This window comes from Muntiacus reevesi, chromosome 3 (assembly GCF_963930625.1).
Source record: "Muntiacus reevesi chromosome 3, mMunRee1.1, whole genome shotgun sequence".
Lineage (NCBI taxonomy): Eukaryota > Metazoa > Chordata > Mammalia > Artiodactyla > Cervidae > Muntiacus > Muntiacus reevesi.
In genome coordinates, this window is record NC_089251.1 from 240,029,424 (window position 1) to 240,151,319 (window position 121,896).

The 121,896-nt window shown below is 38.0% G+C and overlaps 1 protein-coding gene across 2 annotated transcripts; it reads right to left on the reverse strand.

The window, feature by feature from the left end:
- Window positions 1-30,660: 30,660 nt before the first annotated feature.
- On the reverse strand, window positions 30,661-120,615 carry TTC21B (tetratricopeptide repeat domain 21B). 2 transcript variants are annotated; one of them, XM_065931682.1, is made up of 29 exons: window positions 120,480-120,615; window positions 114,965-115,094; window positions 114,765-114,875; window positions 110,490-110,656; window positions 108,278-108,400; window positions 105,401-105,558; window positions 99,698-99,782; window positions 98,520-98,618; window positions 96,940-97,132; window positions 96,433-96,530; window positions 95,949-96,149; window positions 92,406-92,535; window positions 87,992-88,149; window positions 85,793-86,017; window positions 84,483-84,721; window positions 82,822-82,894; window positions 81,753-81,863; window positions 80,908-81,046; window positions 78,384-78,490; window positions 76,821-77,009; window positions 73,839-73,949; window positions 72,856-72,937; window positions 58,406-58,556; window positions 58,085-58,246; window positions 55,791-55,986; window positions 42,232-42,456; window positions 38,434-38,554; window positions 32,602-32,669; window positions 30,661-31,211 (listed from the first exon to the last, which is right to left on the reverse strand). In XM_065931682.1, exons 1-29 carry the CDS (start codon window positions 120,498-120,500, stop codon window positions 31,134-31,136), a joined length of 3,951 nt encoding a protein of 1,316 aa, XP_065787754.1. In that variant the 5' UTR covers window positions 120,501-120,615; the 3' UTR covers window positions 30,661-31,133. The 2 variants fall into 2 exon arrangements, with proteins under 2 accessions (XP_065787754.1, XP_065787755.1); XM_065931683.1 differs by lacking the exons at window positions 110,490-110,656; window positions 114,965-115,094; window positions 120,480-120,615.
- Between the last annotated feature and the right edge of the window lie 1,281 nt (window positions 120,616-121,896).

Here is a 121,896-nt window from a genome sequence, read left to right on the forward strand (position 1 = left end):
AAACAGCCAAGAGAGCCCTTCAGCCTGGATTTCATGGTGCATCCCACTCATATTCTCCAACCAAAGCTATGGAACCTGTGCTTTCAGGTCCCTGCAGATACTCAGCTCAACAAGACAGGGCACACCATTGAAGTTGTTTTGCTTTATACTGGTCAGTCTGATTTCCCAAGGAAAAAATTACTAGGAATAGTTGATATCAGTTCAGTGCAGTCACTCAGTTATGTCCGACTCATTGTGACCCCATGAACCGCAGCACGCCAGACCTCGCTGTCCATCACCACCTCCCGGAGTTCACCCAAACTCATGTCCATTGAGTCAGTGATGCCATCCAGCCATCTCATCCTTTGTCATCCCCTTCTCCTTCTGCACTCAATCTTTCCCAGCATCAGGGGCTTTTCAAATGAGTCAGCTCTTCACATCAGGTGGCCAAAGCATTGGAGTTTCAGCTTCAACATCAGTCCTTCCAATGAACACCCAGGACTGATCTCTTTAGGATGGACTGGTTGGATCTCCTTGCAGTCCAAGGGACTCTCAAGAGTCTTCTCCAACACCACAGCTCAAAAGCATCAATTCTTCTGCGCCCAGCTTTCTTTATAGTCCAATTCTCACATCCATACATGACTATTAGAAAAACCATAGCCTTGACTAGACGGACCTTTGTTGACAAAGTAATGTCTCTGCTTTTTAATATGCTATCTAGGTTGATCATAACTTTCCTTCCAAGGAGTAAGTGTCTTTTAATTTCATGGCTGCAATCACCATCTGCAGTGATTTTGGAGCCCAGAAAAATAAAGTCAGCCACTGTTTCCACTGTTTCCCCATCTATTTGCCATGAAGTGATGGGATGCCATGATCTTAGTTTTCTGAATGTTGAGCTTAAGTCAATTTTTTCACTCTTCTCTTTGAATTTCATTAAGAGGCTCTTTAGTTCTTCTTTGCTTTCTGCCATAAGTGTGGTGTCATTTGCATATCTGAGGTTATTGATATTTCTCCCAGCAATCTTAATTCCAGCTTGTGCTTCATCCAGCCCAGCATTTCTCATGATGTACTCTGCATATAAGTTAAATAAGCAGGGTGACAATATACAGCCTTGATGTACTCCTTTTCCTATTTGGAACCAGTCTGTTATTCCATGTCCAGTTCTAACTGTTGCTTCCTGACCTGCATACAGGTTTCTCAAGAGGCAGGTCAGGAGGTCTGGCATTCCCATATCTTGAAGAATTTTCCACAGTTTATTGTGATCCACACAGTCAAAGGCTTTGGGATAGTCAATAAAGCAGAAATAGATGTTTTTCTGGAACTCTTGCTTTTTTGATGATCCAGCAGATGTTGGCCATTTGATCTCTGGTTCCTCTGCCTTTTCTAAAACCAGCTTGAACACATTTGACATTATTTAGATATCAGGCTCAGAATATAATTTCAGAATTAGTGTTTCAGAACACTAGACTGAAATTGTAAATGAATTTCTGGATGAATTAGAAATGATAAATGAGTAAATAAACACACAAAAGCAAACCAAACAAAACAGAAAATATAGGATACATGACCTTGCCTTCAATATAATTATCCCCCATGGCTACAAATTTGAGGAAGAATGTCCCATAATAAATTATCATTTCAAAATATTTTTTGCCTATTTTGATAAGTAGCAGGTAGATAAAGAAGAAAAAAAATGAAGTGAATGAGAAGTTACTTCATTTGCTTATTCTTTTAGGAGATAATGAAAGCCCTAAACTTCGATATGTTTATAACATTAGTGTGCCTTTCATTGGTATCTTTTTTCTCTGCTTTCTCTTTTTTCTGCCACGATGCTTTTAGCTATTCCCACTTTCCTTGGCTATCCCCATGACTGTTGCAGTCACATTCTCTCCTGTGGGGGGGGAAAAAAGTCCATGGACTTCATGACCACCACAGAGAGAGGTTATTTTCTCCCTATTTCCATGTGTGTGTGTGTGTGTGTGTCCCCAAACACCCAAGGAAAATTCTAAAAGCTTTGTGTTATCTTTTCTGTTCAAAATTAGTTAAATCAAACTATCACAATTTTTATTAAGGATTTTTCTATCTACTGATAGATATGTGTATCCCATTTGGAGTTCATAGTTTATTTTATTCTACAAAGTGATCAACCAAAAGCATTAGAATTTTAGAATTTTAGTAGTACTTATTTTATTGTACAGTTCTTGTATTTTACTAGTAAGTTCAAAGTAAATTTTTTTTCTTTTCTGTCTTCTGCTAATGCCAAAATTTTCAGAGGCTACCAAAATCTGAATATTACTTTCTCCTAGTTACAGCAACAGTCAAATTTAGCATTGGAAATTACAAATATTACTTAATTGTAAATTAATTATTGCTGAAGAGATAGCAATAGAACTTCCTAGATTTTTTTCTCATTAGAATGCTACTCTCCAGATACAGAGTGTTATGAATGAGACTACATCCATAGACTTAGCAGCAAAATTGTATCAAAATCAGTCATTAATTTTCCTTGGACATCCTCTAAAGCTGCTGACAGTACTTAAAAGTCAACCTGCCAACAGAAACCTTTCATATACCAAACACAGTACTCTATCCCTGGTAGGCATTGTGTAAATACACACAACTTCCCTTTCCTTAATCCTCAAGACAGCCTTAACTAGTAAACATTTTTATCTCATTGTTACAAATAAAAGAAGAATAATAGTAGTAGCCATCTGGTCCCACTTAGTATGAAAGAAGATATAACTGCCTACTCAGGCTGGAAACAGAAACCATGTGGTGAAATCGTTTCTGAATTGGTCTGCATTCTCTCGACAGTCTCCCTTAAGCATCAGCCACCATCGCTCTTTGCAGGAATGCAATGGTTAGAGTTGAGGAAGGCTTGAGTGGTCTGGGCTCTGCACTGTGTCCTGCACCGTCCATTCAATCCTATGACCGTTCAAACAGTGTGAGGACCACTGAATGCATTCACCAGTTGTTCTGGCTGCGTAAACACAATTCAGAAGGGACGCAGCAGACTGACACAAAGTCTAGAAAGTGTAAACTGCAGTATGCTGGGCTCCTACGGTCACTCTCTTCTAATCCAATGATGTCTTAAACCAGTTTTAATGGAACATCCTTTTTCATTTTTCAGGTTATTTTCCTGAAAGGGGTGCAAAATGTTAGAAGATAATCTTCTAATTCCTACCTCATTTCTTCAGTGTTATTAAGTAACAGTGGGCAGTCAACCCTAATATCATACTGAGATGATACTTTTGTGTAAATTTAACATCTTCATTATACTTGTCACATATATTGTATTATAAATTTATAGGTAATAGATAGCCCCCACAAAAGAACCCCATTCCTTTAAAAGTGACAAGCCTTTAGGCATATTTCTGAGCCACATTCAGACAAGATCACCAATAAATTTATAGGTGATAATTTTCATGAAGAAAATTGTCAAACATAATCAGATCAGTTTATCATCTGTAACAGAAGGTAAATAATCTATACTTGATACATTCTGTGGTAATTATAAAAAACTTTTCAGTGATGGTATATGCAAACATAAATGTATACTTAAATTTTTTTCTGGTATACTTATTAGAAGGACTATAATGACAACTAAATATTTAAAGTAATTTTTAAAACTTGTTTTAAGAATGTCCAGTGGAAAGCCAGTATTAAAGCATAATATGACAGTAATAAAAATATCTATACTTCATTAAATTCAAACCATCCTTCTTACATTTTCTACCTTAAAACTCAACAATTAATCCATGTTATCATAATTTATTTTGTAATTTATTTCAATTTAATACTTGCAAGATTAACTTATCTGAAACTTCTCTTTAATATTTTAAGTTTCAGATTTCTTGCTAGGTTTCTGAAAATACTGAATTTTCTCTCCCTTGATGTATAAAAGGAGTTACTTTTTTTTAAAAAAAGTACATGTGAAATGTGAGTGGGCTTTTATACTATCTTGGTTTAAATTATAAAGGTACAGAGAGAAAAATGCAAAGAAGATAACTGTCATGTAGACTATTCAGTTAGTTCATTTTGTATTTTCTTTTTTCCTCTCTAATGAACAAGTAGAAAATAAATCTTTGGCATTCCAAGGATGATTATAAAGTAGCCTCCATCATCAGATCACCTAGATACACATCTCCTGACATTATAATGTGTCTCTGTGTGTGTTAGTCGCTCAGTCATGTCCAGTTCTTTGTGACACCAGGGGATCTTCCCAAGCCAGGGATCGAACCTGGGTCTCCTGCATTGCAGGTAGATTCTTTACCATCTGAGCCACCAGGAAAGCCCCAATATTATAATAAAGGCAGTGCATAATGTTGTTTCAAAAATCAGCTGAAAAGCTGGAGTTTTCACCAGTGGCTGTGATGAAAGCTCCTCATGATGTGACTGTAGTTGAAACCTCAAAGACTTATGCACTGAGCAACAATAAAGATACTGTATTATCAACTAGGATTATAGCAAAACACCACAAACAAAAATCCCTTTCAGCTCATAAAAGAAATGATTATCACAAGGAAGGAGAAGTGACTTCTTCATTTAAAAAGCAGTCAGAGAATATTTTAAAGTAAATATAAACTATCTCCACCCTACCCCAGAAGATGTTAAAACCACATAGAAACATGTCTAAAGGAAATACAATAAGCTCACAGATGAAAAACCATTTATAGGATCCATTTTAGGATGTGCACTTTGCTAAATGATCTGCAAAATTAGAAAAAGTGATTCATTGTAGAGATGCATTATCTAAAGAGTACACAGTGTCCAGAAATTCTGTTGCTTCTTTCATCACAATCAATGTAATGTTTGCTTTAGTAAGGATGAGAAGTTATTTATATGAGGAGGAGGAGAAGGTAAAAAGCTACAGAACTAGTATCAAGTCAAGAAGCAAAAGGCAGTGTCAACAATGTTCATTTTGCAATGTGGCAGGGGGATTATTAAAATATATCCTTCAGCTAACATATAAAAATTAAAAATCTCATTAAGCCTAGAAAAGTTTGTTTCCACAAACCATGTGCTCTCTCAGTACCATTAATAGCTGTTTAAATTTGGCTCATGAAAAAGCTGAAGTTGTATTTCTCATATGCCACTATGCATGTCAGTTAATTCTGCAAAGGTTTGCCACTTTCATTTCATGCACACTTGTGTCAACAGTTTGTCATTTTATGTTTCAGTAAACCTGATGTACACGTTATTCTCCCATCAGACAGTGACTCACTAAGGAATCATGAAATCTTTTCTAGGAGACCATGTTAAGTGCTAGAACCCCTCTCTAATGGAAAGTTTTTTTTTAAAGTATTTATTTTATTTTATTTTTAAAATTTTTTTATTTTTTATTTTTTCAGTGGGTTTTGTCATACATTGATATGAATCAGCCATAGAGTTACACGTATTTCCCATCCCGATCCCCCCTCCCACCTCCCTCTCCACCCGATTCCTCTGGGTCTTCCCAGTGCCCCAGGCCCGAGCACTTAATTAACAATGTTCTGTTAGTTTCAGGCATACAGCAAAGTGATTAAGTTATACATACATAAGGATCTATTCATTTACAAGTTCTTTTCCTGTTTAGGTTATTAGAGAATGTTGAGCAGAGCTCCCTTTGCTATACAGTAGGGTCTTGTTGGTTATCTATTTTAAAAAACAGTGATGTGTATATGTCAGTCCCAAGTTCCCAATTTCTCCCCTCCACCATATTTCCCCTTTGGTAACCATAAATTTGTTTTCTAGGTCTGTGAGTCAGTTTCTATTTTGTAAATAAGTTTATCATTTTTTTAGATTTCACATATAAGCAATATCGTATAATATTTGTCTTTTTCTCTCTGACTTCACTTTGTATGATAATCTCCAGTTTGATTCTCTCCAGGTTGATAATATCTTTGTTGATAATCTCCAGGCAAATAGCATTATTTCATTCTTTTTAACAGCTGAGTAATATTCCATTGTATATATGCCATGCATCTCCAGTATCCATTCATCTGTTGATGGGTATCCAAGTTGCTTTCATGTCTTGGCTATTGTAAACAGTGCTGCAGTGAACATTGGTGTGTGTATCCTTTTGAATCATGGCAATTCCTTAAAAAACTTAAAATAGAGTTACACTATGATCCAGCAACCCCATTTCTGAGCATATATCCAGAGAAAACTATTCCTAGAATGTTGACATTCACTCTTGCCATCTCCTGTTTGACCACTTCCAGTTTGCCTTGATTCATGGACCTAATTCCAGGTTCCTATGCAATATTGCTCTTTACAGCATTGGACCTTGCTTCTATCACCAGTCCCATCCACAACTGGGTGTTGTTTTTGCTTTGGCTCCATCCCTTCATTCTCTCTGGAGTTATTTCTCCACTGATCTCCAGTAGCATATTTGGCACCTACCGACCAGGGGAGTTCCTCTTTCCGTATCCTATCATTTTGCCTTTTCATACTGTTCATGGGGTTCTCAAGGCAAGAATACTGAAGTGGTTTGCCATTCCCTTCTCCAGTGGACCACATTCTGTCAGTCTGCTCCACCATGACCCGTCCGTCTTGGGTGGCCCCACACGGCATGGCTTAGTTTCATTGAGTTAGACAAGGCTGTGGTCCTGTGATCAGATTGGCTAGTTTCCTGTGATTATGGTTTCAGTGTGACTGCCCTCTGATGCCCGCTGGCAACACCTACCGTCTTACTTGGGTTTCTCTTACCTTGGACTTGGGGTCTCTCTTCATGGCTGCTCCTTACCTTGGAACAGACTGGTTCCCAATAGGAAAAGGAGTACGTCAAGGCTGTATATTGTCACCCTGCTTATTTAACTTATATGCAGAGTACATCATGTGAAATGCTGGGCTGGAAGAAGCGCAGTCGCTGTTCCTTACCTTGGATGAGAAGTATCTCCTCACGGTTGCCCTCCTGACCTTGAACTTGGAGTAGCTCCTCTTGGCTCTCCTGCGCCAGTGCAGCCGCAGCTCCTTGGACGTGGGGTAGCTCCTCCCGGCCGCCGCCCCTGACCTCGGACGTGGGGTAGCTCCTCCCGGCCGCCCCTGACCTTGGAGGTGGGGTAGCTCCTCCCGGCCGCCGCCCCTGACCTCGGACGTGCGGTACCGCCTCTCGGCCGCTCCTGCACCGTCGCAGTCTGGTGCTCTCCGTCGCCGCCCCTGACCTTGGACGTGGGGTAGCTCCTCCCGGCCGCCGCCCCTGACCTTGGAGGTGGGGTAGCTCCTCCCGGCCGCCGCCCCTGACCTTGGAGGTGGGGAAGCTCCTCCCGGCCGCCGCCCCTGACCTTGGACGTGGGGTAGCTCCTCCCGGCCGCCGCCCCTGACCTTGGACGTGGGGTAGCTCCTCCCGGCCGCCGCCCCTGACCTTGGACGTGGGGTAGCTCCTCCCGGCCGCCGCCCCTGACCTTGGAGGTGGGGAAGCTCCTCCCGGCCGCCCCTGACCTCGGACGTGGGGTAGCTCCTCCCGTCTGCCGCCCCTGACCTTGGACGTGCGGTACCGCCTCTCGGCCGCTCCTGCACCGTCGCAGTCTGGTGCTCGCCGTCGCCGTCCCTGACCTTGGGCGAGGGGTAGCTCCTCACAGCCACGCTTCTGTGCGGTCAGTCGCAGCCGTCGCGCTTCTGAGCGGTCCATCATAGCCGTCGCAGCCGGTGCACTTCTTGGGTCCCATTTGTTCATTGCCATCCCTCTAGGAGATAAATCAAAAAAGATACTGCAGTGATTCACGTCGAAGAGTGTTCTGCTACTTTGTCCTCTAAGAGTTTATAGTGTCAGGTCTTACGTTTAGGTCTTTAATCTATTTTGGGTTTATTTTTGTGTGTGGTGTTACAGAATGTTCTAATTTCATTATTACACATGTAGCTGTCCAGTTTTCCCAGCATCACATATTGAAGAGACTGTCTTTTCTTCATTGTGTAGTCTTGTCTCCTTTGTTATAGAATAATTGACCATAGGTTCATGAGTTCATTTCTGGGCTTTCTATCCTATTTCATTGATCTATATTTCTGTTTTTGTGCTAATAATATACTGTTTTGATGACTTAAACTTTTAGTGTAGTCTGAAGTCAGGGAGCCTGATTCCTCCAGCTCTGTTTTTCTTTCTCAATATTGCTTTGGCTATTCTGGGTCTTTTGTGTCTCCATATGAATTTTAAATTTTTGTTCCAGTTCTGCAAAAAAAAAAATTCCATTGGTAGTTTGATAGGGATTGCATTGAATCTGTAGATTGCCTTGGATAGTATAGACAGTTTCATAATATTGGTTCTTCTAAGTACAATTTTTTTTGCCTCCTTGTTGTTGTTGTGACAAGAGTCACTCATGTCTGACTCTTTGTGACTCCATGGGCTGTAGCGCCATTGCTCCACCTGGGAAACCTAGGTTTATTCCTAGGTATTTTATTTGATGTGATGGTAAGTGGGATTGTTTATTTAATTTCCCTTTCTGATCTTTTTTGTTAGTGTATAAAAGTGCAAGACATTTCTGTGTATTAATTTTGTATCCTGCAACTTTACCAAGTTAATTGATGAACTATAGTAGTTTTCTAGTAACATCTTTAAGATTGTCTATGTATAGTATCGTGTTATCTGCAAATCGTAACAGTTTTACTTCTTTTCCAATTTGGATTCTTTTTATTTCTCCTCTGATTGCCAAGGCTAACACTCCCAAAGCTATGCTGAATAAAAGTGGTGAGAGTGGGCATCCTTGTCTTGTTCTTGATCTTAGAGGCAATGTTTTCAGCTTTTCACCATTGAGAATGATGTTAGCTATGGGTTTGTTATATATGGCCTTTATTATGTTGAAGTAAGTTTCCTTTATGCCCACTTTCATAGAGTTTTTATCATAAATGGGTGTTGAATTTTGTCAAAAGATTTTTCTGCATCTATAGAGATGATATGGCTTTTATTATTGAATTTGTTAATGTGGTATATCACACTGATTCATTTATGGCTATTGAAAAATGCCTGCATTCCTGGGATAAATTCCACTTAGTCATGGTGTAAGATCCTTCTAATGCACAATACAGTACATTCAGTTTGTTAGTATTTTGTTGAAGGCTTTTTGTGTCTATGTTTATCAGCAATAGTTGCCTGTAATTATCTTTTTCGTGGTATCTTTCTCTGGTTGTGGTAACAGGGTGACAATGGCCTCATAGAATGAGTTTGGGAGTGCTCCTTCCTTTGCAATTTTTTGGAATCATTTCAGAAAGACAGTTGTTAACTCTTCTCTAAATGTTTGATAGAAGTTGCCTCTGAGGCCATCTGGTCTTTCCTGGACTTCGGTTTGTTGAAAGTTTTTAAGTCACAATTTCAATTTTAGTACTTGTGATTGGCCTCTTAATATTTTATATTTCTTCCTGGTTCATCCTTGGGAGATTGTACCTTTCTAAGAATTTGTCCATATCTTCTAGGTTGTCCACTTAATTGTCATATAGTTGCTTGTGGCAGTCTCTTACGATGCTTTGTGTTTTTGTAGTGTCCATTGTAACTTCTTGTTCTTCATTTCTAATTTTACTGATTTTTTACTCATTCATTTTTCATGATGAGTCTAGGTAAAGGTTTATCAGTTTTGTTTATCTTTTCAAAGAACAAGGTTTTAGTTTCACTGATCTTTTCTATTTTTCATCTCTAATTCATTCATTTCTGCTCTGATCTTTATGACTTCTTTCCTTCTACTAACTTTGGTTTTTGCTTGTTCTTCTTTAGTTGCTTTAGGTTGTTTATCTGAGATTTTTCTGGGTTTCTGAGAAAAGTTTGTGTTAGTCTAATCTTCCCTCTTAGAACTGCTTTTGTTGTGCCCCATAAGTTTTGGGTTGTCATGCTTTCATTTTCCTTTGTCTCTAGGTTTTTTTTTTTACTTCCTCTTTGATTTCTTCAGTGATCTATTAGTTGTTTATTAGCATATTGCTTAGCCTCCACTTGTTTGTGATTTTTACAGTTTTTTCCCCCTTGTAGTTGATTTCTAATCTCTTAGCATGTGGTCAGAAAAGATGCTTGGTATGATTTCAATTTTCTTAAATTTACTGAGACTCAATTTGTGGCTGTGCATGTGATCAATCCTGGACAATGTTCTTGGTGCATTTTAGAAGAACATGTTTACTTTTGGATGGAATGCTCTACAAAATCAATTAAGTCCATCTAATCTAATGTGTCATTTAAGTCCTGTGTTTCCTCATTCATTTTCTTCTTTTAAACATGTATTTGGTTGCACTGGGTCTTCATTTCTATGTGTAGGCTTTCTCTAGTTGTGATGTGCAAGGGTTACTCTTCATTGTGGTGCATGTTCTTCTCATTGTAGTGGCTTCTCTTGTTGCAGAGCACAGGCTCTAGGGCATGTGGGCACATAAGCTCAGGAGCTGTGACTCATGGGTCCTAGAGTGCACAGGCTCAGTAGTTGTGGAGCATGTGGTGCATGCTCCACAGCATGTGAAATCTTCCAGGACCAAGGATCAAACCCGTGTCCCCTGCATTTGCTAGTGAACTCTTATCTACTGTGCCACCAGGGAAGTCTTACTCATGATTTTACACATGATTTTCTGTCTGGATGATCTGTCCATTGATGAAATGGAGTGTTGTAAATTCCCCCACTATTATTGCGTTACTGTTGATTTCTCCTTTTATGGCTGTTGGTCCAGTGGGAAGTTGAGAACGGACTTCAGTTTAACACCTTCCTCAAGGGATTCTGACACAACCCCCAGGGGTTATAAAACCTTTACTGTTTTGAGAATCAGTAATCTTTGAATAAGGACTTCACAGATGGCACCAGTGGTAAAGAACCCACCTGCCAATGCAGGAAACATAAGAGATGTGGGTTTGATCCCTGGGTCAGGAAGATCCGCTGGAGAATGGCATGTCCACCCACTCCAGTAATCTTGCCTGGAGAATTCCATAGACAGAGAGGCTGGCAGGCTACAGTCCATAGAGCTGCACAGAGTCAGACATGACAGAAGTGACTTAGCACGCATGTGATCTTTGGATAAAGACAAAAAAAAATCTATGTGTTTACTTCATGCCAGGTTAACAAACTTCAAGAACATGGTGACTATAGGCTACATTCACATGGCATTCATGATCCTACATTTGGTAGAGCTTTGAGGGATAGCTATATCTACATGTTTGTCTGTTTATCTATATATATTTTTCCTTGTAGCAATGAAAGAGTTATCCCTATTCACCACTTGGTTATGATCACCAGCCTAAGAAGGCTGTCCAGGGGGTAAGGGTCTGGTCAGGCCACAGGATAGAGAAGTTTCACTTTGGTATATTTGCTCAGCAATTCTAACCAAAAATCAAAGTCATATGTTTACAGTAGTATTAGTTGCAGTTTCAGGTCCAAGTAAATAATCTAGACCTTTCACTCAGATGGTCGGCTCATAGGAAGGTAGAAGGAAGAGGTCAGGCAAAATTTGGTTGTGAACATATTCACTTGCACCTGAAACAATTAGCTTTAGTAATCAAACAACTGCTGCCTGACAGTCTTTCTGTTCCAATGAAGGAAAACTATATGACAGTGCAATCTCCTTATAGACAGATGTCATTATCCCACCAGTTGATGCTGTCGTAGGTTCCCTCTCCCTATTCAGAATCTAGGTATTTCTTTCCCCAGGTGACAGGAGTGGTGGCTGCAAATGGTTCACAGCTAAGCCCCTCTCCAGGAATTATCCTTGACCTAAGATTGTCTCCCCTCCTAAGGGGAGGTGAAGAGCAGCCCACACGCAACACAGGGCCAGGAGGAGGGTGAAACAAAGTGAGGAATGAGCCTCAATGCTAGATTTAATAGAGTGTCAAAAAACTCAGAAATCAAGATAAATGATAGTTTAATACACTATTTTTAAAAATCAAGAATGAAAAGAATCCATACTACTCAAAATATCACAATTTTAAATAGAGACAGTATCAGTAATAACCAATTTCTCCTTTTACCTGAGGCTCCAATATGCACAGCTCTGTCACTTATTCTTTTTTTTTTTACCCCCTTTTCCGAGTGGGGAACCACACCACATGACTTGTGAAACCTTAGTTCCCTCACCAGGAATCCAACCTAGGCCTTTGGCAGTAAGAGTGTGGAGCCCTAACCACTAGTGTGAAAATGTTAGTTACTCAATCATGTCTGACTCTTTGCGACCCCATAAGCTGTAACCCATTAGGTCCCTCTGTCCATGGAATTCTTCAGGCAAGAATACTGGAGTGGGTAGCCATTTCCTTCTCTAGGAATCTTCCCAACCAAGGAATTGAACACAGGTATCCAGCATTGCAGGCAGATTCTTTAGCATTTGAGCCACCAGGGAAGCCTGTAACTACTAGACCACCAGGGAATTCCCTTACTTATTCTGTTTTTATTCAATATGTTCATTGCAGAATTTTGCATTAGTTAGATATTTTTTAATAGTGCAATAAAATATTATTTACCTCAGTTACTGAGTTTTTTGGCACCCCTAAATTTTGTCCTTGAGAGGACCTCCCTCGACTCACCCTAGTTCAAGCCATGGTGAGTGGTATCAATGCCTGGCTTGTTTGCCCCACAGGGAGACAATGCTGAAGGGTCATCTAGCACCACAGTCCCTGTGGGCTCAGCTGAGACCTGTCTTGTGACTTCATCCCAGTCCAGTCCTGCTTCCCTCAATCCCTTAACAGTGTTATCCTCAAGAGGACTCCTGCAGGGAAGTCTCTGAGTCTTTTTTCCTAAAATATCCCAGAGGACATGTGACAATGGAAGCTCAGAGAGGCTGAGGGACTTGCCCAAGTTCTCAGAATTCCTCAGTAGTGGAGATGAGAACCAAGGTTAGTATAATTGAAAGCCAGTGCTCCTCATTGTAATATCGTATGGTTCTAGGCCAGGATTTGGGACAATAGTCAAGTAAGCCAAGGTCAAACCCAGACACTAACAATCCCCATGCACTCTTCTACTGAAATTCCTAATTATGGACTGGAAATCATGCTTTCTGATTTTCAGGAAGTAAGCCTCTGATTGTCAGACCATGTGGCAGGCAGAAAAATCCACCCCCCACCCTTCCAAGATACCAATATCCTATCCCCAAACCTATGAGTATGTTAGCTTACATGGCAGCAGGGACTTTGTAGATGTGATCAAGTTAGGGATCTTGAGATGCGGAAATTATTGCATTTGTGGGTGGGCCCAACATAAGCACGAGGGTCCTTATTAGGGTAAGAGGGAGGCAGGAAAGTCAGAAAGAGATGTGATCATAGAAGCAAAGGTCAGTCACATGACCATGGGCCAAAGAACTCATGAAGTCTCTAGAAGCTGGAAACATCAAGGAAGAACTCTCCTAGAGCCTCCCAAAAGAACACAGCTCTGCTACCACCTTGCTTTTAACCCCTTATATAGGACCTGTTTTGGACTTCTGACTTTACAGAAGCGTAGGAAAATCCATGTGCGTTGTTTCAAGCCCTCAGTTTGTGGTGATTTGTTACTGCAGTGATAGAAATCTAATAGACTCCTAAGGCACAGCTTTTGCCCTGACATCATGGCATCACTCACATCCCTCTGAGTTGTCTTGGATCCCAAACAGAAATTAGACAGAACCACAAAGGAATCTGATAACGTCTTCTCAGTTGTATAACATTTTTTAAATTAAAAAAATAACTTGAATGTGTGGAAGGATTGATGATCTGTTCTGACTCCAGATGGTCCTATTCTCCTGGTGACAGATGGAAGTCCAGGACAGGCAGCGCCCATCGATCCACATGAAAGGAGGGGAATGACTGTTGTAACAAGGCCAGCATGACACAAGAACTCTTCAAAGCACACTTTTTCCTTTTCTGATTTTTTAGAGATATCTTTTGTTTGAACTGTAGATATTCCTTTCCTATTACAATTTTAGTTCAGAACCAACCGTTTTGTTTTTCTTCTTTCCTTGCTTTACTCACAGAATTGAGAGTTTAAGATCCTCCTGCTATTTGAGCAAAAGTAGACATTTTGTTGTTCTTGTCATTGATTAGATTTGGGGTCTGAAGTACCATCAAGGTTTAACATGAAAATCTGAATACTGAAGAGATTTTCTTTTCTAGATTAGTTATATGAAAAGGGGCTTCTTTGGTGGCTCAGTTGGTAAAGAAGCTGCTTGCAATTCAGGAGACCCAGGTTTGATCCCTGGGTCAGGAAGACCCCCTGGAGAAGAGAATGGCAACCCACTCTAGTATTCTTGCCTGAAAAATCCCATGGGCAGAGGAGCCTGGCAGGCTATAGTCCAGAGGGGTCACAAAGAGTCGGACACAACTGAGTGACTAACACTTACACTTTCTTTCAGATGAAAGAGGACAAAATCCTTCGGCTAGAAGCCAAAGAGAATTTGGGGCATCAGGAAAATATCTTGAACAGAAACAGAAAAGAGCAGGGCTTCACTCCAGGCAAGGAAGGGGTTCTAGGATGGAGACAGACAAGGAGAGAGAGGAAGTCACCATGTATATATGAGTAGGGGTTGTTTTTGTTGCTCAGTTGCTCAGTGCTGACCGACTCTTCGCAACTCCATGGACTGCCGCATGCCATGCTTCCCTGTCCTTCACTATCTCCCAGAGTTTGCTCAAACTCATATCCATTGAGTCGATGATGCCATCCAACCATCTCCTCCTCTATTGCCCCCTTCTCCTCCTGACCTCAATCTTTCCCAGCATCACGGTCTTTTCCACTGTGTTGGCTCTTCACATCAGGTGGTCAAAGTATTGGAGCTTCAGCATCAGTCCTTCCAATGAATATTCAGGGTTCATCTCCTTTAGAATTGACTTGTTTGTTCTCCTTGCAGTCCATGGAACTCTCAAGAGTCTTCTCCAACACCACAGTTCAAAAGCATCAATTCTTCAGTGCTCAGCTTTCTTTATAGTCTAACTCTCACATCTGTACATGACTACTGGAAAACTATAGATTTATCTAGACAGACCTCTGTTGGCAAAGTGGTATTTCTGCTTTTTAATACACTGTCTAGGTTTGTCATAGCTTTTCTTCCAAGGAGCAAGTGCCTTTTAATTTCATGGCTACAGTCACCATCCACAGTGATTTTGGAGCCCAAGAATAAAGTTTCTTACTCTTTCCATTGTTTCCCCATCTATTTGCCATTAAGTGATGGAACTGGATGCTATGATCTTCTCAAATGTTGAGTTTTATGTCAGTTTTTTCACAGTTTTTAAGTTTTTACTCTCCTCTTTCACTTTTATCAAGAGGCTCTTTAGTTCTTCTTTGCTTTCTGCCATTACAGTGGTATCATCTGAATATCTGAGGTTATTGATATTTCTCCTAACAATCTTGAATCCAGCTTCTGCTTCATTCAGCTTGGCATTTCACATGATATACTCTGCATAGAATTTAAATAAGCAGGGTGACAATATACAGCCTTGATGTACTCCTTTCCCAATTTTGAACCAGTCTGTTGTTCCAGTCTGTGGTTCTCACTGTTGCTTCTTGACCTCCATACAGGTTTCTCAGGAGGCAAGTAAGGTGGTCTGGTATTTCCATCTCTTTAAAGAATTTTCCAGTTTGTTGTGATCCATGCAAAGGCATAGTCAATGAAGCATAAGTAGATGTTTTGGAACTCCCTTGCTTTTTCTATAATCCAACGGATGTTAGCAATGTGATTTTTGGTTCCTCTGTCTTTTCTAAATCCAGCTTATACATCAGGAATTTCTTGGTTCACGTACTGCTGAAGCCTTGCTTGAAGGATTTTGAACATAACTTTCCTAGCATGTGAATGAGTGCAAGTTTATGGTAGTTTGAACTTTCTTTGCATTGCCCTTTTTGGGGATTGGAATGAAAGCTGACCTTTTCTAGTTCTGTGGTTACTGCTGAGTTTTGTAAATGTTCTGATCTATTGAATGCAACACTTTAACAGCATCATCTTTTAGGATTTGAAATAGCTCAGCTGGAATTCCATCACCTCCACTAGCTTTGTTTGTAGTAATGTATTCTAAGGACCACTTGACTTCACACTCCAGGATGTCTGGCTCTAGGTGACTGATCACATCATCGTGGTCATCTTAATGACCTTAATTTGGTCATTAAGACCTTTTTGTACAGTTCTTCTGTGTATTCTTGCAACTTCTTCTTAACCTCTTTTTCTTCTGTTAGGTCCTTTCCGTTTCTGTCCTTTATTGAGCCCATCTTTGCATTAAATGTTCCCTTGGTATCTCTAATTTTCTTGAAGAGATCTTTAGTCTTTCCCATTCTATTGTTTTCCTCTATTTCTTTGTTCACTTAAGAAAGCTCTATCTTTCCTTGCTATTCTTTGGAATTCTGCATTCACATGGGTGTATCTTTACTTTTTTCTTTGGCCTTTGCTTCTCTTCTTTTCTCAGCTATTTGTAAGTCCTCCTCAAACAACCATTTTGCTTTTTTGCATTTCTTTTTCTTGGGGATGGTCTTGATCACCGCCTCCTGTCCAGTGTTATGATCCTCCATCCACAGTTCTTCAGGTACTCTATCAGATCTAATCCCTTGAATCTCTTTGTCACTTCCATTGTATTATCATAAGGGATTTGCTTTAGGTCATACTTGAATGGTCTAGTGGCTTTTCCTACTTTCTTCAATTTAAGTCTGAATTTTGCAGTAAGCAGTTCATAATCTGAGACATAGTCAGCTCCCGGTCTTGTTTTTGCTGATTGTATAGATCTTCTCCATCTTTGGCTTCAAAGAATATAATCAGTGTGTTTTCAGTGTTGACCATCTGGTGATGTCCATGTGTAGAGTTATCTCTTGTGTTGTTGGAAGAGGGTATTTGCTATGATCAGTGTGTTCTCTTGGCAAAACTCTGTTATCCTTTGCCCTGATTCATTTTGTACTCCAAGGCCAAATTTGTTACTCCAGATATCTCTTGACTTCCTACTTTTTCATTCCCAGTACCCTATGATGAAAAGGACATCTTTTTTGGTATTAGTTCTAGAAGGTCCTGTAGGTCTTCATAGAACTGTTCAACTTCATCTTCTTCACCATTAGTGGTTGGTGTATAGACTTGGATTACTGTGATGCTGAATGGTTTGCTTGGAAACAAACAGATCATTCTCTCATTTTTGAGACTGCACCAAGTACTGCATTTGGGACTGTTTTGTTGACTATGAGGGTTACTCCAATTTTTCTAAGGGATTCTTGCCCACAGCAGTAGCTATAATGGTCATCTGAAATTCACCCATTCTGGTCCATGTTAGTGCATTGATCCCTAAGATGTTGATGTTCACTCTTGCCAATTCCTGTTCAACCAGTTCCACTTTACCTTGATTCGTGGACCTAACATTCCAGTTTCCCAAGCAGTATCATGCTTTACAGCATTGGGCTTTACTTTCACCCCCAGACACAACCACAACTGGCTGCTCTTTCCACTTTGGCTCATTCCTTGTGGTGCTGTTTCTCCGCTCTTCTCCAGTAGCATATTGGACCCCTACTGACCTAAAGGGCTCATCTTTCAGTGTCCTATCTTTTTGCCTTTTCACAATGTTCATGGGGTTCTCAAGGCAAGAATGTTTAAGTGGTTTGCCATTCCCTTCTCCAGTGGACCATGAGGAGGGGGAGTGAGGAAAAAGGGGTAAGGGGAGGTGGTTATAGCTATGCAGGTGGGACCTTGAGCAAGCTTGCAGTATTCTTGCCCAAGTGTGTGCTCGAAAGATACAGTTCTACTCATGGGAGCAGAGACTTCACTGGGAAACCTTAGCTTTTATCCAAATGTGCATCTCCTGTCCCTGAGGGCTCAGTTAGCTGTACTTGCTTTCTGCTTCTCCTGAAGTTTGCACTCCAGCAGCTAACATCTTGTTTGGGTCCTCCCTGAGAAAAGGATTCCTATCCATTTCCTTAAATTTTGCCGTGTCTCTAACTTCTTCTCACCTCACAATGCCCCAGCACATATACAAACTCAAGAGAAAGAAGGTGGTGGGGCAGAGGTGAGGGACTCCTGGTCTTAATGGGGTAGCATAACAAGGAATCCTTCAGGCATAAATGGAGCCAGCCTGATTAATTCCCCTTCCAGCATCTCCCTGTCTTTCCTGTGAGCTGGGAGAGTAGTTAATGACTTCCTTTTACCTGATAATAGTATAATGTGTAAATGTAAGAGCCACCTTGCACAGAGGAAGGAATATAAAGGGCATAAGTCTTGGTATACATCTACATATTTGTAATTGCTTGCTAATCAATTTGGAGAAGCAGGTGTCTTTATGGTGGCTTTCTCCCTGACTTGGAAATGTACTGGCCTGAGCAGTTATCATGTTGTTGAGACTCTCAGCAGTACAGGCTCCACTAATCTCTTGGTTAAACTGAAATAGTACAACCCAGTACAGTATAAGTCTGGTAGAAAGAAAACAGGTGGTAGAATCATGATTTTGAACAAGTAATTCATCACATTGAAAATTATCTTATTAGAGTTATTTTCTCCACTTTTTAAAACTAAAATTTGTGCTATTTTGTATAGTTGGTCATCTATGCTAGTGCCTGGGTACCTTTTTTTTTTTTAATATTGGCTTAAGTACTGTGGAGTGAGAGGTGCAAAAAGATCAGATGACATGCTTGTTGAGGACCTGCTGGGGTTGTCTGCTCAGCAGTGTTCTAATCCATTGGATATGGTGGGTGACCTGTTGCACTGGGTGGCCTCTCTCCTCACCAGAATGGGGAGGGGGCTGGCTTAAGGGACTGCTACTTGAGTCTCTACATTTGGCTAACTCTGTAACATGGACAGGAGCAGTGAACTGTCTGTGAGAGCTGAAGAAAATGTCTGTGTAGTGAGGGTTCAATTTGCCCGGTGCAGAATCAGTCTTCAGTGAGTATTGAAGTAGGTGAATACAGACACAGCCAAAGCAGCAGAGGTCGACAGTCCTGCCTGCATTTCAGTCCCTGCTTCCAGTTGCTTGCTGCTTCTTAGCTTCAGTGCCGACCTCAGTAAACCTCATGATACTTGGAACTTTACCCTTAACTCAGGACATCTTACGTTGGTTTCTATTTCTAGCAAACTGTGATCACGGTTCATAATGAGGAGCTTGGAATTAACTTTGAGATAAACATGAAAAAAGTCCATAGAATTTACTCTCTTTATATACGTGTGTGTATTTACAAGTGTGTGTGCATGTCTGTGTAGTGTCGTGTGTACGTGCATGTATATAGGTGTATCTGCACATGACTGAGACAAATTCATCCATGTCCCCGAACTCTGTGCCTTATGTCTAGAATAAAGGAGTAAGACTAAGTGATTTGAATTGTTAACAGGTTATGTTTTCTAAGAATGATGTCAATAATTTGTTAATAAATCACCAGAAGATACTCTGTTGCCAGATAAGAGAGTCCAAGGATAGGCACTTTGATAGATCTTCTGGAAGTTTTTCTTTGGTGGTCACACGCTATTTTAACTTTGCCCATAGAAGGCAATCTCCGGTCTGAGGAATATGGTGACTGAGGGTGCTGGAAACACCTGTTTGGGTAGAATAGCAACATTTAACTGTAAAGTAGCAGCAAGACTTTTTACCCTAGAAAACTGGCCCTGCCTGGAGGCAAACTATGAGGAGTGCCATATTAGTATGGACAGGATATTGGCAGGAATGCTGCACCAAATTGGAATGCCCACAGGAGGGATAACCAGCAGTAGGCACCCCCAATTTGGCTGCCTTCTTTTTGACTGGACCTTAGTATCCGTCACACATCAAACAGAATGCTGGGTGTGGCCCAGGTGTTGGGTGATGATGGAACGCTGTGTTCGGTAAGCTAAGTTCATAACGCCTGCTATAAGTGTTTAACCCCTTATCAATGCCAGGTACTTTACATATGATTTCTTATTTTATACTGTCAACAATTCTTTTTCATTCCTTTTTTAAGTGTTAGGAAATTGGGACTTAAGGAATGAAAGAAACTTTCCCCAAATCACACATAAGTGGCAAAGGATGAAAAGTCAGGTTGTCTGACCTCAAAGCCTCACATGCTCTACTGCCCCTCTTTTAGAAGCCATAATTGGAGGCAAGTGAGAATGGGACATTTGCTTTATAACCTGATTTAAGTCTCAGTTATAAAGACTTCACAAAACAATATGGATCTGAATCATGATGTTCTCCTGAACAGCATCAGTAGCCTAGAAAATAAGGTTATTCATGTGCTCAATTACTAAGTCATGTCCCACTCTTTGCAACCCCATGAACTGTAGCCCACCAGGCTCCTCTGGCCATGGAATTTCCCAGGCAAGTATACTGCAGTGGGTTGCCATTTCCTTCTTCACAGAATCTTCCCAATCCAGGGATCGAACCCTCATTTCCTGCATTGGCAGGAGGATTCTTTACCACGGAGCCACCTGGGAAGTCCACAAAATAAGATTAGGAAATCATAAATGGTTGAAAATTGCATGTCAGTGTTGTTAAAATGTGGAAATGCATGGATTTCTAGCTGTTATTTTTGCTGTGTATTTTCAGAGTCTGAAAAGTCAGCATATCTTATATAGCACTCGTCTCAACGTGGCTCGGCTGTGCACGTGGGCTTTCCTGGCATGTGTCATTGTCCTCCCTTCTCCTAGATGCCCTGAGCTAGGACACTTCTGCCACCCACTGAAGTTTACTTCTAAAAAGCTAATAGTTTTAGGCAATAGCAGAGGGGTTAGTTATTTTTTCAAGTTACTGTGGAGAAAAGGGAATAGAGGAGGTTCTTCCCAGATGTCTGATTTCTAGTCAACATGCTGCTTGAGTCCCTGGTTGAACACACTTCAGCCATCCTGTGCCTAAAGGAGGAAAACACTCCCGCCTCACGTCGCTATGGTAACTGATGCTCAGCAGGCAGTTGCAGTTTCATTTAACATAACTGGCTTTTAGAACTTGAGGGCTAAGTATGCTTTCATGTAAGAGAAAGGGGACGACGAGCGGTTTAATTAATGTGCTTCAATTTAACATAGGGATACAGGTCACTTTCACTGTTTGACTGTAGCATGTATAGCTCTGCTTTATATGTGTCAGATCTAAAACATCAAAAGGTGGAATATTTCTCTCATCATGTGTGAAGTGCACAAAGTGGGCCGAAAAGGACACAGGGGTTGTGTTGGAGCCTTTGCAAAAGGTTTTTCACTTTATAAAACCATCTCGGCTTGAGAGTGTATAGAATTGCTTCCTCTTCTCACATCCACAAAGGAGGCCTGAGAGATGGGTTGCTAGGCAACCCCACATGGAAGACTGGGGCGCTTTGAAATTAACATAGCTGACCTCCCCATCATCTCTGCAGTTCTGCTATTCGAAACTATTTTGTGAGGCCGTAGGACTCAAGAAAATAGATATAAAATGTAAATACAAAAATAAAGAATAGGGGAAATAAATCTGACTTTTTCAAGAAATGACCACAATTCACTCAATGAAAAAATGAAAAAAGGCAGCAGTTTGAAAAAGCAGGTTGAGGGGAAAATGGTGTTAGTTGCTATAAACCAGAAACTAATATTTTGTTTAACAGTCTCAGAAGAAAATTTTCTAACTGTTTTTAGAGATGTTTATAACTGCCATGTAAACCATCAGAGCAAAGGTCTGAAAATACCTAAGGGCAAACAAAAAATAAATCTACTTATGGTCATATGCATCTGCTACATATTTTATTAAAAAAGAAAAACAAAAACACTTCACCTCTCAATCCTCAGCACATGATGTTTTGCTTAAGCTCCAGTCTCCTACTCTTTTTCCTGCCAAGGCATCATTAATATGACACTGGTTGGTGTGGGAAGGGATAGTATTTATTTTGCAAGTAGATGAATATTTGGAAGGAATCTGCAAAGCTGGTCTATGGAGCAGAGCACACCCTCCTGTCATCAATAAATTATTTAGTTTGATTTTTAAAATACTTCATACCACTGGGAAATGCTTATAGTAACACTTTAAAATATGTTGTCAAATTTATAAACATTAAAACCAATCAAAATTGATGGTACCAGGAAAAGTGGGGGGAAAATCCTGAGTTCTTTTCAGTACATTTGTTTTTTGTGAGTCTTAGGGTGAAGCAATTCTGAAATTATTTCCTCGATTGAAGAAATGAACAAATGTGATGAAGTTGTTGGGACTCAGGATCTCACTGTGGAAGAGAGGACATGCAAATTACAATTTGGGGAACACAGAAAGAACCCTATGGTGATAAATTGGATTTGGAAGAGCTGGTGTAATTTTGTGACTTCTAAAATGTTTCAGTATGTGTGTTTTACACCTGTATATGCATGTATATATGTATGCATATATATATGTGCATATGTGCATATATATACAGATATATGTAAGCACATATATACATGCATATGTTTTCTATTTGCTGAAAGGGTTTAGAAGCACTTCATCCAAAGTAGCAGTGAACACACTTTGCACTAAGATCTTGATTTCTAATACATTGCCCCATTCAAGGGAACCAGGGCTTCTTAGAGAAATGGCTGATTGCAGGGGTGGGACAGGGTAATTAGAAGTTGAATCTGATTTTGTTGTTAGAAAGTAGGAAAGTTCTTTAAAAAAAAAAAAAAGGCAAATTATGTAGCTTCTGTTGGCCAAATCTGAAACCATTTGAGCACCAAAATAATTAAAGGCATTAATGAATTATGAACCATTGAAAAAATGGGAGCTCATGAACACATGTGATATTAAATAATAGATGAATTAAATATGTAAAAAATAATAAGGAATGGGCTCTTGCTTATAGTAAATGCTGAGGGCTGACCTAAATGCAGGTCAGGAAGCAACAGTTAGAACTGGACATGGAACAACAGACTGGTTCCAAATAGGAAAAGGAGTACATCAAGGCTGCATATTGTCACCCTGCTTATTTAACTTATATGCAGACTACATCATGAGAAATGCTGGGCTGGATGAAACACAAGCTGGAATCAAGATTGCCAGGAGAAATATCAATAACCTCAGATATGCAGATGACACCACCCTTATGGCAGAAATGAAGAGGAATTAAAAACCTTCTTGATGAAAGTGAAAGAGGAGAGTGAAAAAGTTGGCTTAAAGCTCAACATTCAAAAAACTAAGATCACGGCATCTGGTCCCATCACTTCATGGGAAATAGATGGGGAAAAAGTGGAAACAGTGTCAGACTTCATTTTTTTGGGCTCCAAAATCACTGCAGATGCTGATTGCAGCCATGAAATTAAAAGATGCTTACTCCTTGGAAGGAAAGTTATGACCAACCTAGATAGCATATTAAAAAGCAGACACATTACTTTGTCAACAAAGGTTCATCTAGTCAAGGCTATGGTTTTTCCAGTGGTCATGTATGGATGTGAGAGTTGGACTGTGAAGATAGCTGAGCATCGAAGAATTGATGCTTTTGAACTGTGGTGTTGGAGAAGACTCTTGAGAGTCCCTTGGACTGCAAGAAGATCTGACCAGTCCTGGATTTTCATTGGAAGGACTGATGCTGAAGCTGAAACTCCAGTACTTTGGCCACCTCATGTGAAGAGTTGACTCATTTGAAAAGACCCTGATGTTGGGAGGGATTGGGGGCAGGAGGAGAAGGGGACGACAGAAGATGAGATGGCTGGATGGCATCACCGACTCAATGCACATGAGTTTGTGTGAACTTTGGAGTTGGTGATGGACAGGGAGGCTTGGCGTGCTGCGATTCATGGGGTTGCAGAGTCGGACAAAACTGAGCAACTGAACTGAAGGACTGACTGGAATATGTAGAGAATATGGAATATGTAGAGATACTAGAATATCTTCATTTGTAATCATCATGGTGAATATCAGATCAAGCAGGAATCATACTAATCTAAGGGAAATTTTTGAAGGAGCATAATATTTGTGTGATCTGAAAATGTCTCCTCAAAAATTGGTTATTAGTTGTAAGGGAAAAAACAACTATAAGAAAAATGTGACTTGTGGAATCAAAATTAATGTCACCAGTGAGGGCAGATGGACATGTATGTTTCCAGATGTGACACCTTGAGGACATCACTTCACTTATACAATATTATGGCCAGAAATGCTCAATTCGGATTCAATCTCAGGGAAATATCAGACACACACAAAACACAGGAACACTCATATTTAAAAAGGGGGGGGGGTCAGAGAACTGTATTTTCAAAAATGGCTGTTTTATAAAAGACAGAAGGTGGCTGTGGAAATGCTCTAGATTAAATAAGACTAAAGACATGACATGTAATATCCAATCCCAGAATGTAACTCAACTGGAGGGAAAAGATGCTGTAAGGGATTATTACTGGATCAGCTGGCAGTAAAGAGTGACATATTAAAAGTTTTGTATTTATCTTGAACTAACTGATGTTGATAACTGTACTGTGATTATATTGGAGATTATACCTATTCTCAGGAAATATGCAGTGATGTACCTAGGAGTACAGAGGCATGTATGATGTATGCAACTTACTCTCAAAATGTTCAGAAAAAAAAATTTATGCGTAGATGTGTATATGTGTGTGTGCAAACATATGTATAAAATTTGTATACACACAGAGATGACACAAATGATGAAGCAAATGAGGTAAAATATTAACAATATTTTAGTATCTGGATAAATGGCATGTGGGTGCTCTTTGTACTTATTCATGAAAATTCTTTTAAGTTTGAAATGATTTCCAATTGAAAAGTCTAAAAAAATCAAATTTTCTTTCTTTCTGTGGAAAAGACCCAATTTTTATTGGAACTAAAATAATGAATATTTACATTTTAAGAAATCTATGACAACAGCAGTAACTTAATGCAAAAAGATACTACACTTCTTAAGCGACAGTAGAGTCACTTGTTTAGCACAGAGAAGTGATATCAGGATCTAGACACATCTCCCTGGTCCCATTTCTTCCCCTAGCATCTGTGTGGTCAGTGTTCCATCACTTTTCTCTCAATATTCTGGGCTTTTCCCAATCCCTGTATCCCCCTCCAACTATCCTTTGCAGCTTGTGACTTAAGCTAATGTGAAAAATTTGCCAACAGTTTTTCAAGGAAGTATATGTCAGGGAGTTTTCATTCATTGATTAGAGTAACTTCAAGTATTTAACTTAAACTGCTTAAAAAGAACATTTATGTAACTGCTTAGCATTTTAGCACATTTTTTTCCTCCAGGGTTAAGCTTAGTGTGTTTTTCAAAAAAGTTTAATCTCTGTGAAACAGGACCTATTACCCATTATAAGTGAGGATACTACTGCATACTTCACAGCCCTGTTCTTAGCTTTTCAAATGTCTTTCTTTCGGTGGTGGGGGAAGCTTCTTACATCATTTACCAATTAAAAATAAAACTAGCCTGGCTTTGGAGCAAACAAATAGTAATTACTTTCTCAAAATATACTTGTTCCTTTAAAAACAGAGTTTCTTTAACATTGCCAAAAGAATTCTGTTTGAAGATAAAAATAACATACACACTATTTGAAAATAGCCTGGTTTAAAGATTGCCATAGACTCTAAGGTTATACCACTCGGAAGGAAGACATTTAGAACCTGCTCATTACTCAGCTTTCCTCATTTATGGGATCAAATTGCTTTTATGGGCAGCATGCCAGATTCATTTATGTGCACTGCAAGGCAGATTGTAGAGTCAAGCATTTCTCTGGAAAACATCTGGTTCTTAAGAGTATTAAAAGGTGGGTAACACTTTTTTTTGCTCATAACTATGATTTACGATGTTACAGTAACCCCCCCTCGAATCTGGCAGGCAAACTCCCAGCAGCCACAAACAGGAACCTGGAAGTAAGTGAAAAATACTTCAGAGCCCAAGGGAAACAGAGGCCCCCAAATTCCATGCATAGGAAGGAATGGTACTGCCTCTAGGTCAAAGTCCGTTTTAATTATTATAAAACTGATGGAGCCAATTAGCATGAAGACTCCTGGACCACCTTTATATATAATTACTCTTTCCACAGTGTTTTTGTTCCTTTACTCCCTTCCCCAAAATCACACATCCCTCTAAACTCTCATTCTTCTAAACCACCCCCGGGACCCCTTTTCCTACTCAGGCTTCCTCCTCTTCTCTTATACTTTCAGTATGTACTTTCTCCCATAAATATTCCAAGATACTCCAGTATAATAGCTCCTGTCTTAAAAAACAGGAAATAAAAAGTCTTTTCATAAACTTCTGTAGCCATCACTCTATTGCTCCCTTACCCTCAGCCCTACAGCCAAACACTTTTCCCTCCTGTCTCTAGTTCCTCCCTTTCCACTCATCCTTTGTTCAAGTTAGGAAGCGGTCCTCTTCCTGCAAGGGGGCGGTTGGAGGTGTGTGACCGAGTGTTAGCTCCTGCTCTGCTCCCCGGGCAGTTGGGTCACCCTGCCCAGGTCTCACACCACACAACCATTGTGTCCGGGTATGACTTCGCTTATTTCCTCTGACTTCATACTAATTACGTTTGGTAGGATCATCATTAAAACTGTTACTAGAATCATGGGACGTGCAGAAAGTGGGTTTTGCTGTTTTGTTTGTTTTCAGTACTTAGTTCTGGCTGTGCTGGGTCCGCGCTGCTGCACGGACTTCTCTCTGGTTGTGGCAAGTGGGGCTACTCTCTGGTTGCGGTGTGCAGGCTTCTCGTTGCAGTGGCTTCTCTCGTGGCAGAGCACAGGTTCTAGGCACACAGACTTCAGTAGTTGCGGCTCGTGGTCAGTAGTTGCCGTTCCCGGGCTCTAGAGCACAGACTCAACAGTTGTAGGACACAGGCTTTGTTGCTCCAAGGCACGTGGAATCTTCCTGGATCAGGGATCAAACCCGTGTCTCCTGCATTAGCAGGCAGATTCTTTACCACTGAGCCACCAGGGAAGCCCTCTCACTTATTTTCCCCTGTGGCTGCAGGAGTGTGCTCTTCACTCATTTTGACGGGGTGCTCACATCTCCCTTAATAACTCCTGGGCTCTCCTGTTAGTGCTGCTATCAGCACTCTCCTATTTCCATTTTCTGGCAGAGTATTTTTCTAACGTCTTGAATCTTCTTTGACAACTGAAATAAACCAGATTACATTTTGCTCAAACCATTAGTGGTAAAGTGTGGGCGTTAAGAGTTGAAAGAATGTCAGTGTCAGTTTTTGTTTAGTTTTTTTTCTATTTATCTTTGAGAAAGCTATTCTTTTTTTAAAAGGAAAAAAAATCCTTTTTGGCGGGAGGGGGGTATGTGTTCATTGCAGTTAACTTCAAGAATGGCACATTTCTCATCACTATTTCATCACACAGATATAACTACCATTAAAAATTGCCTTAGTTTCATTAGTTGTGTGTTGTCTATGTGTGTGTGTATATATATATATGTATATATCTATTTGGTCTTCCCTGGTAGCTCAGCTGGTAAAGAATCTGCCTGCAATGCAGGAGACCCTGGTTTGATTCCTGGGTCGGGAAGATCCCCTGGAGAAGGGAACGGTCACCCACTCTGGTATTCTGAATTCCAGTCCATAGAGTTGGACACGACTGAGTGACTTTCACTTCACTATACATCTACTTATTAAGCAAATTAATTTTATATGAAGTTATGTTTCCTGAATTTTCACTTATTATTTTGTAAGACACCCAGCAGTTAAAAATCTTTGAAAAAAGTTTTAAAACATGAATAGTAAAAAAAAAAAAAAAAAAAAAACTTTGAAAACGGCTTTTGATGACCACATATTACTCCATTATCAGGTAAACTAATATATTCAACCACTTCACTTACGTTGAATGTTTTGACAATAACCATAAAACCTAAACTTTTTGCTTTTACCAGTTTTTAAACCAAAAAACCTTGAGAAAATTTCTGTCTGTCTCTTATGATGAATTTCTCTAAGTGAGATTTCCTGGTCAAAGGATAAAATCTTAATTCATACTGCCAAATTGCCCTTCAGAAAGGATGCATGACACTTCTACCAACAGAGGATGAACGTGCTGTTCTTCTTGCACTGTTGCCAATCTTTCACTAAAAAAATATATATATATAATTTTTTACTTTATCAGCACTAGCACAGGTTACATGATCCTGTTAAAAGGCTCTTCACTTATCACCAGACCCAAACTAGGAGAGTTTCTCTCAGTTTTAATTGGTCTTTTGGTTTCCATAGTGATTCTATTATCTACACTAGTGCAAAGTTTAACCTGGCTTCCTCAGCTGTCCATGGATAAAACCCTTCTTTCCAGAATTGCTCTAGGTTCTTGATTTTGGAAAAGAAAGCTATTTCCTTTTGGGATCCAGTTCTTCATACTAGCTGACCTGAGGTCAAAGGACATTGAACTTACAACTGCTTCCTTATTATGAGGGTGGTGGTATTCAAATCCCAGATTCACAGAAAATTCTTTCATTCATGTTGTGTCCCTCCTTCTCTATCTTACGTGTGGACCCTAAACTCTCATTGAACATGCTATGGGAACTGATTCCTTCAAGTAGCAATTCAGTTCAAGTTGCAGCTTTCCTGGATGTGTGATCTTGGGCATGTGAACAAGAAAAGCATCAGAAATTAGCAAGTGCTAAATAGAGGGTTTAAATACGGTGACAGAGTCCAGACTGACATGATGACTACTTTATAGAGAGTCAGTGGACATGGACAGAACGTCTGAGCAGGTGATTAACAAACTGAGAACTGAGTGAAAGAAAGAGTAAGCCTAGACGGGGAAGCTTGGAGACAGTGAGCTGGGGATTAGGGAGAGGAGAGCAGGGAGAGAATTCCAGTAGAGGAGGGAAGGGTAAGTCTGCTCAAAAATTAGATGAAGTGAGATTTATACATGTAGAGTGCAACATAATTTCCGGTTGGGGGTGGAAGAGTGAGAGAGAGAGAGGCGAGAAGGGAAGGGGAGACCACGCGTCAGAATTCCTGGCTCCTGGGGGCCTGTGCTTCTGAGCGGCCCGCCTGGTCCTGTCGGTCTCACCCCTGTCCCTGTCTCTTTTCTCCTGTGAAGGTTCTTCTCAGGTGCAACTACTGCTTGACCCTGTTCACAGTTTGTAGTAACAGACCTGTTATTTATTAAGAGCCTAAGTGAGTAAGATTCATTATAGGTTTCATGTAAGTTCTCTCATTTAATTCTTAATGACAATCTGAGGAAGGTTATTATCCTGGTATGCTTCTTTATGGATGAGAAAACCGAGGCTCACAGAGCCTATGTACCTTGAGAAAGGTGAACCATCTAGTAAGTAGCAGAGTCAAACTTTAAACCTAGGACGGTCTGACTTCAGGTCCACATTCCTCACCACTGCACTATACTGCTCCTGGCTTACGCTTCTCTTTAGTAGTTTCCACATCTGTAAGGACGTTCATTCCACTCACTTCTTGTTCATTACCTAGCCATCTCTGTGATAGAACACTCACTTTCATCTGCTAGCCAGATGCAGATAAGAGAATGTTTCTTACAGACACAGTCTGTCTTAGTTATGGAAAGCATCTCAATTTAGGAAAGGCTGGTGTGAAATCCAGCTTCTGACAATTGTGAGCTTGGGCAAATTTTAGATTGAGCTTCATATCATTACCTGAAAAATATTATTTCTCTAGAGAGTTGATTGAGAAATAAAAGACATACTTTAAAGAAAGTTCCCAGGATAGTATCTAACAAATGGCACAATAAGTGGCTGCTTAAGAAACAAAAACAAACTCCTCATTTTATAGATAGGAAAACAGATTTGGAAATGTCTTGCTGGGAGAACAGATGTTCTTCTTTCTCCATCCAATTTCCATGTTTGTAGCATTTTACAATGCAGGCTCACTGGACCTGCTAAGGGTATTCTGTTGTATTATGTCCTTAACAATGTCCATTCAGGTTGAAAGTTTTTTCCCCTAAATTACAGAGAAAGATAATGTGTCACAGTGCCAGATTTGTAGAAGAGTGATAATGATATCTGTATCATAGGACTGTGAGGACAAAATGTAATAAGACGTGTTTTAACAGACATGAAATATTTCATAAATGCTCTAATTATGAAACATTTCCACAAAACACCATAACTAAAAATGACCAGAAATCTTATAACACATAATTAGAATTAAGAGGACTCTGGAAAATTGGAGAAGTGATTTGAAATAAGAATGTAACTCAAAAGAAATAAACATGAAGTACTTTAGGAAAAGGAAGTGACTTTTAAAAACTGTTAATTGAAAATGCAGTTAAAATGGAAGACTGTGTTTATTGTATTTTTAAAGCAACTGAAAAAAGATGTAGATACACTAAAAATGATGCTAAGAATTGAGTTTATGAGGATCAGGTTTATGCTGCGCTCAGATGCTCAGCTGTGTGACCCTATTGGACTGTAGCCCACCAGGCTCCACTGTCCATGGGCTTCTCTAGGTTAGAATACTGGAGTGGGTTGCCAATCTCTTCTCCAGGGGATTTTCCCGACCCAGAGATTGAACCCGCATCTCTTGAGTCTCCTACATTGGCAGACAGGTTCTCTACCACTAGCACCATCTGGGAAGGTTAACTGCAATTCAATGTAAAGTATTTCAATTCAATGTAAAGTATAAGTACCTCTCCCAGGTTGGCGGCAGGAATGCTAGGGACAGTGGGATATGCACTTGCTTTTTACATGGTGTGCCTCATGAGTCCCTGCTGACTGAAAATATTCTCTACCAGGTGTCACAGTGTCTAAACTTACACCAAAAGACCTTGTCTTTGGGCTAAGGTTAAATATTGTTATAAAGGTCTACCTATTTAATTTCAGGTACTGGATATTGCTTAAAAGAACCTCACTGGCATTAAAAGCAAGAAGAATCAATTCAACAAAGAAGGGGAACTCACAAACACTATTTATACTTTTCCAAAAGATTCTTCTAAGAAAGTCAGTTTCTGTAATACTATGCGTTGACATGGGTAATTTACCCTGAATTTGCAAAACTCACTATGTGTTTTGAGTTCATAAATTTCATAAAATGTTTATTAAAAATATGTTTTCTTTTTTATAAATATTCACATGGACACTTACTCAAACCTTTGAAATAACAGAATATCACAAAAATGTTTAACAGAGACCAACAGTATTTTAAACATATTTCCTGAAAGAAACAATATCACTTAGAAAAGATATAGGATACTTAACTATCTAGATTTTAACAAAATATTCTTTATAGAAATGGGTTATATAATCTTTACCACAGAAACACCAAATCTGCACCTAATCAAGAGAGTCAATTAAATAAACCAGCTCTCATTCACTTTCTCCATCGGAAGACATCCATTTAACAGTGTTTCTCTTTAAATGCAACAGCAGCCTCTGCTGGAGAAAGTATGCTTTCTAATACAAAGTATTAGTTTAAACCTATTTTGTACTGGAAGAACTCAGATTCTTTCCATTTCTTGCTTTGAAAAGTTAAAATAATTTTCAAGGTCTTAAAGATGTGCGAGCCTTATCAAGTATATCCTTTCTGATTTTGGGGTAAGTTGGATGTGCTTCAAGAACCTGCAAATACACAAAAAATAAAACAAAAATTTATAATTCATTATCAAGAACTAGGGAGCCACAAAACTTACTAGCAATGGCATTACAGTTGAGATTAGATTATAATAATATTGCAAATACAACAACACTTTTTAAAGGTGACATCCGAGATGTGACATGATGACCTATTTCTATTAACAGCAGTTAGATGAAAATGGTAAAAATGTACCACTACATGTGGAAAATACAAGATATAATTATTTACTTAATAGATCAGTTATAGAAAACAATTATGATCAATGATTTAAGATACTTTTTAAAAATTTAGCTATTTATACATGATATTTAACAAATCCTTAGAGATATGTTTACCCAGGAGTACACATCAGATTTACCTGGAATGATTTCAAAACATACAAATTTCCAGGTCCACTGAGTTGAAGAGTAGGGTGATAGTCATAAAGAGAGAAAAATCAAAACTCCACAAATTACTCTAATATATAACCTTAACCTTAATGTGAAATGTTGCCTTACATAGAGACTCAGTAATCAATAGCAATCACTGGAGCCAAGTATTCACTACAGTGATGCTGACACAGTTATCTGGGATAAGGTACACTACATAATTCTCTACTAAGGTGCTTTTCTTGGAGCTCCCAACAATATTTAGTACAATGCCTTGTATGAATATCAATGGGATAAGGTATATATAAAGAAATTGCAAATTCTAAAACTGCAACTCAAAAATTTGTCATTTAGCAAGGGATCATTTAGTCAGAAATCAATTGTCAGTCGCTCAATCATGTCTGCTGCTTTGCAACCCATGGACTATAGCCTGCCAGGTTCCTCTGTCCATAGAATTCTCCAAGCAATAAAATTGGATCCCTTCTCCAGTGGATCTTTGCAACTCAGGGATCGAACTCCGGTCTCCTGCATTGCAGGCAGAGTCTTCACTGCCTGAGCCATCAGGGAAGCCCAGAAATCAATGACAGAAGTGGAACTGTATGGCTTCTAAATGACAAAAATACCTCCTTAATTTATAAATCTGAATCCTCTAAAAACCAGACTTGGACACAAACATAAGAACTTCTATTCAGAACAATGACCTGGAGAATCTATAATAATCTTCAGATATTTTCTGAATTAAGGATTAAGTTTGTTTAACATGCTTCTCCTCTAGCCTCCTCCTTTAAATTGACAAACCTTATTTGAGCCCTTATTAAAAACATGTTTTTGATTTAAGTAAAGTTTATTTTCTAAACTTTGAAAACTGGTAATTTCTTCCAGATGTATCCGATGAGGCACTGAACCAAAATAGTACATCCTCTATCTCTATTCATGTACAACCTGATATTAAACAAAAGTAGGAAATGGCACATCTGAAAAATTTTAATATAAATTTAAGTGTTACCTGGTGACATATGTCAATTGCATCCACATATCTTTTTGCTTTTAAGTAATTAAATGCCAGTTTGTATCCTGTAAAGACAAAACCCCCAGCAATGATATAGTATTATTTATTTATAGAGCACACTGTTGGTACCTTTCATGGCTTCCTCCTTTGTTTGCTTATGCTAATATTAGAGAACTCTTAGTGGAGGGTGTGTGTGTGTATTTAGTGACTGTACTGTGACAGAAACGATAAGATAACAGAAGGTGGAGTGATAAAAGGAGAACAGGTACCAAAGAAAATGGAGTTGGAACAAGGGACCACCGCTGGGCTAGATGGCCACATCCCACAAATATGGTTTAGCAACTTACTAGAAAAGCCCCATTTGTTTCAGATTACAGTAAAAACTGATCATAGAGCAGTAAGTGATAACACAGCTATTCCTTTATACAGTACTGATGTACTTAACACATCAGGCAAACTGGTGCCTGAGGTTTACATTCTGTTAGGAAAGAACGTAAGTTATTTAAGTAATTATGGCAGTACGTGAATGATTTCAGAACTGAGATAAATGCTATGAAACAAAGGCACAGGCCAAGAGCACTGTAATAAGAAATCTGGGGTGGGTGTCAGGCAATGTGTGAAACCTGAAGGAAGGGGCATAATGTAGGCCAAAGGGGTGGGAAGAGAGAATGCCTTTAGGCAAAGAGAACTGCACGTGGAAAGGCCAGTGGCAGAGGGAGACGCAGCAGCCAAATGGACCTGGAGCGCTGGAGGAGCAGAGGGCGCTGCAGCAGGGGGCTGACTCAGAGGCAGAGCATTCGTCATTAGACGGCCACGTCAGCCACATGTGATGCTGAAATGGCACACTGCAAGGGCTATTTATTTATTTAACATTTTTAGTTATTTCTTTTTGGCTGTACTGGGTCTTACTGGGCACATGCTTTCTCTAGTAACTGCAATGAGATGAGCAGGAGCTGCTCTTCAGTTGCGGTGTGTGGGCTTCTCACTGCGGTGGCTTCTCCTGTTGTGGAGTACAGGTTCTAGGTGCGTGGCCTCGGAAGTTGCTGCGTGGGCTTAGTTGCCCTGCAGCAGGTGGAATATCCCCAGACCAGGGATGGAACCCATGTCCCCTGCACTGGCAGGCAGATTCTTAAACAGCTGGACCACCGGGAAGTCCAAATACTGACATTTTTGAAGAAAGTTTTAAAACATTCTTAAATAACTGTTGTTCTGTAATAAGAATGCCATTTCATCTCCTTAGTTTCTTTAGTAATAAGCAATGAAAAAGTAGATTCAATAAATAAGATATAACACAATGTAAAGTAATATGTAACTAATAAATAATATATTTTGCTTTACCACATAAAAATATTAAAAGGAAATTTGAATGCTGCTCTTGGACTTTAATCAAAGGACCCTTGAAGAAAATTTTTAGAATTTCAAAACAATGTTTTAAAAGAATTATTGGCTAATGCAATCATGGTAGCAAGAAGGAAGGAATAGAAATTATCTAAAATTCATAGTATTCAATTCACACACACAAACACATACACAATTAGAAATGTCCAAGATGAACACAGTATCAGAGAGGTAAACTTGATATCATAGGAAAGGAATTATAAAACAGAATAATAAATAGTTTGTGACATTTAAAAAGGAAAACAACTTAAACATGTCATGCCAAATATGGAAACTAGAACCAAAAAAACCTGGACATAACTTTTGGCTTCCGGTTTCCTGACTAGCTTTGTGACTTTAGGCAAGTCACCGTTAGCTGTCAATTTCAAGTTTCTGCATCCAAAAATGGGAAAGATAGCCCTGCTAATCTCTTAATGTAAATTTCAAGATCAAATGAAATACTTGTGAAATGCTTTAAAAAATTTCAGAGTACCACACAAATACTAATTTTTTTTTTAACTGTGTAAACATTAAAGTAGAAGCAGAAAGTTGTCATATTGAAACAAACTCGATAGATCATTTCCTGCAAAAAAGAACTTTAGAGAGGAAATGAAGAGCTACACATGGCAAAGAACATGTGTACCACAGTTTCATTACACCTGTCAGGCTTCTAAGAATTCAGCTCTGTGTAATCAGGAAAAAAAAAAAAAAATGGGGGGAGAGAGCCTGAGCTTGTGAAAGCAAGAAAACAAAAGCACCAACAGCGTAAACAGCCCAGTGACTGTCACGTAGCCCGGGAACGACTGGGAAGAGAGAAACACGGCTGTGTTCTCCTCGCGTTGGCCTCGGTTCCTGGGGTCTTTCACAGTGACAGCGCTCAGGCTTGAATTCTATGAAAAGAACACAACTATGATTTTTAGGATTTCCTGACAAATGAAAAAAATGCATCATGAACTTGGCCAGAAAGGCTGGGAGCACTGGATGCAATGATAATCTTAAAAAAAGAAACTGGAATAAAATACTTAGGAGTATATCTACCTAAAGAAACAAAAGACCTATACATAGAAAACTATAAAACACTGATGAAAGAAATCAAAGAGGACACAAACAGTTGGAGAAACATACCGTGTTCATGGATTGGAAGAATCAATATTGTCAAAATGGCTATTCTACCCAAAGCAATCTATAGATTCAATGCAATCCCTATCAAGCTACCAACGGTATTTTTCACAGAATTAGAACAAATAATTTCACAATTTGTATGGAAATACAAAAAACCTCGAATAGCCAAAGTAATCTTGAGAAAGAAGAATGGAACTGGAGGAATCAACCTGCCTGACTTCAGACTCTACTACAAAGCCACAGTCATCAAGACAGTATGGTACTGGCACAAAGACAGAAATATAGATCAATGGAACAGAATAGAAAGCCCAGAGATAAATCCACGAACCTATGGACAGCTTATCTTTGACAAAGGAGGCAAGGATATACAATGGAAAAAAGACAATCTCTTTAACAAGTGGTGCTGGGAAAACTGGTTAACCACTTGTAAAAGAATGAAACTAGAACACTTCCTAACACCATACACAAAAATAAACTCAAAATGGATTAAAGATCTAAATGTAAGACCAGAAACTATAAAACTCCTAGAGGAGAACATAGGCAAAACACTCTCCGACATAAATCACAGCAAGATCTTCTATGACCCACCTCCCAGAATATTGGAAATAAAAGCAAAAATAAACAAATGGGACTTAATGAAAATTAAAAGCTTTTGCACAACAAAGGAAACTATAAGTAAGGTGAAAAGACAGCCCTCAGATTGGGAGAAAATAATAACAAATGAGGAAACAGACAAAGGATTAATCTCAAAAATATACAAGCAACTCCTGAAGCTCAATTCCAGAAAAATAAACGACCCAATCAAAAAATGGGCCAAAGAACTAAACAGACATTTCTCCAAAGAAGACATACAGATGGCTAACAAACACATGAAAAGATGCTCAACATCACTCATCATCAGAGAAATGCAAATCAAAACCACAATGAGGTACCATTACACGCCAGTCAGGATGGCTGCTATCCAAAAGTCTACAAGCAATAAATGCTGGAGAGGGTGTGGAGAAAAGGGAACCCTCTTACACTGTTGGTGGGAATGCAAACTAGTACAGCCACTATGGAAAACAGTGTGGAGATTTCTTAAAAAACTGGAAATAGAACTGCCATATGACCCAGCAATACCACTTCTGGGCATACACACTGAGGAAACCAGATCTGAAAGAGACACGTGCACCCCAATGTTCATCGCAGCACTGTTTATAATAGCCAGGACATGGAAGCAACCTAGATGCCCATCAGCAGATGAATGGATAAGGAAGCTGTGGTACATATACACCATGGAATATTACTCAGCCGTTAAAAAGAATTCATTTGAATCAGTTCTAATGAGATGGATGAAACTGGAGCCCATTATACAGAGTGAAGTAAGTCAGAAAGATAAAGAACATTACAGTATACTAACACATATATACGGAATTTAGATAGATGGTGGCGATAACCCTATATGCAAAACAGAAAAAGAGACACAGAAATACAGAACAGACTTTTGAACTCTGGGGGAGAACGTGAGGGTGGGATGTTTTGAAAGAACAGCATGTATATTATCTATGGTGAAACGGACCACCAGCCCAGGTGGGATACATGAGTCAGGTGCTCGGGCCTGGTGCACTGGGAGGACCCTGAGGAGTCGGGTGGGGAGGGAGGTGGGAGGGGGGATCGGGATGGGGAATACATGTAACTATATGGCTGATTCATGTCAATGTATGACAAAACCCACTGAAATGTTGTAAAGTGATTGGCCTCCAACTAATAAAATAATATTAAAAAAAAAAAAAAAAAAAGAAACTGTAAGAATTAATTGAGAGCCTCAGAGAAATGTCTGTTAAAGAGAGGTCAGAGGAACTGATAAAATCACCTATAAAGTTCAAAGAGAACACAATGAAAGAACGAGTGACCTGGAATCTATTTGCTGGTCTTTGAAGGAACAGAATATTTAAATAACTAAACTTCTAATTGCATTCCTTCTGGGGAATAAAGCATCGGAATTACATATATTTTAAGGATTTTAAGGAATTTTCATATTACAAGCTGACTTTATTCTGTAACATGAACAAAACCTGAGAAGGAAAAATACTGTCTACAAATTAGTTTCTGTGCTCTGAATAAGTCTAGTAAAATAACAGACCTGAGAAAAATAAAAGGTAGGGGAAGTCCTGAACTGACAGCAGAAGATGACCTATCTGACTGTAGATTAAATCTGAGTCATTACTGTGACACGGATGCTAAAAAGACAGATGTCATCTTGAGTTGAATTATCAACTACTCAATGCCTCATTTTTAAAAAAAGCTTCATTATACATACAATTCATTCTTAAATCACACTTAACAATTTTTTCGTTTCTAGTACAACAGATCAGGAGGGACATGGACAAAAATAACAGCCTTTTCCAAACTTATTTGGCCATGAAATCTAATCTCTTCATGGTCAACTCTTTTTTAAAGAAGTTAACTATAGTATCTCACCCGGCATTCCAAAGCAAGTTGGGGAAATACTATTTGAGAGTTTTCAGGAGACAGCAAGGAGGGCAAAAGGCTTGATAGCAAGTCTTGGGAAGAACGAAGAAGCGCCTGAGAACGGTCTGGCGAGAAACAGGAGAGACATGATGGAGCTTGCAGTTTGAGGGCCATTATGAATAAGCGGGGAAGAACTCTGTGGGCTGCTCCAGAGAACAGACAGGGCAGTGTCAATGAAGCTGCTTTCAGCTCTACACAAAGAAAGAGAAGCCTGGGGGTGGACTCCCTCACAACGTGGGTGTCAGTGGTCACCAAGGATATTCCCGGTGCCGCCCATCTGTTAGGGACGTTAGCGACCAGCCTTCCTCAAACCAACAGTCTACCACTGGGACAGGATGATGTTTCCAGATGCTCAGGGGAAAAAAAAGTTCCATAGTCAACTTCTCGTGGGAAACGTGTTCTCTGCGTGATATCCACCACAATGCATGTTAGGGCTTAGAGTCTTTGAGAAGTTCTGCACTAAAGCAACCAGCAGAACTTGATTTAATGCAATGTTTTTCTCACTTCTTTCACAATGAACACTTTCTCCCACAGTATTACATTTTTCAGTTAGAGGGTGAAGGGAGAAAAAGGGGCAGAATTGATTAGAAGTCCTCTAAGGCAACTGAAGTCGAGTCTGAATCTCAGCAAACTATACGTAATAAATTAGTAGCTAATAATCTATTATGAATGTACAATTTATTTCTCAGGAATGACAAAGGGTGTTGGCTGTTAATGTGTATTTTCTCCTTAACAGGAAAATCAAATTCATTTAAATGAAGGTTTACACATAAAACCCACGTTTCTGGTGAAAACCTAGTGTTCAAATTTTAAACTCACCTACTGCTGGATTTGTCTGGTTGCTATGTTTCCATGCCATCTCATAGTTTAAGGCAGCATCCATATATGCTTGCTCTTTTTCCATAATGTAGCCCATATATTCATAAGCTTTGCAGCATGACTGAAAATAAATACAAAATGTATCAACAGATTAAGCTTGATATCACTAAGATTTTATGGAGTGCTTATGACTATGGAGGTCAATCATATTAACTTATTTAAATGGCCCATAACACAGTGGTGTTCAGTCTTGGCTATGTGATCACATCATCTATGGGACTTACAAAGATCCTGATGCCAAGCCCCCACCCCAGAATCAGGATTTCTAGGTGAGAGGGAAGGACATGTTTTATACATATACTCAGCACTTTTTATTACAAATAATTTTAACAGATATAGAAATAACAGTATAATGGACCCCATGAATCCATTTCTTTAACAATTAATGCCTAATACCGTCTCACTTCTACCCCATATTTGTCCCTTTGTATTGTCAGATAAAAAAACCCTCAGATACTATATCATTGCAGTGATAAATATTTTAGTATATCTCTTTAAAATAAGGACTTTCTTTAATCATAACCACAAATTATCATACCTAAAATATAACAACTCCTTGACATTACCAAATATATAGTCACTATTCAAATTTCAAATAGCCTTAACATAATTTTTTGTTTGCTTGTCAGGATGAGGATCTAAATAAGGCCCACACACTGTGACTGGTTTGAAATGTCCCTAAGCTTCTTTTTGATCTAGAGGTTTCCTCTCTGTCTCTCTCTTTCCTTGCAATTAAATGTAGGGAAAAAATGAATGTTTATCCTAGAGTTTCTCACAGCCAGATTTAGTTGAGTGCATCCTTGTGGTAGTTATATAATACATTCCTATGTCATTGATATTTCCTGGAAATTGTATTAGATCTAGAGGTTTGGATCTGATTTTGATTTGGGGGAAAGAGATGAAGCTACTTACTTCACAGACCTCACTGCTCTGCCAAGCCACACTGCTCCTCAGGAAAAAGAAAAAATGCACAATGCTGCATACATGTTTTTAGGTATCTTATAATGGCTATTTTTCCCCCAGAATGTTAATTTTAAAAAATTTGAAAAACAGAAAAGTAGGTATATTATAACTCATGTTATTTTTTTTATATGTTATTTTTCTATTTACTGTAATTTCACTTTCCTTTATTTCAAGAAGATACACCACTAATATTTTCATGAAAACTATTAACCATTAAAAAATATAAACATGGGATCAGGGTACATACACATTTACCCTTTTGCTGAAGGCTTCAATATAGCTGAGCATAGCACTGTAAGATCTTGTTTCACATTTTGATACTTTTTTTTTAATTTTTAAAAAATACTGCATTAAATATCATTCATCTTGATGTGATGTACTGAGTGTTTATGTCCCCCTAAATTTATATGCTGAAATCCTAACATCCAATGTGATGGTATTAGGAAGTGAGGCTTTGGGGAGGGTCATTTGGGTGGAGCCCTCCTGAATGGAATTAGTGCCCTTATAAAAGGGAGCCCAGAGAGCTCTCCTCCTCTCTCTTTTCTGCCCTGTGCGGAAACAAGGAGAACTCAGTAGTCTGCAACAGGGAAGTGGGCCATCACCAGAACCCAGTCATGCTGGCACCCTGATCGCAGACTCCAGCATCTATGAACAAAACTGTGAGAATAAACTTCTGTTGTTTATAAGCCACCCAGTCTGATACTTTGTTATAGCAGGATCACTTAAGATAATTACATTAAGGGTCCCTTTACAGTTGGACCCAGAGTGAGTGTTTCACTGGTCTCACCCCCAGTCTGACTCTGTCAGATCGTGTGTTCTTCATTCAGGAGGCACATAATGTCCTGTGATGTTATACCCATTCATTAATTCAAAATGGTTGGAAAATAGTGACATTCTATCATTCTTTCCTCATTGCTTCATCAGTTGGACAACATCTATAATGAGAAACATCTCCTTTTCCATCATTTCATTTCCCAGCAGTATTATTCACACAGAAACGGCAGGAGAGATACTTAATTCTTTCCCTTTACTTGCCAGCTTTAGAAATAATAGTATAGTAGTTTATTAGCATATTTCAGTGGTGAACAATTAGGTTTTTTCTTCTTTTCTTTGTTATATCTTTATAAACTTATGGATTTAAACCTATTTGGTGTGTTACTCAATGCAGTCACCACTGATGCCTGAAGTGGCTCAGCTTCGGCGAGTGAGAGTGTCCTCGAGTTGGCTCTTCAGTCCCTGACATAACTCCAATCATCTCTGATAGCTTCCTTGCCATCTGGTATGACAGGATGGTCTAGTCGTATCTTGTACATTTCCTGCCCAGGATCTGGATGATCTCCATTTTTAAATTATATAATTCAAAGTTTCTAAGCTCTTGTTCCTGAATCTCATGCTTCCCATATGGACATGCCTAAATAACCATCATGTTCAACCTCTAAATCAGCCATCATGTTCAACCATGCAATGTACTGCTGTCTGGCAAATTGAAATTCTACCTGTATCAAAACCTTAATTCCCACAAAATCTTACAGAGGTCAGTTATTTGGCAATTTAGACTTTTTAAAGTCTATTAATAAGTATTGTGTTTTCTTAAGGCCAATGTAACTTAAATCACATGTACAAACCATAAGTTGATAAATGTCTTAATACTTTTGGTTTTTCAAGTCTCTAAAAATAGTAGCTTAATAGTATTAGGTGATCATGACTTCTCTTTAAAAAAAAATGATCCATTTTGAATTCTAATTGGCTCAAAGAGAATAAACCATAGATTTATTATGATTAAGATTTTGAAGTAACTGATAAGAATCCATAAAGATAAATACCCTTAAGTTTCTAAGTTGAGCACAATTATTTCTCAGTAAATAGGAACATTCTTAAAAAAGGTCATAAAAAGACATCCTTTTGGGGGCAATTAAACACCAAAATGCACTGTTCGTAAGAGCCTTAAATTCTAAGGACTTCAAGATTTTCAATTTTATACCTAATGATAAAGACATTTTATTAAATCAAATGCTGAAAAGACTTCCCCCATAAAATATATTATGCAGAGTGTATTCTAATAATGTGAAAACAACATGCAGCTGCAGTAAATTCATCAGGAGTATTTAATAGAAGGGACAGACGTCCGCAATTAATGTTCTTCTGCAATTTTCATTAGTTCTGGGATGAGATGGATAATCACAGGCAAATGCTTGACATTCCAAAACACTTTTGGTAAGTAGGGCAAACCACAGCTGAAACTTGAAACTGCATACATCTTTATTTTATTTTCAAGGGCAAATAGCATTTTTATTATTAATGTTTATATCCTGATTGTGGTAGAAATAAACATTTAATTTTCCCAAAACACAGAGAAATCCCTAGAAATGGACCAATACTCTCTAAAGCCTGTTATAGAATGTTTATACAACAAAGGCTAACAATCATTCTTTCCTCCTCAGTCTCCTACCCTGTGGGCTTCCCTGGCCACAGCTGGTAAAAAATTTGCCTGCAATGCAGGAGACTCCAGTTCGATTCCTGGGTTGGGAAGATCCCTGGAGAAGGGACAGACTACCCACTCCAGTATTCTTGGGCTTCCCTAGTGGCTCAGACGGTAAAGAATCCGACTGCAATGCAGGAGACCTGGGTTCGATCCCTGGGTTGGGAAGATCCCTTGGAGGAGGGCATGGTAGCCCCCTCCAGTGTTTTTGCCTGGAGACCCCCATGGACAGAGGAGCCTGGCAGGCTGCAGCCCATGGGGTCACAGAGTTGGACACGACTCAGCTCAGTACCTACCCTGTTATGCCGAAGGCACCGTTTTATCAGATCCTCGGCCATGTCATATTTTGCTGACTGAATATAAATATCGGCAAGCAGCAGCCAACTCCTCTCAAATTCCTCAGCATCAATAGGATTCCAGTTCATTTTTGCAATCCGCTTCAGCTGATTTCGGGCCCGGGGAGTTTGTTTCAAGATCATATGAGCTGTTGCCATTCCCAAAAGTGCTGGGACATGATCCTTCTGTAAGAAAACAGATGTTTAGACCCCCAGATAAACAAACATAAAATGTCTCATGTTTCAAAGAGAAACACATGGAAAGTAGCAAGTGCCACATAAAATATGGCCTGGCCTGTGGATTCTATCTCTGGCTCCACTTAAATACCGTGATATGGTCATTATTTAGAACATCAACTAACCTCAAGCTACCAGGAAGAACCATCTGGTCAAGGGAATTCAGTAAGAAGGCAAGTGCCATAACCACACAATTCCAGGCAATAAGGACAACTTGATTTTTAATGGAGTTGACTGTTTTGGTTTTGTACAGAAATAGAAAAAATAAAATTCTATCTCAATGTAGTCCTAATTGTACATTTGTCATTTTGGTTCGTTAGTTATTTCACCTGTAAATCAGATAACCAACAGAATGATAAACCTGCAAATGATATTCCTTATCTAGACTGACTTCTATTGCTCCTTTCCCTATCCCTTTTCATTTTATTCAAAAGCGTTTTCTTCCAATAAAGTGTGACCAGTGAAATGTTATTAAGGCATGCAATGAATTAATCATTTGGAAATTATATGAAATAATCTCATGCCTTAAAATACGACTTTAGATTTGGACTCTGCAGATTCTTAATAGTGACTATAAGAGAGATGTTATCTTTTTAAAGACAGAGTTCAAAGTTAGAAAATGTTACTCTGTGAAATCAACAAGCTAATAAAAACTGGTATAAAATGGAGAGGGGCTTTACTAGTGGCTCAATTGGTAAAGAATCTGTCTGCAATGCAGGAGACCCGGGTTTGATCCTTGGGTTGGGAAGATAACCTGGAGAAGGAAATGGCAACCCACTTCAGTGCTCTTGCCTGGAGAATTCCAGCACTAGCCATCTATTCAGAAAATTAACATAACAAAGCAATAATGAGTATGTATCTGATAAGGCTAAAGTGCTTCTTAAATTTCAGCAGAGGGATTATGATGATTTTTTTTTGTATGTGTGTGCACAAGTTTGCCAGTTCTTTTTTCTTCCCTTTAACTTAAAAAAAAATGTCATTATTATTACTATTATTATTTTTTAACACCAGAAACATTTTGTATTGGGTACAGCCGACTAACGATGTTGTGATAGTTTTAGGTGAACAGTGAAGGGACTTAGCCATACATATACATGTATCCATAGCTCAGCTGCTAAAGAATCCACCTGTAAAGCAGGAGACACCAGTTTAATTCCTGGGTCAGGAAGATGATCTGGAGAAGGGATAGGCTACCCACTCCAGCATTCTTGGGCTTCCCTGGTGGCTCCGATGGTAAAGAATCTGTCTCCAATGTGGGAGACCTGGGTTTGATCCCTGGGTTGGGAAGATCCCCTGGAGGAAGGTATGGCAACCTACTCCAATATTCTGGCCTGGAAAATCCCCATGGACAGAGAAGCCTAGTGGGCTTCAGTCCATGGGGTTGCAAAGAGTCGGATATGACTGAGCGATTAAGTACATTTCTCCTCCAAACCCTTTTCCCATCCAGGCTGGCACATAACATTGAGCAGAGTTCCATGTGCTATACAATAGGTTTTTGTTGCTTATCCATTTTAAATATAGCCAAGTATACATGACCTTCCCAAAGTCCCTAACTATCATTTCCCCCTCCTGCAACCATGAGTTCATTCCTAATCTGTGAGTCTCTTTCTGTTTGGTAAGTAAGTTCATTTATATCATTACTTTTTAGATTCTAGATATAACAGATATCATATGATATTTCTTCTTTTCTGTCTGATTTACTTAGTACAACACTGTCTAGGTCCATCCATGTTGTTATAAATGGCCTTATTTCATTCTTTTTAATGGCTGAGTCATATTCCATTGTATGTATGTACCACATCTTCTTTATCCATTCTTCTGTTGACGTATATTTAGGTTGTTTCCATGTCCTGGCTATTGTAAACAGTACTGCAAAGAACAATGGGGTGCATGTATCTTTTGGGGCCATGTTTTTCTCTGGATATGTGCTCAGGAATAGGATTGCAGGGTCATATAGTAGCTCTGTTTTTAGTTTTTTAAGGAACCTCCATACTGTTCTCCATAGTGGGTGTACCAATTAACATTCCCACCAACAGTGCAGGAGGGTTCTCTTCTCTCCACACGCTCTCCAGCATTTGTGAATTTTTTGATGATAGCCATTTTGACCAGTGTGAGGTGATATCTCATTGTAGCTTTGATTTGCATTTCTCTACTAACTAACAATACTGAATATCTTTTCATGTACCTATTGGCCATCTGTATATACTCTTTAGAGAAATGTCTATTCAAGTCTTTGGTCCATTTTTTGAGTGGGTTGTTTGCTTTGATGCTATTAAGTGTCACAAGCTGTTTATAAACTTTGGAGACTAATCCCTCATCAGTCACATCATTTACATGTATTTTCTCCCAATCTGTGGGCTGTCTTTTCATTTTATTGTTTCCTTTGTTATGCAACAGCTTTAGAGTTTAAGTAGGTCCCACTTATTTTTTCTTTTACTTCCATTATTCTGGGGGATGGACTAAAAAAGATACTGCTGTGATTGAGTATTCTGCCTATGTTTTCCTCTAAGAGATTTTAAATGTCCAGTTCAACATTTAGGTCTTCAATCCATTTTGACTTATTTTTGTATACAGAGTTAAGGAATAATCTAATTTCTTTTTTTTTTTTTTTAACATGTGGCTCTCCAGTCTTCCTAGAACCATTTGTGGAAGAGACTGTCTTTCTGACATTGTGTAGTTTTGCCTCCTTTGTTACAGATTAATTAACTACAGGTGCATAGGCTTATTTCTGGTTTTTTGGTATGCTGTTCCATTGATCTATACTTCTATTTTTGTGCCAGTACCACACTGCTTTATTGACTGTAGCTTTGTATTATAGTCTGAAGTCAGGATGCCAGGTTCCTCTGGCTCTGTTTTTCTTTCTCAAGATTGCTTTGAATATTTGGGGTCTTTTGTGTCTCCATACAAATTTTGAGACGTTTTTGTTCTATTTCTGTGAAAAATACCATTGGTAATTTGATAGGGATTGCAATGACTCTGTTGATTCCCTTGGGTAGCATAGTCACTTTGACAATATTGATTCTTTCAATCCACGAACATGGTATACCTCTCCATCTGTTTATGTCTTTTTTGATTTATTTCATCAGCATCTTCTAGTTTTTGGAGTACAGGTCTTTTGTCTCCTTCATCATCATTAGTTCAGTCACTCAGTCATGTCTGACTCTTTGTGACCCCATGAACCACAGCACGCCAGGCCTGGCATTGTCCATCACTAACTGCCGGAGTCTACCCAAATCCATGTCCATTGAGTTGGTGATACCATCCAACCATCTCGTCCTTTGTCTCCTTAGGTAGGCTTATTTCTAGATATTTTATTCTTTTTGATGTAATGGTAAATGGAATTGCTTCTTGAATTTCTCTTTCTGCTCTTTCATTGTTAGTGTATAGAAATGCAACAGATTTCTGTATATTAATTTTGTAACCTGCAACTTTACCAAATTCATTGATGAGTTCTAGTTGTTTTCTAGTAGCATATTCTATGTATAGTATCATGTCACCGACAAACAGTGACAGTTTAACTTCTTCTTTTCCAATCTGGATTACCTTTACTTCTTTTTCTTCTCTGACTGCTGTGGTTAGAACTTCCAAAACTATGTTGAATAAAAATGGTGAGAGTGATGCAGCTCAATACCAGAAAAATGAACCAACCCAATCAAAAAGTGGGTCAAAGAACTAAACAGACATTTCCCCTGAACAAGACATACAGATGGCTAATAAACACATGAAAAGATGCTCAACATTACTCATTATTAGAGAAAAGCAAATCAAAACCACAATGAGGCATCATCTCATGCCAGTTAGCATGACTGCCATCAAAAAGTCTACAAACAATAAATGCTGGAGAGGATATGGAGAAAAGGGAACCCTCTTACACTGTTGGTGGGAATGCAAGCTGGTATGGGTTTCCCTGACAGCTCAGTCAGGGAATCTGCCTGCAATGCAGGAGACCCTGGTTCAATTCCTGGGTCAGGAAGATCCACTGGAGAAGGGATAGGCTACCCACTCCAGTATTCTTGGGCTTCCCTTGTGGCTCAGCTGGTAAAGAATCTTCCTGCAATGTGGGAGTCTTGGGTTTGATCCCTGGGTTGGGAAGATCCCCTGAAGAAGGGGATTACCTCCAGTATTACCCCTCCAGTATTCTGGCCTGGAGAATTCCATGCACTGTACAGTCCATGGGGTCACAGATTTGGACATGACTGAGAAACTTTCACTTTCACTTTACTTTTCACAGCCACTATGGAAAACTGTAGAGATTCCTTAAAAAAAATTGGAAATAGAACTGCCATACGACCCAGCAATCCCACTGCTGGGCATACACACTGAGGAAACCAGAACCAAAAGAGACACATGTATCCCAATGTTCACTGCAGCACTGTTCACAATAGCTAGGACATGGAAGCAACCTAGACATCTGTCAGCAGATGAATGGATAAGGAAGTTGGGGTACATATACACAATGGAGTATTACTCAGCTATAAAAAAGAATGCATTTGAGTTAGTTCCAGTGAGGTGGATGAAACGGGACCCATTATACAGAGTAAAGTAGAAACACCAGTACAGTATATTAACACATGTATATGGAATTTAGAAAGACAGTAAAGATGATTCTATATGCAGGACAGCAAAAGAGAGATATAAAGAACAGACTTTTGGACTATGTGGGAGAAGGCGAGGGTGGGATGATTTGAGAACAGCACTAAGACATGTATATTACCATATGTAAAATAGATGACCAGTGCAAGTTAGATGCATGAAGCAAGTTAGATGCATGAAGCACTCAAAGTCAGTGCTCTGGGACAACCCAGAGGGATGGAGTGGGGAGAGGGGTGGGAGGGGGGTTCAGGATGGGGGGGACACATGTGCACCCATGGCTGATTCATGTTGATGTATGGCAAAAAACATCACAATACTGTAAAGTAATTATCCTCCAATTAAATTAATTTTTTAAAAAGTGGTGAGAGGGGACATCCTTGTCTTGTCCTGATCTTAGAAGGAATGCTTTCAGCTTTTCATCACTGAGTATGATGCTAGCTATAGGTTTGTCATATATGGCCTTCTTAATGTTGAGGTATGGTACTCTCTATGCCCACTTTATGGAGAGTATTTTTTATCATAAATGAGAGCAGAACTTTGTCAAAAGCCTTTTCTGCATCTATTGAGATGATGATATGGTTTTTATTTTTCAATTTGATGATATAGTGTACCACACTGATTGATTTGTAGATGTTGAAAAATCCTTGTATCCCTGGGATGAATCCTACTTATCATGGTGTATGATCTTTTAATATATTGTTGGATATGGACTGCTAGTATTTTATTGAGAATTTCTACACCTATGTTCATCAGTGATACTGGCCTGTAATTTTCTTTTATTGTGGTATCTTTGGTTTTGCTAACAGGGTGATGGTGGCTTCATAAAATGAGTTGGGAAGTTTTCCTTCCTCTGAGACTTTTTGGAACAGTTCAGAAGCATAGGTGTTAACTCATCTTTAAATTCACCTGTGAAGCTGTCAGGGTCTGGATTTTTGTTTGTTGGGAGGTTTTTAATCATAGTGTCAATTTCAGGGCTGGTGATTGGTCTGTTCACATTTTCTATTTCTTCCTGGTTCAGTCTAGGGAGACTGTACCTTTCTAAGAATTTGTCCATTTCTTTCAGGTTGTCCATTTTGCTGGCATATAGTTGTTCATAGTAGTCTCTTATGATTCTTGGTATTTCTGTGGAGTCAATTGTAACTTCTTTTTCATTTCAAATTTTACTGAATTGAGTCTTCTTCCTGTTTTTCTTGATGAGTCTGGCTAAAGGCTTATCAATCTTGTTTATCTTTCCAAAGAACCAGCTTTTAGTTTAATTGAATTTTGCAATTGGTTTTTTTTTTTTCTATTTCATTTATTTCTGCTCTCACCTTTATGATTTCCATCCTTTTACTAACTTTAGGTTTTGTTTGTTCTTTCTCTAGTTGTTTTAGGTATAAGGTTAGGTTGTTAATTTGAGATTTTTCTTGTTTGAGGTAAGATTGTATTGCTCTAAACTTCCCTCTTAAAATTGCTTTTGCTGCATCCCATAAGTTTTGGGCCACTGTCCTTCCATTTTCACTTGTCTCTAGGTTTGTTTTTTTTTTTTAATTTCCTCTTTGATTTCTTCAGTGATCCAGTGGTTGTTTAGTAGCATATTGTTTATCCACCACCTGTTTGTGTTTCTTAGTTTTTTTTTCTTGTAGTTTATTTCTAATCTCATAGCATTGTGATCAGAAAAGATGCTTGATATGATTCTAATTTTCTTAAGTTTACCAAGGCTCGTGTTATGGCCCAACATGAGCTCAATCCTGGAGAATGTTCTGCATGTACTTGAGAAAAATGTGTAGTCTGCTGCTTTTGGATAGAATGCTCTATAAATATCAGTTAAGTCCAACTTGTGAAAAGTATCACTTTAAGGCCTGTGTTTCCTTATTGATATTCTGTTTGGATGATCTGTCCATTGAAGAAAGTGGGGTACTAAAGTCCCCCACTATTATTGTGTTACTGTCGATTTCTGCCTGTATGTGTCAGTATTTGCCTTACATATTGCAGTGCTCCTATGTTGGGTGTCAATTGAGAAGTTGGCTAATTACCTTATGGGTTTTTCCTTGGATGTTATTTGTCTTTTTTCCCTTGTTGTTTTTAATAATTTATCTTTGTCTTTAATTTTTGTCAGTTTGATTATCATGTTCTTTGGTGTGTTTGTTCCTTCTTGGGTTTATTCTGTCTTGGACTCTCAGCCTGGACATGGCTGACTCCAAAGTATTGGAGTTTCAGCTTCAGCATCAATCCTTCCAATGAATATTCAGGGTTGATTTCCTTTAGGATTGACTGGTTTGATCTCCATGCTCTTCAAGGAACTCTCAAAGAGTCTTCACAAGTATGACAGTTCAAAAGCATCGATTCTTTGGTGCTCAGCCTTCTTTATGGTCTAATTCTCACATCTGTACATGACCACTGGAAAAACCATAGCTTTGACTATACAGACCTTTGTCAGCAAAGTGATGTCTCTGCTTTTTAATACACCGTTTAGGTTTGTCATAGCTTTTCTTCTGGAGCAAGCATCTTAATTTCAGGACTGTAGTCACAGTTCACAGTGATTTTGGAGCCCAAGAAAATAAACTCTGTCACTGTTTCCATTGTTTCCCCTTCTATTTGCCATAAAGTCATGGGATCAGATGCCATGATGTTAGTTTTTTGCATGTTGAGTTTTAAGCCAGGATTTTTTAAAGCCACTGTCCTCTTTCACCTTCATCAAGAGGCTCTTTAGTTCCTCTTCACTTTCTGCCATGAGGGTGGTGTCATCTGCATATCTGAGATTGTTTCTCCTGGCAATCTTGATTCCAGCTTGTGCTTCATTCAACCCGTTTTTCACATGATGTACTCTGCATATAAGTTAAATAAACATGGTGCACTCCTTGGTGCACTCCTTTCCCAATTTTGAACCAGTCCATTGTTCCATGTCAGGTTCCATATGCTGCTTCTGTCTTGCATACAGGATTCTCAGGAGGCAGGTAAAGTAGTCGGGTATTCCTATCTCTTTAAGAATTTTCCACAGTCTGTTGTGATCCACATAGTCAAAGGCTTTAGCATAGTCAATGAAGCAGAAGTAGATGTTTTTCTGGAATTCTCTTGCTTTTTCTATGATCCAACGGATGTTGGCAATTTGATCTCTGGTTCCTCTGCATTTTCTAAATCCAGATTGTATATCTGGAAGCTCTCAGTTCAGGCACTGTTGAAGCCTGCTTGAAGGTTTTTGAGCATTACCTTTCTAGCATGTGAAATGAGTGCAACTGTGGTAGTTTGAATATTCTTTGGGATTGAAATGAAAACAGACCTTTTCCAGTCCTGTGGCCACTGCTGAGTTTTCCAAATTTGCTGGTATATTGACTGCAGCACTTTCACAGCATTGTCTTTCAGGATTTTAAATAGCTCCGCTGGAATTCCTTCACCTTCACTAACTTTGTTCACAGTAATGCTTCCTAAGGCCCACTTAGCTTCACACTCTAGGGTGTTTGGCTCTAGGTGAGTAACTGCACCATCGTGGTTATCTTAATGACCTTAATTTGGTCATTAAGACCTTTTTCTGTACAGTTCTTCTGTGTATTCCTGTCAGTTCTTCTTAATCTCTTCTGCTTCTGTTAGGTCCTTACCGTTTCTGTTCTTTATTGAGCCCATCTTTGCATGAAATGTTCCCTTGGTATCACTAATCTTTTCAAAGAGATCTCTAGTCTTTCCCATTGTTTTCTATTGTTTTCCTCTATTTCTTTGCACTGTTCACTTAAGAACGCTCTTTTATCTCTCCTTGCTATTCTTTGGAACTCTACATTCAGATGGGGACATCTTTTCCTGTCTCCTTTGCCTTTTGCTCCTCTTCTTTTCTCAGCTATTTATAAGGCCTCCTCAGACAACCATTTTGCCTTGTTGCATTTCTTTTTCTTGGGGATGGTTTTGGTTACCACCTGTACAACGTTATGAACCTCCATAGTTCTTCAGACACTTGGTTAAAGTTCCAATGTGTAATTTGTTCTATAAGGAGTGACAGAAAGGGTTTTATTTGAATGCCAAATATAACCAATTTGGTAAGGATTTTGAAGACATGTGGGATATTATTAATTACTGAACTGTACCCTTATCCCAGGTGGGCTAGAGAGGAAAGTATAATAAATAGAGACTTAATATGTATTTGTCAGTCAAATCCTAGGACAGCTCACAAAGAGAAGGGTTCTGAAAAAAAAATGCCCAGATCTATTCACATACTAAAAATATCCCACACTATACATTTAAAGTAAGCTCCCAGATTTAAAATTTACATACCTTGATTTTAATTAGAATTAATCAATTCCTCACAGCTTGATCACTCCTGAGTGAACTGAAGAATGGCTTTTAATACTGCACACCTGCATTCCAACCCTGCACTGGACCCATGATAGCTTTCCTGGTGCAGACATCCTCAGATGTTCTCTCTCAGGATGTCTATACCACCTTCTCTCTCTGTCACTCTAAAGTGCAACAACTTTATAGCACAAAAGGCGCTATAGCTGTTATAAATGATGCACCTTTATAGTTCAAGATGAGGGAAAAAAAGGAAGTGGACCATTTCAGCTTGGGTTTAATGCATCTTCCACTGTTTCCTCCCATGTCTTCCTGTCACATCCCTGTTTTTTAATCAATCTGAATGCCACACAGGACAGCGGACATACCCTATGCTTCACGGCCTCCCTGCCTTTGTTCACATTTTCCCCTTAACTTAGAATATACTTCCTCCATCTCTGCCTGTGAAAATGCAGTTTATCCTGGTTTTTCTTATATCATTACTTCCTCCACAGAAAAGGTCTCTCAGCTCTCCTTATCCTATCCCCTACAGCACTTTTATTTGCAACTTTAGAACAGAATGTAACAGATTTTGCTTTACATTACAGTCAGTATGCTTGTCTCTTCTTCGGTAGGTTATGAGAAACTTGAAGACAGGAACTATATGTGGCTTCTCTTTGTGAGTCTATGCTTAGCACCCACTGGTTACTCAATGAATATTCATTACATTTAATATATACAGCCTATGAGTTAAAAGGGAAAAATGCAAGATAAAATTCACTTATGAAACTTCAATTCATACATCAGTCTTTGGACAGTGTGGTCAGCAAGCAGATCTGAGGACAGAATATTACTAACCACACATGGTAGGATGACAAAACGTAAGGCAGTCTCACCAAAACAAACAAACAAACAAAACTGGCACAGCCTTTCTAGGAAACAGCTGTGAGGTCACTTAGTGCTTTTAGGGTTCTCTCTTAAGCCGCACAGTTCAAAACCACCTTCCACGATAGAACGTGACTCCACAACATTCAGTAGCTCTGACACCTTACTGGAAATGGAGCTTCATCATGTTCTTACAGATTGTCTTAGACTATGGGACAGTCCTATTTCTGGATCAGCTGCTGTCATCCATCTGCTCCCGCACAGTCAATCCCACTGAGCACAGCCCCTGAGAACACTATTTCAGTGCCAGCAGAAGCTCGGCGTGAGGATGGACTGTGTAGCTGCTGCCTTGCTGTTTTGGTCCCAGGAGGGCTGACGGTGGTGGTGAGGTGCCACCAGAGATACCTGCACCCAAATACCAACAGGAGCTGTGGGTTTTCCAAAGCCCTCCAGGGTCCTGAGAGACAGGGGGAGGGGTCAGCATAGGGCTTTGGTTTATTGTTGTCACTGTAATCTTCGAACCAGAAGAAAATACAGCAAAATTCTGTATATCCTCTGAGAGGCCCCAAGTTATTAGTCTTTCATGGTGGCAGAACATACAAGTGTATACTTAGAACTAGCTATTACCAACTGTTGATGGAGCTGTTGTTTAGTCACTTTAGTCATGTCTCTTTGTGACCCCATGGACGATAGCCCACCAGGCTCCTCTGTCCATGGGATTTCCCAGGCAAGAATACAGGAGTGGGTTGCCATTTCCTTCTCCTGTGATCTTCCTGAACCATGGATTGAACCCATGTCTTCTGCACTGGCAGGTGGATTATTTACCACTGAGACATCAGGGAAGCCCATTGATGGAGTGGGTACCTAGGATTCTTTCCTTAATAACAAGTAATTGGAGAATAAAGCACTGTATGAGGGAAGGGAGAATAGATGGCCCAGAGGGTAACAAGGGTGGTGGATTTGAATGGGGTGAAAAGAGAAAGTCTTTGACCTAATAATAAAAATTCATTATTGTTAAATATTATTATTACTGCTGCAGGGGGTGATTACAGTCTTGCTAAAGAACAATATTATTATTTGCATGACTGAAGTACAAGTTGTCAGTACTGATCTCACTTAGCCCTTAGAGCTGGAAAAATTTCAAGTTCACATAAGTGAAAAGGTGATATCAAGGCACTCAGGTATTTATTTTCACTTAGTAGGTTAGCCTAGGCTATACCTATAACATAGATGATAAAACCATTCCCTTGAGAATTAACTTTTGCCCTCCTGCAGAATTTCCCTTCTCTAGAACTCATCATTGTAGTAGAGATAAATATAACAACACATTTGAATACAGAGTATAACAATATATTTGAATACAGAGTTCCAAAGCATAGCAAGGAGAGATAAGAAAGCCTTTCTTCAGTAATCAATGCAAAGAAATAGAGGGAAACAATAGAATGGGAAAGACTAGAGATTTCTTCAAGAAAATTAGAGATACCTAGGGAACTTTTCATGCAAAGATGGACACAATAAAGGACAGAAATGGTATGGACCTAACAGAAAAAGAAGATATTAAGAAGAGGTGGCAAGAATACACAAGAACTATACAAAAAAGATCTTCATGCCCCAGAGAGTCACGATGGTGTGATCACTCACCTAGAGCCAGACATCCTGGAATGTGAAGTCAGGTGGGCCTTAGGAAGCATCACTAAGAACAAAGCTAGTGGAGGTGATGGAATTCCAGTTGAACTATTTCAAATCCTAAAAGATGATGCTGTGAGAGTGCTGTACTCAATAAGCCAGCAAATTTGGAAAATTCAGCAGTGGCCACGGGATTGGAAAAGGTCAGTTTTCATTCCAATCCCAAGAAAGGAAATGCCAAAGGACGCTCAAACTACCGCACAATTGCACTCATCTCACACACTAGTAAAGTAATGCTCAAAATTCTCTAAGCCAGGCTTCCACAGTATGTGAACTGTGAACTTCCAGATGTTCAAGCTGGATTTAGAAAAGACAGAGGAACTAGAGATCAAATTGCCAACATCTGCTGGATCATCAAAAAAGCAAGAGAGTTCCAGAAAAACATCTACTTCTGCTTTATTGACTATGGCAAAGCCTTGACTGTGTGGATCACAACAAACTGGAAAATTCTTAAAGAGATGGGAATACCAGACCACCTTACCTGCCTCCTGAGCAATTTGTATGCAGGTCAAGAAGCAACAGTTAGAACTAGACATGGAAAAACAGACTGGTTCCAAATCGGGAAAGGAGTACATCAAGGCTGTATATTGTCACCCTGCTTATTTAACTTAGATGCAGAGTACATCATGAGAAATGCTGGACTGGATGAAGCAAAAGGTTGAATCAAGATTGTCAGGAGAAATATCAATAACCTCAGATATGCAGATGACACCACCATTATGGCAGAAAGTGAAGAACAAAGAGCGCCTTGATGAAAGAGGAGAGTGAAAAAGTTGGCTTAAGCTCAACATTAAGAAAACTAACATCATGGCATCCGGTCCCATCACTTCATGGAAAATAGATGGGGAAATAGTAGAAACAGTGGCTGACTTTACTTTTTGGGCTCCAAAATCACTGCAGATGGTGAAATTAAATTTCATCACTGCAGCCATGAAATTAAAAGATGCTTCCTCCTTAAGAAGAAAAGTTATGACCAACCTAGACAGCATATTAAAAAGCAAAGACATTACTTTGCCAACAAAGGTCTGTTGAGTCAAAGCTATGGCTTTTCCAGTAGTCATGTATGGATGTAAGAGTTGGACTATAAAGAAATTTGAGCGCCAAAGAATTGATGCTTTTGAACTGTGGTGCTGGAGAAGACTCTTGAGAGTCCCTTGGACTGCAAGGAGATCCAAAGTCATCCTAAAGGAAATCAGTCCTGAATATTCATTGGAAGGACTGATGTTGAAGCTGAAACCCTTTTAATACTTTGGCCACCTGATGTGAAGAACTGACTCATTTGAAAAGACCCAGATGCTGGGAAAGATTGAAGGCAGGAGGAGAAGGGGATGACAGAGGATGAGATGGTTTGGTGGCATCACCGACTCAATGGACATGAGTTTGAGTAAACTCTGGGAGTTGGTGATGGACAGGGAGGCCTGGTGTGCTGCAGTCCATTGGGTCACAAAGTGTTGAACACGACTGAGCGGCTGAAATGATAACACATCAACATGTAACAATGCCTCCTCTGAAAACAAAGGTGCCTGATGGAAAATCATACCAAACTATATACCTAATTTTTAATAACTGTAAATAATGAAGTCAATCTTCAGAAAATAAACAACTAATAAAAACATGCATTTCTACACCACCAAGGAAAGGTACTGGTGGAGCACATGGTAAAGAGTCTGCCTGCGATGTGGAAGACCTGGGTTCAATCCCTGGGTCGGGAAGATTCCCCTGGAGGAGGGCATGCCACTCCAGTATTCTTTATTGGAGAATCCCCACGGACAGAGGAGCCTGGTGGGCTACAGTTCATGGGGTTGTAAAGAGTTGGACACGACTATGCGACTAAACACATCAAGGAAACGTAACACGTGAATTGAAAAAGAAAATATACTAACCTCAGAAGCTGCTATTTCGGTGAAGGTAGTCAATGCCTGCTCCACATTAGATTTCTGTTTGGTGGCCATTAAACAATAGTTTTCCATTATGCGAAGCTGTACATGACCCTGAACGGTCTGAGGTTTTAGTTCTTTAAGGAGCTTTTCTGCTGTTCTCACTGCTAACTGCACAGACTCTTGCTTCTCAGTTGAATTACTGTATACAATTAAAAATAAATCTGTTAGTATCTATTACTCATGAAACAAAATTCATTGAGATTAGAATGAGTTTGAGGGTACACTGGTTTCTACTTTTCTCACCAATTTAAAACTAATCATATTGAAGAATGTCACTTATTCTTTTCTAATATAAATTAAAGCACAGTTAGTTTTAAAAAACAAAACTAACATAGCTTCAATCAAACATCATTTATTGACTTTAAATTGAAAACAAAAAGTGGATACTATCCACCTATGGCAAGTGTATTCATTTCACTAATACAAAACTGAATTCAGGATAAGTAGAATCATCCAATTATCAAATAGTATATTTGCTCAGAAAATGAAAAAAAAAGACTATAAAATATTATAAATCAACTGTACTTCAATTTTAAAAAATTAATTTTTAAAAAGGAGGGAGCAGAAAGTAACTATGTTAAAGTTCTTACTATGTGCCAAACACTGTATTACTTCATTCAATCAATGTTGAATCCATTTTATACATGAGAAAGCCAAGGTTCCAACAGAGGAAGTATTAATAATTTTCCAAAGGTCACATATCTCTATTAAACCTAGGATTTGAATCTAAGTTTGCCAGACATATAAAGTGTACTTAATTTTCCTCACCCTGTTGCCTATTAGACTTTTAAGAAAAGAAATTCTGTAATTTGTCAAAAGGTTGTAAATTTTGAGTGCAATAACAATTTGTGCAACAGCAATTTTCTTATATACTGACCCACACCTGAATATAATATATTAGTAAATCAATTAACAAAAGGAAATTAAATTCTCAAAGCCTAATAATCCCTGAAGCCACTGATCTTCTCAGGCTTTTACCTTCTCTAAACATTTTACACTGTTGGTAACCTTCTTGTCTCCCAAGCTCCTCTTTGCTTTTTGTAAGATTACAGTTTTCCTTCTCTTTCCACCAAAGTGACTGTCCTTTGCTTATCTCTCTTCCTCCTCCAATCTCCTTGAGTGTTAGCACACCCCAAATTTAGTTCTTAGACGTCCGTTACTGCATTCTACTTGAAAACAGGTCATTCATGGGGTCCCGACTACCCACTCAGCACTGGTCCCCCAAATTTGTATCTCCAGCTGTGACTTCCCTTTTGAGTTCTATATTCTGAGTTTGGTGTGTTCAACCCATGGCTGAAGATTTCCATGTGGACAGCCTTTAGTTGCATAACAACAGTAGGATACTTTAACCTTTCTAAAACAAACAAAAAGTAAAAATGCCTCTCCCTTACTGTAAATCCTTCCATGGGCCTCTACAATCCAAGCCTTCAAAGTTGTCACTGACACATTCTCAACAACTGGGTCCTACTTTCTCCTACTCCTCTATGCAGCTTCCCCCGACTGCTATGATTTCTATGAATTCCTCCAACACTTAACATCAATTTAACCCATTTCTGTTTTGTTGGAGATTGAATGGTTTCAGATACTGTCTTGCCTACCAGGTCAATTGCATGTTCCTGGGGGCAAAAACTGTTCTCTTCTATTCCCTTCCATCCTTATACGCTCCCCTCCCTGCTTTCCCCGATTCTGAGGAAAGGACAAGACCAAACGCACAGACAGAAATATAACCACTGACCAGCAGTGCGCCACAAGGCGAGCAGCAGGTGCGCTGCGGCCAGGCAGGACTCAACCTAAACCTTGCCTCCACCGTATTCTAACTCCATCACGTTAGACAGTTTAACTTTGAGCTTTTTCACAATGTTGTAATAGGGAATAAATATTAATAAGACAGTGCGTTAATAAAGTATAGAGCACAGGGTTTGGCAGATAGCTATCATGTTAGGAAGTTACTGTTTTGTGGACAATTTTTTCCAACGTAATCAAACTCTACAATTCATCCCATTTTTTACAGAGTAATTGGGGGGCTGTCTTTAATAACATCTGTTCTGATTTAGGAAACCTTCTATAAGCATTTCATACTTGTTTCAGAGAAGAGTTATTCCAGCTGATTTATTCACTAAACTTTCATTAGTGCTATCCTGGAATTTAGCTCTCCTTTATAAAATACCCTTGCTTATTTTGCCCCTAACAAGTGTGTTGTTTTTTTTTTTTAAGTGTATCTTGTATCTACTACTCACCCCAGATCTGCATCAAGATTTTCAAATACTTCACCTCCAACAGTTTCATTATCTGGATTCAAACAGATTTCTATCATATTATAAAGGGCATTTTGGCCCCAGTCACTGTCTTTCCGAGCTTTATTAAAATGTCGAAGGGCATCATTTGGTTCTCCAGTATACCTTGTTAGATGTTAAAAAAGAAAAATTACTTATTTCAATCACTACAAACTTTAAATCATTTATAATTTATTTAGTAAATAAAACTATCACTTTAAAATGCAGAAATTTGTAATTCAATGGAAAAAAAACATTATGTAGTTTATTTGCCAATAAATTTACCAAAGATATAATCCTTTACAGTACTGAAATCCAGGCTCCAGTTTTGCTCTGGAGTTACGTTTCTCAGCCATTAAGAAAAATCGTGGAACATCTTCAAGTTTTCCACATCTTCTTAAGAAATCAATTAAACGAGATAACGTCATGTAATTATCTAGAAACAAAGAACATTTCAGTTATGGACAATATTTTACAGCTTTTGTTTTGATGGTTGAAATCTTACTTTATTAAAGTATAGTTTGCTTCAAATGAACTGCAATTTAAATATAAACAAAAGGAGTGCTTAGGGGTTGTAAGTCCCTAAAGAGACTGTATGGACACTGGATGAATTCTCAAACAATAAAGGTGGGGTTGGCCTGGTCACAGTGAGAGAATGTTCATTATAGGCAAAGCTATAAAATGCATACTCGTTGTGACTTACTTTTCAGTCATTCCTGGGACCAAAACCTTCTAGAAAGAAATAGCCTCTGCACAATCTAAACTCTTAGAAGTACAATTCAGGAGGATCAATTTGATTGCACAGGACAAGCCTGTCTCTGGGATCTGCTTTCTGACTTCTGCTTCCGAGGTGGTGCCAGTGGTAAAGAACCTGCCTGCCAATGCAGGAGAAGTAAGAGATGTGGGTTCGATCCCTGGGTCAGGAAGATACCCTGGAGAAGGGCATGGCAACCCACTTCAGTATTCTTGCCTGGAGAATCCCATGGACAGAGGAGCCTGGTAGGTTATAGTCCATAGCATTGCACAGAGTCGGACACGAACGAAGCGACTTAACAGGCAGGCAGCTAGGAAGCAGGTGAGAACATCTTGATGATAACGTTTAGGGTGGGCAATTAGGAATTTTACTCCAGACGTGCCTTAATGTGTATATGTACCTGAAACACTGGATACCCACTTGCCATATTATAACCTTAACATATTAATCCCAGTATTTTAATCCTAGTTTATCTACTTCTAAGGAAAAAGAGTTAGTTATTTAGTCTTGGGTATAATCTTCTGGCAGGTTCTGCCAGAAATTAAATCTATTCAGTCCTTTCTAATCACTAAAATACTAAATTTGGGGAATCATTTTAATACCTATTTTCTTAAGATTATAAAAATAATGCATGGACACTTCAGAAAATTTGGAAAACTATAGAAAAGTATAAAGGAGAAAAATAATCCCTCATATTCCCACCAACTAGAGATTACCACATTTTGGTACATTTCCTATGTTTATGAGTGGAAATCACTTTATAAATATTTAAATACAAACAAATATGTTGCTTACATATATAAAAGTTAGAGTCACATTTGGGATTCTGATTTTGACTCAACATTGTATAGTAAACATTTCCCAATTGTCATAAAATGGTCTTCAAAAACATTTTAGTCACTGCACTCTTGTCTATCACACTGATAGCTCATACTTTATTTCTGTATGGTTATGTTTTTTAGGTATTGGATCTTATAAGTATCTGTTAGCACAGGATGCACGGTAGAGGATTTATAAAATTCCTTATTTATATAAGCTATTCTGATCACTTTGATGGGGCTTCCCTGATAGCTCAGTTGGTAAAGAATCCACCTGCAATGCAAGAGATCCTGGTTTGATTCCTGGGTCAGGGAGATCTACTGAAGAAGGGATAGGCTACCCACTCCAGTATTCTTGGGCTTTCCTTGTGGCCCAGCTGATAAAGAATCTGCCTGCAATGTGGGAGACCTGGGTTCCATCCCTGGGTTGGGAAGATCCCCTGGAGAAGGGAAAGGCTACTCACTCCAGTATTCTAGCCTAGGGAATTCCATGGACTATACCCATAGGTCACTGAATTCCTAGAATTAAAGTGCACACATACAAATAAAAACTTTTAAAAGCATTTTATCCTGATTCTATTTTCTAAGGAAAGAGAACATGCCATATAATCCAGCTCTTCCACTTCTGGGTATATACCCCCAAGAACTGAAAGCGGGGACCTAGTGAAATATTTGTACACCAGTGTTCACAGCAGCCAAAAGGTGGAAACAACCCACATGTCCATCAGTGGGTGCACGGATAAACAAAACATGGTGTATATATATGTGCTGCTGCTGCTGCTGCTAAGTCGCTTCAGTCGTGTCCGACTCTGTGCGACCCCATAGACGGCAGCCCACCAGGCTCCCCCGTCCCTGGGATTCTCCAGGCAAGAACACTGGAGTGGATTGCCATTGCCTTTTTTGGTATATATATGTAAAGGCGTATTATTTCAACTTAAAAGGGAAGGAAATTCTGATGTGCCACACACAGCATAGATAACCCTTGAAAACATTGAATTAAGTGAAATAAGCCAACAAAAAAAGAACAAGTACTGTATGATTCCATTTATAAGAGGTATCTAGAGGAATCAAATTCATAGAGGTAGATGGTGATTGTCAGGGCCTGCAGGAAATGGGGAGTTAGGGTATAGAATTGCAGTTTGAAATGATGAAAAAGTTCTCACGATGGATCATGGTGATGGTTACACGTCAATGTACTTAATGCCACTGAACGCTGAAGAATGGCTAACATGGCAAATTTTATGTATGTTTTACCAAATACAAAAAAATCATTAAAAAACAGGAACCTCTGTGGGCTTTGCATCTACTCTTTTACATGATGTCAAAACAATCCAGGTTACAATATAACCATTTGTCTTTTAAAAAGTTTTATTGACATATAGTTGATTTACAATGGTATGTGAATTTCTGCTGTACAGAAAGTGATTCAATTATACAAATATACACTTTTATTAATATTCTTTTCCATTATGGTTAATCACAGGATACTGAATACACAATTTTGTGCTATGCAGTAGACCCTTGTTGTTTATCCGTTCCATATGTAATAGCTTACATCTGTTAACCCCAACCTCCCACTACATCCTTCCCTGAACTCTCTTCCCCATGGCAACAACAGCTCTCCTCTACGTCCATGAGTCTGTTCTGTAGACAGGTTCATTTGTCATATTTTAGATTTCACGTGTAAGTGATATCATATGCTATTTGTCTTCCTCTTTCTGACTCACTTCACCTATTATGATAATCCCTAATCCATGTTGCTGCAAAAGGCATTATTTCATTCTGCTTTTCGTGGCTGAGTAACATTCCATTGTATATACGTACTACTACTTTATCCATTCCTCTGTTGATGGATATTTAGGTTTCCATGTCTTGGCTGTTGTGAACAGTGCTACTGTGAACATAAGGGTGCACGTTTCTTTTTTAGATTAGAGTTTTGTCTGGATATCTACACAGGAGTGGGACTGCTGAATCAAATGGTATTTCTATTTTTAGTTTTCTTAGGAACTTCCATTACTGTTTTCCATAGTGGCTGTACCAACTTACATTACCACCAGCAACAGTATAGGAGGGTCCCTTTTTCTCCATATCTTCTCTAGCATTTGTTACTTGTAGAGTTTTTAATAATAGCAATTCTGACCGGTGTATGGTGGCATTTCATTGCAGTTTGATTTGCAGTTCTCTAATTAGCTATGTTGAGTATCTTTTCATGTGCCTATTGTCCCTTTATATTTCTTTGGAGAAATGTCAAATTAGATCTTCTGTGCTTTTTAAATTGGGTTGTTTTTTGTAGCTGTTGAGTTATATGAGCTGTTTGTATAGTTTGGAAACTAAGCCCTTGTCAGCTGCATCATTTGTAAATATTTTCTCCCATTCTTTGAATCTTTTCGTTTATGGTTTCCTTTGCTGTGCGGAAGTTTTCATCTTTAAAGAACTAGCACTTGTGTTTTATTGATATTTTCTATCGCTTTAAATCTCTATTTTATTTATTTCCTATTTGATCTTTATTATTTCCTTCCTTCTGCTGACTTTAGGTTTTATTAGTTCTTTTTCTAATTCTTTTAAGTGGCAAATTAGGTTGTTCAAGATTTTTCTTGTTACTTTGAGGAAGGCCTGCATTGCTATAAACTTCTCTCTAAGAATTGCTTTTGTGGCATCCCATAGATTTTTGTATGGCTGTGTTTTCACTGTCAATTGCCTCAAGGCATTTTTTAATTTCCTCTTTGTTTTATTGTTTATTCATTAGTTCTTTTAGTAGCATGTTCTTTAGTTGCCATGGAATAATTTTTTCTCATTTCTTTTACTGTCGCTGATTTCTAGTTTCATGCCACTGTGGTCAGAAAAGATGCTCAGGATTATTTCTGTACTTCTAAAATTCGCTGAGGCCCATTTGTACCCTAGTATGTGGTCAATCCTAGAGAATGTTTCAGGTGCATGTAAAGAATGTGTACTCTGGTGTTTTTTTGGGGGGGATGGGGGGTTTAATGACCTGAACATATCAATTAAGTCTTAACTGTACTATTGTATCACTTGGGATCTCTGTTGCCTTATTCATTTCCTATCTAGAAGATCTGTCCATTGATTTAAACGAGGTGTAAAAGTCTCCTTTTATTGTATTCTTGTCGGTTTCTCCTTTTATGTCTGTGAGTATTGTTTTAGACATTTGGATGCTCCTATATTAAGTGCATATATATTGCTGTTGCTGTTGTTCTGTCACTAAGTTGTGTGTGACTCTCTTGTTACCCCATGGACTGCAGCATGCCAGTCTCTTCTGTCCTCCATGATCTCCCAGTTTGCTCAAACTCATGTCCATTGAGTCGGTGATGCTATTTAACCGTCTCATCTTCTGCCACCCCCTCTCCTTTTGCCTTCAATCTCTCCCAGCCTCAGGGTCTTTTTCAATGAGTGGACTTTTCACATCAAGTGGCCAAAGGATTGGAGCTTCAGGATCTGTCCTTCCAATGAATATTCAGGGTTGACTTCCTTTACAGTTGACGGGTTTGATCTCCTTGCCGTCCAAGGGACTCTCAAGAGTCTTCTCCAGCACCTCAGTTCAAAAGCATCAATTCTTTGGTGCTCAGCCTTCTTTATGGTCCATCCCTCACATTCGTACATGTCTACTGACAAAATGATAGCTTTGACTACATGGCCCTTTGTCGGCAAAGTGATGTCTTTTCCTTTTAATACACTGTCTGGGTTTGTCATGGCTTTTCTTCCAAGAAGGAAGTGTCTTTTAATTTCATGGCTGCAGTCCCTATCTGCAGTGATTTTGGAATCCAAGAAAAGAAAATCTGTCACTGCTTACATCTTTTCCGTTTCTATTTGTCATGAAGTGATGGGACTGGATGCCATGATCTTAGTTTTTTGAATGCTGAGCTTTAAGCCATGTTTTTTTCACTCTCCTCTTTCACTCTCATCAAGAAGCTCTTTAGTTCCTCTTCACTTTCTGCCATTAGGGTAGCACCATGTGCATATCTGAGGTTGTTGATATTCTCCCAGCATTCTTGACTCCAGCTTGTGATTCATCTAGCCCACCATTTCACAATATGTACTGTGCATAGAAGTAAGCAGAGTGACAATGTACAGCCTCAGCATACTACTTTCCACCAATTTTGAACCAGTTCGTTGTTCCATGTCCAGTTCTGTTGCTTCTTGACCCACATACAGGTTTCTCAGGAGGCAGGTAAATTGGCCTGGTATTCCCCTCTCTTTAAGAATTTTCCACAGTTTGTTGTGATTCACACAGTCAAAGGCTTCAGCATAGTCAGTGAGTCAGATGTTTTTCTGGAAATGTTGCTTTCTCCATGATCCAATGAATGTTGGCAATTTGATCTCTGGTTCCTCTGCCTTTTCTAAATCCATTTTGTACATCTGGAAGTTCTCTGTTCACATCCTGCTAAAGCCTAGTCTGAAGGATTTTGAGCAAAATCTTGCTAGTATGTGAAATGAGTGCAATTGTATGGTAGGTAGAACATTCTTTGACATTACCCTTCTGTGGGAGTGAAATGAAAACTGACATTTTCCAGTCCTGTGACCACTGCTGAATTTTCCAAATTTGCTGACCCATTGAGTGCAGCACTTTAACAGCATCATCTTTGGGGATTTGAAACAGCTTAGCTGGCATTCCATCATCTCCACTAGCTTTGGTCATAGTAATGTTTCCTAAGGCCCACTTGGCTTCACACTCTAGGATATCTGGCTCTGTGTGTGAGTGACCATACCATTATGGTTATTTGGTTCATTAAGATCCTTCCTTGTATATTCTGGGTATTCTTGCCATCTCTTCTTAATTTCTTCTATTTCTGTCAGGTCCTTACTGCTTCTGTCCTTTTTCATTCTCATCTTTGCATGAAATATTCCCTTGATATCTCCAATTTTTTTTGAAGAGATCTCTAGTCTTTCCCATTCTTTTGTTTTCCACTATTTCTTTGCAATGTTCACTTAAGAAGGCCTTCTTATCTCTCCCTGCTATTCTCTGGAACTCTGAATTCAGTTGGATATATCTTTCTCTTTCTTCCTTGCCTTTTGCTTCTCTTCTTTCCTCAGCAATTTGTGAAGCCTCCTCAGACAACCATTTTGCCTTGTTGCATTTCTTTTTCTTTGGGATGGTTTTGGTCACTGCCTCCTCGTCAATGTTATGAACCTCTGTCCATAGTTCTTCAGGTATTCTGTCTACCAGATCTACTCCCTTGAATCTATTTGTAACTTCCACTGTGCAACCATAAAAGAATTTGATTTAGGTCATACCTGAATGGTCTAATGGTTTTCCCTACTTTCTTCAATTTGAACCTAAATTTCACAATAAGGAGCTGATGATCTGAGCCACAGTCAACTCCAGGTCTTATTTTTGCTGACTGTATAGAACTTCTCCATCTTTGGCTACAAAGAACATAATCAATCTGATTTCAGTATTGACCATGTGGTGATGTCCATGCATCTTTTGGTTTGTTGGAAAACAGCATTTGCTATGACCAGTGTGTTCTCTTGACAAAACTGTTAGCCTTTGTCCTGCTCCATTTTGTACTCCAAGGCCAAACTTGCCAGTTGTCCAGTTATTTCTTGACTTTGTACTTTTGCATTCCAACCCCCTATGCATATATGTAGACAAGTGTAAAATCTTGTATTGATTCTTTTGTCATTATATACTGTTCTTCTCTAACTTTCTTTATGACATAGGAACTCTGTTCAATATTCTCTAATAACCTAAATGGGAAAAGAATTTGAAAAAAAAGAGAGTAAACATATGTATAACTGAATCAGTGAATTTCTCCTTTTAAAGTCTATTTGTCTGATATGAGCAATGCTACCCCCGATTTCCTCTCATTTCCAGGAAATATGTTTTCCATCCCTTCACTTTCAATCTTTGTGTGTCCTTTAACCTAAAGTGGGTCTCTTGCAGGCAGCATATTGTAGACTTTTGGGGTTTTTTTTCCTTCTTCCTTAATCCAATTTGCTACTCTGTCTCTTGATTGGAGCATTTAGTCCATTGACATTTAAGGTAATTATTGACAGATAACTAACTACTGCCATTTTAACCTAACTTTCCCATTGATTTTACATTTCTGCTTTATCCCTTTTTCTGTTTCTTTTGTGGCTTGATGATTTTCTTTTGCATTATACTTATGTTCTCTTCTTTCTGGTTTTTGTGAATCTACTGTTATGTTTTTGATATGTGGTTATCCTGTTTTTCAAGCATGTTAACCACATCCTATATCTACTTGCCTTAGACTGGTAATCATATAGGCTCAAACACATCTGAAGATATGAAAAAAAAAATCTACTTTTTCTTACTCTCCTCAGACTCATTTTATAATTTTGATGTCCTCTTTTACATCTTTTATGGTTCATTGTGGTTATCATTACTTTCACTGAAATTTTTTTTTTATTTTTTTTTTTAAGCCATGTTCTGGCTTATTAGGATGATTCGCTTTCTAATTGTGATTTTCTCTTTCCTATATATTTTTTCTTCTTTCCTATTCAGAGAAGAACTTTTGATATTTCCTCTAGGATTTAGTAATGCTGTTTCTTTTAGTTTCTGCTTATCTAAGAAATTCTTTTTTTGTACATGAAAAGAGCCATTTTTTTAAAAATGTTTATTTTATACTGGAGTATAGTTAGGTATACAGTGAAGTGACTCAGTTATACATACACATGTATTCATTCCTTTTCAAATTCTTTTCCTGATTGGGCTATTAGAGAATACTGAGCAGAGTTCCCTGTACTACACTGTCGGTCCTTCTCAGTTATCTATTTTAAGTATAGTAGTGTGTATATATCAATCCTAAACGCCCAACTTATCCCTTCTCCTTGACTTTTCCCCTTCAATAACCATACGTTTGATTTCTGTGAGTCTGTTCCTGTTTCGTAAGCAAGTTCATTTGTATTTTTTTACATTCAACACGTAAGTGATATATGATATTTGTCTTTGTCTGACTTACTTCATGCAGTATGAAAGTCTCCAGATCTATCCATGTTACTGCAAATTGCATTATTTCATTCTTTTTAATGGCTGAGTAATATTCCATTGTACATATGTATTACATCTTCTTTATCCATTCATCTATCAATGAAGATTTAGGTTGTTTCCATGTTTTCCCTATTGTAAGCAGTGTTACAATGAACTTTGGGTGCATGTATCCTTTCAAACCAGGACTTTGTCTGGATATATGCCCAGGAATGAGATTATTGCATATATATGGTAGCTCTATTAAGAAACCTCCATACTGTTCTCCATAGTGGCTGTACCAATGCACACTGCCATCAACAGGGTAATAGGGTTTTCTTTCCTCCACATTCTCTCCAGAGTTTACTGTTTGTAGACTTTTTGATGATGGCCATTCTGAGTGGTGTGAGGTGATATCTTACTGTAACTTTGATTTGCATTTCTCTAATAATTAGCAGTATCGAGCATCTTTTCATGTATCTCTTGGTCATCTGTATGTCTTTTTTGTAGAAATGTCAATCTAGGTCTTCTGCCTATTTTTTGATTGGGTGATTTATTTTTTTGAAAATTGTGCTACATGAGGTGTTTATAGACCTTGGAGATTAATCTCGTCAGTCTCATCATTTGCAAATATTTTCTCCCATTCTGTGGGTTGTCTTTTTGTTATGGTTTCCTTTGCTGTGCAAAAAACTTTAGAGTTTATGTAGAGTTTACCCATTTTTATTTGTTTTCATTTCCATGATTCTAGGAGATGGATCCAAAAAGATACTGCTGCAATTTATGTCAAAAATTTATGTTTTTCTCTAAGAGTTTTATAGTATCAGGTGGTCTTACATTTAGGTCTTCAATACATTTTAAGTTTATTTTTCAGCCAGTCTATATATTCTGGTTGGAGCACTTACTACATTCACATTTAAGGTAATTATCAATATGTATGTTCTTGGTGCCATTTTGTTAATTGCTTTGAGTTTGTTTTTGCAGGTATTTTTCCTTCCCTCCCCTTTTTTCTCTTGTGATCTGATGACTAACTTCAGTGTTTGGATTTCTTTTTCTGTATCTATTAGAGATTTTCAATTTGCAGTTACCACGAGGTTCTGATATAGCAGTCTATACGTAAACAAGATTGCTTTTAAGTTGCTGGTCTTTTAATTTCAAGTGCATTTTCAATATCCTGCATTTGTACTCTCCTCACAACTGCTGGTTTTGGTATCATATTGGTTTGTGAATGATTCCCTACCTCTGAACTTCTTGTAGGACCTGGGTGTCTGTTTCTTTCTTTAGGTTTTGAGAAGTTTTTAGCCATAATTTCTTCATATGTGGTTTTGAGCTCTTTTTCTCTTTCTTCCCCTTCTGGAATCCCTATTATGCATAGATTGGCATGGTAAATTATCCAAAGGTCTCAAATATTACTTTCATTTTTTTTCATTGACCTTCTGTCCTGATTGGGTGTTTTTCATTATTCTATCTTCCAGGTTACTTGCATTATTTATTCCATTATTCATTGCCTTTAGTTCAGTTTTTGTCTTGGTAAATGAGTTTTCTAATTTTCCTTGGTTCTTTTTGTTTGTTTGTTTACATTTTCTAGTTCCTGTCTACAGTACTCTGCATTTCTGTTGACAGCCTTTCTTAATTCCTTCAGTATGTTCATTATCTTCTTATTGAGATTGGTGTCTATTAACTGAAGAGGTCTGTTTCATTGCCTGCTTTTTCAGGGGAGTTCTTTTAGTCTTTTAACTGGGAGTGGTTCCTCTGCTTCATTTTACTTCTATTTCTCTTACTCTGAGTTTAGGAGAAACAGTTATGCACTGTGGCCTTGGAGGCCTATTTATATATGGGAGCACCTCTATGGAGCTCATGTGGGATTAATATTTTTGGTGTGAGAGTTGTTTATTGTATGGATGCTTGTTGCCTCTTTCCTTAGTGTGGGCTAGTCATCCCCTTGAAGAGGATATCCAGATGCAGTTGCTGGTGCCCAGTCATGGGGTTCTCAGCAGTGGTGGTGGCTCACACACGCCCCTAGGACATGCAATGGGAGCAGAGGCAGCTCGTGACTGCACAGGGAGTCCAGGAGGACGGAGTCACTGGCTGGAGACCTGTCCGAAGCACGGAACAGGGCAGTGCTGGTAGCTCACGACCACCTCTGAAGCCCTAGGGGCAGTGGTGACTTACAACTGCTCCTGGAGCTCGTGCAGGCTGTGTCTTGACATCTGAGCGCTCACAAAGGAAAAAAGGCTGTAATGGCGAGTTCCATCCCTCCCCTTGCACACCACCCACACAGTGATGCCCAGCCTCTAAAGCAGACCAGGCGTCTTCAGCCTACATCCTCAGGTGCAGGTGCAGACTCTAGCACTTGAGGTTTCTGCATAGCCCACCCCACTTTACTCCCTGGATCTGATCTCTGAAGCCTGAGCTTCTCTACCAAGCCCCCACCCACGCTGGTGGACATGTGTTTCCGGGTGGTGAGTGCAGAGTGCTGGCACTGGCTGTGCAGGTCTCTCTCCGTTCCAGCTGGGGCAAAACCAGTTGCTGCCTTCTCCAAGGCTCCAAAGCACCCCCTCTGTTTCAGCTGATCTCCCCGTCAGGGGACTTCCCAGGGTGCAAGAACCTTTCCTCTTTCACAGCTCCCTCCTAGGAAGGCAGGTTCCATCCCTAATTCCTTCTTCACTTTTTTGCTTTTCTTTTCTTTTGTTCTACCAGGTTATGTGGAGATTTTCTTGTCCTTTCAGAGGTCTGAGGTCTTCTGCCAACATTCAGTAGATATTCTATGACAGTCATTCCACATGTAGATATATTTTTGATGTATTTGTGGGAGGAGGTAAACTTCATGTCCTAATACTCTGCCATCTTGACCACACCACCCATCCACATTTGCCTTTCTTAACCCATAATGTTTGGTTTCAAAATTTTATTGCCTCTACCTCTGGCATCATTAAAAAGAGGATATGATATGAATATGGTTTTGGAAAGAAGATTCAGATATTTGTATTGTCCTTAGACTATGAAACTCAGCTTCCCTGGTGGCTTAGACGGGAAAGCATCTGCCTGCAATGCGGCAGACCTGGGTTTGATTGCTGGGTCAGGAAAATCCCCTGGAGAAGGAAATGGCAGCCCACTCCAGTACTCTTGCTTGGAAAAGACCATGAATGCAGGAGCCTGGTAGGCTACAGTCCATGGGGTGACAAAGAATTGGACAAGACGGAGCAACTTCCCTTTCTATTTTTCTTTGACTATGCAAATTCAAGCAAATTACTCAAATTCTCTGAGTCTGGGATCACTCACTTTCTTAAAATAGGATTATAATATTGACCTTGAGAGTGCCATGGAAATCAAGTAAAATAAAAGCATTAAAGAGCTTAAAACTACAAACATCAACAGTAATACATATAATGCCAAATATTGTAATAAAAACTAGGACTACCCTATAAAAAAGCCATAGAATCTAAAAGCTATATTGAATTAGACAAGAAGTAAATTTAGGATGAAATGTGTGGCCCCCAATTTTTGGTATGACTTTGCTAATGTGTGTGATGTATGATATTGCTGATATAATCTAAAGTCAACCTTAGGAAGCCAGTTTTTTGAATAATTATCACCTTAAAATATTACTGAAATGCATTTATTATTAGTTGAAGTTATAATTACCACTGATAGGTTAGATTGCATTAACTTGTCTTTTGGTTAACCATGAAATTTGACAGAGGATAAATTTGTACACTTAAGAAATCTGTCAAAAGATGAAATGTATTATATTCTGAAACATGATTATTCATGTTCATGATTATTGATGAATAGTGAGGACTTACTAAAAAACAAAAAAAAACCCACACAGTGTGATGTAACGAGGAATGAAGTGTGATAGCATTTCAGTGCACAGAACTCCTAACATTGCCTGGGGGAGGAAGAAAAGGTTTCACATAGGACAGACCTTCGAGCAGCCTGAAGGGCAGGAGGGAGATCTTGTTATTCAAAGGGCAGACAGCATGTGCAAAGACAGGACCGATAATCGAATGGACAGTGCAGTGTACTGAATTAGAGGAAGTGGGATACGATATACAGATGGAAGGATACCCCTGGCATATACTACTATCAAAATAATGCTCTATTTTAGACTTTTAGATTTTTTCAAAGCAGAAGAATAGTTTTAGAATGAATATGATAGTCCTGTAATGGCCTGGAAGAGCAAGAGCCCAGAGACTGGAAGATTAGCTGGGAAACTGCACTAGCCCCTGTGAGAGGTACATGCGAAGTCGCTTCAGTCATGTCCAACTCTTTCAGACCCCATGGACTGTAGCCTGCCAGGCGCCTCTGTCCATGGGATTTCCCAGGCAAGAATATTGGAGTGGGTTGCCATTTCCTACTCCAGGGGATCTTCCCAACCCAGGGACTGAACTTGTCTCCAGCTTGGCAAGTGGATTCTTTACCACTGGCGCCAGGTTAATAAAGCCCTTAATTAGAGCAGGGGGCTAGGAGAAGATAGGATGTGATAGTTCACTGTTAAGCAGAGAGAACTAATGGGACTTGCTAACCAATTAGTGTGAGGGAGGGGGAAAACTCAGGATGATCTGGAGATTTTGAGAGAGAAAAGGTCTGTAATCTGTTAAGAGTGCAATAATTAGATCTGTAAAGAGAATTTTCTACTAGCTAGATTAGGTCAAATTAGTACATTTCTGAAGTAAGCTCAAACACAATATTAAGCTCAAACACAATATTAAAGTATAAGATGTTCTACTGAGAAGGAGCTGTAACACACATGAAGTATTGTGCAGGTTTTAGAATAATTCTGAAAAAACTGATTAGTAGATAAGTTTATAAAGTCCTATTAGGAATAAAGCATAGAATGCAAGATTAAAAGCATAAAATATCACATAGACAATAAAAGTTTACTTAAAATTTTGTATTTTTAAACAACTTGGTATTTTGCAGTCATTCATTGATCCATTTAACCTGGAAATATATCCAACGCTGGTGGCTGTATATTGCTCACATGCTGTATGTGGTGTATGAGGAAAACATGAGACAAAGGTAACTAGAAGGTTGGGGACCAGAGCAAATGCATAATGGATAATGCCCTTTACTGAAAGAAAAAGAAGGAGCAGGTCTGGAGGGAAGGAAAAGACCCGGTGTTCTACTTTGGACAGGTTAAGCTGAAGAGCCTCCCAGGCACCCGCGTGGGAGTGCAAACAGGCAGTGGTGTAGATGAGTTAAGACTGCAGCCCGGACAGCAAGGACACCGGGTCTGGATGCAGTCATAAGAGTGTGCTGAAGGTATTAAAGATGGGGCAAAAGTTTGAGATCAGATGTCTAAAACATTCTAAAAATTAAACATCATGAAGAGTAGATAGATCTAACAAAGGAGAGTGAAATAGTACAGTCAGCTGGGAGAAGAAAAACCAGGTAAGCCCAGCATCCCAGAAGTGAAAAAAGGCTCTGATGAAGGAGTGGGGATAAGCTGTGCTAAATACACTGTCAGACTTCGGGAAGCAGAGAACTAGACCTAGACCTGGATCCGGAAACATGGAGGTCCCTGGCCGCCCTGACAGCCTCCCTGGAGTGCAGGAGACAATGAAGACAGCACAGACAGAAATCCCTGAGGAAAACGGAGAGATGGAGCAGGGGGCGGGAGGGGAGAGTGAATGGAGAGGTGGGAGCTGGTTTTTTTGTATTTACTAATGCCTTCAAGGTGGGGAGAAGGCACAGCCTATTTATGTGTCAACTGCAAAGAAAATGATGGTGCAGGAGACACAGACGCCAGAAGGCAAACCCTTCAGGAAGCAAGGGGAGCATCCAGGGCCCACCCGGAGCCGTGCTGCAGGGGGGGTGGCAGACCTGGGGACAGGAAGAGGGAGACTTTCTCTTCCAGGTATTCATGTTCTCTCAGTGAGCCAGGAGGTAAGGCTGAGGATGAGGAAGGGGGGAAAGGTTATCGGAGGTTTGAAGTAAGAGAAAGAAGTGTAAAACGGAGATGGAGTAAGTGAATTCATCAGAGATACAGCAGGATTGCCTGGTAGCATCTGAGGGCACATTTGGGGTGGGTGGTCTTAAAATGAGACCAATGACTTTTGACCAGTCATTTTCCTTATAATCATCTGAGCTGCTCAAGGGCAGGTGTGGAATAAGAAGTCTTGGATTTGACCAAGGGTGTGGTTTTTTCAAGAAGTGTAACAGCCAAAAAGAGAAAGGGACTTAACTGCATTTGAAGATAAAACCAGCGGATAGTTACCTGGTTTTCGTTCTAAAAGCTGTTGTAAATGAAACACGGCTTGTTCATAGTCCTGTTTTCTGAACATGAGATCTGCCATCATCTATAAAGGTAAAAGTTGGTTGTAAAAATACAGCCATGTATTTTACAAAGCATATTATTCCTATCAAGGTTGACTGCTATGAAAACACATAAGAGAAACATGAGGGCAAAGTTTTATAAAACGGAGCCATTTAAAATTCAAGTACACCTTAAGCAGATTAGCACTAAGATCCATCAAGGATGTGAAACAGATCTCTCTGTTCACAAATCTATTTTTAGCAGAAAATATGTTTTAAGCAGTTATTTTTAAAACAGAAATTTGAAGGAAACTGCACTCTTATGTGTTATCATAGAGAAGACATCTCACTGGACTTTGTAAAAATAACAAGAAAATCTTTTAAAAACCCAAAATAATATTTCAAAGGAATTTAAAACGAGCAAGACTTACTGAGATTTTCTTATTATGTGTTTTAAAAGGGAGAGTTCTTGTATTTTTCAGTTATAGTGACTCATTTGTCAAATTACTAAATGAACCTCACAAACTGTCATCTATGAAGCTGTCTGAAAAACTAACAAAGCCTCAACCCTCATAAAATTGAGAAAGACAAGCAAAACTATTTAAAACACAGTGTCTTAAAATGTTATATGAAGAATTTTCTCTGTAATTCAGAAAGTCTGACTGAAACTGTTAAAAACTCCAGCATGTTTAAGTAAATACTTTAGTCTTTAGGAAATTATAACTTGATCACATGAACCATTCCTGACCAGGCATCCTTTTAGTCATACAGAAACTATATGACTATAAAAATGTACTAATAATCTTAAAAATATTATTTTTTCCAAAAGCCAAAAAGAGCCTGGCCTCCCATCTACTACTAGTTTTACCAGGTAAAATTTGAAACTGCCACATGGAATAAATACAAGACACGACTGCCTCGCTGGCTGAAGTGTCCTGGACTAACCATGGTGGCGGCCTCATTGTCCTGGTCGTTCTGGAGAAGCAGGGCACAGTGCCGCAGGCAGGCATCGGGGTCATCCTGAACCAGGTACAATCGGGCCAGCTCCAGCATTATCTACAGAGAAGGGCAAGGTTAATCAGCAACAGTCTAGAGCAGAAAGTTAGGGAAGTGTCTACGGCACAGATGTCACTTGACCAAAAGTTAGTGCAATAAAAATGCCAACCACGACAGGCAGGTAAAGCTATAGGGTTGCTCATCTCTAGTTTCTCTTATACTGGAAAAATTATAGAAAAACAGGCTGTAACTCACTTGAAAAGTAGAGAGAGACAAAGCATTGTGAAAAGAACAGGTCCAAAATTAGCAGCTAAGATTCTAGTCCAAGCATCTCCACGATGGGGCCACATCCCTTTACCTCTCTAAACCTGTTTCCTCATTTGTAAAATATCAATAAAAGGCTTAAAGTAGATACGCTCCAGATTTACAGCTATGATTTCAGTCACTTCAGTTATCACTGAACAAGACACCTGTTTGGTTGTGACTTAATAAACACTATTTTTGCCTTATGTCTGAAAGAGCTATATTAATTCAAAATGTTCAATCTTAAACTTCAAAATTATAGAACATGGCTGTCTTGTGTTTTACATCACTTAAATATTTAGACACTTACTGGACTATTTTTTAAAAATATTAACCATATACCAAGATCTGAGAGTAGAAAATCCTAGAGATGCTAGCTGAAAACTATCAACACTAGCAGACGGTTCCTGTGGGGAATGGACTGCCGCCATTCCCCTCTCCCTTCTGGCAGGTAAGTCAAGAGAGAGGTTTGAAGGAAGACACATGCACGTGAAACTACAGGAAACATGTAAAAGAATGAAATTAGAACATTCTCTAACACCACACACACAAATAAACTCAATATGGGTCAAAGACCTGAATGTAAGACTGGACCTATAAAGCGCTCTGAGGAAAACACAGAACGCTCTTTGACATAAACTGCAGCAGCATCTTTTTGGATCCATCTCCTAGAGTCATGAAAAAAAAAAAATTAACAAATGGGACCTAATTAAACTGAAAAGTTCTGCACAGCAAAGGAAACCATAATAAACAAGATAACCCATAGAATGAGAGAAAATATTTGCAAGCAATGTGACAACAAGGAATGAATCTCCAAAATTAATAGCTTACACAGCTCAATATTAAAAAAGCAAAAAAACCCAACCAAAAGATGGGCAGAAAATCTAGATTGAAAATGCCACATGGAATAAATACAAGACATGACTGCCTTGCTGGCTGAAGTGTCCTGGACTAACCATGGTGGCAGCCTCATTGTCCTGGTCCATTTCTCCAAAGAAGACATACAGATGGCCAAAAAGCAGGTGAAAAGATGCTCAATGTCACTACTTATCAGAGAAATGCAAATCAAAATTACAGTGAGGTGTCACCTGACACTGGGTCAAGAATGACCATCATCAAAAAGTCTACACCAGGTCTCCCGCATTGCAGGCAGATTCTTTACCAGCTGAGCCACACGTTGAGGTTTGACAGAAAACAAAATTCTGTACAAACAATTAACCTTCAAAAAAAAAAAAAGTCTACATCAAATGCTGTAGAGGATGTAGAGACAGGGAACCCTCCTACACTCTTGGTGGGAATGTAAATTGGTACCGCCACTATGGAGAACAGTATGGAGGTTTCTTAAAAAAAAAAACTAAAAATAGAACTATCATATGATCCAGCAATCTCATTCCTGGGCAAATATCTGGAAAAACCATAACTGGAAAAGATACATACATCCCTACATTCACAGCAGCACTGTTCACCACAGCCAAGTCATGGAAGCAACCTAAATGTCCATCAACAGAGGAATGAAGATGTGGGACATATTAAAAATGGAATAGTACTCACAAAAAAGCTGAAATAACGCCACTTGCAGCAACAGGGATGGACCTAGAGATTATCATACTAAGTGAACTCAGAATAGCTAAAATCATATCATTCATATGTGGAATCTAATTTTTTAAAAATGATACAAATGAACTTATTTACAAAATAGAAACAGATTTATAGATATCAAAAACAAACTTATGGCTACCAAAGGGGAATGTAGGGGGGATAAGTCAGGCGCTTGGGATTAACATACGCACACTACTGGGTACAAGATAGGGTTTCCCCGGTAGCTCAGCTGATAAAGTATCCACCTGCAATGTGGGAGTCCAGGGTTCGATCCCTAGGTTGGGAAGATCCCCTGGGGAAGGGAAAGGTTACCCACTCCAGTATTCTGGCCTGGAGAATTCCATGGACTGTATCGTCCATGGGGTTGCAAAGAGTCGGACACAACTGAGCGACTTTCACGAACAAACACTGTACAGCACAGGCTCTCTACTCAACACCCTGTGATAACCTATGTGAGAAAAGAATCTGAAAAAATGAATATAACTGAATCACTTCACTATATCCTTGAAACTAACATTATAAATCAATGATACAGGCCAATAAAATCAAAATTTTCAAAAAACACTGGCCAGGTATATATTTTCTACACTAATATTATCTTTAACACTTATTCTAACATTGTGCCAATTGAGGTTAAGAGATTCAATCTAGCCACTTTTGTAACATCCAGCACTAAACAGTGACTGATGTACAATAGGTATTCAGTTAACTGAACTGAATCCTCTGGATTCAGGTATTTGAGATTGAGAAATTGTTTTACAGTAATTCTTAAAACATAGATGAACATAAAGAAAAGCTTACAGATTTACTTTTTATCACTTGTTCCATAATAATTTTTAGACTCTAACATTATTAATTCAAGCCATCATGTATTTTACAGGATTTATAAAACCAATATTAATATTTAAACTTCTATTTTTGGTACATTTCTTTTCAAATCTTTATAAATATGCTGTTAAGAAGTTTACATTTGGGGAATGAGATGACATCTGGAATATAAGGTCCTGAAAATTTTATAAAGGTACTGACCTTATTATCTGTCTCACAATGAACAAGAGCTTCTCTATAAAACTTAATTGCTTTTTCATAGTTTCGCTGAGCAACAGAATGTTTTGCAATCTCTGCACAAATTTCGGCTGCTAAATGTTTCTGTGCAGGAACTGCATCTGGCTGTTCCATCTGAACACGTTTTAGCACCCGAGCCTGTAATTCTCGAGCCTAGTAAAATGTAAGGATAAAAAGCAATTAAAAAAAGTAGAAAAGAAATGAAACAATTCTCAATAATTCACATGTAGCATAATTTTACAGGTTTATTTAAGCATTATTGGTCTTCAATCTAACAAAGTCTGATCCAAAGATAATGTCTTAATTGAGGTCTTCAAAAGGTACTTGTTTGCAAATGAGCCATGCACTTATCTTTGAAACTTAAAATACTATAAAAGTACAGAGTCTTCTATATGCACTCTCTGAGGAGGAAATGCAACCATGGAACAAATATTTAGGAAAGATGTCTAGATACTATCATTAAAAATTGTAAATGTTTATTACATTAATAAAATAGTACCTAAAAGTTATTGAATCAAATATTGGCTGGTTTCAGGGAGTAAGTACATCCACATACTGTTAATGGCATATAGATCAGTCTAGTCTTTCTGAGGGGAGCACCCTCGTAAAACATGCTAACTCTCTAAAATCACTGAGGCTATTGAACTTAGCTGTTCCATTCTTGGGAAGGTATTAAGGACATCACTTAGAAAGAAAAATTTTAAAATGATGAGTCTGAAATCTAGAGATTTTAAACCCATTAATAAAAATCTACCATCAAAGAAGCCTCAGTTTCAAAGATGCTAATACTGAATTATTGTTCCAAACATTAATAGCATGGCTTAGAGAACAGTCTTTCTCTTGAATGTATGTGCACATTGAACAAAATATTAGCAAATATCTTTAAATTCCAGCAACATCTTTTTTAAAAAAATCACAAAGTGTCATTTATTTCAGGAATATAAGGGTGGTTTAACATTTGAAAATCAATCAATATACCACATTAACAGAAAAAAATTGAAAAAAAGGTCACATGACCATCTTGACAGATGCAGCCAGTGCATTAGATAAAATTTAAGTTATGTACTAAAAATACTGTTAGCAAACTAGAAATTAAGAAATCATCAAAACATATCAGCCACTTATATTTAGGAATACATCTAAGGAAACGTGAAAAACCTCAACATTGAAAAACCACAAAGTATTAAGGGAAATTAAAGAAGATATAAATAAATGGAAGAAATAAACAGAAAAGTGAGTTTAACTCCCGCCTATGACACTACTTGAGTGAGCTCTTACAAGTTATTAAACTAAGCTTCTTTGGTTGTAAAACAGGATTAAAAATATCAACCTTCCCTAATTGTTATAATAATCAGCAATGATATTTTTAAACAGTACAATCCACTGGCATTCAAATGTTATTTCTATTTGACTTATCTTCCAGAACAGCTGGGTCAAAAGACTGTCTTTTTTTTTTGTATGTGGTATGTTTCCTTCTGAGACTACCACCCACCCTCATTCTTTCACAAACGAAAGTATTTTCGTTACCTGTTGCAATGAAGTGACTGCATCATCAGGTCTGTCCATTTTACTGTAAACTTTTGCTAGAAGAACTTGAGAACGCCCATCTTCCATGAGGGCCGACAGTTCATTTACTATGAAAGAAAATATACTGGGAAAAATTATGATTCATTTAAAATGTATACATTTTCCTACAAGTTCTTAAACTTGATTCTGAAAAATAGTGAATTAAGCTTAATAATGTTCAGTAAGTTAAATGAAGAATGGCCAAATTTGGCAGAGGGGGAAGGAATTATGATTAAAAAGTGGCCTGAAGAAAGGTTAAAGAGCTGTATAACAACTGGAGACTCTTCTTAGACATATAAGAGAATACAACACAGTAAAAATTTCAATTTTCATTAAGTGTGTAAGCATTTCCATTTATCGAAGTTATTCAGAGACAAGATAGGGTATTTGGTACATGCAATTAAGAGAACTGCTATTTTTTTAATAGTAGAACTTAAAGTGTGTGTATGTATATATATATATATGTATATACACACACACACATAATAAACACTGACTTTGATGTCAACCTGTCTGGTTTCAAATCGAGGCTTTATCACTTGCTAGTTAACAAGATACAAATTGAATAGGGTATCTAATCCTTTCTGTTCCTCCCTTTCATCTGTAAAGTATGGGAAATAATAGTGCCTATCTCAAAGAATTATTGTAAAAGTTCAGGTTCATAAATTATTAAATAAGTTAATAGATGCAAAGCAATTAAAACAAAGTCTTGTACATGGCAAGTGCTTTTTCAATATTTTATAAACCTAAGAGTATTAAAGGAACTCTAGATAATTAACACAAGTTGTTTCTCCCACCATTTATCAGGTGTGTCATACTCTGTTTGAAGTGGTTTACGTACATTGTTTCTTTAAACTTTCCACCTGAGAGGCATGTTTTGTTATTGCTATTTTACAGGTAAGAAAAGGTGTACAACCACAAGGAGGCTGTGACGACGATGAGAGCAGGCTGGAAGGAGTGGAGGCGGTGTAAGCCCCTGGAAGGCTCCAGTTAACTCGGAGCGAAATGGGAGACAGGGGGAGCTTGAGCCGGCGGGCCGGGCTTCCCCTGCTTGAAAGGTCCAATGCTGCTGCTGGCTTGGGAGTGACTGTGTCGGGGTGTGGGGTTGAGGGTGGAAACAGGGAGGCCAGGGGGAGGCTACTGCTGTGATCTAACATAAGCAAAGGGTGACAGTGGTAGAATAAGGAGACACAAGAGAATTCTGAATATATCTGGAAGAACCAAGAGGGTTTCCAATGGACAAGGAGAAGGGTGAAGGCAAGGATTTTGGCTCTCTGAAACTGCAAAGAAAAGATGAAGTTACAGAGATGAAGGCCACACATGGAACAGATGTGGGATATAGGCACATATCCTATATCTAACTAGAGGCAGATAAGGAATTCAGTTTCAGACATGTTAAATTTAAGGTGTTTATTAGAACCCTGGTGCTACTCTTTATCAGCTAGGTGAACCTATAAACATCAAGAAAACTGAGTATCAGATTGCTAATTTAAAAATGGAGATAATTATATCTGCCTCAAAAACTAACGTAAGCGCTAAGGCATCTAAGTACCCACTGGCTGTCCTAAGCAAGTAATTATTAAATGAAAGTATTTATACTGAATAAATGTAATAGGCTTATGCCCATGGAAGCAAAACATACTCCTTTAATCTCTAAAACCTTTTTAAAAATGCACATCCACATTTTAGGCCATCTGTAGTGTTTCAAGCAAGGTCTGAGAAGACTCATGCAAGTATTTCTATGGAATTAAAAAATGCATTCAACTTAGTAGGCTCTAAGCATCAACTTCAAATATACACTGGACTATTACTTAGCCATTACAAATAATGAAATAGTGTTATCCGCAGCAACATGGACGGACCTGGAGATTATCACATTAAATGAAGTCAGAGAAAGACAAATGTCATATGATTATCACTTATATGTGGAAACTAAAAAAAGATACAAATGAATTTATTTATAAAACAGATTTACAGACTTCAAAAACAAATTTATGGTTACCAAAGGGGAAATTTGGAGGGAGGGATAAATTAAGAGTTTGGGATTAACAAATATACATCACCATAATCAACAAGGACCTACTATATAGCCCAGAGAACTCTACTCAGTAATCTGTAATAATCTATATAGGAAAGGAATCTGAAAAAGAATGGCTATATTGTATGTATATATATATTATATATATGTATAACTGAATCACTTTGCTGTACACATAAAGTTAATACAACATTGTAAATCAACTGTCCTCTAATAGGAATAAAATTTAAGTTAAAAAACTTCCTTTATGTTGCTTTGGAAAGTGTTTTTCTATAACACAATTAACTTTCATAAATCTGTTTATATTTTTAAATATCTTATTTTAGTAGATTGACATTCTGATAAATGAAACCAACCTCACATATACTAAGGATGTAATACATACTAATATCAAAATTAAAAGGATCAGATATATCAGGTATACTTTTTAAAATTAGATTTTCATACCAGGTTCATGAGCTAGAGCATGCTGAAGAACTTTTTCTGCTTTATCATACCACTTCAATTTTAATAAGAGCTCAGCCAGGTCATAGCAGAGATAATTTTGTTGTCCACTTTTCAGAGCAGCCTCATAATAAGTGATTGCCTAAACAGAATCCATTTCAGTTAGGAAAAGAAAAGGCAGTGAGAGTGGCATTCAAGCATAGATCCTACACACAGTATGACTTAAAGCAACTGGAAATAACCTAAAAGCAGCTTATATGTGGAGTTGCACTATTGGTTAAGAATGCCATTTTTCTTACAGAATCACACATCACAGAAGGCAACTAGTATTTCTTCTAACAAAAAACAAAAGTACTCAAAATTTTTATCCCAAAAGTTAAGTGAAATTTACTGACTGAAAATTCTTTGCTAGATGTTATATATATGTTCAACAGTTACAAGGAGTAGGGCAAGAATATAACAACTAGAGGAAAATCCATTATCCTAACTAGAAAGCAAAAAGAAAAAATCCTCAAAGTACATGGCTCAAAACTGGTTCAACAGAAAGGATATCTATTATGCTTTGTCATATAATGAAAGAGATGTTAACCAGTAAACATATCTTAATTTACTTGATGGCAAAATTTGGGTGTAAGATGAAGCCTGACATAAACTTTAGGGTAGCAATGCAAAATGAAGCAGAGAAGAATCTGAGACACTGAGAAAGTCCTTAACACAAATTCCAGTTTGTAACAACAAATTTGGGGTTTCAACCAGTAAGATACAAATAGTGCCTGCTGAAGATCTCTCATCGAGCAGGGTTCGTAAATTTGATCCAACAGATATATCTAAAAATGTGAAGCATTTACCTTTGAGTAGTTGTGAGTTTTCACAAGGGCTTTCCCAATTTTGCTTGCCAATGTTCCATCCTTTGGGTTGTGATTTAGTGCCTGCTCATAGGCTACTATGGCTTCCTCAGGCTGATGTTGGCAGACACAAAAAACGAGCAATAAAGTAACAGCTTAGCTGGCTCCCATTAAATGGCAACGCTTCTGTAACTAAGCTCTACATCTGGAAAACTTAACAAGACTAATAAAGCACATATTAATTCCAGAAACATTAACAATTTCAGGGAAATGACAGTCACTAGTGCAGGTGTTACTAGGACAATCCCAACCATACTAGGTAGGCCTAGGTCCTCATAAGTAGTCATGTGAGAACTGAGAGATAGCTTCTTGACTTTTCGTCTGGCAGTCATTAGAAAAGACAGAATCAGAGAGTCAGACGATCGCTTCCCTTTGAAGAAAACTCCATCTTAGCCAGTAGCTCTTCTCACCCTTTTAAAGGTGACTCTCACTTTACTTCTGGTATCATCTCTATTTCAAATGACAGTGCTGAATAACTGGATCTTCATTTGAAAAAAATAACTACAACTTTTTAACTGTCATGGTTGTCTCCTTTTTATTGTGATGACCCAATCTTCAACTATTAAGTAAACATTTGTAAAATTAGTAAAATGATAGGAGGGGAACTGGATAAAGGTGGTTAAAAGGTACAAGCTTCCAGTTAAAAGTATTACAGATGTAATGTACAACATAATAATTAACAGTGAGGTACATTATATGTGAAAACTGTTGAAAGAGTAGATTCTGAGAGGTCTCATCACAGGACAAATATTTTTTTCTATTTTTAAAATTTTGTACCTATATAGGATGATGGATAGTCACTGAACTTTTTGTGATAACCACTGCATTATGTATGTGAGTTAAAGCATTATGTTGTATCTTAAACTCAGTGTTGCATGTCAATTATATCTCATTAAAAATGGAGGGAAAAAACCCAAATTCCTTTCAGCAGAATGTATACTAATCACAAGGAAGAATTTTTGGTTTTTTGTTTTATTTTTAAATCTACGTACAGTAGTATCAAAAACTTTACCTCCTGAATATTCATGTATGCATCACCAAGGAGAAGAAAAGACCGAGAACTGGGCATCCTTTCAGCCATTTCTCTGGAAATCAGATGACGTCTACTTAGTATACTGAAAACAAATTTCTTCTTCTAAGCCAATAAAAGAAAAGCTCATGTAAAGTAATTAGCCTCCAACTAATATAAATGAAAAAAAATAAATAAAAAGTATATATAAAAAAAAGAAAAGCTCACTTATTTCAATAAATGAATAGCCTTTGAGTACTCTTTTTATAGCCCACAGTATAATGCATACTATTAAAACCCTACCAATACTCACACCCAGATTATTTATGCTAGGTCAACAATTTTTTTCATTAAATTTTTCCATTTCCTGAAAAGCAGGTAGAAGTATACTGACAAGATAGAAATATGTAAGCTCTCATTACCCAGAAATATGTTTTGCTCTCCTTAATTCTAAAATGATGTGGGAATGAAGTTCCAAAATATGACAAATACTTATTGTCATCCTATGTGTTTTGAGTGCTGATATTCATGTAAGTCATATACAGCAATAAAAATACAAAATTTTCTACTTCAATATTTGCTGCTTTTTATCTACAAAATGTAAACTGCTAAAGGTCAAAATACCAGCTCAAATAATGTGATGCTAAGTCTTTACTGTATATCTCATTTAATTGGTCCAAAAACTAATGAGAAAAGAGAATTAAGACTTTATAGATAATGCTAGGAGTTTACTATATAGCTAATGTGTCAGATCTGCTTAATAAAATAAAAAACTATGCTTTTAACTGCTATACTATAGTGCATCCAAATACATGTACCCAATTTTAAAATACCGCCATATCATTAAGATGATAGTGCTGATCTTTTAGAAATATCATAGAAAACATAATTTAGGAAACTCCAGCCCATGCAACTATACGACTATACAGGAGTGCTTCTCAGTTTCTTTGCATCACTCAGTAACTACAAAGAATCTGAACCGATTTCTGGGCTTTGATATTTACAAAGTATAGATGAATCAACATGACTTAATTCATCAACATTCTTAAGGATTAAAACATTAATTTTCTTTCACATGGATTGTGTGCTTGTATCTATCTTTTCGTTTGGGGAGAAGTGTAAGGGCAACTTGTGTGTGCATGTGCACACTCAGGCCTGTGTGCTGTGTATCCCACCAATCCTAACGGCATCAGCGTATGACACTTTAAACCCCTGCCATTTCTGTAGCCCATACCTTAGTGTGATGCATACTAAGCCACAGTTTTCTTCTGCTATGAGACAGTGTTAAACATGACTATTCAGTCCCTGAATTGTTACATTACATAATGCTTTCAAGCTATTAGAATACACATAATTGTTGCTCTTTTCCTTCCCACCCAGGAAGAGTCAAGGTCCAAAAATAACACCTGAGGAGGGAGACTGAGCTGAGAAACTGGAGGGAGTCACAGGTTGAAATAAATCCTAATTACTATGATTCAGGTTTTAGGGAGAGTGTGTAACCTGGTTAGAGTGATTGTGGCTGGTGGCAGGAGAAGGAAGCAAGAACACATTAAGGAAGGGATCTATAAAGTATACGAAAAGCAGTTAAAAGGAAGAAAGAAATTTGGGGATTAATTTTAGGAGATAAATGTGTTAAAATATAATGGGTTGAAAGAACTATTTACCTGTAACAAGTGATATATAACATTTTCTCTTTTCTGTGCTTCAGATATATATCTGCCATTTTTTCCTTGGCCTCTATGAAATACGGCTGCTCAGCTGTAACATTCCGAAGCATGCTTAAAGCCCTCTCCACATCTCCCTGGGCCAGAGCTAGGTCTGCGTTAGCGATAGTGACACGCAACTCTTCAGATGTCCCAGAAAATTCATGGATGGCATCTTGTAAAACTTTGGCTGCCTCATGCTGTAAGGGTGACATCCAGATAACATTCAAAACTATAACAAATCACACTACAAATGAAGGTCTTCTTCTAATACAGAATGAACAATAAATGGTAGCACAGTTTTGATATTTGTGATATATTGATCGATTTTTGAAAAGCTCAAAAATTTAAAACTAAACTCAGAGACCAAATTAAGATGACATATTTGTTAGCTGAAAAGTGTTCTCATAACTATGACAACAGCCATTGGTACGTAAGAGTTGCTGCGACTATAATTTAATAAACATTTACCTTGCATCCAGCATTGTATTAACCCATTACTTCTTATGATAATCCTCCAAGGTAGTTACTATAATTACCTCCCACCTTGCAATAAGGAAGATAAGACTCAGACAGTTAAGAAGTTAACAAATGATGGAACCAGCCTGACTCCAAAGCCTAAATTCTTTGTCATGTTCATTACTGCATCTTCAGTGGGATCTAGTCCATAGTCACCCTCTGGATTGGATGGTTCTTCATTACATAGCAGGTTATTCCCTACACTAGGACATCATTTTTGTTATATCCCAGGTGAATATATTTCCTAATTTCCAAACCTGTACCTCAATGAACCTAAAATATCATTTATTTTAATTCATCTCAACTTAGGAGATTCTAAAAAAATTCTGATTTAAGAAATGTTAAACCAAGAAAAAAAATTGTGCATCGTAGAATCAATCTATAATAGAATTGGTTCTCCTTATTAAACGCATTTTATGTTAATTTGTTAGTGAAGTAGAAATTCTTTGAGATTTAGCAAGTACCTAGACATAGCCTTAATTTCCACTAAAATATGAAATATGAAGTAACTGATTAGCAACTGCTGTAACTTAAAAAAGAGATATAAATGATAAGTTCCTCATTTTCTACAAGATTCTAATTCTTTTTGCAGAATTGCATTCATGTTTGCTTCCATCTGGTGCCAAGTGATGAGAAACAAATTTTCTAAACTTAATCACTTGTTCAAGGGAATGATTTTTGCATTTTCATTTCCTATGACTATATATACTTGGATAACAAAGTTCAGATCTGAGCAATTAAGTTTGACCTACCTGTTCTCCATTTAAACGGTGAACCTCTACCAACTCAAGAAAGACTGATAAACGATGGCTTGCATCAATTTCAGTTTTTCTGTATTTTGACTTTGAGGAAGATCCAATTCTCTTCATTCCTGGTAAACTCATTGCCATGTGCAGAGTTTTAATTGCTTCTCCTATTTCTCCCATTTTCTTTTGTGACTGAGCTTTTATCAGATGATAGAGAGGATATTCTCTCACCTGAAAAAATAATATTCAGAAATCCTTCCTTGAGTGCTTACAACATCAACACATAATTTACAATCCATAAAATGCTATGATAATAGGAACGCTGAGGACAGTCTACCCTGTGAATGCATGACGTCCTTTTCTGTCCTCTTACTCATGTTCTGATCATTTATGAAAAATCAGAATTCAGGTAACCTGCCACTACCGAGTATTCCCCTGGTTCATAAACAGGTGCTGCTACCACGACAGGAGAGAAATTGCGTGCAGAGTTAGAAGCCCAGCAAGTATATTTGAAGAAATTATTTTAGTTTTCAGAAAATGAAATTTCTTTATCTGAGACTTCTTGTACTGAAATGTAAGTTATCAGATTTCTACAGTTTCTTTTTATTTTCTAATTTTAAGATTAAACATTTCAGGGCATGTTAATCAAACATGGGTTTTTACCCTTTGATACTACTCTGAAATGTGTACTACTGAAGCTTTTGTCTTTAGTTTGGCTAACAATAGCCTATACAGAAAAAATAAGAGAATGACAGATGGTGTGGAAGGAGTCAAAAAAAGAAGATGGTCCATAACGAGATGATGTGGCAGCTATCTAACCTCTAGGATGGCTTTAGTCCTAGGGCTGGGTTCTGAGCCAGAGCTAGGCATCAGGTTTACCTGTTGTTCTTGTGTAAACAATCACGCTTATGCTCTGATCTCAGAGATCTTGATTCATTGGGTGGGGTGCTGGCACTGGGGTCATGATGTACCACTAGTCTTAAGAACTATCATCCTAAGAACCAAGTGTTACTTTCTACAAACCTTGCCTGCAACTTGAATTCTCCAGTTAACTAAAGGGTTCTCACATCAAAGAGTCAAAGACACTGCCAGACAAAAGAAAAAGTCTGAGGAGTTCCTAACATGACTTCAGGAAGCCTCTGAAACTAGGATTTTCTGTAATGCTCAGGGACATGGGATGTTTATACTGAATGTCAAGGATAGAAACCTATCCAACCTTATCCAAACCACATACCAACTTTCAAAATGACTAGGCATTCTGTGATGATGTATCCAAAGTTACTAAAAATCAAGGTCCAAGAAAGAGACAAACAATAAAATAAAAATCCTAAAACATAAAAATGTTTGCACAATGCTCTATGTTAAAAAGCAGAGATAGCACTTTGCTGACAAAGGTCCATATAGTCAAAGCTATGGTTTTTCCAGGAGTCATGTATGGATGTGAGAGATGGACCATAAAGAAGGCTGAGTGCCAAAGAATTGATGCTTTTGAACTGTGGTGTTGGAGAAGGCTCTAAAGAGCCCCTTGGACTGCAAGGAGATCAAACAAGTCACTCCTAAAAGATATCAACCCTGAATATTGGAAGGACTGATGCTGAAGCTCCAATACTTTGGCCATCTGATAAGAACAACCAACTCATTTGAAAAGACCCTGATGCTGGGAAAGATTGAAGGCAGGAGGAGAAGGGGATCACAGAGGATGAGATGGTTGGATGGCATCATCGGCTCAATAGACATGAGTTCGAGCAAGCTCTGGGAGATGGTGAGGGACGGAGGCCTGGCGTGCTGCAGTCCATGGGGCGGCAAAGAGTAGGATAGGACTAAATGTCTGAACAACAACGCTCTGTAGTTGACAACTATCTTTATATATATATTCACAGTACATTTAATGTTCATTAAAACTGTAGAGTATTATTATATAAGTTTTATAGAAAAGAAAACTGAGATGCAGAGAGTGAGAGGTGAAAAGACCAGACACTAATTCCAGGTCTTTTATCGCCAAGTCCATATAGTTTTGTTAAACTAAACCACAGTTGCCTCCATTTTTTTCTCCTACGCTAACAAGTTCAAAACATTTTCCACTAAAAAAATGCATTTATTAGCAAAATGTTACAGGTTAAAATACAAAATAGTTGAACATGTAAACATTTGCTAAAGGTTTAAGGACAGCGATATGACTTATCCACTTGAGTCTGGAACACTCACCTTAAAATTATAGCTCAGACATAGTTCAAGAGACTGAGAACACAATTTGAATTTTTCCTGAGACAGATAAACCTGAGCCATCAGGAGATGAGCATCGGCATAGGAAGGGCTGTGTTCTAGGCAATGCTGCAGGTTATTATAAGCTGCTTCGATATCACCTGGTAAGGAAACAAATCACTACTACAGTAAAAAAAAAAAAAAAAAATGATTAAGAGGAAGTCTGAGAGAAGAGGGAGAAAAGTAGTCTATGGACAGTTCTGGTGTTTGAACTTGAAGTCCTCAGCTTAAACTACCTGCACTACTACTATTAAATCGCTTCACTTGTGTCCGACTCTTTGTGACCTTGTGGACTGTAGCCCACCAGGCTCCTCTGTCCATGGGATTCTCCAGGCAAGAATACTTGATTGGGTTGCCATGCCCTTCTCCAGAGGATCTTTCCAACCAAGGGATGGAACACCCATCTCTTATGTCTCCTACACTGGCAGGGAGGTTCTTTAACACTAGCGCCACCGTCCACTTCTTTCTAGTGTGCATGAAAGAACATATCCAAAGCCAGGTCATCCCCTTGGTGATAAGGAGCAAATCAGACTATGTGAAAAGATCAGAATCCATCACCACTGTTACTGACAGTCCTATAAATGTACTTTCACTTTCCTTGTCTAATTTTTTTAAATTTTTAACTTCTTTAAAATATGTAAAACATAGAAATTTAAATAACTGGAATGTTACAGTGCCACATTAACAAGAAAGATTTAGTCTAGCAATCGTTCTTGGCCAGAAATTTTACTACTGCACAAAAGACAAAAAAAAGCAAGGGAATATAGTCCAGGAGTTTAGAAATGAGAGTTACAGATTTTAAATGCCTCTTAATGCTAACTGAAACATTCAAATGTTCTGGAAACACATCTATTGTATATCTAGAAGTCGTCTTTTTTTTTTTTTTTTAATTGTAGCTGATTTACAGTATTGTGTTAGTTTCAGGTATAAGTAGTGACTCAGTATTTTTGCAGATTATATTCCATTATAGGACATTAACTACATCTGGGAGTCTAAAAACAGAAGGAAATGATCAAAATGAAAGTGATGGACTACTGGATTCCACCTTGGGCTGACAGCAAAGGGAGGAAGAGGCTCTTCAGAGAAACACCAGCACAGGCTCTAGGTGCTAGAAGTTTCGTGATATAACCCACATTGATACACATTTAGCCATCTCATAAACTGGCCTTAAGCAGGTACAGCTAGACCAGAGCCCTGTGTAACTCTGCTAAATTATTATCTGTTCAATAACTCTCTGTGACCTTACCTGACACCTCAACAGACAAAATAAGGCTTACAGTCAGGCCTTCAGTCCCAAAGGCTCAACCTTCTTATAACAGAAGTCCATTTAAACAGAAAACATTCTTCTTAAAAACAGGGGATTGATGAACAAAAATTTGGCTGAGTTAGTATAATAACTTATTAAAAGAAGCGCCAAAATCTGTCAATTAACTATCAGGCATAATAAATATTAGAGTTTTCATTCTGATGCAATCCAACACTCAGAACTCTACAGGCAAAAAAAGAAAGATGGTTAAGCATAATAAATTTGCAAGCATACTACCACCCCCACATTCTTTTAGGAAAGAGAAGGATCACGGTGATAACCTGAAAAAAAGTGATTATTACTGGGACTCCCCTGGTGATCCAGTGGTTAAGAATCTGCCTTGCAAGGTGGGAGACATGGGTTTGATTCTTGGTCAGGGAACTACGATCCTGCGTGACACGGAGCAACTAAGCCCATGCACCACAGTGAAAGATTCCACGTGATTCAGTGAAGATCGTGCATACTATAACTAAGACCTGACGTGGCCAAATAATAAATATATTTTTAAAAAGAGAAAGATTATTTCCCCAAAGAAGGGTTTGCAAACAAGAGCCGGGAAAAAAGAAAGGAGAGAACTATGTGAATAACTGAGATCTTTTTGTTTCTTCTATAAAGGTAAAGAGAAGGAATATGGCCAGTTAGCTTTAGGAGGCCACTAATTACTTAAAAATGGACAAACAGGTCGTTGTTGGGAAAAAAGGCCATACAAACAAGTATCACATCAATATCACATTCTTATCTGAGAGCGGCTCAAATTCTCTTGAGGAAAAAATGAAAGAAATTTCTGTTCTGCAGTTCTGCCTTTGTCAGGATCTTCTGTAATAAAGAATTTGTCTGGCCTTGGTTCCTGGGAGACCATCTCTAAATCTTGGAATATCCCGAGCAATAAAAGTGTCTTTGTTATTCCTGGTAGGCCCTGATAACTTATGATAATGTGACTAAGGGCTGGCCGGGTCAGAGATCCCAACCATGTGATTAGCGGGGTACGGACTCTGAGTCATCTATACCAGCCTGACCTGGGGAGAGGGGAGCTGGAGACTGAGTTTAATTATCATGTCTATGTAATAAAACTCTTGGGTACTGAACCCTGGGTGAGCCTCCCTGCTGCTAATGTTCTAGAGATGTTGTCATATGTTTACGTGTCAGAAAGTTGATGTGTCCTGACTCCTTCACACGTGGGACCCTCCCAGACCTCAACCTCTGCATCTCTTCCTTTTGCTGGTTCAGATGGATATTTTTTGCTATAAAACTCTAATCCTAGCTATAGGGCCTTCCTTACTTCTGTGACTCTTCCGAGTAAACTACTGAACCTGATGGGAGTCGTCAGAACCCTTAAATTTGTAGCCAGCAATCAGACATGCAAATGGCTCTGGGAACCTCTGAGCTTGTGGCTGCCGTCTACAGCTAGGGCAGTCTGATGGAGACTGTGCCCTTAACCTGTAAGTTTGGCCCAACTCCAGGTAGTTTGTACCAGAAGTCACTGCAGTTGGCAGCTTAGCAAGAATACTGCTGTTTAGACATGTGCCAGCACGGTATCACATTATTTCAGGCTGCTCGTTTTAATAATGGGGTTAATGTACAAGACTTTCATTCCTAGGAAGAGTTAGTTGCTCAGTCATGTCCAGCTGTTTGCCACCCCATGGACTGCAGCCCACCAGGCTCCTCTGTCTATGGGATTCTCCAGGCAAGAATACTGGAATGGGTTGCCATTTCTTATTCCAGGGGATCTTCCTAAAACAGGGATTGAACTTGGGTCTCCTGCATTGCTGACAGATTCTTTACCATCTGAGCCACCAGAAAAACCCTTCATTCCTAGTGAAAGTCAAAGTCGCTCAGCCGTGTCCCACATTTTGCAACCCATGGACTATATAGTCCATAGGATTCTCCAGGCCAGAATACTAGAGTAGGTAGCCTTTCCCTTCTCCAGGGGATCTTCCCAACTCAGGGATCGAACCCAGGTCTCCTGTATTGCAGGCAGATTCTTTGCCAGCTGAGCCACAAGGGAAGCACTTCATTCCTAGACACTTTGGCAATGAAGTATTACTATTAATATATTGAGACTGATTTATATAAAGATTCAAATAAGTATTGAATAAATTAATCACAAAACTCAAAAGTTCCATTTGAATATCTAGTAGGTGACATCCATTCTAACTGAAAAGAAAGTAGAAATATCATGTGGCTCAACAGAGCTCACTTAGGAGAAGGTATCAGAGAATCACTTCTTACAACTAGAGTATTTTAGAGGTGAAATTAACTCTTCTGATAATTTGGTTCTTTTTAAAAATAGTTAAAACCAAGACCGAAAAAATTAGTAAAGTCAATCTCTTAACTCTTTCTATTATGTATAGGAGGTAACTGAATGAATACATTTAAGGTGGTTTCTGCCCCACAGGACTTTACAAACTTACTTTACTCTGCATAGCATGTAGCCAGCAAAGACACATATATACATAAGGCCCATATGATGGTCTACTTACATATACATTGCCAAACGTGTGTGTGTCCTAAAACGCTAAGGTTACAACTGAGGTAATATTTTTTTTTAGATTATTTTTTTAAAGTTATGAATTACCAATCATAGAAACTAGATAGGAATTAATTTATTTCCTAAGTATCTGAAACCTGATAAACATCAGATTTGATTATGCCAATGAATCAATAATGAGGGATTATGATCTGTTCAAAGGAGAGATTAAAGACTATAAATTTTTACTGCCTGGCCTTAGTACTATCTGATGGACTTTTTTTTAAAGTGGTAGAACTATATTTTTCCAGAAGTTCATTTGAATCACAAAAGTTTATGATAATCTTTTTTAAAGAACTAAATAGTTAAGAGTTGTACAACTTTATTCTGTATAAAAATTAACTGTATAAATTAATTAAAATTTAATTAAATTTAATTAAAATTTAATTAATATACTGTGCATATGTAAAATGTGTATTTTGTGTGACTATTCTTCATATATGAGGGGTGCTTAGTTTGTTCATACTTGTTCTTATCAACATCAGAATATAAAGGTTATTTTAAGCTTTTAATGTACACGTTACCTGACAAATGCTTCACTTTTGCTATTAGGAAGACAGCCTGCAGAAGACCAGGAACGGTTCTGACTATAGTCTCCAGGATTGAGGTACAACGTCTGAGAAGTGGAGAAAGAGGTTGCCCAGGACTTGCAGGCTAAACAAAACAAATCAGCAAGTCATTTTTATAAGTTTTTAACAGTATTAGGCTAAAAATAAACACATTATTAATTGTAATGTGAAGAGCAAAACCCACATGCTTGCCCAATATCTCACTATGACTAGATTAATACTAGTTTATCACCCTGGGATCTATGAACAGACTATATAAATGATGGCTTTTGTTCAGCAAAATAATTGTGAAGTTACTATACAGTTACAAATTTGATAGCATATGAAAGGAGCATTTATGTTCAAAAGCTTTATCAAGGAAACACACCTGTTCAAAGGAATAACGAGAGGCAGAGTTTCCTGCTGGAACTGAGAGTCAAGGGAATGTGAGTTCTAATTCTAAACCTGTCTTGGGATTTTACTCAATTCAGTAACCTGCATCACCCTCGAGAATACTGCAAAGTCAGTTTTTAGAGAATTCAGATTTTGTCATCCTAGGAAAAATCCAATGGCAGAACACATGCATGTACACTACACCACGTCTCATATTCCCCACTTTTCTGTCTGACATGTTGTAGGCCCTCAATTTTTTTCTCTTTTAATTAATAATGAATTTAATAACTAAAGTAGTACTAGAGGACTTGTTTATTCTTTTAATGGCTATCTACTCAATCTTTATCCAGCAGTTATCCGCTCACAACTTAGAAACGTGATATTAGATTTTAAATATTCAATGTTTACTCTCCCACTTTACTTTACTAATGCTCCTTCCTTTATCTGGAGGACCATCCTCCCATCCCCGTAACCTTACACAGATTCTTAACTGAAGCACAGCCTCTTACTGACAACTGACCCTACAGGAAGCCACTGTTACTAACAAGAAAAGAGTGGTATCTTCGATGTTGAGGCACCAAAAAATGTGTGCTCAAAAGAATTTTCAGAGCACAACTATTGGTGCCTAGAATACTGCAACTTCTTGAAATTTCTAAAGCACTTATCTAGGTAATAAATTTTTTTCTAGCATTCTTTATCTTATTAGTCCTACAGTAGTTTCATATTTAGTTTTGCCTCTTTTATAGGGCTAAGGGTCCTTATGTGTCTTAAAGATGAGACTTTTAAAACTTTACACTGTAATGGATATAGTGTATATTCTTAAAATATATTTACTTTTTCAGTGCAATTGAAAATAATGAAAGCACAGGTAACAGGGTGAGGTTCTGATGTCATCTGCCCCTTGCTAAAAATTACTCATTGAAAACAACCATCATTTTTCCTCTAATTTCAGAACGAATCATAGTAAAAAATTCAGGGCTTATAAAGACAATCTCTAAGATAATATCTGCTTGATTTTTTTTTAAAAAAGTGTGTATTTGTAAAAGGGCCAAAGCAGTAGAAAGAGAGCTGGAGAGACAAGTCTGCCTTTCTGATATTTCCCCAGGAAAACAGCATTTGAAGTGCTAATTAGATTCCATCATGCCGATGAAGCTTACATTATGGAAAAATAGAATGTCTGTGCACTAGGGACCCAACTACAACTTAACACATTATTTCTTGCTCCTATTACAGTTTACTCTCAGGCCAGCTGCCAGAAGAAGCCTTTTAAAACGCTGAACTGGATCATGTGGGAAACCCTCTGGTGGCTCCCCACTGTTCTCAGAACTGAAGTCAGAGAAATTAGCACCAGTTTCCAGTGATACCTTACGGTGACCACTCCCTGCCTCCTCACTCGGTCCCAGCCACTCCCCTCTCCTTTGTCGCTTTGGGCCACTGCACAATGGCTCCTTTTGCCTGAAACACTCTATGGTATATTCCCACATGACCTTGAAGTTTTTGTTCAAATTTTTACCATCATAATGAGGCCTACCTAGACCACCTTATCTAAAATTATTGCCCCCTTTCACTCTGTTCTGTTATTTTCTCCTATAATCTCCTAATATACTACAAGATAGATTGATTGTATTATGACTCCTCCTGCTAGTATTCATGTATTAAGAAGGCAAGGAATATTGTTTGCTTTTACACAACTATTTCCCCAACTCTGAACAGTCCACTGGGAACCCTACAAGCATTTGTTGGATGAATTCTAAATACTGCATGAGTACTGAAAAATGCTTTCCAACTCATGAGCAACTGAAAGCAGATCATGACTGGAGAAACTGAGAACAATCCCAAGTGCAATTCCAGAGTGGTTAGTTGAAAATAATTGGTCATGAACGTCTGGAAAAGGATTTGATGATCAATAAAAGGCAGCGTGAGCTCCCTAAGGAAAGGTCATTATTTTCATTTCCTTGTTAATACAGTTACTGAAGCTGTAACTTCAGGGAGAAATCAGGGAGAATACTAAAAACTACGCTTTCAGGAATGAAGTATTTGATAGTGCATCTCTATGTTGAATTGTGAGTTGGGCATAACAAAGTTGTGTCATCTGCTTACTACCTTTAATAAAAGAGCGCTGATGGATACATGTCAACTTGAATGAACTCTGTGGTAATACAACAGAGGGTTACATTCTCAGTGCTACTTGGAGCCACAAAGGCAGATGATGTTTGACAACAAAGGATATAAAACAGAGGACAGTTAGGACCCCAAAGGATACAATAATCTGTAATTATGGGATAAGTATGAAGAGATAAAATTTCATAGGGACAAATGTAGAGTCCTACACTTAGGTCCAAAGTTATAGTGATTAACAGATCTAAGGACTCTGGTTAACTGTTAAATCAACAGGGGCTGATAATGTAATGTGATTCACAAAAAAGAAACTGATGGACCTCCAGAATTAGGAAGCAAAGAATCTGATCTAAGTTTTGCAGGCCAAATCCACATTTGGAATAGTGAGCTTAATCAGGCACTGATAAAATCAAGCATATCCTCAGACTCACAACCAGGGATCTCAAACTATGTCATAAAAAAAGAAAGGGTTGGAAACCTGGGACTGTTCAGAAACATGAAAATTAATTTCCTACATCTGGTCTATGAATGAGGAATACACTAAGTAACTGGACTTGCTCCATGTCACTCCAGAGAGCAAAAGAAGGACCAGCAAACAGGTGAGTTTTTTAACACAAAGCAAAATCTGACTTAACATAGGAAATACAGTCTAATAATCACAGTTACATAATAAGAACTGTATCTTTGACTGCATCCAAAGATGGGATGGACAGTTAATGAGGATATTATAGAGTAGATACTAATACAAGGCGGGTGCCTAAATTAAATGACATCTAATAGTTCAAATTCAAGATTTTAAGATTTTATGAATTACAAATCAATATTTATAAACCAAAACATTAGTTGATAGTAATCATTACTGTAAATATTTTCATTAAAAACTATTTCAACTAATATAGATACAAATACTTTCATTTTATAGTCTAATCTGTAGAACATAATTTATTAGTACCTTTCATAAAACATCATGTAAATGCATCTTTGAAAATAAGTCCCAGAAATACACACCTGCATTGGACAGAAATTCAGATATTCTGTAATAATTTCTAGCAAGAAATCAGGATTTAACTTCTCAAAATACTGTATGCCAAGAGGTAAATCCTCCAATTGTGAAAAATGAGTGTCCAGGACATCATCTAACAAATTAATAACCTCTTCTTGTCGTTTATTTTTCTTCATAGCAAGAACTGCATGTAAATAGGTTAATTCCTACAAAATAAGTAGTTTTCATAAATTACTCCATACAGTTATAAAGCCATTTATTTCTACTTAGATTTCAAATGTATATGAAGAGGTATTTATAAGCACTATTTGTTCAAACTTAAATACTAGTTTACATGGATTTTTAAAATCATGTGGAAAATTAATAAATGTAATTACATATTAAAATTAATGCATTAGTCCTCTAAACCCATTGTTAAATTTTTAAACATTGAAAATTTCATATTTAATAAGTAGTTAGAATCTACCCTGATAAAATAAAATACCATACCGCTGATTTTCCAATAGACTGCTGAACTTCACTAAGGAATTCTAGTTGCTGATCTGCATCCTGTAGTTGCCCTTCTATTAACTGACACTGGATAAATCCTAAAAAGAAAACAGATGAAAATGGGAAAAATCCACATCATTCCAGGCATGTACATCTTAAGTTAACACAAACAATATTAAACAAGGCTTTTCTTTTTGGCCATAATACAAAGTTTTAGACTAAAAAAAGAAAAAGATTGAAAAGAAATGGGTAGCATTGTATGCACATAAAGTCAGTTACTAAGGAATTCATAATTTATGGGAATTATCTCATAAAAATCTATTACCTACAGACAGTTTTTAAGAAACAAAAATTCTATTTTTAAAGGTACATGACTTTTTTCTGTAATAGAGAACTGTTTAATTTTAGAAAACTACAAAATATGTCTTTTCTTCTTTAAAGGCAGGTATTAAAAGCAATCATTATTTGCATCTGTATGAGGAACACTCATAGATACAGTTGTCATACCAATAAGAGCAGAGACACTGGTTTCATTTAGTGTCATGGCGGTCTTATACCACTTCAAGGCCTCTTTAACTTTCCCATGTAAAATCATTTGGTATCCAAGCTCTGTAGCAAATTCTGATTGCTGAGGATTTAAACTAAAAGCTTTTTCTAGCAATGTTTGGGTTTTCTGAAGAATGAGTTCACTACGTCCACACTAAAAAGAAAAAAAATTAAGTTAAACTAAAACAAGTCTACTAAGATGGAAGAATTTGTTTTTTCTAAATGTACATATGAATAATTTGTATTTCACATATGAAAAATATGGGAAAAATTATTTCATAACTGAAGAATAATAAATCTACTGCATTTACTATCTAGATAGTACATCAAGAGTTTATATCCTATCAGAACTTAAACATCCTAATGAGTAGTGCTTTTAAAAAACAGCTCTCCTGAAAAATCTATTGCTTCTATGGTAATCCACAAGCATGTTTTATAACTCGCTTTTTAAACTGTTTCATGACTGTCTTATAATTAGAGAAGAAAATCATTATTTAAGGTTTTATATATATTTACATACATGTGTGCGTAAATATAGTATAATATACAGAGATGTATACATTTTATTGAACTTTTATTGCATTGAAAACTAGGATAAGAATCTGATTTACCTCTAAAGACAAGTGTGCCACTAGTGAGAACCACGCCTTATAATCCTCTTGAAAAATAAAGCCTTAAAAATATTTCAAGAAATGGCAATGTTGTCAAATTTAAGTATATACTTTTTGAACATCATTACTTTGAAGACTTCTTACTTACTGAATTGTTTGATTTGCTGTAAACTAGTAACAATTACGCATCTGCAGTAGGTAAATAAAAAATGTTAATATTCCCCACTAACTCAAATTTCTGTAATGGGGAGCAGTTCCCCTAAATTTCATTTGATCTGACAACCTTTGTTTTTAATTAAGAGAATTCAGTTTATTCATGTCCTTTAACAATTAATAAACTTAATTATTTTCTTTCAACTTTATTTTAATAATTATTTTACTTACTGTGCCCTTTTCCTTCTTTTTTTCTAGCATAGTTTCAATCCTCTCATTTCTTGTATTGGTTTTAAGATTCCGCTATATTTACCTATTCCATTTCCAATTACCTTTTTATGGGTGCTTGTCATAAAAATCATTTCTTTACTATTACAGAAAGTAAGACAGAAACCATTTCCTCAACCAAATAGTCTCTTACTTACTTCAAAACATTTAAAAATCAGTTTTAAAAACATATAGCAAAGAGCAACCTTAGTCATAAATGCTATGCTCTGGTTAAATAAATCACTTTCCATTTCCTTTGTCTGGAAGGCACTTCCCTATTAAAGGATTCACAAGTGCCACTTCCTCCATGAACCCTCCATGATGGCTTTTTATAGCTGGAAACTGTATCTCCTCTGAACTACCTCCCTTAAGAATCTAACACATACTCATAGGCACATCTATGAATTTTCTAGTATTTTCACTCCAGGCCATATGCTTTTTGGTGCCTCAACATTTGTGACTAATTTTATACTTCCAGCTACAAATAACAGAGCTTTGCAGTACTCTTACAATTCTGCTGAAGGCTATTGTGACTGTATGAAAAAGTTGAGCATTCTGTGGTTCCACGGCATCCAATGCATTTCCTAAGTTTTCCAGCTGGGTGGCAGCCTAAAACAAAAGTATTCAGTTTAATTTTAAAATACACTAAGAATAAAAATAGCATAATACATGACATGTACATTAGTAAATTAGTATTTATATGTTAAAAAAATCTTTGCTTTTATCAATTCCCCTTCTTCCAATGAAATCATATGGTGCAAGAGGGTAAAGGATCCTTCCATAAAAAGTGCAATGATTATAAGTAAAAATTGCATTATAAAATGTGCATCTTTAATAGCTGTTACTGAATAGAAACCTTTGGGTGATATCCAAATAGAAAGATACCTGTAATATCCAGTTAACTATACATGCCAAGCTCCTTCTCCAATAATTTATGACACATATGAGACATGAATGATAACTTATTTTTACAAACATTAATATTATATGAGGTCAGTCCTTGGATTACCTACATAGCCTGGTTTATATTTAAAATATTTTCAAGACCAAAAAAATCAGATACTTGAAAAATAATTTCAATGCCTGGAAAATTTACTCTAGATTTGCTCTACTAAGATTCTTCTAGTATTTACTGAAGTATTTACTAGGTACTATCACATTAACCCATTTAACCCTAAATAAGAGTCTAAATCTATTATCTGTTATAATATTATTGACTTCAGAGTGGATTTTGGCATCCCATAAACCAAAATATATAGTCAACATGTTCATTACCAGAGAAACATGTACCTTATAAGGTTCAACGGGATTTCATCCTAACCTATTTAACTTATGCAAACTCAATAAAATTGTAAAAGTACTATGAATTATATTTTCTATGTTCTGTTCCATAATCAGTATCACTAGTTACATTAATCATATATCATATGACACATGAGTTTTACATAGAAACAGCATCTGCTGTAATTAATAATTTTTAAAGCTTTCAATGATACTTTTAACTATATGATACTTTTGCTTTACTAGGTGATTTAAGATACCCACTTTTCTTAAGGTATATTTCTAGGACTCAACAAAAATTGCCATGATATACATTCTAAAAGCACTTCAAGTCTCTTTAGTATGTTCATGTGTGTAACTAAATGTATATTTAATACAGGAAAGTTATATAGTACAATACAACTTACCTTCTCTATATCCCCCTCCCTACACAAATAGTAAAGGGCCAGCATTCTCAGTGCTTCCAAATTTTGATTATCTTGCAGCATCAACCTGCAAAAAAAATTTCAGTTAATGTTGAAATAAATTATGTACTATTATCTGACAACTTGCAAAGTTGGTTTGCTGGTTTGATTACTCCACAGTTTAAGTAATTTTTATTAGTAAAATAACATCTCCTTTATAAAAATTATCAATCTCATTATTTAAAACCAAAAAAATCTCTGGATCTTTATCTTAATATGTTTATAGAGGCAAAATGGTTGTCTGAGGAGGACTTATAAATAGCTGAGGAAAGAAGAGAAGTAAAAGGCAAAAGAGAAAAAGGAAAGATATACTCATTTGAATGCAGAGTTCCAAAGAATAGCAAGGAGAGATAAGAAAGCCTTCCTAGTGAACAGTGAACAATGCAAAGAAAGAGAGGAAAACAATAGAATGGGAAAGACTAGAGATCTCTTCAAGAAAATTAGAGATACCAAGGGAACATTTCATGCAAAGATGGGCACAATAAAGGACAGAAACAGTATGGGCCTAACAGAAGCAAAAGATATCAGAAGAGGTGGCAAGAATACACAAAAGAACTATACGAAAAAACATCTTAATGACCCAGATAACCATGATGGTGTGATCACTCACCTACAGTCAGACATCTTGGGAGTACAAAGTCAAGTGGGCCTTAGGAAGCATTGCTATGAACAAAGCTAGTGGAAGTAATGGAATTCCAGATGAGCTATTTCAAATCCTAAAAAACTATGCTATGAAAGTGCTGTACTCAACATGCCAGCAAATCTGGAAAATGCAGCAGTGCCCACAGCACTGGAAAAGGTCATTTCAATCCAATTCCAAGTTTTCATTCCAATCCCAAAGAAGGGCAATGCCTAAGAATGTCCAAACTACCACACAATTGCACTCATTTCACATGTTAGCAAAGTAATGCTCAAATTCTACAAGCCAGACTTCAACGATATGTGAACCAAGAACTTCCAGATGTTCAAGCTGGATTTAGAAAAGGCAGAGGTACTAGAGATCAAATTGCCAACATCCACTGGATCACAGAAAAAGCAAGAGAATTCCAGAAGAACATCTACTTCTGCTTCATTGACTATGCTAAAGCCTTTGACTGTGTAGATCACAACAAACTGTGGCAAATTCTTTAAAGAGATGGGAATACCAGGCCACTTTACATGCTCCTGAGAATCCTGTATGCAGGTCAAGAAGCAACAGTTAGAACGGACATGGAACAACAGACTGGTTCTAAATTGGACATGGAACAACAGACTGGTTCTAAATTAGGAACGGAGTAAGTCAATGCTGTATATTGTCACCCTGCTTATTTAACTTATATGCAAAGTACATCATGCAAAGTACAAATGCCGGACTGGAAGAAGCACAAACTGGAATCAAGATTGCAGGGAGAAATGTCAATAACCTCAGATATGCAGATGACACCACCCTTATGGCAGAAAGCAAAGAACTAAAGAGCCTCTTGATGAAGGTGAAAGAGGAGAGTGAAAAAGCTGGCTTAAAACTCAATATTCACACAACTAAGATCATGGCATCTGGTCCCATCACTTTATGACAAATAGATGGGGAAACAATGTAAACAGTGAGACTTTCTTTTCTTGGGCTCCAAAATCACTGTAGATGGTGACTGCAGCCATGAAATTAAAAGACGCTTGCTTCTTGGAAGAAAAGCTATGACAAACCTAGATAGCATATTAAAAAGGAGAGACATTACTTCGCTGACAAAAGTCAAACCATAGTCAAACCATAGCCAAAGCTACGGTTTTTCCAGTAGTCACATATGAATGTAAGAGTTGGACCATAAAGCAAGCTTGAGCATTGAAGAATTGATGGTACTGAACAAATGGGGTAACACATTAGGTTTATCACGCATGGCATGCTACATTATTAAGTGCAGCTTTTTTCACTCTCCCTGATACACGCTTTCTGCCATGTAACTGAGCAGCTCCTCCTACAAATACTGGCTTGTACTTCACTGCCCCCGACTACAACTTGGAGCTTTTTCTTGGCCAGTAGGATATGGACAGGAATGGCAGTGCGCCACCCCTGTTTCAGAGGCATTGCATATTTCTGCTTGTCCTCTGCATCTCTGCCATCACCAGGAGAAGGGCTTCCTCTAAGAGGCTGGTGCTATTTGGCTGGAGCCCAGAGAAGAACACCCTTAGAGTTGACCTGAGTCCAAACTGCAGCGAGGTTTCACGCCCTCTCAGCTGGACAGGAAACTTGAAGTGGAGCCCCAGCCACATCTGGACTGGGTCAGTGACCCTATATGATGCCCTGAGATGTGTGGTTATTTGCTGCACATCAGTAGCTACCTAAAGATACTACTAATTTGGGATTAAAGAAATCCTCCCCAGATAATCTATAGGTTTCATGCAATTCAACCCAACATCTTATAAGGTTTTTGTATTTTTTTAAACAAGCTATTCTGATAGTCAACTGCAAAAGGCCAAGAAAACCACCAGAAAAGAAACATGATGGAGAACCTCTTAAAAGATGTCAAAATCCATTAGAAATATAGGAACAAACAGATCTAGTTAATAAGAAAAAAAGGACCAGTGAATATACAGGGGGGAAAAAAAAGCTTTCAGCATTAAAAAAATGCTCAATTTCAACACAAACAAGGAAATGAAAATAAAAATAAGGTACCATTCTTATCCTACCATATTGTTAAAAAAAAAAAAACCTCACATTGACAATAGCCAAAATTCCTGAGGATAGGGGAGGGGACATTCAATAGACTAATGATGAGAGTATAAGTTAGTATAGTTTCTCACAACTCGGTAGTATTTATCCAATGTCAAATGTGTACATTTGAGGCAGGGACTGCACTCTCCTCAAAATCACTCTGCCCTTATCTGCTTGGGCTCTAGGCTTCCCAATCTCCCAGCCATCTCTGCAGGCAGCCGTGGCCAATGTGAGAGCAAGCATCATGTGCCAAGTCCGGGCCTGGACTTGTAAGAAAAGCAGAGTGACTCCTCCACACTCTTTCCTCTCTCACCAGCTGGACACCAGCATCATGAGGTTTTAGGAAAAGGCAGAGTTACAAGACACAAAGAATTTAGGTTCCTTAAAGACAATGTGGAGAAAGGCTGACTGATAAGTCTTACACTCACTCAAAACAGTTACAGATGACAAAAATAAACATATGTTTGTATCTACTTTTCACAGGAGCTTAGCTTACCCTAAAAAATAAAATTCCCTTTAAATCAGCAATTTGTCATTTGGGAAACCATCCTCCAGAAATACTTCTCCATGTGTATAAAGACGTGCGTGTGTGGCTGAGTGGGTAGGTGTGTTCACTGCAATAATTAGAATAGCAAAAAATTCAAAATAGCCTAAATGCCTATCAATGGGCAAAGATAAAATAAACTATATTTACGTTCACCTTATAGACACCATTCATGGCTAATGAAATACTAAGTTAAAGAAAAATCAAGTTTAAAAACTATATAACAAGCCTGTTTTATCATTTTTTAAATGCCCCCACGATACATACATATATTTTGCACATTATTATGTAGATACTTCCAACTCCCAGCCCACAAACAGTGCTTAAGAAAAAAATCTGAAAAGTATAAATATCAGAAACTTATTTATGCACAAACTGTGGCCTCCAAATACCACTTCTCAGCAAAAGGAGTTAGATTGCCCTGTACAATGGCTGATACCTATAATGGGTCAGTAAATATACAAAATAACCCTGGTATACCTTGCCATATGCAACAGTACGGACACTACTAAAGACTTCTAGGATCATGTCACAAGGACTTGAAGAAGCTACTAATGACCAAAGATAAGTCAATCTGAGCAACTATAATAACCAAAATGGTTAGAAACACTCAAGTTTAATCCATATCACATAAACAAACAAACTCAAATCCTTAATCACCACTGGAGAATGCTAGGTCTGCAAGGGGCCTTGTTTGCTTGTTTCTGAAACCTGGGAATAAGGTCAAAGACTCAAGCATTTATCCAACTTTTCCTATATGAACTGTAACATTAGATAACGAACAAGCTTAAGTTTTTCTTTATAGGAGTATTTTAACTACGAAATGCAGAAGGAAAGATATAATCTTACTATAATTCTAAACCAAGCATGAATTGCTACTAATATCACACAAAAAAGAGGCAAGCAGAGATTATGTCTTTTTGATGGAAGAACACATCAACACTTATGAATTAACTGTCAAACAAAAACAAGTATCGAATGTGAATCTAACCAAGCCTGTGGATCCATCAACAATTTAATGGAAAAACTGAGTATAAGCAACAAGTTATATGCTAATATGGCACACAATCAATACAATTCCTATCATGGAATAGCTGCTGGATAAAAATCCTGGTTTCATATACACCATGGAATATTACTCAGCCGTTAAAAAGAATTCATTTGAATCAGTTCTAATGAGATGGATGAAACTGGAGCCCATTATACAGAGTGAAGTAAGCCAGAAAGATAAAGAACATTACAGTATACTAACAGATATATACGGAATTTAGATAGATGGTGGCGATAATCCTATATGCAAAACAGAAAAAGAGACACAGAAGTACAGAACAGACTTTTGAACTCTGGGGGAGAACGTGAGCGTGGGATGTTTTGAAAGAACAGCATGTATACTATCTATGGTGAAACGGACCACCAGCCCAGGTGGGATGCATGAGTCAGGTGCTCGGGCCTGGTGCACTGGGAGGACCCTGAGGAGTCGGGTGGAGAGGGAGGTGGGAGGGGGGATCGGGATGGGGAATACGTGTAACTCTATGGCTGATTCATGTCAATGTATGACAAAACCCACTGAAATGTTGTGAAGTGATTGGCCTCCAACTAATAAAATAATATTTAAAAAAAAAAAAAAAATCAATTAAAAAAAAAAAAAAAATCCTGGTTTCATTAACTTAACAGCAAGAAGAAAAAGAAGAGACTGCTGGAGAGAAAGAGGGAAAAGCAGAGAGGGAAGGAGAGAGAGGGAACCATCCAAGGCCCTCAGACTTCAGAAGAAAAACTAAAATCTTTACAGTGATGAACAAGACCCTTCACAACCTGGCACCCCTTCTCCCTCCCACCTCTGTTCTGAGGTTACCGCCTAGTCATCTTGCTCCTTCCCACCCTTAACCACATGACACGGACTCTTGCCTCAAGGACTTAGCACTTGCGTTTCCCTCTCTCTGCAACCTTCTCTGGAATGTCTGCATGCTTGCTCCTTCAGTCAAATGCCATCTTCTCGGAGGCCTTCCCTGATCAGCTGATAAAATCGAAGCCCTTCCCTCAACTCCCTATTTCACGTTCCAGCTTTACTTTTTCTCCACTGAGCTTATAACGTTCTAGCACCCTACAAAATTTCTTATTTGTTTACTTATTACACGGTTCCTCTTATTTGAATATATGCTTCATGAGGTCAGCAATTATTATCCTTCTGAACCTTAAGAGTGTCTTAGAAAACTACTCAGGTGTTAATATATATTTATGTAAATCGATAAATTCAGCCCTTAAAAACAGTGCAATGTCAAGGTTTTCTTCAATTCTATATTATTTGAAAAAAATCAAATTGAAAATATCTTATAAGAAAAAACTACACATAGATTTTCTTTTTTCTGGAAATTAAAACCAGACCCAAAGATACTTGTGAGATCTTGTTTTACTTAACCTGTGCGCTGTCTCAACCGTCTGGTCCCAATCCTGCAAGGCTAGTTGTAGTTTCATTTTCTTTACCAAAGCAGGAAGGAAACTTGGAAAATTCATGATTATCTGGTTCACAGTCTCCAGAGCACCTGAATAATTCTGGCGCATCTCAAGGCACTGTGCCTAATGGGAGAAAAAAGTAAAAAGTGACATCAAAACTGTGATCATATACACTTAGGTTCTCACAGCAGGTGAGGTAGAATTCTAGCATTTAACATTTTCTATATTTTTGCTTTCTGACCTTTCTGTAAGGAATAGTTATCACTTTTGTAATCAGAAAAGTAAATTTTAATCAAACAAAATTTTGAAACATCACACAGAATCAAAATATTTTATATAATAAGTGATTTTTTAAAAATTCACTTTTAAATAACAGAAATATAATTATAGGATAAAATTTTGAAATATATATCAAAAAGAATGCATTTATAACAGAAAAATTAACTTTTAGAATAAAATATTTCCAGGATATCTGTAAGTAGCATCTAAAACTAAGAAATTTTTATCTTTTTAAAAAAATTACTTTCAGACTAAAAAAACTACTTTCAGCCTTAAAAAAATTTTAGAGATAAGCAATATAAATTGCAAAACTATCTCAATATTTTCACTTCTAAGAATTATCTTAAAGACATAACTGGATATTTATGGCAGGATTATTTACAATAGAAAAAGTTAAAGTAACCCAAAATGGCCACATAGGATTAAATGACAGTATATTTGTTTAATAAGATTTCAGGTGCCATTAAAGGTCATTATGTTAATTTGTAGATCTATACTTATGAAACAAAGAGGTGTCATTTACAATATAATAAGTTAACCTGGTTATCTCCAATGCCGATATTTATTTTTAATTCAGATATTACTACATTCTAAAATTTTCCTACAATGTACATGTAATTACTTTCGTGGTCAGAAAATAAAAATCTACAAATATAGTATGTGCTTTAAGAACAGATGATGAGGCCTATTTATCATATGTCAGATTTTTAAAAACGTGTTACTGAATCCCCTTCAGGAATAAATTTAGTCCTAGAATATCTCAGTTCAAAATGAGCATCTGCCTCAACAGATGCACAGTATATCTGCAATACATTCCTGAAATCAGTTTGAGATTATATTCCCATAGAATTAAAGGAAAAGTGTGAGAACCATCCAATGATGCCATTGACTGCATCAAAATAAATTATTTAGACTTCTCAATGGCATACAATATAGAAAAAAGAACAAAGATAATTTTAAAAAATATATAGACACCTTTGGAATCTGTCTGAATAGTTGGTAACTTAAAATAACAAAATCATGCCAACAGAGCACATTTAGTACTTCCTTCTTAGACCATTACTTCCCATGTGAATGCAATATACTATATTAAATGAAACTAAATTTGCTATATAAGTGGTGCATATCATTCTGGTTGGAATTCAACTAATGCAAGCCTCAGGCTGAATGAACTGAAAAATACATACATAATTGGAAAGGGTTATATCAGAAAAAGAAAAAGAATGGGTTATATCAATCTAAAAAGTATTAGAGGAAAAGGGAAAATCCTCCTAAGCTGCTTATATTAACACTTGAAATAGCCCTATCTGAGAAGATTATCTACTAGCTTTGCTTTAAGGACTAAAGAGGAAGAGAAATGATACAGAAAAACTTAAAACAAACAAACAAACAAAACCTTGCTATATGCCTATAAACTCCTGCAGTGCCATTAGGCAAAACCTGAGTCCAATCAGTACGAATTCTAGTTGTCCTTATGACAAGCATCTGAACAAGCTCACTAGCCATGGAAACTGACAAGGGCAATGTAGGGACATCGGCAGTGGCCAAGACACTAACAATTTTCTTTTTCTTTTTTATCCCCTCCCCCAAATTGCTAATTTAATAGACTGTTTTCCTAATATAAATTTAGTTTCTTTTTGCTGAAATTAAAAAAAAATTTTTTTTTAAGGCATTCGAAGTCATCAATGGGTTTGAAGAAAGAGTCCAAGTTAAATACTCCCACCCACCAATGATTTCTAATGACTCTGCCACTTGGTTATCCCTCCTAGTGTATGGGTAAGTGATAGCATGCTATTTCTCTTTTCATCAGCTGCCACTCTACCTGGTTCAAAGCAAAAGCCAAAGGCTTTACAGAAGCAGTCAGCCTCTCATCCCTATCCCATCCATGCCCGCCTGCCTTGACACTCACCTTCTTTCCCTCAATCCTTTACTTCTCTCCCCTTCACTCATTCTGCTTTAGTCTCCAGACTAAATGAGTATGCCTTAAGGTATATGAACTCTCTACCCATCTATTTGTAATGCTCTCCTTAGGGGCCCACATGGCTTTAAACCTCACCTCCTATATAACTTTGCTCAAATGTCACTTTCTCTGACTACATCATTTAAAACTGCTTTCATACTCCAGTTGTACTTCTCGCTCTATATTCTTGCATTGTACTTATCACCTTCTAATATACTATATAACTTGCTTTGTTTTGTCTCTCTCTACCAGTAGGACATAAGCTTTATAAAAGAAAGATGCTTTATTTTGCTCAGGATATCCCTAGTATGTAGAGTGATGTCTCACACATATTAACACACATCATAGATGATTGGTGAGTAAATAATATAAGAACTACAGCTAACAACAGCAACAACAAAAACAATTAAAATTGACCCAGGATTTAAGAATTTGGCAAGGAGTACTTTTCCCTGGTTTACTGTTCATCATCCTATACAAATGCAGTTGAGAGTTGAAAGTAACATTTAAAACCATCATTGTGAGCTCCTTAGTTTTATTGGGTTTCAGATATATTACAAATAAATTTTAAAACATCATTTTATTAATCTAACTCCAACTCACCTTACCCAGTAGAGCAAAAATATCATTCCCATCTTGCAATCCCTCTTCAAAGTATCTTAATGCTTTTTTAGTATAAGGTTCTTTTCTTCTTGTAATATCAAGCCATGCTCTCAAAACCTGTCCCTGTAAAACAAATAATTCTAATATTTTATTTTTTCTTGGAAAGGAAAGAAACAAATGTTGATGGACTTAAACTCCACATCATTCTTACTTGTTATCAGTCACAAAAATTACTGAATAATCTTATAAAAAATAAAACTATAATAAAATCATTTTCAAGCCCTTGCCAGCCCCGAGATTTGAGAACTATTATGAATTTCAGTCTTTAAGATTACTACTATAGTCAGTATTAATATGAAGAAGCTTGTAAAATATTCCATTTATGCTAAATAACCAATATTCTTACATGGGGCTTTTCTAATAAACTATTATCAATCATTGTTAAACATGTAATTCAGTACATAAATAAGAATTTGTTACTTTTTTGGGGGAAACAGACCAAATGAAATAAGATGAGGAAGAAGTTCCTTGTTTCACATTTATTAAATATTAAGATAATTTGGCAACTATCTCATTCTCTTTGACTATTCCAGTGAGATTCAAATAAAAGGATAAAATGCCCTCAGAAATTTAAAAATGAAGCAGTCATGAACACTTACCTTCAATAATGTTAGTAAGCCAATTGGCTGTAAGGTTTATAGGATTAGAAATAAGATGGATACTCATATATTATTTTTCTTTTTAATGCCAAATAAAAAACTATGAAATCTGCTCCCCTCTGTCAAAAAAAATTCTAGGTAAATTACTAAACCTTCTAAATCTTTAACTAAGATCATATTTACTTTCCTGTATTATACCTGAAAAGATAGGTAAGAATTCTTAAACAGTGCTACTTGTACTCACTAGATCACTGTCTTTATTTGAATTGTTTCAAACTTGTGGATGATTCCCAACCTTTATTTCTAGTCCAACACCTCTTCTAATTTTTTCTCTTCTTTCCAAAAGTTCATCTACTGTCTCCATCTCACTGTTCTACCAGTGCCTGAAATATAGCACGTCTAAGGGCAAACACATCACCTCTCTCCAAGATTACCTTCTCACCCCAATGTGTTTTTTATCCACGTTAACTGGTCTCTGAATTATCCAGGCTTAAAACTTCAGACAGACATCCTTGATACCTGACACCTCAGTATCTTTCCTGCACTATTTGCAGTAAGTTGTAAAATCCTGTAGGTATTTGATAATCCTCAAGTTCTATACACTGTATAATTTTAGTGTAGGTCCTTAAAACCTTTTGTAGAAAGCACTGTCTTTGCAAAAAACATTCTGGTTTCTTCTCAGGCCAGTTCATCCTGTAAATCTTTGCTAAATTCATATTCTGAATTTTCTCTTTAAAGTATCACTGACATGATTAAAAATCTTCAATGACCCTCAATGCATATCAAACTAGATACAAATATTTGTACCTACCCATCAAGATCCTTCAATTTGTCCCAATCTACTTTTCCGACCTTTTCTTCCATTCTCTTCTGTATACCCTAAACTCTGGTCAGATGTGAGGTTCTCACTCTACCCAGAACCTACATGTCTCCTTGTTTTCCATAATCTTCTCCATGTCTCCCTTTTCCATAATCTTTGCTGGTGGAAACTGTATCCATCTTTCAAATTTTAGCTCAAGTACTACTTCCTTCAAGAAATTCTTCTTCATTCTCCTAACATTTATGTAATGGGTGAATAGTGCCAGGCACAAAGTAAATGAGCAATAAATGCTAACTAATATTTCCCTGCACATTTTAATCACCCTTCTCATTCCATTTGTCAATTTTCTCATAATATTAACTGGGTATGTGCTCTACAACACTGCTAGGTGATTCGTTCATGAAAGTAAAGTTTATGCATTTCTTATCTTTCTATTAACAGTGCACATAAAGGTGCCCTGTACCTAGAGCAGTGCAATAAGAAGAGTGGGAAGGAAGGAAAGAGAAAGGACAGGAAGGAAGGGAGGGAAGGAAGCAGGAAGGGATCTCATCAAGAGCTAATAGACTGCATTAAAAAAGCAACCCAAGAAAATCAGAATTTTATAAAATATTAAAATAAAGCTGTTACTTATAAAGTGAGCATAGAGTGGGCAATAACAAAGAATACCACTGAATATATAAATAACATTAAGCTTTCTTTAAAGATACTATTTCAAAATAAGAAAATCAGCTACCTCTTTACTCCCATTTGATATCTTGATCATTCGGTCAATATATTCTCTCGCTTTATCAGGCCGACCAATGTGCCACAAAAACAAGCCTGCATGGTACAAAACTTTTGGTCCAGCTCCTTTACGCTGCTCTTTCACTCTGGCATCTGACTCAAGAATAGCTTCTCTATCTGGGAGAGGGAAAAAACACACTAAGTGAAAATTAAATTCTAGATCAAGAGTTTATGATAGGTCAGATGATTAACAGCAGAGAATATAGTTCTTCTCTTTATAGCAACACTAGTAGAAATAAATGCAAGAAATATGCAAGCCCCAAAATCACTGTAGATGGTGATTGCAGCCATGAAATTAAAAGATGCTTCCTCCTTGGGAGAAAAGTTATGACCAACCTAGACAGCATATTAAAAAGCAGAGACATTACTTTGCCAACAAAGGTCCATCTAGTCAAAGCTATGGTTTTTCCAGTAGTCATGTATGGATGTGAGAGGTGGACTATAAAGAAAGCTGAGCACCGAAGAATTGATGCTTTTGAACTGTGGTGTTGGAGAAGACTCTTGAGAGTCCCTTGGACAGCAAGGAGATCCAACCAGTCCATCCTAAAGGAAATCAGTCTTGAATATTCATTGGAAAGACTGATGCTGAAGTTGAAACTCTAACACTTTGACCACCAGGCGTGAAGAACTGACTCATTGGAAAAGACTCTGATGCTGGGAAAGACTGAAGGCGGGAAGAGAAGGGGATGACAGAGGATGAGATGGTTGGATGGCATCACTGACTCAATGGACATGAGTTTGAGTAAACTCCAGGAGTTGGTGATGAACTGGGAGGCCTGGCATCCTGCAGTCCATGGGGTTGCAAAGAGTCAGACACGATTGAGCAACTGAACTGAATGAAGTAATTTAAAATTTCCTAGTAGCTACAAAGAAGTAAAAAGAAAGAAGTAAAATTGACTTTAATAATATATTTTATTTGACCCAATATATCCAAATGATGATTTCATTTGGATTTGAAAATTGAGAAGATAATTTCCTTTTTTTCCCTTCTTTCTAAATTCTGATATGCACTTTACACAAAGCACATCTCAATTAAGATGCTAAATTTTCTTCAGAAAATCCTTATACTTAGATTTCATAAAATTTATTTTGGAAAAAACACAATCATATATTCATCCCTTGCATTCCTATACACTAACAATGAGAAAACAGAAAGAGAAATTAAAGAAACAATACCATTCACCATTGCAACAAAAAGAATAAAATACTTAGGAGTATATCTACCTAAAGAAACAAAAGACCTATACATAGAAAACTATAAAACACTGATGAAAGAAATCAAAGAGGACACAAACAGATGGAGAAATATACCGTGTTCATGGATTGGGAGAATCAATATTGTGAAAATGGCTATACTACCCAAAGCAATCTACAGATTCAATGCAATCCCTATCAAGCTACCAACGGTATTTTTCACAGAACTAGAACAAATAATTTCACAATTTGTATGGAAATACATCCTAGACATATTTCTAACAACTGAATCAACTACCAGTAAAAGTAAATTAATTAAATTTAAAATTCATATCCTTAAGTAAGACACATTTCAAATGTTCTACAGCCATTTGTAGCTAACTACTGTGACCACACTGCCATTCTATGGTTTATGCCATTCTCAAGACATAAAAAAAAGTTAGTAACGACTCTAATATAGGACAATTATTACAGGAAAATCCAGAACTAGTAGTCAAATTACCCTAATTCTTAATCCAATTCTAAAACATATGTCAGACTGCTGTCACAGGCAGTGAAAAGTGGTATAATTATTGCTACTCATATAGTTTAATGGGCTTCCCAGGTGGCACTAATGGTAAAGAATCTGCCCACCAATGCAGGAGAAACAAGACACGTGGGTTCAATCCCTGGGTCGGGAAGATCCCCTGGAGAAGAGAATGGCTACCCACTCCAGTCCTCTTGCTTGGAGAATCTCATGGACAGAGGAACCTGATGGGATACAGTCCATGGGGTCACAAAAGAGTCCAACATGACTGAGTGACTTCTAGAACTCTAATCACTTCTATTTAATCTGTTATATATGTGCTTAGAACACAAATGTCAATTAGATCCAAATCTGGGTCGAATCAGAATGTGGATCAGTCAGGTAAAAGGAAAAAGAAATGTAAGTTGAGGGCTGAGATTCTAACAGACTAACTTTTGGGAAATGGCTACCAAGGAAAGGTACATGACTCTTCCTCTTAACTCTAGTGATATAAACTTAAGTGCAAGATTACCAAGGTACAACTTTTTGAATTTAGGAAACAAAATCTTATTCCGGAGGCCCACACTGATTGGCAAGATATCCCTTCTGCCCAACACGCCCATGGAACACTTTCAGAAGTTTTCATCAAATAGTCATGATACAGAAACAGAACTTATCAGGGCAGAAGCAGGCATTGCACCTTCCTGCCTACATTTCCATCAAGCAGAGAATCAGTTAGCTCACAAAGCTGGCTCTTGCCAGATATCAGCTCCAGTTCTTAATGCATCACAGCCTTTTCATTACCAGGGCTTTCATCAATATTCCGGAAGAACGTACAAGAACAATCTAGGCCCTTTCTCAGGGAGACTGACAGGTTTCTGGGCCTCTCCTGAGGTCAAGCCCACTCAGCATCACCTATGCAAAGTCGAGTGAGGACTCAGGTGTCTCTAAACAATGTTCTGCCTCCATCTTTTTAATGTCCTGGAAATCACATTTTCCAACAGAACCAGTACTCTTGGGAATAACCAATTAAATGACAATTGGTTTCCAGGAAGAAAATATTTTGTTACTTTTTTTTTTTTTTTTTAAGGCTTACTGACTACATTAGCTTTCCTATGCAAACTCTCTGCTCCAGCTATACACACTCCTGCTGGAGTACAGAGGAAGGGGATTCAGAGAGGAGCCTAATCCTGAACCGTTTTGACATATTTGCCCACCAAGTTCTCCTGTTTGATGAATATGCTTTATACTCAAACCCTAGCTGTCCTTCAAAGACAAGACCAATCTCCATTTCCACAAAGCCCTCCCAGCCTACTGCTATGGATAAACAGTACATGCCATTTTCAATTAACTATGGTTTCATCTGTTTTATTTTGTATCATTTTACTTAATAGTTTAACATTTTCTTTCCCAACTAAATTATAAACTGATGTTGCAGATCACTTCTTACAATTCTTGTGGCTCCTCTTCAGCAGTCCCCAGTGTTTTCAATACCAGGGACCAATTCCAGAAACACAATGTTACCACAAACTTGGAAGGGGCTGGTCTGGGAATGATTCAGGTGCATTATATCTAGTGTGCATTTCATTCCGCATCTCCTACCACCACTGATCTGACAGGAGGTACTGGTCTACCACCCTAAGGTTGGGAACCCCTTGCATTATCTGACACAGTCCCATGCAGAAAGTATCTAGTTGTTGATCTGTTTACAAGCTAAACATATTAAATAACATTTTATTGATTTGTACACATATATGTGTGTGAAGGATGCAAGTGATACTCTGATTAAGAAAAAACTGTTTTCTATTATTTTAAAAAATTCTATGACATTTGGTAAGTGTCCAATTACTTGAAACAAAATCTCTTTTTATGATGCTATTAGCTGTTACTAGATATGTATGGATGAACACAATATTATTTCTTTGTTATTACCTAAAATTTTAATACTGTTCTGCCTCAGCCATTAAGATACACTAAATATTAAGACAGTTCACATAATTTTAATTGCTGATTTATGTATAAAGTTCCTTATATTATCTAATCATATCTCCCAACCTACTACTGGATAAAAATTTGCTCAATATCTTAAAAAGAGCTAGCCCCCTTGGGGGATATAAGGGCTTTTAAGAAGCTTAAGATATAGTAGAAGAGAGGAAACGTATTTAACTATATATGCACACAAGTTAAAATTGGCTGCTACAGAGTAATTTAGCCTGTTTTGAGCTGTCCTTTTTTGGTTTAACCATTGCTAATACATAGTCACCTTTATATTAATTCAAACAATTCCTACAGACTAATGAAACTTCTGCCATAGGATATAAGAAATATGAAAGCTAGAAAAGACTCATATTTCTTGCGCTTAATAAACTTAAGGTCTTGTTAGGACGATAAAACAAATATGATATTAATAGTATCCACAGACAATATATAATACAGTATGAACAGACTGAAGGTTAAGGTAATTGACAAAAATCAAAATGAACTGAGTAGAAAAAACTGTCTAAGCGTTATAGTTAAATACTATACCTGGATTAGGGCTCATTTTATGAGCATATGTCAGTGCAATTAGAGAACAAAGTGATACATCTTGTTTATTCTTAATAGCCTCAAATTCTCGAAGAGCTTCTTGAATTTTACCTGAAAATCAAAACCACAAAGTGAAAAATTATTCTTGGTGCAAAACAAGAATTTAAAACTTGTGGAAGTGCTTAATAATTAGCACGTACCTTCCATTAATGTAGCATAGGCATGATAAAACCTGAAGACTGGGTCACTGCCATAGCTCTTCATTCCCTCACTGGCAACAAGTAACACATGGTGGAAATATCTCTCCTGACAGTAGTAATTAATCAAAGCCTAAAAGGAAATAAAGAGATTCCAATGTTCTGAAATACTCTAACAAGCAGGCATTAATCTAAGATCTTGAATAATCTAAAACTTACTGTATTTTTTCTTCCAAGTTCCTTAAAATATTGTTAAAGGCTAGAACTTAGTACTAAGGAATATAGAACACAATTAACAAAAGATTACTAAAATAACAATATTTTCTAATAATTTCAATCTTTTTCTCCTAAAAGTTTTCTTAACAATATTGAAGTCAGAGTACTTTCAATTACAAAAAAGGTTAAAAAAAGACTAGAGGCTTCTAGTTCCTGACCATAAGTTTCTTAAAACAAACAAACACTTTGTTTCCATTCTGTTTTTGTAGCATCACAAAGTAACGACCTATTAAACCCAACAATTTATTGTCAAAGATTATGTTTTCCGAGTTCCACAATAAATAAATAATTGTCAGTAAGACAAAGAATCTATTTTTTAAAGGAAATCACTCTCTTCAGGCTTTTTTCAAAATTGTATTATTCATATACAAGGCAGAAAATTACCATCAGCTATGCTAAGTCGCTTGAGTCGTGTCCGACTCTTTGGGACTCCATAGACTGTAGCCCCCCAGGCTCCTCTGTCCATGGGATTCTCCAGGCAAGAGTACTGGAGTGGGTAGCCATCCTCTTCTCCAGGGGATTTTCCCAACCCAGGGATCAAAAATGTGTCTCTAATGTCTCCTGCACTGATAGGCAGGTTCTTTATCACTAGTGCCAGCTGGGAAGTCCACTAGCAGCTATGCTTTATACGGTTTTTCTCAGGATCTTATCTAAGGCTTAGTTGCTAACCCAATCAAAGAAGGAAACCATATTCCATATTCCCCATCACTGAGATACACCTGGTTCACCTCCACGAACCAATTCAGGCCACTCCATATCTATCTAGTATGACTCTTCAGCTGGCTCATCTGTGAGAAACACAAATGAAGCGCTCACTGACAGGGTTAAAATGAGTGTCTATACAGCTTCTTTTTTTTCCCACCGTCTACTGTTTCTGGAGGGTTACAGTCTGAGAGCTTTTCTAGAACAGCCAGGCAAACGTCCCCTGTAACCTTCACTCTGCTTCCCTCCTCCGGTTGCTGTTCTCTAGCCCCTTCTCAGCCAGTTTCTTCAAAGCATGATTGAGATGTCGTTTCCGAGACCCCCACAGCGCATCGCAGAAAAGTGCAGGTTTCCCCCAGAGCCTCTTCCCTAAGGTTGCAAGTGACTTGGTCTGCTACAACTAAGGACACTTTTGGGGCTTCCCTGGTGGCCCAGATGGAGACTCAGGTTGGATCCCTGGGTTGGGAAGATCCCCTGGAAGAGGGCATGGCAACCACTCTAGTATTCTTGCCTGGAGAATTCCACGGACAGGGGAGCCTGGCAGGTTACAGTCCACAGAATAGCAAAGAATTGGACACTTTTAATATCATCTTGCTTGATTTTCTGTTCAGCATTTAGTATCGCTAAGCACCTATATAACTCTCCTGAAAGGCAGGGGCATGGTAACATAAAAAGGACATGGATTTTAAAGTCAGAAGACCTGGTTTCAAATTTCTGGTCATCTGACAGCACCTCAGTTTGCTCATTGATAAAATGCTGGTAGTCATTTACAGGTCATTGTGAGTCGAGTTATCATACTCAATTCCTCCTATTCAGGAGGGGAAAAAAAGGTTCCTCCAAACTCCATATGTTGATATTAAAAACAAAACAAAACAGAAAAATGTGTCAAGACCTCTCATCACAGCTCCAGATTTCTATTTTCAGTTTCTCCACCACCCAAGCCAGACAGACCTACCTAGTCAGGAATTCTCTCTTCCTGTTTGCACAGTCCCCCTAAGTGTAACCAGTCAGTAGGCTCTTCTATTCCTCTAGTCTACTTCCCACTCCCCGTACCAATTTCTACTGTCTTGGTTCAGGTTAGGTTGTCCAGTCCAAAAACATTTACTGAGTGCCAGGCACTGGACAAAGTACAGTGACTATAAAGATGAATATAACATGGTTCGTGTCCCAGAAAAGCCCCAGAAAAGCTTAAAATTTTCAACTTAGACTAGAATCTAAAGACTATTTGAACACACATCTATAGTCAATTAATCTTCAACAAAGGAGGTAAGAATATGTTGGAGTTACAGATACAATGGAGAAAAGACCATGTCTTCAGCAAGTGGTGCTGGGAAAGCTGAACAGTGGCATGTAAATCAATGAAGTTTTTTAAAATACAACCTCACACCACATATACAAAAAAAAAAAACTCAGTGACTTAAAAACTAAAAAATAAACATGACACCGTAAACTCCTAGAAGAGAACTTACACAAAATATGCTCTGACATAAATTGTACCAATCGTTTCCTTAGGTCAGTTTCCCAAGACAATATAAATAAAAGAAAAAATAAACAAATGGGACCGAATCAAACTTAAAAGTTTTTGCATAGCAAAGGAAATCATAAACAAAACAAAAAGGCAACCTATGGACTGGAAGAAAATATTTGCAAAATATTTGCTTAATATCCAAAATATACAAACAGCTCATACAACTCAGAAACAACAAAAAAACCCAAACAACCCAATAGAAAAATGGGCATAAGACTTAGACATTTCTCCAAAGACATACAGATGGCCAACAGACACATTAGAAAGATGCTCAGCATCGTTAATTAATACAGAAATGCAAATCATAACTACAATGAAATATCACCTCACATCGGCCATCATTTAAAAAAAATCTACAAATAACAATTGCTGGAGAGAGTGTGGAGAAAAGGGAACCCTCCTACACTGTTGGTGGGACTGTAAGTTGGCGCAGTCACTATGGAAAACAATACAGAGGTTACTCAAAAAACTAAAAATAGAGTTGCCAAATGATCCTGCAATCTCACTCCTGGGCATATATCTGGAGGAAACGAATTCAAATAGGTACATACACCCCAGTGTTCACAGCAGTACTATTTACAATAGCCAGAACATGGAAGTAACCTCAATGTCCATCGACAGAGGAATGGATAAAGAAGATATGTGTATATATATACACACACACATAATGGAATATTAGTAATAATGCCATTTTGCAGCAACATGGATAAACATAGAGATTATCATACTAAGTGAAGTCAGAAAGACCAATAACATATGATATCACTTATATGTGGAATTAACATATAACACAAATGCACTTATTTATGACACAGAAGCAGATTCACAGACAGAAGAGACCGGTAGCAGCCAGGGAGGACGGGATAGGGGAGGGACAGATTGGGAATCTGGAGTTAGCAGAAACTATTATATAGAGAATGGATAAACAACAAGGTCCCTACTATAGCACAGGGAGCTACATTCAATATCCTGTGATAAACCACAATGGAAAAGAATATGAAAAAGAATTAACTCATTTAATTATAAAGAATTAACTCAGTTAATTATAACTGAGTCATTCTGCTGTACACTAGAAATACAACCTTGTTAGCCAACCATACTTCAATAAAGCAAAGGTGTCAAAAGACTGAAATACAGTGTAGCAAATGCAACAAAAGAGCTTATAACTGCTTTGGGAATGCAGGAGAGTGAGGCTGGGGTATGGGAGAATGGAAGAGTAAAATTCCTGGGGAGGACTTAGAAACTGATTCTATTCACAAACTCCTACTTTCTATATACATACTCTTACCCATTCCTCTTTCAAGATTCATAAGGAAGTCGGCCAAAAGAGGAACTCAAACACAGAAGGCAGAAGTAAGCCATGATTCCCCGGGATCGGGTGAGGATGGAGAGGACCAAAACCAGCCTTGTATGCTGGAGCAGGGACCAGCACACTGAGGCGGAGGGGCCACATCTGGCCTGCTGCCCATTTTCACACAGCCAGCAAGTTAACATATTCAAGCGGTTGAGCAAAAAAAAGAGAAGAAAAATATACGAAACTTACATGAAATTCAACTTTCAGTGTCCGTAAGTAAAGTTTTATTGGAACAAAACCACGCTCATTTGCTTAAGTATTGTCTATGGCTGTTTTCATGCTGTGACGGCAGACTGGATACCACGGAGACCCTAAGGTTGATGATGCCTGAATATGTACCACTTGGCCCATTATAGAGAAAGTTTGCCATTTCTAGAGGCTTAAGTAGAACAGGGATAATTGGAAGAGGACGTTGGAGAAAAAGCTGGGGTCAAGAAGGACCTCCTATTGAACTGATTCTCTAGTCTAAGTGATAACACTTAGACTAGATCATGCTAAAAACAACACTTTTTAGCATGAAAAGTGTTTTTATTGAAAAGTTCATTTAGGTGGCAACACGAAGAACAAATTTAAGGAGACCGTAAAGGCTCCACAGGAAAATAATGTAAAATTTCAGCCAAAAAAGCAAAAGATACTATCATTTGGCTAAGTGTTCTCCATCCACTCATCACCAGGAAACACCGCTACACACTGCATTCACCTGTTGATGGACTAACTCCTCCCCCCCTCAAATGTAGAAAGCTTTGGGAGGGTTTTCCTTAGCTTTATTATGGCAGGGCTTATTATCTGCAAGGTTTATTATCTTCAGGGCTTAGAACAATGCTAGACACAAGGGACACATTCAATAAACATTTGTTGAATTAATTTAATTAAGGTTTTCGCCAGCAATAGACTATAAAACTTCACTTCGTCCCCAATGAAGGCGGGGACTGTTCTATTCATTACTATCCCCAGTTCCAGTGGACACACAGTGAGCCCTCCTTCAACATGTGTTGAACAAGGGAATCAGTGAACAAATGAATGGAGAAGATCATGATCCTAAAAAGTAACTTCTTTTATTTCCAAGTCTCATATTTTGTCTTCGTATCATTTCTTAAGTGGATCGTCATTAAATATTTGCCGAAGAGATGCAACAGTGATAAACAGACAGACAAGTTGTTGTTCGGTCGCTTAGTCGTGTCCGACCATCACCCTAAAATACTCCACTTCCAAGCCTGTGTCTTTAATTGATTTCATAAAATCTTTTTGCTCCTTTTACCATCGCAGGGGGATTGCTGACACGAGTTTGCTGGAGTCCTTAAAAATCGCACCTCGGAGTCGCACTCGGGGTCATAAAGTGACTAAAAACCTCATGAGCAAACAGGGTGCAAAAGTAAAAGTAAACACGGCCACCAAGACGGGACAAGCACCTTAACGGCAGTTCGGAAGCAGCGCGTGGGGAGGGCTGCCCGACAGGACGACTCCTACGCAGGGTCGGCGGAGGGAGGCAGGTGATGTACACCACAGGCCGGCGCCCCAAACCGGGACACCCAGCCGGACTGGGCAGCGGGCACCGCAAGAAACAACGGCCTCGCCCGGTCGGCCCGCGCGCTCCCCCACGCCCCCCGGCCCCTCGCCATCCCCCGAGAGCAACGCGCGGCCACGGCCTGCCCGCTCACCTTCAGCCCCTGCGAGTCCATGGCTTCCCCAAGGCCAGGCCGCAGGCCTCCCGATCGCGCGCCTGCCGAAGCCTAGCAGCAGAGCCAGGGGCTCAAGCCCCGCCGCCCAGGCCCAAACTCGCTCGGGACGCGGCGGAGGGGCGGGGCGGGGCGGATCCGAGCCGCCATTGGCTGCCAGTGTGAGGGGGCGGGCCCTCGCGGCAGGGATTGCAGGTCCAGGCGCCGCGGGGACGCGGAGGGAGGGCTGCGGATGGGGAAGGGGGCAGTACCCACCGCTTGCCCCGGGAGGCAGAGGCGGTCCAAGGCGGAAACGACCCGAGGAGGGCGGTGGGAGGGCGGTCTCTAGGATAAGGAATTAAAGAATGAAGGAAATGGAGGAGAACGGAGGGAAAAGGCAAGTCTGTTTCCCATCACTGACTACAAAGAAAGACACCATTTTCTGCGTGTTTGAGTAGAGGCAGGTTCCCGCACTGCGGCTGTTTAGAAGGCCTGACCAGCTCAGGAAAAAGCCTTTAACTTTCACGTGTAGTAGTTGCATTATGGCCACAAGGTGGCGCAGAAAAATCACACGTTCGTAACAGAAAGGGATGAGCTTCTTGGGCCTATCTTTGCAAGCATTGCTGGAAATCTCGCGTTTCCTGTTAGAATGCACATTAAATTAGTCCTTTAAAAAAAAAAAAAAAAGCCCTTTTTTACTCCCTGATGATGAGAGGAACCAATAAAATAACCTAGTTTTTCAGTTGAAAATAATATTGCCGATTTTAAACTGAGAATAGATTTAATCCCTACACAAATATTTATGTTTGTACCAGTTAGGCAACTGTCAGTTGCTGATAGATTTCTTAAGTTATTTAGTGAATTAAATTGAAATATAATGAACTAAGAGATTTCGTATTTCTGCTTAAAGATATTTTCAAAGTAAGATTTGAGGTTTAAGTAATCTTTGTAGAGTCTTTTACACGGATTCCAAATTTCAATCCTAATTATTTTAATTTAGTTGATATAATTCAGAGTTGCCTTAATCAGATCTTAAGTTTGTTAAGCAGTCAAAAAACATTAACCTTTTTATATGCTAGGAGTTTAGGTAATGTCAATCTTGTGGGAAAGGATGACTAAGATAACAGGCTCCAATGCTAGGCAATATTTCTCACTGGTTTTCCTTAAGAGTGTATTCTCCTCAAAGAGGCACATATTATTTCATAAAGACTAGTTTTTACTTATTTGTTTCCATCATTTATAGTCAAGCTAAATGTTTGTGGTAATGGACAGCTGGTATTACCTGCTGGTCTGATTTTCAGAGTCTGTGGATTAATCCACAGTTGGTATGCAGCAGAGAATACCAGAAACCAAGGTCCTCATCAAATAATGCTGCACCTGAAGCTCCAATACTTTGGCCACCTGATGCGAAGAGCTGAGT

Bases quoted from the DNA above. Each gene is read 5' to 3' on its own strand.
- TTC21B (XM_065931682.1), bottom strand. From the start codon at position 120,500: ATGGACTCGCAGGGGCTGAAG. The intron at 115,095-120,479 runs GTGAGCGGGCAG...ATTTCCTTTTAG, and splicing joins TGGACTCGCAGGGGCTGAAG to GCTTTGATTAATTACTACTG. The intron at 82,895-84,482 runs GTAAATAGTTCT...TCTGATTTCCAG, and splicing joins TTATATATCACTTGTTACAG to AGAAATGGCTGAAAGGATGC.